General features: G+C 43.7%; 2 protein-coding genes across 2 annotated transcripts; both read left to right on the top strand.

The window, feature by feature from the left end:
* Positions 1-34,595: 34,595 nt before the first annotated feature.
* UNC45A (unc-45 myosin chaperone A) lies at positions 34,596-106,184 on the top strand. The gene is made up of 20 exons (XM_073618507.1): positions 34,596-34,753; positions 59,788-59,946; positions 70,409-70,445; positions 71,569-71,744; positions 73,528-73,620; positions 75,305-75,472; positions 76,038-76,206; positions 76,291-76,461; positions 78,602-78,773; positions 81,403-81,703; positions 81,812-81,906; positions 82,022-82,163; positions 84,178-84,318; positions 84,608-84,735; positions 87,389-87,455; positions 90,333-90,446; positions 94,776-94,891; positions 95,011-95,128; positions 96,577-96,732; positions 98,598-106,184. Exons 1-20 carry the CDS (start codon positions 34,730-34,732, stop codon positions 98,871-98,873), a joined length of 2,823 nt encoding a protein of 940 aa, XP_073474608.1. The 5' UTR covers positions 34,596-34,729; the 3' UTR covers positions 98,874-106,184.
* A 10,676-nt stretch (positions 106,185-116,860) lies between these two features.
* Positions 116,861-137,494, top strand: RCCD1 (RCC1 domain containing 1). Its single transcript, XM_073618506.1, has 8 exons — positions 116,861-117,123; positions 121,390-121,608; positions 126,732-126,885; positions 129,734-129,855; positions 132,191-132,268; positions 132,341-132,499; positions 133,929-133,958; positions 137,332-137,494. Exons 1-8 carry the CDS (start codon positions 116,961-116,963, stop codon positions 137,475-137,477), a joined length of 1,071 nt encoding a protein of 356 aa, XP_073474607.1. The 5' UTR covers positions 116,861-116,960; the 3' UTR covers positions 137,478-137,494.
* The last annotated feature ends 6,685 nt before the right edge of the window (positions 137,495-144,179 follow it).

Genomic DNA, 144,179 nt, shown 5'->3' with positions numbered 1-144,179 from the left:
CCATCTAGTTCAATCAAAAAAGAGAAAAAAAAAATCATACAATCCCATATACACAGACCTATACCCACAGTTGATCCAGAGGAAGGCAAAAAAACCCAACTAAGCATGATCCAATTTGCTCCAGCAGGTGAAAAATATCCTTCCTGATCCCCCGAGAGACAATTGGATATTCCCTGGATCAACTTTACCATTAAATATTAGTATCCAGTTATATTATGTACATTTAGGAAATAATCCAGACCTTACCAGAACCAGATCTGGAGGGAGTCTATTCCACATTTTCACAGCTCTTACAGTATTTCCGTATTTGGAGATTAAATCCCTTTTCCTCTAGATGCAAAGCGTGCCCCCTTCATCTGTGATGACCTTAATAAATCCACTTCAGTTCTGGATGGTTTACTGCCTTGAGGACCAGGCCGTTTTTTGCAATTACTGCGTTACTTTAACTGACGTTGTACCCAAATAAAATATATGTTATTTTTCCCACAAATAGAGCTTTCTTTTAGTAGTATTTGATCACCTCTGTGGGTTTTATTTTTTGTGCTATAAAGAAAAAAAAGATCGACAATTTTGAAAAAAAAAACAATATTTTTTTACTTTCTTCTCTAAAACATATCCAATAAAAAAATGTACAAAATCAAATTTCTTCATCAATTAGGCCAATATGAATTCTGCTACATATTTTTGGTAAAAAAAAATCTCGACAAGTGTATATTGACTGGTTTGCACAAAAGTTACAGCGTCTACAAACTATGGGATATTTTTATGAAATTTTTATTTTTAAAAAAATTTTTTATTAGTAATGGTGGCGATCAGCGACTTATAACGGGACTATGAGATTGTGGCAGACAAATTGGACACTAAGTGACACTTTTGACACTTTTTTGGGGACCAGTGACATTATTACAGTGATCAGTGCTAAAAAGTATGCACTGTCCCTGTACTAATGACACTGGCTGGGATGGGGTTAACATCAGGGGTAATCAAAGAGTAAAATGTGTGCCTAAAATGTGCTTACTCGCTGGTGGGGAGGTGCTTGTACTATGGGAAGACAGAGATCCATGTTCATGCTTTGCAGAAACACAGGATCACTACCTTCCCTACTGACAGAACGGCGATCTGCTTCTGTCCCGAACGGTCGGCGGGTCCCGGCGGACATCGAGTGTGCCGGACCAGCTGACTGGCTCCCGCTGTGTCCAATCACAACAGAAGTGGGTCACTGGCAGAGTGCGTACACGCCCCAGACCCCCAAGTGCAGGATTGTGTACAGGTACGTGATTCTGCGCACTACTATTAGAAAATTATATTAAAATGGACAGAGTGCCCAGAGGACTGAGACTAACCAAGACTTGTACTTGGTTAGAAGATGACCTAAAAAATACATGGGTAGCCAAAATGAGAAAATTCAACAGACTAGTGCTCAAATCTATCATTACTCTAAGAGAAAGGAATCTAATTAAGATTCGTAGCAACCTAAAGAAGGAGCAAGATGAGCTAGCTTCCTTTCTAGACCTTACAATTTTTGATGATTGGGACAAGAAAACTAATGACCAGATGGTCAGCTTCGAAACTAATCTCAAATCTCATTAGTAAAAAATCCGGCAAGTTAGAAAGAGACAGATTAGACTATCTACATGGGTGGGAGTTTGAATGGAAAAGGAAAATTGATAACACTCACACACATATACATAACTCCGAGATACATACACATAACAATGCACACCGTAGAACACCCACACATCATACTCAAAGAATCCGGGGGAACAACAATAGGCAGAGGCACAATGGAGGGTCTCAGAACAACCATCATCAGAGTAGTAGGAACCCTACCAATCATGTACAAGGGAGATAGGGAGGAAGGTCATTCCATGGAGATAGGCCAGTGGCAACTTCCTCCAAATTTCCTTCTCCAAATTTCTCCTAATAATAGGGTGAAAAAATCCAGTAGAGAAACGGGCCCCAGTTTGCCCTCAGGAGCCAAGGAACAACAACCAAAAGAGCACACTAAGAATTATGCCAATATAACCAAAGATGCCAATGACAATAAAAAAAGCATAAATCATGCCCCACAACCAGATAGTACACTACCATCACCCACAGTGCCATTGGCCAGCAGGCAGGTGATATACCAAAAAGGACAAACCCATCAGAAAATGTGTCTCCCTTCACTTTTTTAGAGGAAGGAGCAGTGGAAAATTGGAGTCCCAGGCTCAACAGGTGACCCATCTGGACCCACCACTGAAGATGAGAAGAAAAAGAAGATGAAGAAGAAGAGGCCGACGGGGAGGAAAGAACACCAAAAAGAGGGAGAAGGTATTTTCCACACACACTACGATCAAAATCTACAACCAATCTAGTTCAGTGTTTGACGATACAGAGTTGAATGTCCTACGCAAGGGGCTTAATTTTTCCACAAAAAATCCCCCGAACAAATATGTGAGGAATCTCACCCTTATGCGGTATGTTGCCCTTCCCAAATTACCACCCAAAACATCATCACTATCTGCAAAATGCAAAATGAAGTCATTGCTCTGCTAGACTTGGAGAGCCTGTATTTAGAGGGGGCCTGCGAGGACCTTATAATGGAAACAGAACTCATGGATCTCATGGAGAAACAGATCACACAAACGGACTTCAAGCCGAAGTCTTCCTTCCATCCCCACTGGCCTAAAGGAAATTTCATTCCAATCTTTTATGAAGTAGTGATGGATGAGATAAAAAAGATATGCCGGACATGCCACCCTAGTGGCAAATCTGAGCACACTCTGGGCAATGACTGTGAGGTACCAAAGGAAATTATCAAGAGGTTTAAGGACAGGGAAGACATAATTATTAGGCAGGCTGACAAAGGAGGAGGCCTGGTCATTCAGGACAGAGAGGACTATGTGACAGAGGCCTTGAGACTCTTGGGTGATAAGGACACATATGAGAAGCTTACAGCTGATCCATTACCAGGCTATACACTCCAGAACAACTTCTAAATTGAGCTAGAGAGAATGGAGTTATCACTAAAAGTGAACATCTATTTCTGAACAAACTACATCAACTAACACCTAATTTTTACCATAATCCTAAGATTCACAAAGATCTGATGAATCCACCCGGCAGACCCATTATCATGGGGATAGACAGCCTAGCAAGTAACATGGGGTGTTACATTGACTATTTCCTACAAGATCAGGTAACACAACTTCCATCCTAGGTCAAAGATTCAGGACATATGCTTGAGATTCTTTCAATTTTCTGCTGCCAAACTCAATACAAGTGCTTGTTGCTCGATGTGTCATCACTCTACACTTCCATCCAACATAAATATGGCATCAAGGCAGACAAACACTATCTATCCAAGAGTAATCTACACCCCCTACAAAATAGGTTCTTCATTGATTCTACTGAGTTATGTCTGACTAATAATTATTTCTCCTATGTGGGAGAGTTCTACAGACAAATCAGTGGGACAGCCATGGGAGCCAGATTTGCTCCAAGCTACGCAAATCTGTTCATGGTTTTTGGGAGGACCGTTCAATCTGGGCAAACAATCCCTTTAAGGCACAGCTTGCTCTCTATGAAAGACACATAGATGACATCTTGATCATTTGGAACGGATCAGAGACTGAGTTGAACAACTTCCTTGAATATTGCAACTCCAACCCCTTTGGTATATCATTTACCCATGTTGTTGACCAAGCATCACTTGTGTTTCTTGACCTTGAACTACAGGTAGACAAAGAGGGCAACATCTTTTCCAAAACCCACATCAAACCAAGCGCTGGGAATTCTTACCTTCACACCAAAAGTCACCATCACCCAAAATGGATTTATAACATCCCATATGGGCAATTCTGTAGGATAAGGAGAACATGCACCACAAAGAGCGATTATGAGAAGCAAGGATCTATCCTAAAAAGGAAATTCTTGGAAAAGGGATACAAGGATGACCATGTAGAGCAAGCCTACACCAAATATTGGATACAGTATGTTGAAGGCCATTCACATAGCACACAGAAAGATGCCATAACAACTCAAAAGAACAAACGGATCTGTAACAAGCAGGATAATACTAATTCCATTAGACTCAGCACCCAATTTAGCACTAACATCCAACGAGTAATTCAGCGCAATTGGAATATTTTGAAACAAGATCCCATCTTGAACCAAGTCCTACCCTCCAGGCCTGAAGTTGTGTTCCGTAAACCTAGAGATCTCAGAAGCCCGATAGCACCAAGCAGAATACACAAAGCCCCAAATGTAACGAAGATCCCCATCGGTCCTTGGACATCAATATTCGATCAAAAAGGAAACTACAAATATGGGTTTAAGAACTGTGGGGCCTGCGTGTACATTTCACACCGCAAAAAAGAGGTGGTGGGGACTGATAGCCACAGTCATAGAATTGGACAATTCATTAACTGTGGCACCTTGTACTTGGTCTATGTTATCATTTGCCCTTGTGGTCTCCTCTTTGTTGGACGCACAATACGTCCACTGAGAGTAATATTTAGTGATCATAATGGAACTGGTTCTCTTGTATTTATTGATGATGCAACTGCTGACAAAAGCAGCAGGATGAATTCTGAAGTGTTTCAAGCAATATTATCTGCTCAAATTCAGCAAAATGCTTCAGAACTCATTGGACGACGCTTCACAGTGCAGATGGACAATGGCCCGAAGCATACTGCGAAAGCAACCAAAGAGTTTTTTTATGTAAAGAAGTGGAATGTTGTGCAAAGTCAATCACCTGACCTGAATCCGATCGAGCATGCATTTCACTTGCTGAAGACAAAACTGAAGGGAAAATGCCCCAAGAACAAGCAGGAACTGAAGACAGTTGCAGTAGAGGCCTGGCAGAGCATCACCAGGGATGAAACCCAGCATCTGGTGATGTCTATGCGTTCCAGACTTCAGGCTGTAATTGACTGCAAAGGATTTGCAACCAAGTATTAAAAAGTGAAACTTTGATGGATGATTGTTAATCTGTCCCATTACTTTTGGTCGATTAAAAAGTGGGAGGCACATATACAAACTGTTGTAATTCCTACACCGTTCACCTGATTTGTAAATACCCTCAAATTAAAGCTGAAAGTCTGCAGTTAAAGCACATCTTGTTTGTTTCATTTCAAATCCATTGTGGTGGTGTATAGAGCCAAAAAGATTAGAATTGTCGATGTCCCAATATTTATGGACCTGACTGTATATATATATATATATATATATATATATATATATATGTGTATATTTGTGTATATGTACATGTTCTTTATGCATCTATATACACATTGTTGACTTTTCACCATTCGAATCTCTGAGTGTTTTTATTATGTTTTTATCATATTTTATTTTGTATAATAACTTTTTCATATATACACCTGATACTATCATGGTTCTAACATTCTGATTAGCGTCTGCAATTCTATCTATATCTATTTGGTATTTGTCTCCTATAGATTGCAGCAATATGGAAGGAAATACTACTAGAATAAAGGAGAATCCGCCTATAAAAATGTACCATCCATCATGTGATACACCTCCCATCCAGTAGTTTCTCTCTATATAGACCTACCACAGTATACAGACCAGTTTTCGTTTTTCAAGGCTCTGATGAAGTGGAAACCCCTTGAAACGCGTTAGCCATTTATTTGTTTTAACCCTTGTATGAGCATGAATTTTTATCAAATGAGAATATTGTAACTTATTTAATCATGAACACATAGTATCTTTCTTTGTATATACCAATTTGTTTTGAATAATTTTTTTTATGTTGATTCATGCGTTAGGTCCCGTGCCTTTTTTCTTCTATCATATACGTGAATCTGTGCACAGCGGCTGCCCTGCCACAACAAGTGTACGTGGGGCGGTCGGGAAATGGTTAAAGTGAATAACTAAACACCAAGTTCACTATATGGACCCCTTATGTATTTGTACATGTTTATCAAATCCCCCCTTAATCTCCTCTTCTGAGAAGAGAATAAATAATTATTTTTTTTAATTCTATATTTTATTTTTTCAAACACAGAAAAAGAAAAAAAATAAATTTTCATATATATATATATATATATATATATATATATATATATATACATATAAAACAAATATCGTTATTGCTGCTTCCAATTTGCAGAGTATAACTTAGCACATTGTGATTCAAATTTTAGTAGACACATAAGACCTATTATCAAACAAGACAGAAAAAGAAAAAGAAAGAGAAAAAAAAACAAAAAACAAAAACCCCAAATACAAAAATTTCCCTATGGCATTATTTGGGTTCTCTCGCCCCCCCCCCCACCCCACCCCATAATGACCCATCCTGTCCTGCTCTCCGAGCGCATATCCGTACTGGTGCAGACCAGAAGAGACCATGAATTCCATTTTTTTATTACATTTCTCCACCTTACCCTGTGTAATCGCAATGCCTTTTTCCATGGAGTATATATCTGCTACTTTTTTTAACCATAGTGAGATTGAGGGGGGTGATTCTTGCTTCCAAACGGCCGGGATACAGGCCTTTGCCTGCATTCAAAAGATGGGCCACCAGAGAATTCCGATATGTACACTTTGAGAGGTCCGAAAGATGAAAAAGATACCTTGCTGGGTCGGACCCCGGGTCATACTCTGTTAATTGTCTTACAGTATCTCGTACTTTAGACCAGAAGAGAATAAATTCAGTTTCTCTAATCTCTCCTCATAGCTGAGCTCCTCCATGCCTTTGATTAGTTTGGTTGCCCTTCTCTGCACTTTCTCCAGTTCCCCCTGATATCACCCTGAAGTAGCGATGTCTACGTCAGTGATTTTCACCTTCCAGGGGCATCAGCCAGGTATGGTATATGTATGTATATATATATATATATACTGTATATAGTTACATTGGTGTGAGACAGGGACCTTAGATTGTAAGCTCCTTGAAGGCAGGGACTGATCTAAATGTATGATAAATATGTACAGCACTGCGTAAATTGATGCTGCTTTATAAATACCTATAATAAATAAAAATACAGATAATAAAATACAGAAACCAAATTTACTGTTATGTATTAAGAGCTGTTCTGGAAAATGTACCTAGAAGAATGACTTGAAATTCATTCAGTCCACAGATGGGCTCAGCACTGCCACGTTAATACACCTGATCAGCGAAAAATATTCAATAAATAAATGATGCTCTGCTTATACAAAGAGACGCGTGGCTGTTCTGCATAATTGTTCTCCATACACTTGCTGTACACTTGCTGTTCTTCCATAACACAGTTCTGACAACTGACATCTGGAATAAGATGCTTCTACTCAAGTTTCTTTTTGTAATACCCTGAAGAAAGCGATCGCTGGGAAGTTGGGACCAAGACACCTGAGATGGAAGAATGGTTCACCTGTCATCCATTCAATGTTTGTTCAATGGAAGAAGCCTTATGTTCCTGTAAAATAATCCTCATGTACTATTTAATCCAGGAGCGCATGTGTTCTGGGTGTAAAAAAGCACCGAGCCATATACAGTAACTACACATTATTTACACTCCAATTCAATTGTCTGCCCGATGCCGCACGCAACTGTCTGTTTGAAAGAAAAATTAAAGGGACCATGTGGCCACACTATAGACATTCAAGTATGTACATATTCTTAAAGCAGAATGTTCTTTATCAAGGAACATGCATTCCATATTAATAATTATGCTTCCAAATTAGTGCCCTGCTTCCATTTCTTCTTGTTGGAGGCTGCCATTTTGCTGAAGCCCAGAGCCCCTGAACAGCAGTAAATCATAAAGCGGCGCTAAACCCATCGATTTGAACGGTTTCAAAAAACAGTTACGGTACATTACTGGAATGCCAGGACTGCCAACTTTCACATTTGCTTGTGTCCTCAACCAAACTGTCAAATCATCAAATGGCTGGTGTCATAACTGATCACATGTGCAGCACCATGGCAGTTGCAGATCAAACAGGAGCAGCTTCCTTAGCTGTAAAGGATAGGAGGGTTTAATTCTACTTTTTAGGCTGTCAGCAGATCGGCCTCTACAAACTCGGCCGTACCTAAAAATAGAGAGCAACTGAGCATGCGCAGAGCTGGGTGAGACAATGGGGTAGATTTACTAAAACTGGTGCACTCAGAATCTGGTGCAGCTGTGCATGGTAGCCAATCAGCTTCTAACCTCAGCTTGTTCAACTAAGCTTTGCCAATAAAACCTGGAAGCTTTAATAGATGGAAAGATGAAAAAATGACTGAAGTTCCGATTTAATATTCAGACAAATTTTCCTTATTTGGATATATCCGAATACCCAAATTACAGTATAAACGAAACTTACCGAATGCTCCAAATAACTAAACGAAATTCATCCGAAATTCAAATTGAATTTTACATCTAATTACATTGGAATTCGAGCTGTAAACATATTTCTGAAATCAAAGACTGTATGTGTTATTAGAGTACCATTTTGAAATAAAGCTGTTTTTGTTAAGCCAAAGGTGATTTAAAGAGTCATTGTAATCATTTGGTGAAGAATTTTCTTTTGTTTGTTCATTTTGCCATACCTGCTATGAGATAGACCCGTTTGAGGTCAGAGTCAATCCACCTATCCAAGGCGTCCCTGAAAGAGACCGTATCTTCCAGGGGAAGGGTTACATGTCTGACCAGCCTCATCACCGATGCATCCACCAGAAAAGCTGATTCCAAATTCCCTCTTTGAAGGGATAAAGCATCAGTACCTTTGAGAGCATGGAGTTCTTTCCTCCACCTTGCCCCGCTCGTCCATGATGACTTCACCCAGCTCAGTAAGAAACGGGAAGTTGACACTTTCCTTCTTCAATTGCTTGAAATACTACCTCTGTTTGGAAGGGGCCACCACTGGCTCTTCCCAGTTTAAAGCTTCTCTGATGGCTTTAACCAAGGGAGACAGCAGGGTGAAGTCAAACCCTGTGCAGGGATCTTCCCATTCTGAGTCACTATCCGAGGGAACAAAAGTTGGATGGCTTGGCAGAGAGGACTTCCATGTGTCCTGGGCTTGTGTCTCCCTCACTGGTGAGCGTAGAGCTTCGTGGGACTGGCTGGTCTCAATCTCTCTCAGAGACTCCTTAATGACCCTTTCGACCAGGGACTTTAGCTGCTGGTCCATACCACCTCTTTCTCCTGCTGCTTTGGCGTAACAGAGGTCACATAGGGATTTTCCCACAGGTACTTGGGACCCACACCCCCAGCAGACACATTCAGGTGAACGGCTGGAGTGAGCCGTGGAAGGGTGAGACAGGTCCATGCTACAGTGCCTCGATCCCGAGGGTGAACTATGGTGCCTAGATATGGAAGAGGAGTGCTGGCGATGAGACTTTGAAGAGTCACTTCACTTGCGTGAAGTGACTGCCGATCGGACCTAGAAGGGATGACAGAAAAAGAAACAGGAAAGCACATGTGTTAGGGGAGACAACGGTAATGATGTTCTCCACCTACCCCCCCCTCCCCCAGCTGGTGACACCCAGGGGAGACCCCCTACTATGTACCTGCTGCGAGAGGGCTGGCCACAGGCAGGCAGTGACGCATCCATAGTCCTGGAGGATTCCATCAGGGCTGGAAGAAAAGGCGTCCATGGACGTCCTCCCAAGCAAGCGCTGTCTGCGGGTCGCTCGCAGCGTGCTCTGTGACCACCAAATTTATGAGACTCGGCTGATCACAGATCCGAGTAAGGGGTCGATCCCGGCCCCTTACCACGTGATCAGCTGTCAGCCAATGACGGCTAATCACGCGATGTAAACAGAAGCTCGGTAATCTGTATTTTTATTTCCCTGACGCTGTTAGCGTGAGGGGAAAAAAAAGCCGAACACCGGCTTCTGTCAGAGGGACATCGGTCCCTCACACAGAAATCCGCGGCTGCATTTTCTGTGCCCAGCAGTGTCAGTTGCCAGTGCCCACTGTGCCACCTACCAGTGCCACCTATCAGTACCCGCCAGTGCTACCTACCAGTGCCCACAGTGCCACCTACCAGTGCCCACAGTGCCACCCATCAGTGCCCACCAGTGCTGCCAATCAATGCCCATCAGTGTCTCATAATCAGTGCCACAGATCAGTGCTGCCTCTCTATTCTTCAAATTATCAGTGCTGCCTATCAGTGTCGCCTACCAGTGCCCATCAGTGCCACCTATTAGTAACCTTCAGTGCCAACCATTAGTGCCCATCAATGCCACCTATCAGTGCAACCTATCAGTGCCCATTATTGCCGCCCTATCAGTGCCGCCTATCAGTGCCACCTATTAGTGCCCATCAGTGCAGCCTCATCAGCGCACATCAGTGAAGGAGGAAAATTACCTATTTTCAAAATTTTATAACCAACTATGAAACAGTTTTGTTTTTTTTTCAAAATTTTCGGTCCTTTTTTGTTTTATTTAGCAAAAAATATGAAAAAAAAATCATTTGGGTACACTGTAACATGACCGCGCAATTGTCATTCAAAGAGTGAGAGCGCTGAAATCTGAAAATTGGTCTGGGCAGGAAGGGGGTTTAAGTGCCCAGTAAGCAAGTGATTAAAGGATAAGTCCAGCCAAAGCTCGCTTGGCTGGACTTCTCCTATGGATCACAGGAGTGCAATTCGTCTTGCACTCCTGTGACCCGTTTTCAGCAGAGGGTGAGCTGAAGTCCGCTCTCTGCTGACATCACCAATATCAGTCCAGGCACCGCGTCATCCCGACAATGGAAGTCTGGATCCGCCAGGTGCCTGGACTGACAACCCGCTCAGCCTCTCAGCGAGTCGCTGGGAGCCTGAGATGGCCCCTCCGCCCCCTACACAGCTCAGCGCTCCAATGAGCAAGGAGGGAGATGAGCAGAGAGCTGTGACTGACAGTCTACAGCTCTCTGCTCACAGCGCTCTGAAAACCGAGTGATCGGCGGTGTATGATCGCTCGGTTTTCAGTGTAGAGTCAATGGGGGACAGATGCAGCTTCGAACCGATGCTGCATCCACCTAGGTGAGTATAAATCTAAAAAAAAACCTTACTTCTCTTTTAAGTACTCATGCACACGGGGCATTTGTTTTTCTTCTCAGAACGTTAGAACTCCTGGCAGAAGAAAAGACGCTTAAAAAGTGCGCCAGCCGCATATTGCACAGGTGTTTAGGCGTGTCAAGCGTTTGCACATGAATGGATTCCATTGACCAGAATATTCAGTTTTTTCTGGCCATTTGAATGCATTAACACTTAAGCACACCTAGCGTTTAGGCACGTTTAGATGCATTTACATTTGTTTAGGTGCATTGCATGTTTTTCTGCTCTTCAGCTCCTCTCCTAAACTCGCTTTTGATATATATATATTTTTAGCCTGTAAATGCTCCTTCTCTTTATTCATAAAAACAGAGAACACATCGTAGCCAACAATTCCCTACTAATGAGGGTTTTCAAACAAGGTAATAAAGAAAAATGCATCGGTATATAGAGCTACAAAAAAACATGGGACATAAAAGGGGAGGGAAGGGGGTAAAATTAGGGAAAAGGTAAAAGATACAACATCGTAACTAAGGTGGCCGCCTCTCATTTAACCCAAGAGGAGTCCTAAGGCGGGCATACTGACTATGAAACACGAGACCCATGCTGAAGGTCAGCTCTAGCACTCCATGGTGTCTCACCATGGTACGGCCCCAAGGGACCCCGCCGGCCCCACCATCAGAGAAAGGAAGCTGAGAAGCCTCCATCAAGCCTCCATCCAGGGGCAACACCATCAGGGCTGCACAGGGCGAGGACCTTGCTAGTGTAGTGGAACCATAGGTCGGGTGTGTAACCCAGCGCGGTAGGCTTAGCACATAAAGGTCACGAACATAAACAAAAACACATAACATATAACCTAGAACGTATAATTGCCCGCAATGATCCAGACCGCCGGAGAACAATGGAAAATAAAGGCATTGAACAGGAATACGAAGATTGGATTCAGGTAATAGCCGCACAAAAACGCTCCTCTTCTAATATGCCTGTAAACGCCTATGTGTCCATGGATAATATAATAGGCTAACATAGAGGTGCTTTTACAGGCTAAAAAAAAAATATCAAATGCTTGTAAAAGCGACATTTTTTAAGACCAGTGTGCATGAGACATTAGTAAGCCCAACTCCAGGAATTAGACAAAATCTACCTTTGCAGTGAGGCCCCTATAGGGTTAGATGCTCGCTCCCTCTCTCCCCGAAGCTCTGGCCTGTGGTGGTCCCTCTATGTCAGTGATGGTGAACCTTGGCACCCCAGATGTTTTGGAACTACATTTTCCATGCCGCTCAACTACACTGCAGAGTGCATGAGCATCATGGGAAATGTAGTTCCAAAACGTCTGGGGTGCCAAGGTTTGCCATCACTGCTCTATGTCATCACGTACAATTCAGAGCTATTACAGGGGGCAAGCGTGCAACCACAGCCTTGAGTGGCTTAGAGAGCAGTCATTGCGGAACTGGTCACACTGCTGGAGGGACCTCACTGAATAATGTATTTCTCCTTAACCACTTCAGCCCCGGAATGATTTGCCCCCTTCCTGACCGGGCCATTTTTTTGCGATACGGCACTGCATCACTTTAACTGACAATTGCGCGGTCATGCGACGTGGTACCCAAACAAAATTGACGTCCTTTTTTCCCCACAAATAGAGCTTTCTTTTGGTGGTATTTGATCACCTCTGCGGTTTTTATTTTTTGTTTTATAAACAAAAAAAGAGAGTCAATTTTGAAAAAAAAAAGCACAATATTTTTTAGTTTTTGCTATAATAAATACCCCCCCCAAATAATTTTTTAATAAACAAATTTCTTCATCAGTTTAGGCCAATATGTATTCTTCTACATATTTTTGGTTAATAAAAATCGCAATAAGCGTATATTCATCGGTTTGCGCAAAAGTTATAGCATCTACAAAATAGGGAATAGATTTATGACATTTTCATTATTTTCTTTTTTTTTTTTACTAGTAATGGCGGCGATCAGCGATTATCGAGACTGCGACATTTCGGCGGACAGACCGGACACTTTTGACACTTTTTTGGGACCATTGACATTTATACAGTGATCTGAGCTAAAAATAGCCACTGATTACTGTATAAATGTCACTGGCAGGGAAGGTGTTAACACTAGGGGGCGACCAAGGGGTTAAATGTGCTCCCTCAGTGTGTGTTCTAACTGTGTTGGGGGATGTGAGTGACTAGAGGAGGAGACATTTCGCTGTTCCTAATCTTTAGGAGCAGACAATCTGTCTCTCCTCTCCTGACAGAACCAGGATTTGTGTGTTAACACACACAGATCCCTGTTCTGTCTCTCACGACCGCCGGCCACGTGCATGGGGTCCCCCGCTGTGGCGCCTGCTAAGACTCTTAAAGGAGCGGACGTACCTGTACGTCATTTTTCGCAGGGCTGCCAACCTGCTGACCTATATGTACATGTGCCAGTCGGGAAGTTGTTAATCCGCCACCCCTAGACATAATACACATTTAACACTAGCAGTGCAGGGGGGGGGGACATTTCAGGGGTATTTTTTTGTTGTGCCCTGAGTAGGACTTTACTTTAATTACAAATACCAAATCTACTATTTGTGAGATATGACTTTTCCCCTTAAAGTATAGCTAAACCCACAACAGTAAAATCAGTCTGCGTATGCAGTAAAGCATTCTTGTTATACTCACTGTGGAACCTAAGGGGTTAATCCTCTACATTGTGTAAAAAGGTTTGATCCTGTCTTCTCTGATCCTCCCCTTCTTCCACAGTCCCCAATCCATGTGCTGATAGTACAAAGCCCTAGGAGGCACTCTGCACATGCTCAGTTTGGTATGTATTGCTGCTAGAGAGGTTTTTTTTTGGGGGGGGGGTGTGTGCATGTGATTAGCACAGGGCCAATCAGCACTGTCCAGACAGAGGGTCAGGGGTCATGCATCCTCATAGGACAGTCAGAGGAGAATTAAAACTCCTCCTACAAGCTTTAACCAGACAGTGATAGAAGTCACAAGACTGCTATATACTGCTGTTGTGAAAACATATTTAGCAGTTTATATTTACCAAAAAAAACTGTATTTCAGTGTTCTGTGTACTGTGGGAGACCAGATATAGTGAATGCAGGGTGCTGGGTTTAGTAACACTTTAATTTGCCAGTACATTGGGAGTAAAGGGGTCCATTTATGAAGCAGTGAATGCGACTTTCACCAAACAGCGCTTTGAAGATGAACCTATGATGAATGTGTGCTGAATATCAAATTTACTGTATTATAAATATTCCCCTTGGTGTAATGAACTTCATACAGTTTATATCTGGTTTCTGCAGGAGGCCTTACAGCGTGTTTATTCAGGTATGAAGGAAAGAGCTTCATGCTGTTAGCAGAACTACCTTAATGTAACATATAATGCATAAAAGAGATGTTTACCACAAGTATGGGGCCAAGAATAAATGTGGAATGGGTAAAATAACTTCAGTGTTTCATAAAATATATACTGACAGTATATTACCCCTAGCCCTGAATGCCCCTCATGTGGAGATACTGGCCCTCTTCAGGAACAAAATCTCTTTGTCCCTCTATTCTCCTCAGTTCATAAAAAATGTCCTATCTAACACACGTATTTTCCTTAACCACTTGCTGACCACCCTATAGCAGATTTATTGCTACAGGGCGGCCGTTCTATGCAGAATCACTTACTCTATATACGTGACTCTGGACTTCCCGGTAGGGAGTGTGCTGTTTCTGCTGTGATTAGTTACAGCAGTAGCCGATCAGCGGGTGCCGGAAAATGGATGTCCACCGGCAGTGGCGGCAGCTCATACGGGGCGCCGGCCCCCTAATCCATGCACCCCGCCCCTAATCTACATGCAGGGCGCCGGACGCATGGGTTTCACATGAATGGAGCCTGAGACTGTAATTGGCTTCAAAAAGGGTGGGCTCCGGGTGCAAAGCACTGTGCCCCAGCCCACCCAATTGTGAGACATTAGCAAATTAATATTCGCTAATGTCTTCCTGTTTCTCCTCCCGGCCAATCAAGAAGCAGGTCCTGAGACCCAATTGGTCGGGAGTCCTAAGACCCGGTTGACCCCGAGTCCTAAGTCCTGATTGGCCGTGAGGAGAAGTGACTGCTGGGACTTGGGAGGAAACACACGGGGGGAGGCCGCCGAAGCGGCGACCTGGATGAGGTAGGTGCGGTGCTGGCGGGGGGCCTGTCGGGCAGAGGGCGAGCGAAGCGGCGATCGAGCAACGTGGGGGGGGGGGGGGGGTTGGCTGGCTGGGGTGGGGTGCCTGGCCGGGTGAGGGCCGCCACCCCCAAGAAAATTGAGCACCAGCCACCACTGTCCACCAGCACCCACTGATCATCGAGGAGAGAGGCTGGACAGAGATCTGCCTATGTAGACAAGGCAGAGCTCCATTCTGACAGAGGGGATGTGATGGATTTACTTTCCCTGCAGGTAGAGAAAGAAAGTTCATCACATCTCTTAGTGAAAGCAGCACACATAGTACAGAAAAACACTGGCTAGGCACACATTTACCCCTTTGATCGCCCTAGATGTTTAACCCCTTTCCAGTCAGTGTCATTAGTACAGTGACAGTCCCAAAGTGTCAAAAGTATCAGTTAGTGTCAGACTGTATGCTGCAATATCGCAGTCCCACTAGAAGTCATTGATCACCGCCATTTCTAGTAAAAAAATAAATAAATAAAAATTCCAGTGTATATCCCATAGTTTGTAGACACGCTAACTATTGCCCAAACCAATCAATATACGCTTATTGGGATTTTTTTACCAAAAATATGTAGCAGAATACATATTGGCCTAAATTTATGAAGACTTTTTTTTTTTCTTTATTGGATATGTATTATAGCAGAAAGTAAAAAATATTGGGCTTTTTTTTTAAATTGTTGGGCTTTTTTTGTTCATTTCATTTGGGTACAACGCTGCACGACCGCGCAATTGTCAGTTAAAATAACGCAGTGTCGGATCACAAGAAATTACCTGGTCATGAAGTGGGGTAAATCTGATCTCCAGAGGTCAAGTGGATATTAAACCTTCCATCCTCATATAGAATACGGTATCCAGTTCTAGAGACCTCACTTACACAAAAGATATTGAGAAGATAGAACGAGTCCAGAGACGGGTAACAAAAATGGTGAAAAGTTTGGGGGGGGGAGTAAAACATATCTGGAGCGACTTTAGGAACTTAGTATGTACAGTCTGGAGGAAAGAAGGGGAAGAGGAGACATGATTGAAACCTTTAAATACATCAAGGGGGTGAATTAGTTTCAGGAGGGCAGTTTTTTCAATATGAAACCAAAATCAAGAACACGGGGACATGACCTCAAACTATCTGGAGGGAAGTTCAGAACTAATCTTAGAAAGTATTATTTTACTGAAAGGGTAGTTGATACTTGGAATAAACTGCCAGCAGAGGTAGTGGGGCAGTCAGCAGTAAATGGCTTCAAGCATGCTTGGGACAACATAGATCTATAGTCAGACAATAAAGTTAATGAAAAGAAAAAATGGGCAGACTCGATGGACTACTCACTCTTTTTCTATGTGTCATCCAGTCTTAAAGTTATTAAATTTGTTATTAAAGTGACACTAAACACACACTGTTTAATTGACATTGTCCATTCTATTTCTGTATATGGATGATGGCACTGTAATTATTTTAATAAAAAAAACCCATCTAAGTAATTGTAGCGGTGTAGTTGCCACTAGTGGCTAACATCCACCAAATCACCCTGCTCCCAGACTCCCATATATAACTTGCAGAGACAATGAACAATCTTTTGCTGGTTTTGTTTTTGTTTATTGGGGGGGTACAACTTGGTTGGGGAAAAGGGTATATGGGATGCCCATAGGATAATTCATTTGCCATAATACTTTAAAGATTTCACACACTAGCACATATTTAGAGCCAGAAGAGATGATGTGCATATATTAATTGCTCTGATTTTCCTCCTGCCTCACCATGCAGACTGTTGCTCCTCCTCTGCTTAACTCCCGCAGACTATTGCTTCCAGGCATTCCTCATCCATTACTGTGTAAGGAATGAGGACATCACTCTTGACCGGGTAAGGGTGATGTTCCCAGAACTCCTCTCCTCCTGCACAAAGCTTAGCCTTAAGTAAAGTAATGACGCATCTTCTTCTGTAAGCAAGAGGGACCCACTCTGAATAAATCCCCAAGCTGGCTCTGATCGCTCGCTGCTACTAGGTCACAGGTGTCAAACACAAGGCCCGCAGGCCAAATCCGGCCCTCCAGGCCATTTCATGTGGCCCTCGCACCTCTCCTGCAGCTGCAGGAGAGCTCCAGCCCTCCTCTGGTCCTCCTCCAGACCCTTACTTTCTGCTTTCAAGCAATGCATCCAGCTTCTTCCCAGCAGCAGCATAAGGAAAGGGGGGTGCACTGTGATATAAGGGAGAGTGGGGGACTCAACTTCTGATGGTGGGGTGGCTCTTGACATCTAATGTAAGGGGAGGGGATGCGCTGGACATCTAATCTTACAGATACAACCGGCCCTTTTTAGGGCAATCATAATGCTGATGCGGCCCACGATGAAATTGAGTTTGACACCCCTGAAACCATTCCATTGTATCTCTGGCTGTATGTTTAGGGTCTTTGTCCTGCTGGAAGGTGAACCTCCGACCCAGTCTCCGGTCTTTTGTAGCCTCTAAAGCTTCGTACACACGCTTTGATTTTCGGACGACAGATCGTCTGATTTTTATGGCATGCTAGTCTCAGTGAAGAATACAACATCAGAAGTGACGTAATGTGTTGAATAGTTTTGTATATATTCTTTCGTTTCTGAGCATGCGTAGTCTTGCTCTTACGATTTTTTTTGTACGAAAAACGTACTAATGAAAACGAAAATCAGAGGTATTCACATCCAGTCAAAAATTTTATAGTCTGCAGATCCAGCTTTTGTCTGCCAAAAAAGTGAAATCGGCTGTTGAAAGCACCGTTCTAACGATCCGAAAATCTGCAGACAGCTCGTGGTACGAATTTTTCCATCTGATTTTCGTATCATGTGTACGGGCCTTTACTTTTCTAAGATTGCCCTGTATTTGGCTCCATCCATCTTCCCATCAATTCTGACCAGCTTCCCTGTCCCTGCTGAAGAAAAGCATCCCCACAACATGATGCCTCCACCATGTTTCATGGTTGGGATGGTATGTTCAGGGTGATGTGCAGTGTTAGTTTTTTGCCACACATAATGTTTTGCTTTTAGGCCAAAAAGTTCAATTTTAGTCTCATCTGACCAGAACACCTTCTTCCACATGTATAATGTGTCCCCCACATGGCTTCTCGCAAACTGCAAACAGGACTTCTTATGGCTTTCTTTCAACGATGGCTTTCTTCTTGCCACTCTTCTATAAAGGCCAGATTTGTGGAGTGCACATTGAAGTAGAATAGTAAAGTATCGAACCAGGCAGAAATTCAGCAATGCAGGTTTATTAACAGCTGGTAACATACAGGTTTATGTTCAAAGTATTACAAGATACAGGTCTAATTTATACAGTTTCTTACAATGCAAGCATATTAGATATAAATATTCTTATCCTCTAACCAAATTGAAACAATTGTGAATTGTTCTCACCTTGAACCAGAATGGGTCTATACTGCCAATTCTTGGGAACCCATCACCTGATAGGGACCAGCCAATTGGCCGGTGGTCTGGTCCCCTCACAGAGTTCTGAGTTCCAGCTCGACCAAGTTCGTGAGGTAAATTCACCTGAGACCACATTCTGGAACAGGTTAAGAAGTCTTCTCTGACTCATATGAGGAGACAAGTTAGGACAGATACTTGCCCATTGGTTCTGACCTCTATGACCCGTGCAATAGGACAGCATACACAGAGTTCAGCCTTATGAGTTCCTATCTGACTTGTCTGTCTAACAATTGCAGAGCTTGCATTTATATTCCCTTTACAAGTCTTATCCTAACCATCTCTCTTACATATGGTTGGTCGCTAAGATCTACGTCAATGTAACTAACTATAAATCTGACACCTGTTCTACAACCAGATAAACTTAATTATTCCCCAAATTCCTATATGTTCATTAAAGTGATTTATAACTGGTTTTGTCCAATTAAAAACACCTGTATAGAGACAGTCTGGCACCCAGCTGTGTTATCAAACTCTCCTTATCTTGATAAGATTTAACTAGCTTCAAGGATTTGCAGATTTACGACTTTGAGACAATTAACTTTCAATAACCCCACCAGATGTTTTATATGTTTCACTATATGCATGTATTTTAACAGTTTTAATGAGGGCACAAGCAGACCTTTGTTTGACCCTGTCAAACTTAATTAATGTTCTGTACATAACTTTCCTGTATTCCACCTAATTATTTTAACCACCTGTTTTCTTATCTGTCTGAGACAATTCTATATTACTTGAATCTATTCTAATGAACTTTCACCCAGTAGACTATCTTAATACATTTTCGAGAACACCTGTGTACAAGTACTTGTCATAAAGCAGAGGTCATTTACAGTTCAACACTTAAAAATGAAGACTTTCTAAATCTGGAAAACACAGTATACATTATTAACCACTTCCCTACCCGCGTATGTACATATGACGTCCACAGATGGGATCTCCCATCCTGGGTGGACGTCATATGACGGCCTCGGCTACCCGGCCGCGATGTCCGCCGGGCACCCGCGGTTGCCCGTTAACCGGGCCGGACCGTGGATCTGTGTGTGTAAACACACAGATCCACGTCCTGTCAGGTGAGAGGAGACCGATCTGTGTTCCTAGTACAGCGGAACACCGATCGGTCTCCTCCCCTTGTACGTCCCCGCCCCCTACAGTTAGAAGCATTCCCTAGGAAACACATTTAACCCCTTGTGTCCCCCTAGTGGTTAACCCCTTCACTGCCTGTCACATTTACACAGTAATCAATGCAATTTTATAGCATTGATCACTGTATAAATGTGAATGGTCCCAAAAATGTGTCAAAAGCGTCCGATGTGTCCGCCATAATGTCGCAGTCACGAAAAAAAAATCGCGATTGCCGCTATTACTAGTAAAAAAATTAAATAAATAATTTTTTTTAATAAATGCCATAAATCTATCCCGTATTTTGTAGACGCTATAACTTTTGCGCAAACCAATTAATATACGCTTATTGCGATTTTTTTACCAAAAATATGTAGAAGAATACGTTTCGGCCGAAACTGAGGAAAAATTTTTTTTTTTTTTTTTTTAAATTGGGATATTTATTATAGCAAAAAGTAAAAGATATTGTGTTTTTTTCAAAATTGTCGCTCTTCTTTTGTTTATAGCGCAAAAAATAAAAACCTCAGAGGTGATCAAATACCACCAAAAGAAAGCTCTATTTGTGGGGAAAAAAAAGGATGTCAATTTTGTTTGGGTACAACGTCGCACGACTGCGCAATTGTCGTTTAAAATGCGACAACGCTGAAAACTAAAAATTGGTCTGGGAAAGAAGGGGGTGAAAATGCCCTGTATTGAACTGGTTAAAGATTAATAATTGTTGCTTTACTTATTCAATAATAATATTGATAAAACCACTACTATAATAATAATAATAATAATAATAATCAATAAAATACATGCAAATCAATATGCATAATATGAAATACATTGGCTAATATGAGATTCTACAACAACATCTAATGCCCTGTACACACGGTCGGACATCGATCGGACATTCCGACAACAAAATCCATGGATTTCTTCCGACGGATGTTGGCTCAAACTTGTTTTGCATACACACGGTCACACAAAGTTGTCGGAAAATCCAATTTGTTCTAAACACAGTGACGTAAAACACGTATGTCGGGACTATAAACGGGGCAGTAGCCAATAGCTTTCATTGCTTAATTTATTCTGAGCATGTGTGGCACTTTGTGCGTCGGATTTGTGTACACACGATCGGAATTTTTTATAGCAAGCTCTCAAACTTTGTGTGTCGGATTTGTGTACACACGATCGGAAAATTTTATAGCAAGCTCTCAAACTTTGTGTGTCGGAAATTCCTATGCAAAATGTTTGATGGAGCCCACACATGGTCGGAATTTCCGACAACAAGGTCCTATCACACATTTTCCATTGGAAAATCCATCCGTGTGTACGGGGCATAATAGTTGTCCTGTGGACAGATTCTCCCACCTGAGCTGTGGATCTCTGCAGCTCCTCCAGAGTTACTATGGGCCTCTTGGCTGCTTCTCTGATTAATGCTCTCCTTGTCTGGCCTGTCATTTTAGGTGTACGGCCATGTCTTGGTAGGTTTGCAGTTGTGCCATACTCTTTCCATTTTCTTATGATGGATTGAACAATACTCCATGAGATGTTCAAACCATGGCATATTCTTATAAAACCTAACCCTGCTTTAAACTTCTCCACAACTTTATCCCTGACCTGTCTGGTGTATTCCTTGGCCTTCATGATGCTGTTTGTTCACTAAGGTTCTCTAACAAACCTCCTGAGGGCTTCACAGAACAGCTGTTTTTATACTGAGATTAAATTACACACAGGTGGATTCTATTTACTAATTAGGTGACTTCTGAAGGCAATTGGTTCCACTAGATTTTAGTTAGGGGTATCAGAGTAAAGGGGGCTGAATACAAATGCACGCCACACTTTTCACATATGTATTTGTAAAAAAAAAATGAAAACCATTTATCATTTTCCTTCCACTTCACAATTATGTGCCACTTTGTGTTGGTCTATCACATAAAATCCCAATAAAATACATTTACGTTTTTGGTTGTAACATGACAAAATGTGGAAAATTTCAAAGGGGTATGAATACAATTTCAAGGGACTGTATGCTGTGCTGCATATTGTATAACCTGGATGACCACACTCTATATGCTGTATTGTGCATTGCAATCCCTGGACAGCCACACTCTATATGCTGCGCTGTGCGTGTCACTCCCTGGAAGCCACACTCTATATGTTGCGATGTGCATTGCAATCCATGGGAAACCACACTCTATATGCTGGGCTGTATGTTGCATACCCTGTACAGCCACATTCTATATGCTGTATTGTGCATTGCAATCCCTGGACAGCCACACTCTATATGCTGCGCTGTGCGTGTTAATCCCTGGAAGCCACACTCTATATGTTGCAATGTGCATTGCAATCCCTGGGAAACCACAATCTATATGCTGTGCTGTATGTTGCATACCCTGAAAGGCCATGCTGTACCTGATGTGTTGTATGTTCCATACCCTGGACAGCCACATTCTATATGCTGTGCTGTACCTTGCATACCCTGGGTGGCCCACTCTACTGTATATACTGTGCTATATATTGCATGAACAGCCACCTTTATATGTTGCCCTGGACAGCCACCTTTATATGCTGTGCTGTATGTTGCAATCTTTGGGTGGCCACAAATAGGCTTGGTGTTTCCCCCTCCCTAGGAGCCACAGATGCAGTGTAACAGCTTGCCATACAAGTGAATGGCTGTACACGGCCAAACTAATGTAAACACCAATGCTCCTTGGCATTGGCAACTATCCATGCATGCACATATGACGGAAAACGTTCGTATGCCGCAAATACGTTGTACGCGCATGCGCAGATGGACACTGAAGCATCACGTTTAAAGAGTACAGCCATGTACAGCCATTCACTTTTGTTGCAGGCTGTACGCTGCAGCTCCTCGAGCACTGGAAACTGTCTTTTCACATCTCCCTCTCCATGTGCATTTTATCAACTAGATTTTGGTGAACTTCCTGTTTGGGGGCTCATTCACATGTGTGTATGTTCTGCATGGAACATAGATTCTTGCTGGTAGAGCTAGCAGAAGATCCGGCGTAAAGCACTCGCCTTGAGACATGCACAATTCTTCTAAAGGCTCATACCTGTGCGAGGGCCGTGTTTATCTGCATGGGATACACAGGTGTTACGTTCATCCCTGTGCAGGCAGTCCTATTCATTTAAATTGAGAAGCAGCGCAAGCACAACCACAGTCACTTTTCCCATTTGACATCTATGCAGATGCTTGGTCCCGAGCGCAGACGGTGTGCATTTGGGACAGTGTACCCACACGGATGTCACATTGGGAGCAGTGGCTGTGTCTTTGCATCCACTATGTCCCAATTGACATGAATATGACTGCCTGCTGAGGGATGCACGGAACACCTGTGCATCCCATGTGGGTAAACACGGCCCTGACACAGGTATATGCTGTAGTACACCCACGTGAATGAGGCCTAAGGGCTGCTTCACACCACATGCAGTCCAGTGCGTGTTTTTTTTCTGCATCAAAAACGCATGGATAGTAGGTTATATGGTTTCCAGTGGTATAGTTCACACCAGTGATGTTAATTCCACAGACATCCCAAGTCTCCCGCATTGGGTAGCGGGTTCCCAGACACCCGCAAGTGCCCTGCGATCTCCCGGCTGCAGGGCTGATCCTGAGCGGCAGTGGTGTCATCCTCTGGCCTGCTGTGCTCCTTCTCCGGCCCCCCTTTGTTCTCCTCCAGCCCGCTGTCATCCTCTGCCCTCCCCTCCTCTCCCCCCCTGCAGCCGGCTTCCCTCCTCTCCTCCCCTGCGGGCTGCGGATGTGTCAGGATGGAGAGAGGAGGAAGGGGCTGGTAAATAGGTCATTTACCGGCCCCTTCATTTTCTGATTGGACACGGTGAGCTATCGCTCCTAAATCCTGTAATAACTGAGCAGAGTAAACTGTGATTATTCTGCTTCAGTTTATGAATGGACGGGAGACTGTGAGGGTTATTTACTAAAGGCAAATCCACTTTGCACTACAAGTGTACTTGAGAGTGCAGTCACTGTAAATCTGAGGAATAGATCTAAAATGAGGGGAAGCTCTGCTGATTTTATCATCCAATCATGTGCAAGCTAAAATGATGTTTTTATTTTCCTTGTGTAGCGCTGACAACTTTTGTTTTTAGTCATATGTGTGTTATAAAGGTATAAGTTGATCTAGTGCCATCTAGTGGACAATTGAAAAGGTACAACACTTTTATGTTTCATGATTAAGAGAAGTGACATGGAAGTGATTGATTGTTTACTTCTGAACATTAACTATGACCTACCCACAATGCTCCTGGACAAGAGGAGAACTGAACTGCATTGTGGGAGGATATAAAAGGGCCGGGAGCTGCCATCTTAGGTCTTTTGTTGCTGGGGCGCGTGGCCTGCCAGCAGGACTCTGTGGGTGTGTGTGTCCCACAGGGTTGTGGCCTACCTTGTGAGGGAGCAGAGCAGCAGCAAGGATCCTGCCATCGTATCACAGTGTGCTGAAGCAGCAGAAGTGATTGTTCCAGAGACCTGTGGGGAAGGTAACTGAGGACTCCTGGTTGTTAGTGAACGGAACAGTGTGACGGCGTGGTGGTGGCTCCATACGGACTGAGAACTGCTGAAACTGAGACATCCATCTGCCCGGATCCCGTGGGGGTTCGTCCGGGATCACTGTCACTCTGACACAGTGGTGTGAGGCGGAAGGCACCTGCTCAGAAGCGAGCATGGCCATGGAACTCTGGGGAGATATCTGGGAGAAAGAACACATTAACTGAGTGGTAAAAACACTATCCCCAGAACAAAGAGCCAAGGTGGTCGCAGTAAGACCCAATCATGAGACATTCCGCACTTATGCATTATTGGAGTGGAGGAAGGGAGTTCCAGAAAATTTCAAGGGTGCAAGTGTTGAACTTGCTGACAAGACCAAATTTTATCTGACCCACCCAAGGGAAGAAGGGAAGAATCTTGCCACCTTCCCCCAGATGAGTTCAGCAGAAATCAAGGTTCCATCACAGTCAGCACCGGCTGCAATTGAGCCAGAACTCTTCACAGCCCTGGGAAATTTGGTGTCCCAATGTCAAAAAGGGAACCCAATATATTCAGGGACTGGGTACCGAAAACTGGGCATTTTCTCGGGCCAATGGCCTGTACCCAAAGGAGAAGACTCCTTTGAAGAGTGGTTGGAACAGGCCACACAAGTGTTGGATGAGTGGGACATCCCTGAAACGCAAAAAAAACAGCGGATTACTAAGAGTCTGAAAGGGCCTGCTTCTGAGGCTATTCGAAATCTGAAGCTTAGTAAACAGAACTGTGTAGCCCAAGATTACTTAGATATCCTGAAAGATGTGTTCGGACGTACCGAAAAGGTCTCTGACCTAATTTATCAATTAGAACACACCTACCAAGAAACAGGAGAGAAGTTGTCAGAATATATGAGACGGTTAGACAAGGTCATTCACCAGATATTGTTAAAGAAGGGATTAGAGCCTAGTAAGGTGGATGAAATTCGAGCCAAAGCCTTTGGATCCCATCACTCTCCAATTAAGAACTCGTCAAGATGGAGGCATATTGAAGTACCCAGATCTAATTCGGATTGTACGGGAGGAAGAAGCTATCCTAGAAAGGAAGAAGGAAAAAATTCAAGAACTAAAACACACTGTTGGAGTCAGGACAGTTAGTGTGATGGAAGAGGATCCCCAGATTGAACTTCTTAAGACTCAGGTGGCCCAGTTAATGGAGATGATGGCTTTGCTGATCGCAAGATCCCCTAATCCGCCCAATAGAGGAACTAAAAAAATAAAAAAAAGTATCAGAGTTCACACTCAGAAGGGAATCTGGACTTTGTTTCAACTGTGGAGGGGCTGGACATTTTGGGAAAGTGTGCCCAAGCCCAAGGGCAGCAGTACAACGTCAAAAGCCGGCGGAAAACTTCAAAGGGCCCCAGTGAAGGAGTCAACTGGGTGCCCTGTAACAGTCGCCATCTCCAACGAAACCCAAGTTCACAAAGTTTTGAGAGTATGAGGAGGAAAGAATTTGAGTGATTGTCCATGGAAACGAGGATTTAAGATGCGCACTAACAAGCAAAATAAGCCAAACACTCATGGTGGATTTCCCCTCAACCTAGTGGGACCCTCTCCGATCATCCCAATCCAGGTAGAAGGAATCTACGCCAAGGCACTGCTGGATACTGGAGCCCAAGTGACCTTATTATATAAAGATTTCTACCTGAAGCATCTCAAGCATCTGCCCCTGCAAAAGTTGGAAGAATTGGAGATATGGGGTCTAGGTTCCCAGAATTTTCCTTATGAGGGTTATATCCCTATCAAACTCACCTTTGACCCGAGTGTGGCTGGAAAGGCGGAGACTTTCAACACCCTGGTAGTTGTATACCCTCGACCCCCTGGGGCTCATAGAAGTTCTCTTATCATCGGAACAAATACTGATCTGGTCAGAAGACTCCTGACACCACTTGTACAGAAGGAAAGTGTCCCGGCCATGAAGGTACATCCCATGCTAACCCAAGTGTACGAGGATATAGTACACGAACAGAAGGCCCCACCAGAAGGAGTGAGAAAGGTTTGGTGTTTAGACCGAGGTGAAGAACTGCTACAACCGGGTGAAGTGGTATGCATGAGGGCCTTTGTCAAGTTGAGTTGGAGACAACCTGGTCCTTTCATCGTCTTGGAGACGGACACTCAGGAAGAGGGGTCTGGAAATACTCCCAAAAGTGTTATCTACAAAGGCACTTAAGAGGAGCAGGGGGAGAGTCTCAGTTAGTGTTCGGAACATGACAGCCTTGCCTGTGAAGATACCAGCAAGAATGTTGCTTGGGCAGTCGAATCAAGCGACCCCGGTTTCGTCAAGTGATGTCAAAAGAGGACCCGAGGGGGAGATTCCCATAGAGAATTTCTACCCGAAGAACACCTCCCTTACGCCTGCTTGGACTGAGAGGGCCAAAGCCCAGCTCATGAGATGGAAAGGATTTTTCTCAAGGAGTGAGTTTGATGTGGGGTATGCCAAGAGTGCAGAGCACAAGTTCCCGGCTGGAGGAAGACAAACCTTTTTGAGAAAGGGTTAGGAGGATCCCACTGGGGGATCTTGAGGACCTTCAAGAACAGCTGGCTGAGCTGAAAAGGACTGGGATTATCAGGGAGTCCAGGAGTCCATACGCCTCCCCGATAGTAGTAGTGAGGAAAAAAAATGGGTCACTACGGCTGTGAATCGACTATAGGACCCTGAACTGAAGGACCATTCCCGATCAATACACTACCCCTCGTATAGAAGATGCCCTACAGAGCCTGTCAGGGGCGAAGTGGTTCAGTGTATTAGATTTGAAAAGTGGTTATTATCAGATCCCCATGACTCCTGAGGATAAGGAGAAGACAGCTTTCATTACACCTGTGGGATTCTATGATTTTAACCGGATGCCACAAGGTTTGTCTGGGGCCCCAGCAACTTTCCAGCGGCTCATGGAGAAGACGGTAGTCGACATGAACTTGATTGAGGTCTTAGTATACTTAGACGATATCATAGTATTTTGCCGAACTCTTGAAGAGCATGAAGAGCGACTGGAAAAGGTTCTGAAGAGATTACATGATGAGGGCTTGAAACTTTCAATGGAGAAATGTCAGTTTTATCAATCTTTGGTGAACTATTTGGGCACATTGTGTCTGAAGAAGGGATAGCAACTGACCCTGAGAAGTTGGAAGCTGTTACTTCTTGGCCCAAGCCCACGAATGTGACTGAGCTCAGGTCATTCCTAGGATTCTGCTCCTACTATCGGAGGTTTGTGGAGGGGTTTGCGAAGATAGCCCACCCACTCACAGAGCTACTGAAGAATCAGGAAGGGGCTGATGTGGATTCGGAGGAACCTGGGAGGCGAAAGGAAGGGCCTCGGAAGAAAAAGGAGTCTATTCTGCATCAGTGGACTCCGCAATGTGAGGAGACATTCAGACAATTGAAGTGGAGCCTTACCACTGCTCCAGTGTTAGCTTATGTGGATCCTACCAAGCCCTATGAACTGCACGTGGATGCTAGCCGAGATGGACTAGGTGGAGTACTCTACCAAGATCATGATGGACATTTAAGGCCCATTGCTTATGTGAGCCGGAACCTGTCTCCTGCTGAGAAGAACTACCCCACTCATAAACTTGAGTTTCTGGCCTTGAAGTGGGTCGTGGTAGACAAGTTGAGAGATTACCTGTATGGTGCAGAGTTTGTAGTTAAAACGGATAACAACCCCCTCACATATTTGCTTACCACCGCGAAGTTGGATGCCACAGGCCATAGGTGGTTGGCTGCTCTTTCAACATTCTCCTTCAGCTTGAAATACAGACCAGGAGTGGGCAACAGAGCTGCAGATGCACTGTCAAGAAGACCCCACAGTCCCCTGAACACCCAAGAGGATTGGACTCAGCTTGCCCTCGAAGGGGTAAGAGCCCTTTGTGAAGGAGTAGAAAAGCAGGAGAAAGGTGGGGCCAGAGCTGAAGAGATCGGAGTGACTACAGCAGGGGTGCCTAGGTATTACTGTAATGTCTCTCAGATTGCAGCAACCTAAGTTATCAAGAAAAGACCTTAGGAAAGACCAACAGGAAGATCCACTCTGCAGCTTGATATTGAAAGCTCTGGAGAGTCAGCGCCCTAATTTACTTTTGAAAAGTGCTCGGAAAGAAGCTATGTTGTTACATAAAGAGTGGAGTCCATTGCAGTTGCAACGAGGGGTGGTCTACCGAAGGGGCCCCTCTGAGGATCTGGAGGAGAAGTGACAACTGTTTCTGCCAGAGAAACACAGAGAGACAGTGTTAATCGCTCTGCATGATTGTCATGGACATCTGAGGGCAGAAAGAACTCTTCAATTGATAAGGGATAGATTCTATTGGCCTTACATGAGGAAAGAGGTGGAGCGTTACTGTCATTCCTGCCATAGGTGTATCCAGAGAAAGACTCTGCCGCAGCGGGCAGCCCCGATGGGTCATTTATCAAGCCAAGGTCCCATGGATCTAGTTTTCATAGATTTCCTGTGTCTAAAATCTGACTTGAGTGGGCAAGGAAGTATTCTGTTAGTCACAGACCATTTTACCAGATATGCTCAAGCTTTCTCCACGAAAGATCAGAAGGCAGTCACAGTGCAAAGACACTAGTGGAGAAGTTCTTCGTCCATTATGGTTTACCACAGAGGATTCACTCAGATCAGGGAAGAGACTTCGAGAGTACGCTCATCAGGAGATTATTGGATCTGTTGGGAATTCAGAAGTCTAGAACTACACCTTATCATCCGCAAGGAGACCCTCAGCCGGAGAGGTTTAATAGAACTCTTCTTAATATGTTGGGGACACTAACCTCTGAGCAAAAACCCAACTGAAGTAAGCACATTGCCGCTTTAGTACATGCATATAACAGCACCAAGAGTGACGTCACAGGATATTCACCTTATCGGCTGATGTTTGGGCGAGAGGCTAGATTACCAGTGGACCTGGCTTTCGGAACGTCTCTGGACCATACCTCAGAGGCTTCTCATCGAGGATATACAAATAGGCTAAAGAAGAGTCTGAAGATTGCTTATGAGAAGGCTCGGACTATGTCAAACAGCAGAGGGAGTAGAAATAAGAGGAACTTTGACCTCAAAGTAAGGATTCAAGATCTGCGACCTGGTGACCAAGTCCTATTAAGGAATTTGGGTATTCCTGGGAAACACAAGCTGGAGAATCGCTGGAGGTCATAGCCATACATTGTATGTAGACAGCTCCCAGGACTTCCAGTATTTGAAATTAGACCAGAAGGAAGTGCTGGACCAATTAAGACATGGCATAGGAATCACCTTTTGCCCCTTACTGATGCAGTCAGGATAATCCCAGAGGAGGAGTTATCATCTACATCAGAGGCTGCACAAAGGCCTGTAACTAGGTCTCAGTCTGGGACTTTGACAACTGGAAATAGTGAGGAGAAAGAGATGGACATTAGCTGGTTGTGGTCATCTAATATACCCGAAGCTGAAGAGAGTGTTTCATCCCAGACAACCGAGGAGGGTAGTGAGGCCCTTAGGCCAGAAGCTCCAGAGTTTGTACCATTGTCCGAAAGAGCTGAACAGTGTTTATCTCCCTCTGAAGTAGAAGAAAACAGTGTTCATTCAGAAATAGAGGACACACCAAAAGAACAAAGGGGAAAGAGGAACATTCGCCCACCCAAGAGACTAACATATGATACATTGGGCGAGTGTTCTGAGATAACAAAGGTTACCAGCAAAAGGAAGGTCGATGAGCCTAGTTCCTCCTCAGTCAATCTGGACAATGAGAGCCCTGTTTCACCCCTTGACACATCTGTATCTGATACTAAGGTGACAGTTGTGGGTACACAGAATAGCTTTCCAACACCTGAGAATTGGTGGGAGGCTCCTCTGTCGGTCCTGTGCACTCGTTTAGAGGCTAAGATGTGTAGCAGAAACAAGGTCTTACATATCTTTGGGGACCAAAGACTTAAAGCAGGGGGAGTATGATTAAGAGAAGTGACATGGAAGTGATTGATTGTTTACTTCTAACCATTAACTATGACCTACCCACAATGCTCCTGGACAAGAGGAGAACTGAACTGCATTGTGGGAGGATATAAAAGGGCTGGGAGCGGCCATCTTAGGTCTCTTGTTCCTGGGACGCGTGGCCTGCCAGCAGGACTCTGTGGGTGTGTGTGTCCCACAGGGTTGCGGCCTACCTTGTGAAGGAGCATAGCAGCAGCAAGGATCCTGCCATCGTAACACAGTGTGCTTAAGCAGCAGAAGTGATTGTTCCGGAGACCCGTGGGGGAGGTAACTGAGGACTCCTGGTCGTTAGTGAACGGAACAGTGTGACGGCGTGGTGGTGGCTCCATACGGACTGAGAACTGCTGAAACGGAGACATCCATCTGCCTGGATCCCGTGTGGTGAGAGGGTTAACACCTGGAAGTTTGTTGAATATTACACACACTTAGAACTTTCACAGATTGTTGCTGGGACAGATAGTCCCATGGAACAAGTTGAGTTGGAGAATATTACCTTTGCATAGACTATAATATTCAAGAGCTGACACTAGATGTCTGTCTTCTTCATATAAGAACACTTGCTCAGTTTGCTGGATTGTGATTGCCTTTGTGTATTACCTTACACTGCGCAACACAGAAGAACTCTCTGTGGATTACAATTACCATTTCATAGCTAGCGAAGATTGAAGACATCAAGACTATCTCTTTTATTGCAGGGCCCTGCATCTAGTTACAAAGGGTAGTGACTTTACAATTTAGAGCAGGGGGAGCTCCCTTATATAAATATATATTTAGGTATATTTGTGTATGTTACTAAGACTGTCATAACTATTTACTATACTGTTGCACTACGTTGGTATGATAGTGTAGTCACTGTAATAACTCTTTATATAAAATATATCATTTACCCAAAAAAGAAGTTATTTTGGTTATTACAGAAGTTTGTGTGCAGTGTTGTTATTTCTCCTGCAGGTGGAGCTACAAGCACCCAGGTAGAGGTAAATATAAAATAAGTATATATTGTGGGTTAAAGTTGGTACTAATATTATTACAACACTGCACTACAGTTTTGTCAAGCGGATTGAACAATTTAAGAGGGGTGAAGAGAATAGAGGACAGGCCCAATAATAAACCAGCAGCTCCACCGAGAGTTATTGCTACACTTCCATGTCCCCCTCAGATCTACAGTGGCTGCACTTCCAAGTGCACTTGTAGTACAAAGTGGATTTGCCTTTAGTAAATAACCCCCAGTGTTTCCTGTCCATTCATCTTCAGTGCTGAGAAAGGCACTAGGGAATCTGTGCCCTCAGTCCTTTTCTCTGTCTCAAAGGGGAGATGTGAGCAGTATGTTGAGACCCCTGATATCTTACCAAAGCCCTCCCACAGGGCTGATAATAAAAAAAAAAAAAAAAAAAAAAAAAAAAAACAATATAGATTAAAAAATGTAATTGTAAAAAAATGTATAAAAAATTAAATTGTGAAAAAAAAAAAAATTAAAAACACCACTCCCCCCAGCCCTACCAACACTGTCTACCGCCCCAACCCCCTCTTCCCAAAAAAGCATTCTGAAAAAAATGAAAAACAAATTTAAATTGTAAAAAAATCAATACGTAAAATAAAAAAAAAACTACTGGCATCATCCACTGCCCTACTGATACCGTTCACTGCCTTACCGACACTGTGTTCACTGCCTTGCTGACACCATCCACTGCCTTACTGACGCTGTCCACTGCCCTACTGACACCGCCAACTGCCCTACTGACACCATTCACTGCCTTACTGACACCGTCCACTGCCCTACTGACACCGTCCACTGCCCTACTGACACCATCCACTGCCCTAATGACACCGTCCACTGCCCTAATGACACCGTCCACTGCCTTACTGACACCGTCCACTGCTTTACTGACACAGTCCACTGCCCTACTGACACTGTCCACTGCCCTACTGACACCGTCCACTGGTCTACGGACACTGTCCACTTCCCTACTGACACCGTCCACTGCTCTACTGACACCGTCCACTGCCCTACTGACACCGTCCACTGCCCTACTGACACCGTCCACTGTCCTGCTGAAGCCATCCACTGCCCTACTGACGCCGTCCACTGCCCTACTGACAACATCCACTGCCCTACTGACACCATCCACTTCCCTACTGACACCGTCCACTGCTTTACTGACACCATCCACTGGCCTACTGACACCGTCCATTGGTCTACTGACACCGTCCACTGCTTTACTGACATCGTTCACTGTCTACTGCCCAAACTCCCTCCCCCCAAAAAGCATTGTGAAAAAAATTAAAAACAAATTAAATTGTAAAAAAATCAATATGTAAAAATAAAAAACAGTTACTGACACCATCCACTGCCTTACTGACATCGTCCACTGCTCTACTGACACCGTCTACTTCCCTACTGACACCGTCCACTGCTCTACTGACACCATCCACTGCCCTACTGACACCGTCCACTGCCCTACTGACGCCATCCACTGCCTTACTGACACCACTGCCCTACTGACACTGTCCACTTCCCTACTGACACCGTCCACTGCTCTAATGACACCATCCACTGCCCTACTGACACCGTCCACTGCCCTACTGACACCGTCCACTGCCCTACTGACACCGTCCACTGCTTTACTGATGCCATCCACTGCCCTACTGACACCGTCCACTGCCCTACTGACGCCATCCACTGCCCTGCTGACACCGTCCACTGCCCTGACACCGTCCACTGCCCTACTGACACCGTCCACTGCCCTACTGACGCCGTCCACTGCCCTACCGACACTGTCCACTGCTCTACTGACACCGTTCACTTCCCTACTGACACCGTCCACTGCCCTACCGACACCATCCACTGCCCTACCAACACCGTCCACTGCTCTACTGACACCGTTCACTGCCCTACTGATGCTGTCTACTGCCCTACTGACACCGTCAACTGCCCTACTGACACCGTCCACTGCCCTACTGACACCATCCACTGTCCTACTGACACCATCCACTGCCTTACTGACATTGTACATTGCCTTACTGACATCGTCCACTGCTCTACTGACACCATCCACTGCTCTACTGACACGGTCCACTGCTTTACTGACATTGTCCACTGTCTACTGCCCAAACCCCCTCCCCCCAAAAAGCATTGTGAAAAAAATTAAAAACAAATTAAATTGTAAGAAAATCAATATGCAAAAAATAAAAAACAGTTACTGACACTGTCCACTGCATTACTGATGCCATCCACTGCCCTACTGACACCGTCCACTCCCATACTGACACCATCCACTGCCTTACTGACACCATCCACTGCCCTACTGACACCGTCCACTGCTTTACTGACATTGTCCACTGCTCTACTGACAACGTCCACTTCCCTACTTACACTGTCCACTGCTCTACTGACACCATCCACTGCCCTACTGACGCTGTCCACTGCCTTACTGATACTGTCCACTTCCCTACCGACAATGTCCACTGCTCTACTAATGCCGTCCACTGCTCTGCTGACGCTGTCCACTGCTCTACTGACACCGTCCACTGCCCTACTGACACCGTCCACTGCCCTACTGACACCGTCCACTGCCCTACTGACACCGTCCACTGCTCTACTGACACCGTCCACTGCTCTACTGACACCGTCCACTGCCTTACTGACATTGTACATTGCCTTACTGACATCGTCCTCTGCCCTACTGACACCGTCCACTGCCTTACTGACACCGTCCACCGCCTTACTGACACCGTCCACTGCTCTACTGACACCGCCCACTGCTCTACTGACACCGTCCACTGCCCTACTGACACCATCCACTGCTCTACTGACACCGTCCACTGCTCTACTGACACCGTCCACTGCCTTACTGACACCGTCCACTGCCTTACTGACACCGTCCTCTGCCCTACTGACGCCATCCACTGCCCTACTGACGCCATCCACTGCCCTACTGACACCATCCACTGCCCTACTGACACCGTCCTCTGCCCTACTGACACCATCCACAGGACGGGGGTGCGGTGCGCCACCTCCCTGAAATTCGTTTTTGCAGGTTGGGATGTTAGTTCCGGTGTGTTCCATTCCAGAACAAAATGTAGAACATGCGGCATTTTTCTGCACTGCACTGTACTGGAGTGAGGAAAAGCGTGTCGATAACGTGCATGCAGGAATGCATCCGGAACACATGATGTGCGTTTGTACGGCGTGAAGCGCCCCTTAGTCGCCTGTGTGGATGATGCCTAATAGAAATATTGAATGGCTGCCTTGTGTGTGAATTGTGACTGGAATTGTCATTAGACTCACATCAATCCTATAATAATGTGCTGCAAAGGTGACATAACCCTGTCTGTATATACCGGAGCTGAGCCCTCTCTGTATTACACACACACTGCCATATTAGGTATAGGCTGAGCCCTCCCGCATCATCAGTGGGCGGAGCCAACCGAGGAATGCAGCGAGCACAGCCGGTTACATTGCACTGTAAGGCGGAGGCGGCAGCTGGGAAACACCGCGGCTTGGGTTGAGGCCTTCGTAGTGAAAATGGGAGAGCCCGGCGCCGAGAAGGTCAGCACTAAAACCTGTGTGGGTTATGAGGAGGGGTGTTGTGGGTGTGAGGAGGGCCGGAGTATTATACGTTTTATACGGTGCTGTCATGGAATTGCGATGCCTGTGTGTCTCAGTGGTGGTGCAGGAAATATTGAAGCCAGGAGGCCTGAATGAATGAAAAGGGGTCACGTGTCCCCATATCTGGGTTAGCACAGAGCTCCTGTCTGCGGGATGAAGTGTTACAACAGTCTGGACACAAAACTTCTCCTGGATGAGGACTGTTTAATTCCTGTCTATGACACCATTGGGGAAATTTCTCCTCACTTCCTGTCCCAGGTGGGGGGTCAGCAGGTCAGGAAGGGAAGGCAGATCTCCCCAATGGACTTGATATGGAAGTGAATGTAAACTCTGAGGCTCGGTTCACACTAGGACGACTTGGGATCCGACTTGTAAGCCCTCAAGTCGCCCCAGAAAGAGATTCACATTACAGTGAATGGGAGCGTCTTAATAGACACTACTGAAGTCACTCCGACTTCAGAGCGTACTCCCTGTACTACTTGGATCCGACTTGGTAGGCGACCTGTACCATAGAAATCAATGGAAGTCGCCTCCAAGTCGGATCTCTCTCTACTGTCCTGGAGGCGACTTGAAGTCGCGTTGTAATTTGCTTGAAGTCGCGTTGAAGTCGCCGTACAAAGTCGCGCTGAAATCGTGTTGCCCCTGTGTGAACCGAGCGGCTCTTTCACAAGTGTGACAGGCACTCCAAAGAAATTATCCACACTGGAATTGCATTGGCAGGCAGGATGGAGGTGATATGTTGCCTTCTCACCATCTGTTTTAACCCTATAATTGCTGAACGATCACACTATAATTGGGTGCAGTGCGGTTCTGGTGTGGCTCCTTGGAGCTGCAATTGAGGTGGCACCGCCCACCCAAAGTGACATTATAGTGGAGCTCCGCCCCTGCCCCATAATAGGACACTTGCCTGTCCAGGGATCCAGCGATGTCAGCACCCCAGCCGATCCTTCCATTGGCTCTCAGGTGCTGCCGCCGCTATTGTCTGTAAGGGAAACTGGCAGCGAAGTCTTGCTGCTTCACAGCCGGTGTCTTGCTGAGAAAGTTCCCCCGGCGGATAAGGACCCCCCTGTACTGCGCAGGCGCAGTACGAACGACTAGGAGCCACCGAAAATAGCCAAAGCTGAAAAACTTCAATCAGCTGTACATGGCGCCTGCGCCCTGGGTATAGGTACAAGCCCCACCATCCAAGTGGACCTAGAGGGAGAATAAAAAGTGCTGAGCGAAGCGAGGCCGTGCCCGAAACGTCGTGTACAGGCGCCGTGTACAGCTGATTTCTATTCTATTCGGCTTCGGCTATTTCCGCCGGCTCCTACTGCGCAAGCGCTGCGCCTGCGCAGTACAGGGGGGTCCTTATCTGCCGAGGGGAACTTTCTCGGCAGAACACCGGTTCCCTACTGCACATGCATGACGCGCGCTGCACTCTCTGAATGGCCCAGCGGCGGAGGAAGGGGGGGGGGACTTCTGAGAGATCTTGCTGCGGCAACGAGTACCTGTCAAAAACAGGTCCCCTCCCGAAAGGTGCTAAATATGGCAGTGGGGGGAGGAGACAAGCGGAGCTTCCACTTTTGGGTGTAAATTAAAACCGTGAAGCACATCATGGCGGTGCCTTTAGGTTTCTGGGATGTGAAGGTAAAAGTCTTCAGGCAGCTCCAAGACTACGGGGATTACGCAGGTAGAGTGCCGGGTGTGCAAGCACCCAGAAGACAGCCAGAAAACTGGGGTTCATTCACATGGGAGAGGTAAAAGCAGGCGGTTGAACCACAGTTTTGCTGTTTTGCCCCCTCCTACTTCCCCCGGCCGCCCCCCTGACATCTGTGCATGTGCAGAATAAGGATAAAAAACAGGCGTGTTCACAACTCCACGCGCCCGCCAGGAAGCTGACACTCCGCAGCGCTAATCACAGGCAGTGAGACATTTGCCGATCCGCTGCTGCACAGATCGGCAAACGTCTCACTACGCGGGATTAGCACTGTGGAGTGTCAGCTTCTTGGCGGGCGCGTGGAGTTGCGAACACGCCTGAGCTCATCCTTAAACAAATAGCATGTTGCAGACGGTATCGCCATCAACCACAACCCATTAAAGTAAATGGGGCTGAGCCATAACTGCTCTGCAGCCGCTTGCTTTGCGGTGGGTCAGTATTTTCAGGGTTAAAACAGAGAGTGAAGAGGCGACATATCTCTGGGAGGGGGGTGTGCCTGGATTTATGTTGCACATGCTCAGTTTTGGATAGGTCTGCAGATGGGGAAAATGGGTTTTTAGCCTGAAAGATGCAACATGGAAAAAAAAATTCGGAACCCCAATAAAAAGAAAAAGAAAAAACTGACTAGGACTCCATTTACACTTGTGCGACTTGTCATGCAAAGTTGCATGACAACTCTTTTCTCTATCAAAGCCATTCATATATGTGTGACTTAAAGTCGCAGCAACTTCATAATATTTCATGTACTGCTTTGGTCCGACTTTCATGCAACTTGAGTGAATTCAATGTTAACCCTCAAAATTTGCATGACAGTCGTACTTGAATGTTATGCATTGCAACAGGTGTCCATTATCACTGGTCAAAGCCAAAGTTATATCCAAGTTGCACCCATCCAAAGTTGGCTCAACTTTGGAGTCGCATGAGTGTGAATGGAGCCTTAGGTTGGCCATACATTATACAATCATCTTGTACAACTTTCCTTTAGATTGACCAAAACCATATAATATGAGGTCAAACCTAAACACTTTCAATCTGTATGCAATCAAGCAGGCTCTTGCACTACATAGCTGAAGGTAAATCTAAAGAAAATTGAATGAGAAAATTGTATTGTGTATGGCCAGCTTTAGCTTTTTAACATTTCCCCCACTGTATTAAAACCAGGGTGGATAAAAATCAATGCACTGATTTAAAAAACTGACAGCTAGTACGGGAATCTTCTGCCCGTACTGCTGTCACAGGGTGGGGCATTGGGCAGAGTCTAAAAACAGGAAGAAAATGTTCCCAAAGGTGAACTTATCCTTTAGGACCCTTTCACACTTGTGCAACCTAAAAGTCGCGCGACTTGAGGCAATGCCTGTGTAATCTTGAGCTCTGTGGACCTCAAGTCGCATCAAAGTTGGACCAAAGTAGTGCAGGTACTACTTTGAAGTTGCACAGATATGAACGGTACCCATTGGAAATCATTGGGTATGACTTGTCATGCAACGTTGCAGTCCCAAGTCGCAGGACAAGTCGCACAAGTGTGAAAGGGGCCTTAAAGTGGTTCTAAAGTCACCTAATTTTTTTTTTTTTATCTCATCACATTCCCTGCATACGGTAAAGAAAAAAAAAAGCCCCCCCCCAAACACTTACCCGAGTCCTCAATCAATCCAGCACTGTGCCCATCTGCATCTCTTCTCCCTTCACTCCCTGCTCTCACTGGAGTCAGGCCATCAGACAGTTGCAAATCAGTGGTCTTGCAATCAGACAAGTTTTTTTGGTTGGATCTTCAACAGAGAAAACTAGATATAACATAACATAATGATTACACGGCGTTGTCACACATACATCACCCTCTCTAACATTTACAATACTGTATGACTTTACTGTGCAAATTTAAAGATACAGAGCCCCAAATATCAACCTATTGGTTACTTACTGACATTTTTGCACTATTTCTAAATGGGTAAAAAAAAACACAAAAAAAACGCAATAGTCGTATACTGATTGGTTTGCGCAAAAGTTATCACGTCTACAAACTATGGGATCGATTAAGGGCCTTTTTTTTTATTATTGTTTTTACTGGTAATTGGTGATCTGCGATTTTTAGCGGGACTGCGACATTGCGGTGGACAAATCTGACCCCATATTACACTTTTTGGGGACCAGTGACATTATTACATTGATCAGTGCTATAAAAATGCACTGATCAATGTATAAATGACACTGGCAGGGAAGGGGTTAACACTAGGGGGCGATCAAAGAGTTAAGTGTGTTCCCTCAGCGTGTTCTAACTGTAGGGGGGATGGGCTTACTGAAACATGACAGAGATCACTGTTCCCAATCACTGGGAGCAGTATATCCCTGTCATGTCACTAGGCAGAACAGGGAAATGTCTGGTTTACATACGCAGTTCCCATTCTGCCTCTCCTTGCCGCGATTGCGGGATCCACAGGCATGCTCCCGCGGTGCACGGGCGCCTGCTATCCTGCTTTTATGGACTGATGTACAGGTATGTTGGTTTGCGCAGGAGAGACATTCTGCTGACATATATCGGCGTGAGCCGGTCGGCAAGTGGTTAAATTTCCACAGTAAAATCATACCGTATTGTAAGATATCATGGGGGGGGGGGGGGGGGTGTATGATTGATCTGCATTGTAAACGTATTGGTCCAATGGGAGATTTTGGTTTCTGACCCATTTAGAACTAGTGCAAAAATGTCAATATGTACCAATGGGTTGGTATTTGGGGCTCTGTATCTTTAAATTTCCACAGTAAAATCATACCATAGTGTAAGATATTATAGAGGGAGTGTGTATGACACATCTGCATTGATCTTGTTAACTTGCAGCTTGGTGGTCTGGGGTGAGGGGGGGGGTAAAACCACGGTTTTCCGCCTCCCAGGCCACCTATGTAAACAAAGCCTAAAAGTTGCAGATGTACAGCATATGAATAACTGTTATGACGGGTGTCATATGTTATAATGATGGTATTAATATGGTATTTAAAAGCAGGGTCCTCTATAAAATCCATTGGGGTCTTCTTGTTCTAAATGGATTTCATCTGCCATCTCATTGAAATTGATAAAATGACAGTCACATGTGCCGAGTGTCACCATTGTCCTCTTGGGACTATGACCTGCATCAACATTGGGCAGACTTCTTCAAAGACATATTTTCCTCCAAGGTGGATAGGGAAGTCCTGGGAGTGTTAAAGTAGGTTATGGCTTCCAATTATACTTAAAGGAGATCTACGGTGACAGCATAAACTTTCATTTTTTGTAATAGACACAATGGGTATTTTTGCAGTCCAAACATAACCTTACTAATAATAATCTCCTGTCGTGTTGTGAGTTCTGCCTGTTTGCTAGTCCCCTCTTTCCACAACTTCCTGGGCCCCCTGCATGCTTTGCAGCTTCTCCTCTGCTGTTTACTTTCAGTTTCTAAGGACTATATATCCCATGGTACCTTGCTACCTGCAACAGTGATTCCTGTACTGGCTCCACCTCCTGAAACTCCCCAAGGCAGGCTCTGTGAAATGTGTGACACAGCAGTGCCTACTCACAGGGCATAGTGACTATATGTCACAGAATTCAAGGAAGTAAATGTGTGGGGATCTTCACAAAGTGTATTTACAAACTTCAAGATTGTTCAGATTAATATTAGTAGACAAGAAATAGAAATATAGAAATATATGTTAGATAGATAGGGATTAAAGGGGTTGTAAACCCTCATGGTTTTTCACCTTAATGCATTCTATGCATTAAAGCTGAGTTCCACCCAAAAATGGAACTTCCGCTTTTCTGGTTCCTCCCCCCCTCTGGTGTCACATTTGGCACCTTTCAGGGGGGAGGGGGGAGCAAATACCTGTCTAATACAGGTATTTTGCTCCCACTTCCAGGCATAGATACCCGTGCCACCCTCTGGTATCTACGTCACTCCCCCCCCCCGCTGTATTCTGGGAGACACACGGGTCCCAGGAGACAGCAGGGACGAGTGGGATATTGCATCGCGAGTTGCGCATGCAAAGTAGGGAACCAGGAAGTGAAGCCGCAAGTGAAGCCAGCAGCAGCACCCGACAGCTGAGGGACAGATTGGCTTCGGGTGCCGACATTGTTGGCGCCCTGGACAGGTAAGTGTGCATATTTTAAAAGTCAGCAGCTGCAGTATTTGTAGCTACTGACTTTTAAAAATAAAATAAAAAATGGCGGAACTACGCTTTAAGGTGAAAAACCTCCTGTGGTGCCGCAGCCCCCCCCCCCCCCCCGAGCCCCCGTTTTAATTACCTGACCCCGATAATTCGCCGGCCTGGAACGAGCACACCAGCTCTAGCTGGTGTAGAATGACGCGGCACCGGGGGATGGGGCTGAGTCCTGCATTCTGTGAATGGAAAAAAAAGAAGAACAACACAGATAAAAATAAATGAATATTACCATAGTGATATTAAATATACCAATATACCAAACATGTGAGCACATGAAGTAATACTGCACAGTAAAGTGAAGTGAAATGCACAACTAAAATCCAAAACAAATGTCCATATATGAAAAATAATAAAAAAGTTTTTCTCCCAAAGTGACAGGTGAAAAAATTCCTCTGTTGAAGTGAATGACATGCATAGATGAGACCGCCACCTTCAGAAAAATACTGCCGCTTACCAGATGGTGTTGGTCTCTTATTACAGGGGACCACACTGGGCAGACGGCTGTAACCCCAGCCCGGGATCTCACAGGCAGGTACTAGATGACATTGCGATATTGAGATCTCAGCAGGATGGTATGTTTAGCCCTCATGCACACAGGCTGTTAAAAAAATGTTATGAAAACGCCAGTATCTTTGCAGTGATTTTTTAAAACTTTTTTCAGCGTTTTTGCATTAGCGGTTTTTAGCGGTTTTTAGCGTTTTTCCGCGTTAGCGTTTTTGAGCGTTTTTTTTTTCAATGGATCAAAAACGCTAAAAAACGTTGGTGAATGACGTTTTTGAGCGTTTTTGAGTGTTTTTCAGCGTTAGAGCGTTTTTACAGCTGAAAAACGTCTCTCAGAACCCACTGGTCCTGGGTTTTTTTTACAGCTTAAAAACGCCTATGCCACTTGCAGCTCAAAAACGCATAGGTGGGCATGAAGCCATAGACTAACATAGACAGTCCTTTTTAAGCTGCAAAAAAGCTCAAAAAAGCAGCTGTATAAACGTCCGTGTGCATGAGGACTTACCATAAAAGACACAAGAAACTCCACATAGCATAAAACCCTTTTACATTTATTGAGCTTAAAAAGGCCAAATGAACACTTACAAATAAGCAGATATAAGTCAGCAAAAAGAGAAGGCCGGCCGGCTCCAGAACAGCCTGTGTCTTCCGGGACTTAGACGTATAGCGGTGACGTCAGGACGTGGCTCCTCCTCCCTACGTCGTTTCGTCACTACAGGACGTGGTCACGGGATACGAGCGGCGTCCTGATGCACCGCTTAAATACAGAGAAAACCCCGCCTGATTCAGACGAGACATCTTGGGCACCATCCCACTTAAGGGAAAAACTAAGGACTTCTACCTCATGTCCATAATAGACACAGTAAAAATGCGATGGAAATAAGTGATCAAACATAAAACCAAAACTAAAAATTAGATGTCTCGAAAACATCAAATGTAAGAAATACTATTATAAAAAATTATAAAAAACATATATGTAAATTAATTTTAAAAATTACATATAATGTAATGCACACCGCTGAACAGAACAGTTATACTCAGCGGTCCCTATGGTTCTTAGCCCAAATAGATGGGCTCAACAAATCTGGACTATTAATTAAATGGCCAATATATACACCCTAACACCTAAATAACTGTCAGGACGCATCGCAATCATCCAGATCGGTCATTTTAGAATATTTAAAAACAAAATTGCCGTCTCCCCTGAAATGAAAGGGCGCCCTCTAAGTGAACAAAAAAGTAGTACCACCAACAAATACTAACTTTTAACATAATTTACAAAATCAACAGACAGTATAACTCATTCGGGACATCCTGAGGCCCACACAGATTCAGCAAGAGTCCTAAATCAAATACAGGGATATGCTCTATCAAAATCAAGCTTACAGTAAACTTAAATGGCTAGGAATTATCGATGAAAGAATTGACATCTACATCGATGTTGAGGCCAAAGGGGGTAAAAGTCTTCAGCTTATGAACCCAAGCCATCTCCAATCGTGAGATGCTTCTAACAAGAACGCTGCCCCTCCAATGAGGCCTGAATTTGTCAATTCCCAAAAAGATAGTACCTGTGGGGTCCCTACCATTAAGACCCCTTTCACACTGGGGTGGTTTGCAGGCGTTATTGCGCTAAAAATACCGCCTGCAAACCGCCCCTAAACAGCCTCCGCTGTTTGTTCAGTGTGAAAGCCCTCGGGCTTTCACACTGAAGCGGTGCGCAGGCAGGACGGTGAAAAAAGTCCTGCAAACCGCTTTTTTGGAGCGGTGAAGGAGCGGTGTATTCACCGCTCCTTCACCGCTCCTGCCCATTGAAATCAATGGGACAGCGCGGCTATACCGCGGCAATACCGCGGCTATAGCCGCGCTGTACGAGGGATTTTAACCCTTTTTCGGCCGCCAGCGGGGGTTAAAACCGCACCGCTAACGGCCGAGTACCGCTGCAAGAACGACGGTACAGCATCGCTAAAAATAGCGCTGTTGTACCGCCGACGCCCCCACCGCCCCAGTGTGAAAGGGGCCTAAAGGTGAGGTAATGTTTCGATACAGAGTGCTTGGTGAATCCTCTCCTGATATTATTAATATGCTCATTTAATCGCACCTGCAGGGGTCTTTTAGTCTTTTTTTCTTATTATCCTGGTTTGTGTTGTATAACATTTTAGTCGCAGCTTCTTACATTTATTTTATACTTAGATTCTTAGCGCAGTATTTTTACTTGACATTCTGTGAATGGACACTCAATGCAGGACTCCGGAGCGCGCCTGCACGGGTGTCCACCATAGTAGAGAGCTTCTCCAACATGGACACTCGATGCGGAGAGGAGCTCCGCTGAGGGACCCCAGAAGAGGGGCCACTCTGTGCAAAACCAAACTGCACAGTGGAGGTAAGTATGACATGTTTATTATTTAAAAAAAACAAAAAAAACGAAGCTTTACGATCCCTTTAATATTTCAGCTCTGGATGGCGGAAGGTCTTTAGATGTGTGGTCAGAGAAATCTGGGGTCTGCCATTGCTGACCTCTGTCAATGCTGGGTGTCTGGTGTTCTACTGACGCCTCGTCTTCAATAATTTGTTTCACTGACCTGGAACGAGTATGCAAATCCAGAAAGTCAGAAGCTCTTATTATCATGCTTGTGGCTGAAATTAATAATGCTGGGGGTTTAGCAAGACAGCCAGACAACTACAGTAGCATTTGTAATAGCAGAGGTCAGCAATGATTGCCTGTATGTTAAATACATGACAGTTGCTATGACAGTTTTCACTTGCAAAAAAAGCTACAGCGTTTTTAGTAGAGCATTTATCACACCCGAACACCTTTTCTTATGTATTTCAGCAGTAAGCTCCACGGTTAAGAGAGGAGCTGATCTACAGTCAGGTCCATAAATATTGGGACATGGGCACAATTCTAATCTTTTTGGCTCTATACACCACCACAATGGATTTGAAATGAAACTAACAAGATGTGCTTTAACTGCAGACTTTCAGCTTTAATTTGAGGGTATTTACATCCAAATCAGGTGAACAGTGTAGGAATTACAACAGTTTGTATATGTGCCTCCCACTTTTTAAGGGACCAAAAGTAATGGGACAGATTAATAATCATCCATCAAACTTTCATTTTTTAATACTTGGTTGCAAATCCTTTGCAGTCAATTACAGCCTGAAGTCTGGAACGCAAATACATGAACAGATGCTGGGTTTTATCCCTGTGGGGATGGGCATTTTCCCTTCAGTTTTGTCTTCAGCAAGTGAAATGCATGCTCAATCGGATTTAGCTCAGGTGATTGACTTGGCCATTGCATAACATTCCACTTCTTTTCCTTAAAAAACTCTTTGGTTGCTTTTGCAGTATGCTTCGGGTCATTGTCCATCTGCACTGTGAAGCGCCGTCCAATGAGCTCTGAAGCATTTTGCTGAATATGAGCAGATAATATTGCCCGAAACACTTCAGAATTCATCCTGCTGCTTTTGTCAGCAGTCACATCATCAATAAATACAAGAGAACCAGTTCCATTGGCAGCCATACATGCCCACGCCATGACACTACCACCACCATGCTTCACTGATGAGGTGGTATACTTTGGATCATGAGCAGTTCCTTTCCTTCTCCATACTCTTCTCTTCCGATCACTCTGGAACAAGTTAATCTTGGTCTCATCTGTCCATAGGATGTTGTTCCAGAACTGTGAAGGCTTTTTTAGATGTTATTTGGCAAACTCTAATCTGGCCTTCCTGTTTTTGAGGCTCACCAATGGTTTATATCTTGTGGTGAACCCTCTGTATTCACTCTGGTGAAGTCTCTCTTGATTGTTGACTTTGACACACATACACCTACCTCCTGGAGAGTGTTCTTGATCTGGCCAACTGTTGTGAAGGGTGTTTTCTTCACCAGGGAAAAAATTCTTCGGTCATCCACCACAGTTGTTTTCCGTGGTCTTTTGGTGTTGCTGAGCTCACCGGTGCGTTCTTTCTTTTTAAGGATGTTCCAAACAGTTGATTTGGCCACACCTAATGTTTTTGCTATCTCTCTGATGGGTTTGTTTTGTTTTTTCAGGCTGATGATGGCTTGCTTCACTGATAGTGACAGCTCTTTGGATCTCATATTGAGAGTTGACAGCAACAGATTCCAAATGCAAATAGCACACTTGAAATGAACTCTGGACCTTTTATCTGCTCCTTGTAAATGGGAAAATGAGGGAATAACGCACACCTGGCCATGGAACAGCTGAGCAGCCAATTGTCCCATTACTTTTGGTCCCTTAAAAAGTGGGAGGCACATATACAAACTGTTGTAATTCCTACACTGTTCACCTGATTTGGATGTAAATACCCTCAAATTAAAGCTGAAAGTCTGCAGTTAAAGCACATCTTGTTCGTTTCATTTCAAATCCATTGTGGTGGTGTATAGAGCCAATATTTATGGACCTGACTGTTTTTGGATGTGGCAGAACCACGGTTCTCAACTGCTCTTGAAAACTTGCCCCCCCCCCCTCATAAAAAGTGCTTCTTTCCTTTCTTTTTCCTATATTTTTTTGGTTTTTCACGATATTTTGAATATACATTGAATTTCACACAGAAAAATGGGAAGGCAGCCTCCTCAAGGGTGTATTGGGTGGGGTGAATGGAATTGAGATGAGAAAATGAAAGGAGATAGGATGAGAATGATATAATTTAGATGAGTGTTGAATGAGCGAGTTTGGGGGGGGGGGGGGGGAGAGGTGAGAAATGGGGAGCTGAGTTATTGGATATCACTCTTAAAGATCAAATAGGATACAAAATATAATGGAAGAGATTCTGAGATATATATGAGTAGAAATAAAATAATTACTCATTGTCTCCAATTTTAGATTAAAATAATTTTTTTGATTAGTACGTTTAAAATTTCTTATATTGGAGTATATGTATAATAATACTTTATTATTAATTGTCATAAATAGATAAGTTGATTTGATTGATGAGTTTAACCACTTGCCGACCGCCGCACACACATATACGTCGGCAGAATGGCTCATACAGGCAAATGGGCGTACCTATACGTCCCTTTGAATTTGCCGCCTTGCGGGTGCCCGCGGGTCCTTCAAACTCTATGTTCGCCGGCGGACTGCGATCGTGAGATGGATGTCTATGTAAACAAGGCATTTCCCTGTTCTGCCTAGTGACATGACAGGGATCTACTGCTCCCTGTCATCAGGAACAGTGATCAATGTCATGTCAGTGGTAGCCCATCCCCCCACAGTTATAATCACTCCCTAGGACACACTTAACCCATTGATCGCCCCCTAGTGTTTAATCCTTTCCCTGCCAGTGTCATTTATACAGTAATCAGTGGCTATTTATAGCACAGATCGCTGTATAAATGACAATGGTCCCAAAATAGTGTCAAAAGTGTCCGATGTGTCTGCCATAATGTCGCAGTACCGATAAAAATCGCAGATCGCCGCCATTACTAGTAAAAAAATAATAATAAAAATGCCATAAATCTATCCCCTATTTTGTAGACGCTATAACTTTTGCACAAACCAATCAATATACGCTTATTGCGATATATTATTTTACATATCGGCCTAAACTGAGGAAAAAATGTGTTTTTTAAATATATTTTTGGGGGATATTTATTATAGCAAAAAGTAAAAAATATTGCTTTTTTTTCAAAATTGTCGCTCTTTTTTGTTTATAGCACAAAAAATAAAAACCGCAGAGGTGATCAAATACCACCAAAAGAAAGCTCTATTTGTGGGGAAAAAAAGGACGTCAATTTTGTTTGGGCACCACGTCGCACGACCGCGCAATTGTCAGCTAAATCGACGCAGTGCCGAATCGCATTAAAATGCCCTGGTCAGGAAGGCGGTAAATCCTTCCGGGGCTGATATGGTTAAAGTAGATATTTATAAGCACTGCCGCTGCTGTCGTTTTCGTTTTTTTATTTATTTATTTATTTTTTTTCTTGGAGGGGCTGGAGGAGATAGCCGGGGACTCCCTCTTCTTGGTCATGTTTAATCACTTCCCCCAATTAGACCAGCACTCATACAGTATAGAGGTAATGGGTTGAGTGCATAAAGTAAAAATTGCTTTGATATCCCTTGTAGAGGCTGCAATATAACACCCACTCCAAGAGGATATAGTTAGCTGTTTGTAAAATTGTTGTATGTTTTGTATTGGGGCCCTTTTTTTTTTTTTCTCCCTTCCTTCTAAACCCCCCCACCTGGTGCCCGTGAAATAAGACTGGGATGGATACCCTATCTATATTGCTATATTGTCCCTTAAGGTTAGGAGACTGACTACCCCATGAGAAGCGACATATACTACTCCAGGACCCGAAAAGGTCACAGGTAGATAGAGCATTCCTACAGGAAACACATTTTAGCCTGCCCCTGCTTAGAAATAGGGACTTCATGTTGGCTTATCATGCCACCAATTTTGCTGCCAAGTCAAGGGGGGTATCTATCCTGATTTCCAGTAAGATCCCATGGGTCCACACAGATTCTCTTATGGATGCCGGGGGCCAATACAGTCATATGCAAAAGTTTAGGAACCCCTGACAATTTCCATGATTGTCATTTATAAATATTTGGGTGTTTGAATCAGCAATTTCATTTTGATCTATCAAATAACTGAGGTTTATTGGATTAACAGAAAATGAGCAATATGCATCAAAACGAAATTAGACAGGTGCATAAATTTGGGCACCCCAACAGAAAAATCACATCAATATTTAGTAGAGCCTCCTTTAGCAGAAATAACAGCCTCTAGGCGCTTCCTACAGCCTGTAATGAGTGTCTGGATTCTGGATGAATGTATTTTGGACCATTCCTCTCCAGTTCAGTTAGGTTTGATGGTTGCCGAGCATGGACAGCCCGCTTCAAATCACCCCACAGATGTTCAATGATATTCAGGTCTGTGGACTGGGATGGCCATTCCAGAACATTGTACTTGTTCCTCTGCATAAATGCCCGAGTAGACTTTGAGCAGTGTTTTGGTTCGTTGTCTTGTTGAAATATCCAGCCCCAGCGTAACCTCAACTTTGTGACTAATTCCTCAACATTATTCTCAAGAATCTGCTGATATTGAGTGGAATCCATGTGACCTTCAACTTTAACCAGATTCCCAGTACCGGCAATGGCCCCACAGCCCCACAGCATGATGGAACCTCCACCAAATTTTACTGTGGGTAGCAAGTGTTTTTCTTGGAATGCTGTGTTCTTTTGCCTCCATGCATAACGCCCCTTGTTATGACCAAATAATTCAATCTTTGTCTCATCAATCCACAGCACCTTATTCCAAAATGATGCTGGCTTGTCCAAATGTGTGTTTGCATACCTCAAGCAACTCAGTTTGTGGCGTGTGTGCAGAATAGGCTTCTTTCGCATCACTCTCCCATACAGTTCCCTTCTCCCTGTGCAAATTGCACTGAATTGTTGAAGGATGCACTGTGACTGTGTTGATGTTGTAGGTCCATGGAGGTGGTCCGTGGGCTGTTTTTGACCGTTCTCACCATCCTTCGCCTTTGCCTCTCCAATATTTTATGTGGCCTGCCACTTCTGGCCTTAACAAGAACTGTGCCTATGGTCTTCCATTTCCTCACAGTGAACACTGACAGCTTATATCCCTGCGATAACTTTTTGTAGCCTTCCCCTAAACCATAATGTTGAACAATCTTTGTTTTCAGGTCATTTGAGAGTTGTTTTGAGGCCCCCATATTGCCACTCTTCAGAGGAGAGTCAAATAAAACAACAACTTGCAATTGGCCACCTTAAATACCTTTTCTCATGATTGGATGCACCTGTCTATGAAGTTCAAGGCTTAGGCTGGGTTCACACTGGTGCGACACGACAGCCGTCCTACTTTGGATCCGACTTTGCCCTGCGACATGAAGCCGGCATGTGTCCGACTTTCAATGAACGGGGATCCGACTTGGATCCCCGCCAATGCCGGCACTGTGTTTGGTATGAATCTTTAGGGGGGAACTCCGCGCCAAATTTTAAATAAAAAACCGGCATGGGTTCCCCCTCCAAGAGCATACCAGGCCCTTGGGTCTGGTATGGATCTTGAGGGGAACCCCCTACGCCGATAAAAGCGGCGTGGGGGTCCCCCCCAATCCATACCAGACCCTTATCCGAGCAAGCAGCCCGGCCGGACAGGAATGGGGGTGGGGACGAGCGCGCGCCCCCCCCCTCCTGAACCGTACCAGGCCGCATGCCCTCAACATGGGGGGTTGTTGCCTTGGGGGAGGGGGGCGCGCTGCGGCCCCCCCACCCCAAAGCACCTTGTCCCCATGTTGATGAGGACAAGGGCCTCTTCCCGACAACCCTGGCCGTTGGTTGTCGGGGTCTGCGGGCGGGGGGCTTATCGGAATCCGGGAGCCCCCTTTAATAAGGGAGCCCCCAGATCCCGGCCCCCCACCCTATGTGAATGAGTATGGGGTACAGCGTACCCCTACCCATTCACCTAGGAAAAAAGTGTCAATTTAAAAAAAAACACTACACAGATTTTTAAAGCATTTTATTAGACAGCTTCGGGGGTCTTCTTCCGACTTCGGGGGTCTCTCCGGTTCTTCTCCACGCTCTCCGGATCTTCTGCCGGGCTCCTCCGCTCTCTTCTGCTCTTTTGCCGCTCTTTTGCTAAAGCGGAGGAGCCTGGTCTTCAATCTTCTGCCTTCTGCCTTCTGCCCTCTTCTCCTGATGTTGACACGACGCTCTCTGGGGCTAGAATGCTCTCTGTGCGCTCTGCTCTGACTTATATAGGCGGTGACCCCGCCCCCTTATGCCGTCACAGTCCCTGGGCATGCTGGGACTATGACGGCATAAGGGGGCGTGGTCATCGGGTGATGACCACGCCCCCTAAAACGTCACAGTCCCAGCATGCCCAGGGACTGTGATGGCATAAGGGGGCGGGGTCACCGCCTATATAAGTCAGAGCAGAGCGCACGGAGAGCATTCTAGCCCCAGAGAGCGTCGTGTCAACATCAGGAGAAGAGGGCAGAAGGCAGAAGGCAGAAGATTGAAGACCAGGCTCCTCCGCTTTAGCAAAAGAGCGGCAAAAGAGCAGAAGAGAGCGGAGGAGCCCGGCAGAAGATCCGGAGAGCGTGGAGAAGAACCGGAGAGACCCCCGAAGTCGGAAGAAGACCCCCGGAGCTGTCTAATAAAATGCTTTAAAAATCTGTGTAGTGTTTTTTTTTAAATTGACACTTTTTTTCCTAGGTGAATGGGTAGGGGTACGCTGTACCCCATACTCATTCACATAGGGTGGGGGGCCGGGATCTGGGGGCTCCCTTATTAAAGGGGGCTCCCGGATTCCGATAAGCCCCCCGCCCGCAGACCCCGACAACCAACGGCCAGGGTTGTCGGGAAGAGGCCCTTGTCCTCATCAACATGGGGACAAGGTGCTTTGGGGTGGGGGGGCCGCAGCGCGCCCCCCTCCCCCAAGGCAACAACCCCCCATGTTGAGGGCATGCGGCCTGGTACGGTTCAGGAGGGGGGGGGGCGCTCGCTCGTCCCCACCCCCATTCCTGTCCGGCCGGGCTGCTTGCTCGGATAAGGGTCTGGTATGGATTGGGGGGGACCCCCACGCCGCCTTTATCGGCGTAGGGGGTTCCCCTCAAGATCCATACCAGACCCAAGGGCCTGGTATGCTCTTGGAGGGGGAACCCATGCCGGTTTTTTATTTAAAATTTGGCGCGGAGTTCCCCCTCAAGAACATCTGAGCACAAGTCGCGTGCCAAAGTCGGATCATGCAAGACGGCAATCCGACTTTGATCCGACTTCAATGATAGTCAATAGGCTGAAGTAGGATCAAAGTCGGACCAAAGTAGTACAGGGAGCATTTCTAAAGTCGGAACGACTTGTGTCGGACCAGTTAGGACGGCTCCCATAGGGAAACATTAAATTTCACACGTCATGCGACATGAGCTCCCAATGTCGGAGCGTTTGTCGGACCAGTGTGAACCCAGCCTTAATGAGCTCTCCAAACCAATTGTGTGTTCCAATGAATCAGTGCTAAGAAGTTACAGGTATTCAAATCAACAAAATGACAAGGGTGCCCAAATTTATGCACCTGTCTAATTTCGTTTTGATGCATATTGCGCATTTTCTGTTAATCCAATAAACCTCATTTCACTACTGAAATATTACTGTGTCCTTCAGCTATTTGATAGATCAAAATGAAATTGCTGATCCAAACACCCAAATATTTATAAATGACAATCATGGAAATTGTCAGGGGTTCCTAAACTTTTGCATACGACTGTATCTATTTCTTAAAGGTAGGATTAGAGTGGTGGGGGTAAGTCTGGCATCCTTCTATGCCCCTAATGTACAACAGGATTTATTTTTTAGAAATATCCTAGATAAACTTGAGGAGTTCAAGGAAGGCCAGTTGATCTAGGGAGGGGATCTTAATATGCCCTTGATACCTAGGGAGGATACTTCCATAAGTACCTCGTCAGTTCTGCCAGTTTCACAGAAACGGATCACTCGGGCACTTCAAGGAGCAAGATTGGTAGATGTGTGGTGCCTTTTACACTCTGGGGAAAGAGATTATTCTTATTATTCGCCATCGCATAAGTCATAGTCTTGTATTGACTTTTTTTTTATTCCTCGTTGCCAATTGCACTTAGTGGCGAAAGCCACTATTGGAGCAATTACTTGGTCGGACCATACGCCAATTCTCCTGAAGTATAATATGTCAGGGAGCCGAGGCCCTGGCTCTGCGACATGGAGACTTAATGAAAGTCTGTTAAAAGACTCCGCTGTGACGGAAGATGTTCTTAGGGAGGTGACATGCTATTTTCAGGCCAACCATACTCCCGAATGTGCCCCTGGAGTGCTCTGGGAAGCCCATAAAGCAGTGATTCGGGGAGTATTGATAAAACATGGGACTAGGATTAAACAAGAGAGGGAGGCAAAACTAACATCTTTGCTAAGAGATATGCATTGACTAGAATCACTTCATAAACATGCTCCCTCCTCAGATGTGGAATGGGACCTCTTGACCGCTCATAGACAGGTTACTGATCATGTATAAAGCTAAAAGGGCAATACAGACTGGGCGTAAACAACAGTCTGGCAATAAATGTGGCAAAATACTTGCTAGAACCTTGAAGGAACAGCAATCGATGACTTGTGTAAAAGTGATTACAGGGTTGGAAGGGTAAACGCTCACATTACCTAGCCAAATTGCTCAAAGATTTGAAGATTACTATTCTTCCCTTTTATAATTTACAGTCAGACCCCCCCCCCCCCCCGGTACAGTGAGGGATAGACGACTATTTAGCGTCATCTGGAATGCCCGGTCTAACGTCTACAGCACAACATGAATTGGAAGTACCAATTACATTAGAGGAGGTGCAGGAGGCAGTGAATGGGTCGAAAGTGGGTAAAGCACCTGGCCCAGACGGTTTTACAGTCCAATATTACAAACACTTCCTGCCAAACTGGGACCTTATCTTGTGAAGATGTTTAATGGCCTGAGCAACCGGAGTTCCTTTCATATGGTATCACTCAAGGCCCTTATCACAGTAATTCCTAAAGAAGGTAAAGATCCCATGCAAAGTTGAAGCTATAGGCCAGGGATATGCAATTAGCGGACCTCCAACTGTTGCAGAACTACAAGTCCCATGAGGCATAGCAAGACACTGACAGCCACAAGCATGACACCCAGAGGCAGAGGCATGATGGGACTTGGGACTAATTGCATATACCTGCTATAGGCCAATATCCCTTTTAAATGCAGATCTGAAATTTTTCGCTAAAATTCTTGCAACTCGGCTTCAGCGACAACTGCCTTCTCTGATTCATCTGGACCAAGTAGGGTTTGTCCCGACGGGGGGAAGCATGGGACAATACTATTAAGGCACTGAATTGAATACATGTAGCTAATTTATCTAAGATTACATGTGTGTTTCTTCGGACAGATGCAGAGAAGGCTTTTGATCAGGTCAACTGGCAGTTTTTTTTTCAGTCTTGCAACATGTAGGGGTAGGAGACATATAATTCTTCAATGGATTTTAAGCATCTATGCCCTACCAAGTGCCCAGGTAGAGTTTAAGGAGTCTTTTTTCCCTCCTTTAGGATCACCAATGGGACCAGGCAGGGTTGCCCACTATCGCCCCTTCTTTTTGCTCTTTCTTTGCAACCCTTTTCTTTGTAATATTCGATCAAACCCAGACATCCAGGGACTGACAGTTGAAAGAATTCAGGATAAGATTTCGGCTTATGCTGATGATATGCTCTTCTCATTGATTAACCCAATGATATCCCTCCCTAATCTCTATTCTGAAGTTGAGAGATATGGCTCCTTATCGTACTTTAAGATCAACTTATCTAAGTCAGAGGCCATGGGAATCGCAATGCCTAATGTCATGCTGATACTAGTGAAATCCAGCTATAAATTTAAATAAATTGAACAGACGCTATTTGGATGCCAGGAGACAAACGCATACCACACAGCACGGCCCAAAATCTTGAGGTACTAGCCTCTTTGAGCCTTAAGCATGTTCTCCTACGATGCTTATACAGGCTTGGTAACTTTAATATACACACGTTTGTTCATGTCACCAGTACCTGTATTTTCTTAGCTGTTTGTTTGCTGCTATTTTTTCCTGGACATATCCATCTGATTTTGCTTACCAGCAAATTATTTCGTTACTATTTCTGCGATTGATGACACTTTGATCATTGTGCTCCTGAAGAGTATCCCTGCGTGCAACATGTAGAGCGAATAAGCAAATATTCTGTGCCTGGATTCACATTTTGACCCATATGATCTTATATCTTCATCCTTTTTCCATTACTACTATTGGAGCCTCAACCATTGCACCTTTGGATGTACTATTGTAACTCTGTGTCTTGCAAGTGGTGTCAGAATCTGTGTGTGGGTTATACAATATTAGTTTTATGAATTTTATATATATCTATATGTAATAAATTCCCCTTTTTTTTAACTTGGTTCTATAAAATAATAAAAATTATAATTACTTTTATATGGTCTACCCGTGTGCCTTTAACCACTTGACCACCGGGCACTTAAACCTCCTTAATAACCAGACCAATTTTCAGCTTTCAGTGCTCTCACATTTTGAATGGCAATTACTCAGTCATGTACCTATATGAAATTTTTGACCTTTTTTTCACACAAATAGAGCTTTTCTTTTGGTGGTATTTAATCACCGCTGGGTTCTTTATTTTTTGCGCTATAAAAGAAAAAAGACTGAAAATTCTGTAAAAAAAAAATGCATTTTTCTTCGTTTCTGTTATAAAATTTTACAAAATTAGTAATTTTTCTTCATATATTTTGGCCAAAATTTATACCGCTACATATCTTTGGTAAAAATAACCCAAATCGGTGTATATTTTTTGGTCTTTGTGAAAGTTAGAGCCCAAAAGCCATGGTGCCAATATCTGAAAATTAGACGGCCTAATTTCTTGAGACCCTAACATGCCAGAAAAGTACAAATACCCCCCAAATGACCCCTTTTTGGAAAGAAAACATTCCAAGGTGTTTAGTAAGAGGCACGGTGAGTTTTTTTGAAGTTTGTCATTTTTTTCGCACAATTCTTTGCAAAATCAAGTTTTTTGTTTTTTTTTCACAAAATTGTCATATTAGCAGGTTATTTCTCACACACAGCATATGCACACCACAAATTACACCCCAAAACACATTCTGCTATTACTCCCGAGTACGGCGATACCACATGTGTGAGACTTTTACACATCGTGGCCACATACACAAACCCAACATGCACGGAGCACCTTCAGGCGTTCTGGAGCACACAGGCCAATTCTGACATTTCTCTCCTACATGTAGAAATCATCATTTATTTGCTAGAAAATTACATAGAACCCCAAAACATTATATATGTTTTTTTAGCAAAGACCCTAGAGCAGTGATGGCGAACCTTGGCACCCCAGATGTTTTGGAAGTACATTTCCCATGATGCTCATGCACTCTGCAGTGTAGTTGAGCATCATGGGAAATGTAGTTCCAAAACATCTGGGGTGCCAAGGTTCGCCATCACTGCCCTAGAGAATACAATGGCGGCTGTTGCAACTTTTTATCTCTCACGGTATTTGCGCAGCAATTTTTCGAACGCGTTTTAAAAAGAAAAACAAAAAACAAAACAGTAAAGTTAGCCCAATGTTTTTGCGTAATGTGAAAGATGAAGTTATGCCGAGTAAATAGATACCTAACATGTCACCCTTCAAAATTGCACACACTCGTGGAATGGCGCCAAACTTCGCTACTTAAAAATCCCCATATTAGACGATTTAACATTTTTTACTGGTTACATGTTTTGAGTTACAGAGAAGGTCTAGGGCCAAAATTATTGCTCTCGCTCTACCGATCGCAGTGATACCTCACATGTGTGGTTTGAACACCATTTTCATATGTGGGCGGGGCTTACGTATGCGTTCGCTTCTGCATGCGAGCACACGGGGACAGGGGCGCTTTAAAATCTTTTTTTTTTTATTGTTTATTTTACTTTATTATTTTTAGTTTGACGCTTTTTTCCAAAAAAAAAATTTTTTGATCACTTCTATTCCTATTACAAGGAATGTAAACATCCCTTGTAATAGGAATATGGCATGACAGATCCTCTTTACAGTGAGATATGGGGTCAATAAGACCCCACATCTCACCTCTAGGCTGGGAAGCCTGAAATCAAAAAGAAAAAAAAACGACCCTGGCTTTGATCGTAACGGTGAGTCGGTAGAAGCACCTGAGGGCGGCGGGAGGGGGGGGGGGTCCCCTCTCACCTCCAGTAAGAACGATCAAGCAGTGGAACAGCCGCTATGATCATTTCTATGGTGTAGGGAATCGCCGGCTGAAAAAGCTGATATCTGAATGATGCCTGTAGCTGCAGGCATCATTCAGATATCCCCGCACAAATTCAAGGACGTCGTATGATGGCCGGCAGGCGGGAAGTGGTTAAAACGCATTTTTTTTTTTTTAACACAAAGTTGTCTATTTATACAATATTTCTAACACATAGCATGTACATACCAAAAATGACACCCCAAAATAGATTCTCCTAGTCCTCCTGAGTACGGTGATACCACATGTGTGAGACTTCCACAGCCTGGCCACATACAGAGGCCGAGCATGGCTGAGTATGGCTGGGTATCACTGAGTATCGCCGAGTATGGCTGGGTATCGCCGAGTATGGCTGGGTATCGCCGAGTATGGCTGGGTATCGCCGAGTATGGCAGGGTATTACAAAGTATGGCACGGTATTGTAGGGTATTTCAGAGGCAGAGTATGGCAGGGTATGGCAGGGTATGGCAGAGTATGGCAGGGTATTGCAGAATATGGCAGGGTATTGCATAGTATGGCAGGGTATTGCAGAGTATGGCAAGGTATTGCAGGGTATTGCAGAGCATGGCAGGGCATTGCAGAGCATGGCAGGGTATTGCAGGGCATTGCAGAGCATTGCAGAGTAGTGCAGGGTATTGCTGAGTATGGAGGGATGGCTGAGCATGGATGGCTGGATGTGACTGCATTTGTCACAGAGCAGCGCTGTGGGCACTACACATCCAGCCCACAGCACTGCTGCCATCCGATCCCTCCCCCTCTGTACCGATTGGTACACAGAGGGGAGGGAGGAACCGGTGTCATGACATGATGCCGGTTTGTTTACCTGTGATCGCTCCGTCATTTGACGGAGCGATCACATGGTAAACGGCCGCGACCAGCGGCCGTTTACCATGATCCGTGATGCGCCGGGTCCAGGTCACGGATGTTCTTGGGTGCGCGCCCCAGGGGGCGAGCGAGAGCGGGATTCTGAGAGAACGTCATAGTACGCCCTCCCGGGGTTAAGCAACCGCCCTGTAGACGTCATTTGGCTATGGGCTGGTTGTTAAGTGGTTAAAGTCCAATTTTCTAGTCTTTAGTTTCTATATATAAATTTTTAAATGGACTGATCGAGCTCTGAATTATTTAGGCACCCGTATCCCAGCAGACCTCTCGTACACATTCGAGCCTAATTTTCCACTACTTTTACAAAAGGTACAGATCCTCTTGGAGAGGTGGCATAAGGGGTTCCACTCCTGGTTTGGAAGAGGTAATATAGTCAAAATGAATATTTTACCAAAGTTTCTATATTTATTTCAGGCATGACCCATTGCTATTCCTAGGCAATATTTTAAACAGATTGACACACTCCTTACCGGATTTATCTGGGCACAGAAACATCCAAGGATTAGAAGATCCTTGCTGACCCTTCCTAAACAATGCGGTGGGCTGGCAATACCTGATTTGTATAAATATTATCAAGCAGTCCTGTTGAGTCGTATAATTTAGTGTCGAGATGGGAACCTAAAGATTTGGCCAAGTTTGGAGCAAGCACAGAGTAGTGTCCTATTACATAGAGCACCTTGGTGCTTCAAGGAGCTCCCATCTACAGTTAAGACACATCCATCGATAGGTCCTACGATAAGTATGTGTTACGGACTCATCTCCAAAGGGAAACATTCATCATTAGAGTCCCCATTCTTCCCCATTTTGGGGAACCCACAATTTGCGCCAGGATTGCGGAAGGAGACTTTTGGGGTATAACTGGAACAGAGGGTGTATCAGTCTTCCCATTTAGTAATAACAGGATCTTGGCAAATATTGACATCCAGCTCCAACTCTTAGCAATTCGATTTCTGGCGTGCGGCACAATTGAGACATTTTTTTTCATACCCTACCCCTGACTGGCAATTTTGTGTGAACGTTAACTATATTTGAAGAATATTGTAATGGGAGAGGTTTATTTCCCCACACTCTCAAACATGTATGAATTATTGATTAGGCCCTCAAAAATCTTCCAACTGCCATTCCTATCTAAGTGGGAATTAGATTTGGGCATTACTTTTTCGGATGAACAGTGTACCAATATAATACATAACATAGTCGAATCCTCAATTTGTACGAGGATGCAGGAAACAAATTATAGGATTGTCTCTCAATGGTACTGAACACCGGTTCTTCTTCCAAGATATTTTCCAGATACTTCTGATAGCTGCTAGCGATGTCGAGAGGAGCATGGGACGCTATTACATATCTTCTGGTCCTGCTCCTGAATTGAGGGTTTTTGGAGGGAGGTTCGGAGAATTACCCAGAAATTTTGGGAAGATGAGATCCCTGAATATCTGGCCTTCTTCCTATTACATGATTCCAAAATTTCATTCAAGAGGTATAAGGAATCTATAGTATGTCATCTTCTGAATGCGGCCAAAGTATGTATCCCCCTTACCTGGAAGCAAACACAACCTCCATCAGTGGGACTTTGGCTTAAGAAGGTGGAGGAATTGAACCGAATGGAAGACTTGATATGGACAGCCAGACAGAAAAGAGAGACCTATTTGAAAACATGGTCTGTATGGAACCTCTTCATTAATTCAGAAGAGGGAGGGATTCTCATAGATGAGGGTCCCACCAGTTGAGAATGGAGACATTGGATGCTGTAAATTTGATTGGCTTAGAGGAGTATTACATCCTTGTTGGCTGGTGCGGGGGGAGAGAGGGGGGAGATATATTGGGTGGGGGGGGGTTCCCTTTTTTCCTATTTGTTTGTTTGTTTGTCCTGTCATTGTCTTGTTTTATGTTGGTTGGGTTGGTTGAAATGGAAGGGAAGAGAGGGGTAGATATCTTGCCACTATACGGGGGTTCCCCAGGCAATGGGATATTTTGAGGTTTTTTTTGGGATAAGGTTGAGTTTTCAAGTTCATGACCAAGGGGAGATGAATATTTTGAGAAAGAGGTGGTTTATTATGCTTATGAACAAAATGAACTCAAAGTGGAGTTCCAATTAAAAAAATAAATAAATTAAAAGTCAGCAGCTACAAATACTGCAGCTGCTGACTTTTAATAATCGGACACTTACCTGTCCCAGGGTCCAGCAATGTGGGGGAACAAAGCCCTGCTCGTCTCCCCCTCCTCTCTGCGGCGCCGGCATTGCCACTGTGGGCGCCTGGCTGTGGCTTCACAGCCGGGCATGCACTGCGCATGCGCGAGCCGCGCTGCACGCTGTGACTGGCCGGGCAATCCGATTGCCGAGAGGGAGGGGTGATCTTCCTTCCGGCGCCACGGGTGAGCCAGGAGGAAGTGGGAGCTGGAACCCTCTAAAAAGGAGGGTTTCCTCTCCCCCCCCCCCCCCCCCCCAAAAAAAATGACATGCCAAATGTGACATGTCAGGGGTCACCTTCCCTTAAAGCGGAAGTTCCATTTCTGGGTGGAACTCCACTTTAAGTTTTGAAATGTATTTATTATCCTGTTGTTGGGGCTATGGTTACCATGTCATTTTGATGATTTTTGGAAGATGACTTGAGATTCTCTTTCTGAAATAGAATAAAAATTCAAAAAATAAAAAAATAAATAAACCTGTCACTAACCTTGGCGGCTCAAACTAATTGTTTTTAATGCAATTAACCCCGGTATGAAGATTAATTTAGGGCATCCCCTTCCACATTTCAGTATTCTGTCTGTACACTGCCTCGGTCTGAAATGGCACTTTTTATTGCCAGGAAAATGTATATTACTGCAAATCACAGCTTTCTTTTAATGCCATATGATTTATTAAAATACATATGTTTAATCATAATTTTTTTTTCTTTTGCAGATGAATTCAGAAAATCTAAGAGAGGATGGCAACAAGCACTTTAAATCTGGGGACTATGAAGCAGCAATTTTGTGTTATACAAAAGCAATCAAAATATCTACCGACACGCAGGATAAAGCAGTACTACACCGAAACCGAGCCGCCTGCTACCTGAAATTGGTGAGTTCAGAAAACTGGGGATTTTTGAATGCATCTTTTATTCATATACTTTTTCTCCAATACGTGTTTTTAAAAAATTTTTTTTTACTTGTTGCTAGCACATGCACGATATTGTCAAAAGTATTAGAACGCCAGCTTTTCCACGCGCATGAACATCAATGGCATCCCAGTCTTAGTCCGTAGGGTTCAATATTGAGTTGGCCCACCCTTTGCAGCTATACCAGCTTCAACTCTTCTGGAAAGGCTGTCCACAAGGTTTAGGAGTGTGTCTATAGGAAAGTTTGACCATTCTTCCAGAAGCACATTTGTGAGGTTGGACGAGAAGCCCTTGTTGCCAGCCTTGCCAGAAGAGTTGAAGCTGTTATAGCTGTAAAGGGTGAGCCAACTCAATATTGAACCCTACGGACTAAGACTGGGATGCCATTAATGTTCATGTGCCTGTAAAGGCAGGTGTCACAATACTTTTGACAACATAGTGTATATGCAGTGACACAGAAGCAGATCTTCTTCTGAGGCCCTGCATATATGCAATCAGAGTTTGTGCTGGAACCATACTCCAAAGTGTTTTATTAGTTTTACTTGGGCAGTGTATTCACCTCCATCAACTGTAAGAATGTCTGTCAATCAAAAGAGAAGAGGGCAGGGTTGGCGTGCCACAATAGGTGAGGCTCTCCACCACCATCCTCAATTGCAATGCCTGTCAATCAGCAAAGAGGAGATACAGGGCTGGTGTGGCACTGCTGCAGTAGGTGTAGCCCCTCACCTCCATTCACAAAGGCAACGCTAAGCAAGAGAAGGGCACTGTGGCCCAAAACTGACTACTTGAAAAACAAGTATGCCCTGTAAGGGTATGCAGTGATCCTAGGGACGCAAATTGACCATACTAGCATGTATCTGCTTCTATGCTTAATGTGGTCAGTTTGAATCAGGAGCCAAAGGGAACTGACAGGATCACAAGGTATTTAGCAGCAATGTAAAAAATATAAACGTTACAGGCTACATTTACTAAGATATGATTAACCAATTATATTCGTCAATTCCTAATTTGTGTGGTAACACTTTAAATTGAACCTGTGCTTTTGCCTGGCAGGTCAGTTGACTATTATTATTCACCTTCCCTTTGCTCCCCTTTGCATTACTTAGCCATCAAAGAGAAATAACCACCAGTTCCAGGGTGAAGAGAATGCTGCTGCTTGGTGATTGACTGCTCAGGCTGCCAGGAAGAGATCCCTGAACCCTGTGTAAGCTCAAAGTCATGACTTTGAGCTTACTCAGGGCTTCCTCTTTTGTCTGTGAACAGCAATTTATCTAGTCATCTTCCAGGACAGCACACCTGAGAAATGAGAGGCTCCTCACTACAGGAAACAAAATCAATTGACAGCTGTTTTAAGTCCCCACCCTTCCCCTTGATCCTCAGTTTTTTGATTGTGTTTCTCGCTACACAGCGAAACTTTGTTTTTTTTTTTCTTCTAACCAGATGACCGAGTGTCGGATGGTAACCCTGTGAGGCAGGTATAGGCAGGCCTGGGGCTGAAATATATCCTGCAGGCTCTGGCCTTCTCACAGGTGGCCCAGAAACTGTATCAGCGATTCGGTCACTGGGGTGTGAATCTGCCAATGTTATACACCGCTCAACACCTCTGCCTCTCAGGTACCTTCTGTCTTCCTCCCTAAGTGGAGGACGACGGTGCGACCACGGGAAGGGGAAGCGCTGGAGGAGACGTCAACCAGCGTGGCGGCTGAAGAGAGAGCCCAAAGAGGCACCAGTGTACTACGGTGGACAAGTGGTGCAGAGGAGCGAGTGTCTGCCTAAACCACTTCAGATGCGAAAGAGGAAGGTAAGGCATTGCTGCCCCCCCCCCCCGTGTATATATACTGACTGGTGCAGTGCAGAGCACAGCCTAACCTTGCAGCTCCCTATGAGGGACAGCAGTTGGGGGGGCACTTTGGCAGCTATCCTCCTTTTGTGTGGACCATAAGGATGGAAAAGTGAGCCCAGTGGCTGTGGCAAAGGGGGAAGACGACAACGGTGAGTACTTCCCTTTGTCTTGGGAATTTAGCTGCAAAATCCCTATCCCTAATACCCACCAGATGGTTTCCGGGCATTTGAGATGATCTCCCCTGGGGTCTGGATACAAATAGCCCAGAAGCTTCTGCTAAAACCACCAGCCACAGCTCCCTCTTACATCAGAGACGCTGTGGTTATCGCAACAGTAGGTTGCCAGCCTCATTAACCGGTAGTTAATAATTGCTTATTTAAGGCCTGCAGGTAGCCATTTACCTCCAAGCTAATTTGGTGACCATCTCTTCTACTCTTCTAGAGGCTGTCTTAATTGGTCTCCAGGGCTGGGCTCATAAAGTCTTTAGATGCTGGAAGGGTTTGTTTAGCACCACCTGTGTATGAGCTGGCTACGTTTGCTCAGATTCAGGGAGCGGAGGTAAGGTAGGACAACAGCTACTATAGTAGAGGGGTGTTCAACCACTTTAGACTTTGATTTTAGAATTTGTTCCTTCACTGGTGGTGAAGGGTTAGTATCTACAGCCCAGGCTATGCCTAAAAAATAATTTGCATTGTTGGGGTTAATTCTGCTTAGACCTGGACAATCAGTGAGAATCTCGCAGCCCCGGGAGACACTCAAATCAACACACACACAGTAGAGTTGTTTCAATGAATGCTCAAATTTAATGGCAGGTGAGCAGAGTTTTATACAGGATATGGGCAAAGAATATTGCACAAAGAAAAGGAGGGAGGGAGGGAGGGAGGGAGGGAGGGAGGACACAGTTCATCACATGAGGCATAATTCCTATATAAACATGTAGCATCTCAGACATAGTTTTAAACTAGTATTATAGCTGAAGTTTTGACTTTGTCTTAAGACATAATTTCAAAACCAGTTCTTACCAGACCTTATCTATCCTGTGGTCATTGTGACAAAGGGGACCCTAAAATAAAGATATTCCTCTGTCAGCTATTTTAAAGTTTTATTCATGTTAACTCTCACCCTTCATGCCCCTGTTTGGTTATTTCATAAAGGGATACACCATGACTCCTTCTTGGCTGTACACCAGTAGAGCTCAGTAGTGAAGATTTGTCTTTGCTGGGATGTTTTGTGGCACAGCAGAAATACACATTGAGATTTGTGACATCTCTGCTCATAATGGGTATATTGCTGTACATCAGAAATGTACTACACTGAGGATTGTTTGGTGTTCTTTATATACTAAATTTACTGCTTTATTTGGCTACAGTTCAGAGAAATACAACAGTGAAGGTGTTCTGTACTTTCTGGTTTTGTGCCGCATGACAGAAATGCACATCATTGAGTCTTGTGACATCTCTGCTCATAATTGTTATACTGCTGCACATCAGAGATACAGAAGATTGAGGTCTGTCTGTGTTTTTTTTGTGTCCTGTATTACTGCCTTACTGGTTGCATATCAGAAAGGCAGTGGTGAAGATTGATTGTCCTGGTTTGTTGGGCTACACAGCAGAAATACACATTGAACCTGGGCCAGGGGTAGTACATATACTGCCTTTGGTATTCGGTGCGGCACCGCAAAGATGCGTCATGCCGATTCAGACAGTGCTATTAACGGCAATGGCTGCCGATTTTAGGCATGCGATTTGACATGTTGAGTCAAATGCCAAATCACTTTGATATGGAACTAGGCTTAGGGTTGTGCTATCTCTGTTCAGAATTGTTATATTGCTGCACATCAGACATATACAAAATTGAAGATTGCCTGTGTCTTTTATGTCCTACATTTACTGCCTTATTGGCTGCATATCAGAAAGGACACAGCAGTGAAGGTTGCTAGTCCTTTTCTGATTTGTTTTTGCTGCTCAGCAGGGAGACATATTGAGGGTGGTGGCATCTCTGCTCAGTATTGTTATATTGCTACACATCAGACATACACAAAGATTGAAGAATGTTTGTGTCCTGTATGTCCTATATTTACTGCCATATTGTCTGCATATCAGAAAGACACAGCAGTGAGGGGTGTTTTTTTTTATTTTGTTTCTCATTGTTCTACCTTGCTGCTTCTTAGGGATGCACAGCAGGGGGTTGTTGGCTGCACTCCTCCAGGGAGACACAACATTGGGGACCCCTCGCTTGTTCGACCTGAAAATTGCATGTTTTTCCCTGCGACCTGTGTAATCTTGAGGCCTGTGGATCAAGAGAGCGGGGACTGCTTGCAGGCGCTGCAACCTGGAGTCGGACAGACACAAATGGTACCCATTGGAAGCCATGGTGTATGACTTCTCATGCGTCTTGCAGTCCCAGGTTTCAGATTGGGTCACACGTGTGTGGGGGCCTTAAGCTTATCTGTCCCTTCTGGGTGAGGTTTTGCTACACAGCAGGAATACATATCATGGAGTTATTGCCTTATTTTGCGGTACACCAGAAAGATTGCAGCTGTGAAGGCTGCCTGTTTTTTTTTCTGTTTTTATGTTGCTGCACAGCAGAAATACTCAATTTTGAAGCTTATTTGGTGTTTTTGGTTTCATATTGTCTTACCTTACTGCACTTCAGAAAAACACAATGCTGCAGGTTGCTTGTGTCCTTTCTCAGTGTTGGTTCTATCTGACTGCACTACAGAACTGCATAACAGAAAAGATTTTCTTGTGTTCCATATTATTTTACCCTGTGGCACAGCAGAAATGCACAACATGGAAGTTGGTGTTTTTTTCCATGTTCATATTGATCTTTTAACTGTATTTGGTGGTTTGTCAGAAATACGCAACATAGAAGGTTGGGTCTTTCTGTCTTGTATTTATTGCCTTATTTTTCTGTACATCAGTAAAACACCACAGTAAAGGGGTTCCTGTCCTTTCTGTATTTATATCAGTTATGACCTAGCTAGCTGCACTTCAGAAATACGCAGCATTTAGAGTTTGCTTGTGTCTTAATGTTTTTACATCTAGGCCGCACATCAGAAAACCAAACTGTGAAGACTGTTTGTCTACATTGAAGTTCAGATTTGGGTTTGGGTCTCTTCCCATATTTGATATGTCAGCTTAGTTTTAGTTTTTACGTATCGGAAGACTAGGAACATTAAGAATCTGGTAGCACTCAGTAAATACAAATGCCAACAAAGTTCCAAAGCAACATTTCCCTGTCTCATTCCCCTAATTGGGATGTACCAGTGCCGCAAAACATTATGCCTCACATGCAGTCATGTTCATCATGGTCAAAAGGAATTCACCAACAAAGGTCAGACATACCAGATCAGCAACTTTTACAACTGTTCCACAGAGTTCGATATTTATTGCTTGACTTGTCCATGTGGGTTATATTACGTAGGCCGAACTATAGGTACTTTGAGAAAGAGGTTTGGGGAGCACCGCCGCCTCGTAGAGGCAGGAGATGACCATCACAGTGTTCCCCTCCATTTTCTCCAAAAACACGATCATTCTTCATCTGGCCTTAAAGTTTGGATCATTGAGTCCATCCCCGGTATGTTCCCACTGGCAGAGAGTTTTAAACGTCTCTGCCAGAGGGAAACGTACTGGATATACATTTTGGACTCTCTGGCCCCTGGAGGTCTCAACGAGGAGATAGAGACGAGTAGCCTTATTTGACCGCTCTCCTAGTCCTCCATGTCTTATTGATTGTTGGATCCCCTCAACACACCCGTTTTGCCATTTTCTTGTTTTGTTTCAGGTATTCTTGAATCACCACAATGTATGTTCTTTCCTATTGTAAAGCTGCAGTGGTCGTTATCATTTTTCATTTGAGTACTACTTCAAAGCTCAGCCAGTATACATTTTCCTTTATTCTTATAAGAAAATACACATGTGTGTTTATACATCAAAGCGCATATATATTACGCATATATATGTCCCATTTTAATTCACATTCTAAAATTATGATCTGGAAATTATGTACCAGTCACGCTTTGATTTCATAACCAATGAAAACTTGCATTTTCATCAGTATTATTTCCAATATTATAACAATTTTTTTCACAATATTACCACTAGAATTATCTTTATCTATATTCATTGTTATTTTTATTTTTACACACCCATTTTCAGTTTTCATTTTCCATTTTTATAGTTACTTTCATTTTCATTTTTATGTTTATTTAATTTAATTTTATTTCCCATTTTATTTGTATATTTTTATTTTCATATCTATTTTTATTATTTTTTATTTTTATATATACATTTATATATTTTTCTATTATTCAATTTTATTTTTATTTTATTTTATTTTATTCAATCTACTTTAATATTTATATATCTATCTATTTCAATATAGTTATTTTCATTTTTCCAATCATTTATTACTTTTTTCACTATCATTATTATTTTTTCAATAATAATATATTATTTATATCATTCCATTATACATTGCTATTTTTATTTTCATTTTTCCTCTTTTGTTTTTCGTTTTTCTATTTTATTTCCTCATTCTTCCCATTCAAATTATATCAGTCATCCACATTCCCTATTCTTCATCATTTCCGTTTTCATCACCTATTTCTCTTTATTCTCATTCTTATGCCCCGTACACACGGTCGGACTTTGTTCGGACATTCCGACAACAAAATCCTAGGATTTTTTCCGACGGATGTTGGCTCAAACTTGTCTTGCATACACACGGTCACACAAAGTTGTCGGAAAATCTGATCATTCTGAACGCGGTGACGTAAAACACGTACGTCGGGACTATAAACGGGGCAGTGGCCAATAGCTTTCATCTCTTTATTTATTCTGAGCATGCGTGGCACTTTATCCGTCGGATTTGTGTACACACGATCGGAATTTCCGACAACGGATTTTGTTGTCGGAAAATTTTATATCCTGCTCTCAAACTTTGTGTGTCGGAAAATCCTTTGGAAAATGTGCGATGGAGCCTACACACGGTAGGAATTTCCGACAACAAGTTTCTATCACACATTTTCCGTCGGAAAATCCGACCGTGTGTACGGGGCATTATAGTTTTTCTAGTTTCATCTATATTAGTATTCTGATTATCATGTAACCTCAGTTGCACATTTCATTTACATTTTTATTTCTTCTTACAGACCATATTAACAGAAATACATATACTGCATTCTTCAATAAACCCTTCTTCTCACATACACATATAGCGCTGTTTCATTAGATTTGTCACAGCAGAGACACAAACAGCACTCCACCTACTTCTATATCAGACACGTCAGCATTCAACTTGCATTACATAGTTTTGTGCCTGAGTCTGACAGATGGTTTTCTCCTCCAATCAATACCCCTCATAGACTATATAAGTTTTGACCAATCACAGGTCACGCTAGGCCTGAGGAAGGAGCGTAGCTCCGCAAACGCGTCACCTATCTGCCTATCCCTGCACGGACCCGGAAGTGACCTCGTTCCCCTGATCACAAGCAGTGCGTTCCAGCGGCAGGATATACCGATCATCCAGCAGCGCAGCCTGTCGTGTGAAGCAGAACGCCACTACACGATGTGACTGGACACTACTCCCGGGACACCTGGCACCACCTATTTACTACCCACATGCCTGTTTACATGTACCCTTGTGAGTACCCATTTTAAAGATGTATTAAATTCGTTTTTAAATACTGCACTTAGAGTGGCGCCCTTGTTGTTCTTTTTCTTCAGCTTAGTTTTCAGACCTTCTTTTCTGTGGAGGGGCCAGGAGTTGGCTGCAGACGTCACATGTCAGAAAGCCTCAGCCCCTTACATTCAGGGATGCCAGAACCATTTCCTAGGGTTGAAGCCCAGTAGGATTACAGCACACTGGAGGAAGGCGATAAAAAATCACCCTGTTTAGTAAGAACTTGGGAAGTTCTGTTCAGAGGAGTATTATGGCCTAAAGATGAAGTATAAAAACGTATCACCTGACCTGTATACCCAACCGAATAGGTCACGGCTCGGTACATGGCCTTCATGTCACCCTCCTAGCAGAACTAGATGTAGCAATATGAGTGTTCTACTCCTGCTATGGACTTAATCTCCTGAAGTAGGCATTCAGGTATAAGGAAGGCCATAGATTGGGCATGCCTTAACCCAGAGATCAAGCTTCTGTTAATCTATTACCCTTATGTAGGCTTCCCTTTAGTCTTCGCTGACGTAAAGATAAAAATGAACAAAAAAGGTTTTCTGCCAGGGACCCCCTTTTTGCAGCTTTATTTCCCTAAACAGGGTAGTGTTAAGACTGGCCCTCTTATTGATCAATGTAGTGTCCTTGTCTTACAAGACAGGTCTTTGATTAATCTTTTTAGTAGTTCTAAGTAGCACCTACAGGCACAAAAGGCCATGGTTGTTAGATGTGTGAGACAGGCAACATTGCTAACCTACAAGTTTGACATGTTTTCTTATGCCCTGTACACACGACCGGTTTTGCAGTTGGAATAAACTCTGAAAGTTTTTCCGACGGAATTCCGCTCAAGCTGTCTTGCATACACACGTTCACACCAAATTCTGACCCTCAAGAACGCAGTGACATACAGCATGTATGACGGGACAACACGTACAACGTCTCGTACTTGCTTCAGAGCATGCGTCATTTTTGGTACGTTGGAACAGCATACAGACGAGCGGTTTCCCGATAGGAATTTGTTCCGACAGAAAAGTATAGAAAACATGTTCTCTATCTAAGTCCGTCTGAATTTTCGACGTAATAAGTCCGATGGGGCATACACAGGGTCGGAATACACAATGAAAAGCTGACTTTTCTGTTGGAAATTCCGCTCGTGTGTACGCAGCATGATTCCATCTTTAAGAGCCCATTCCACCTAGATCCTGCATCCGAAGCGAAGAAGGCAGGGACATCGGAGCAGACTTGCAGATCAGCCGCATGATCCAGCTAAGATACCTTCATCAAGCATATGGAGTGGGCCAAGAGGGTCTTGCAGGCAGTGGTCCCACCCTAAGGTAGGCCTGAGGTATTTGCTTACCCTCTCAGATGTGCCGTCCTGGAAGATGACTAGAGAAAAGTACCAGTTACACTTATCGGTAACTAGCTTTCTAGGAGATCTTCCAGGACGACAGACCTACTTCCCGCCCGTTGGAGGAGGGAAAATTGTAGAACACTAGAAGGCGAGTGCCTATGAGGAATGATTTACCTTGTGAACCAGGTTCAGGAGTTACGTCTCTACAAACTGAGGATCAAGGGGAAGGGCGGTGCCTTAAAACAGCTGTCAATTGATTGTGTTTCCTGTAGGTAGGAGCCTCTAATCTCTCAGGTGTGCCGTCCTGGAAGATATCCTAGAAAGCTAGTTACCGGTAAGTGTAACTGGTACTTTTTCAAGTCTTGCCACAGATTCTCAAATGGATTTAGGTCTGGACTTTGACTGGGCCAGTCTAAAACATAGATATGCTTTGATCAAAACCATTCCATTGTAGCTCTGGCTGTATGTTTGGGGTCGTTGTCCTGTTGGAAGGTGAACCTCCACCCCAGTCTCAAGTCTTTTGCAGACTCTAACAAGTTTTCTTCTAAGGTTGCCCTGTATTTGGCTCCATCCATCTTCCCATCAACTCTGACCAGCTTCCCTGCCCATGCTAAAGATAAGCATCCTCACAACATGATGCTGCCACCACCATGTTTCATGGTGATGTGCAGTGTTCGTTTTCCGCCACACATAGCGTTTTGCTAAATGTTGGTCTCATCTGACCAGAGCACCCTCTTCCACATGTTTGCTATGTCCCCCACATGGCTTCTTGCAAACTGCAAACAGGACTTCTTATGGCCTTCTTTCCACTCTTTCATAAAGGCCAGATTTGTGGCGTGCACAACTAATAGTTCTCCTGTGGACAGATTCTCCCACCTGAGCTGTGGATCTGTGCAGCTCCTCCAGAGTTGGGCCTCTTGGCTACTTTTCTGATTAATGCTCTCCTTGCCCGGCCTGTCAGTTTAGGTGGAGGGCCATGTCTTGGTAGGTTTGCAGTTGTGCCATACTCTTTCCATTTTCGGATGATGGCTTTAACAGTGCTCCGTGAGATGTTCAAAGCTTGGGATATTTTTTTTAACCTAATCCTGCTTTAAACATCTCCACAACTTTATCCCTGACCTGTCTGATGTGTTCTTTGGCCTTTATTATGCTGTTTGTTCACTAAGGTTCTCTAGTAAACCTCTGAGGGCTTCACAGAACAGCTGTATTTATACTGAGATTAAATTACAGACAGGTGGACTCTATTTACTAATTAGGTGACTTCTGAAGGCAATTGGTTCCACTAGATTTTAGTTAGGGGTATCAGAGTAAAGGGGGCTGAATACAAATGCCCACCACATTTTTCAGATATTTATTTGTAAAACAATTTGAAAACCATTTATCGTTTTCCATCCACTTCAGAATTATGTGCAACTTTGTGTTGGTCTATCACATAAAATGCCAATAAAATACTTTTACGTTTTTGGTTGTAACATGACAAAATGTGGAAAATTTTAAAGGGTAGGAATACTTTTTCAAGGCACTATAGGTCATCATTTAATTAAAATGTTATCTTTTGCAGGAAAACTACACAAAAGCAGAAGAAGATTCATCAAAAGGTAAATGGGTTTCTGCTCCCTTAATTGGAACTATTAGTACTTTAGAGTAAGGATGAGCTCCGGCGTGTTCGCACACTCCGCGTGCCGAGCCCGTCAGGAAGTCAGCTCGGCGCTGCACTGAGCTAATCTCTGCAGCCGCTCATCGGGAAAATGTCTCACTGCCTGTGATTAGCGCAGCGCCGTGCTGACTTCCTGGCGGGCTCGGCACGCGGAATGTGCGAACACGCCGGAGCTCATCCTTACTTTAGAGTAAGATGAACCTTTGTTCTCAAGGGCAATACTTACTATAGATGTGAAAGCTCGTGATCAATGTATCTGAGGTGTGAGTTGGAGCATACCTTTAAATAATTAGTATGGTATGGCCAGGGACAGATTACCACTACAGAATTCTGTAGGCAACCAAACTTTTTGGCCAGCTAAGAAGACCTCTTTTACACAGAACATTTTACACAAAAAACAGCGCCTCCTTGTCTCTATTGTCTATAACCCTGGTGCCCAACCTGTGGTCAAGGCCCTGCACTTTTTGTGCAGACCTCAGGGTCCCTGTAAACACTAATCTGTGTTTCCCTATCGCCCTGTTATTGTATTGTTTTGTAGCAGGCTTATGTAATGTGTCTCCAGTCCACTTTCTCCTGAAGCCTGTCACCAGTCTCCAAAATCCCTATAGCATGTTCACAGTCTCTGACAGTTTGTTGCAGCATGTCCACAGTCTCTGATCATCTCTTGTATTATGTCCGCAGTCTTTGACCATCTCCTGTACCATGCCTATAGACTTTGACTATATCCTGTCGTGTCTCTGATATTGAATATTATATGCGGCCCTTTACTGATGTCAAGGGGCCGCACTTGAGGCCCCTCATATCAAGAAAGTTGATCCCCCACTTGTCTATGGGCCCAAGCCTACAGTTCCTAGTCATAAATCTGGCACTCAACATGACTGCTAAATATACTGTAGACTCTATTTTTATTTTCCTATATTACTTCTATTGTGATAAATATAATTACCGGTAGGATAGCTATTCATGGTGTCCAGATTTTGTATTAGTTGTCAGGGGTGCTCTTGTGCTGTAGAAACAGATCACACAGAGTAATAACATTCTTTATGGCTGTTATTTTTCTATAGCTATAGAGGTGGATGGCGGTGATGTGAAAGCTCTATTCAGGCGCAGTCAGGCTTTGGAGAAACTGGGACGAATAGACCAAGCGATACTTGATCTTCGCAGGTGTTTGACGCTGGAACCTAAAAATAAAGTATTTCTGGAGGCTGTGAGAAATCTGGGAGTCCAGGCACAAGAAAAGGTATGTCTGGGAAACATTAATTCAGTGTGTATGAAATCTGTGTAAACAAGAACTTAAAGTACATGTACCCAGCAAAGCATTAACTAAGGTTAGATTATTACAGGATTAAAGCTAGCCATAGATGGCTAGAATCTTGGCCGGTTCAACAGGAATCGGCTGAGTTTTCGAAACCATGTATGGGCCGGCTAAACGTACCTAAGTTGATTGATCAACTTGGGTACAACCTGCCTGCCGGATTTTACATGAGATTATTGCAAGTGGCTGTTATAGCCACTAACACAATAACATTAATCACTGTCTTCAACATTCTCCCCCCACCCCAGCTGGGAGAACACAGTGGCTCAGCAGGAGGGATTCCCCTGTCAACACTGTGTTAATTTTTCCATGGTTGCAGGAAATAAATTCACTCCATCTATGGCCAGTTAATGCACATTTTGTTTGTAGATGACTCTGACATCAATAATAAAGCCAAATGTGTGTAGGGTTTATTGTATAATGTGGTTTTATATTTTCCTTGCATGCATAATACATCCTTATGAAATGAAATGAAATAAATTATATCCTAGCCGGATTATTTTCTAAAGAAAATGTGGGCAGATACTTCAAACACAGGCACTTGTTTCATTGTTCTGCCTCAACTGCAGGAAACAGCATAGTGACTCAAAATAACCAGCTTTCAACTGATCACAGCGGTTCAGACTACGAGACAACCGCTGACTGGTTGCTGTGGGTTACAGCATTACAAGGTATGCTCTTAAAGCAGACCTAAACTCAAAATAGTGATGATTTGCTGTTTTTTAATAGTGCATGTTCCCATCGCACACATTCCTGTGGGCTCTCAAATACCGGGTGCTGCAGCTACTACCAGCTGGATACTGGAACATGCACGACACATTATTTGTCAGCATACCACGAATCTTCTGGATAAGCTTGACATTTTTTTATTGAAGAGAGATCACATCACGAACAAAAAGGTGCAAAGTTCGAAAGTCGCACAGGACTCCTCCATCAGGCATGCACTTTTTTGTTTGTGATGTGACCCTTCTTCAATAAATAAATGTTAGAACTTATTCTGAAGATCAATGGTGTGCTGGCAAATATTTACACCGTGTCTTGCTGTCTTATAAGGAACATCTAGAAATGTAAATTGTGCCTAAGGCTGGCCATAGACTGTTTCGAAATCTTTGCCGGTTCAGCAGGAAGCGGCTGAGATCCGAACTGTGTATGTGCAAGCTGAATGTACCAAGTTGATCGATCAACTTGGGTACAACCAGCCTGCCATATTTACTTGCGATTATCGCTATCGGCTTCGGTAGCTGCTAGCAATAATCACAGTCTTCTCCCAGCAGTGAGAGACGGTGTAGAACAAGGCATGTAGTAGGGAGATCTGCAGGTATGCCTACAAGCAAAACTCTTGACTAGTCCTTGACCTCTGCTTGCCTTTTTTGGGCACACATTCTACAGTACAGGTCCACTTTTATGTTTTAATATTGTAGAAAATATACAATACAAAATGTTAAAAATTAAAAAGAATATAGAAAATATTATAAGTTGATTTTTTTTCTTCAAAAAGCCCATAGTAAAAGGGGGAAAACATATCTTCAATCTCCTTATCTCTGCATGAATTTGCTATTTACAGTTTATCAGTTTAGATTTAATTAACCTGGCAAATCACATTCGGTTATAATGAAGTTATTTAACTGTTCTTTGTAGGAAGAAGCAATACATGGCGCGGTGATTTTTATTCTTGCACTCCCTTATAACCGTATTTTTCTTCTGACAGGCGCAGCTCATGTCCTCCACAGATTCCCGAGTGGACCAAATGTTCCGCATTTTGCTTGACCCTGATGAGAAAGATGTTGAAAAGCAGCAGAAGGTACTTGCTAATTGGCACAGACATGCTGCTGGGTTAAAGTTGCTAAATATCAGATTCTTCACCAAGCTGCTGGTTTTTACATCATCCGTGTAAACAATTTTTGAGACAAAATCCTTGAATCGGACAGGATCGCTGGCAAGGATAGCTCTCATGTGACCTTAGCCTATAGTAACTTTGGAACTTTAGACTTCTTTGTGTCCTTAATAGAAGCCTACTGCTGTTGCTCAGGACACAAAGAACTGCCTTAGAATAATGACCTCTGCAGTCTGTTTTTTTGGGTCACTTTTCTTTCCCTCAGTTATGTTCGCCCTATTGCTCTTCACTGTTTTTATAGGACACATTCTACAGTGTATGTATCAGTCAGGATGTCTGTGATGACACAACCAATGTAACAGCAGGATAAATGGAAAAGGGATGCCTTTTGGAAGAACAGAGCAAGGGAAATACAGCAAGGCTTCAAAAGCAATGACGTATTATCTTTTCTCTATTTTTTTTCTAGCAATGCCAGTAGAGCAGGTTTTAAACCAACCTGTGCTGCAAAAAATAGGGTAAGGAAAGTGGAAAAAGATCGCTGGACCCAAAGGGTTATTTTACTGGTATTGTTATCTAAACCTTAACCTCTTGGCGCCAACAGTACGCAAATAAATATGTGGCCTCTCGGCGGGCGGGCCTTAACGCTGAGCGGCCGCATATTTGCGTACCAGAATGTAAATACAGCTGTGCCGAGAGCGCGCTCCCCCCAAGTTACCGTCAGCAAATGTAAAGTTCAGATCATGTGACCACTGTGACAGCCAATCACAGCGGCCACATGACCATAAACCCTGCCGGCATCTGAAACCTCTTAAAGAGCCAGGATGCGCTGGCGCCAAGGGGTTAAGGTAATTATGTTTTTTGTAAATGACCTCTGCAGAAATGTGACATATTTTGCACACTCTAGCTTTAGTAAATAAACCCCTTAGTGTCCGATTTGTCCACCGCAATAAGTCGCTGATGTCCCACTATAAGTCGCTGATTGCTGCCATTACTAGTAAAAAAACTGAATAAATAAAAATTCTATAAATATATCCCATAGTTTGTAGACGCTATAACTTTTGCGCAAACCAATCAATATATGCTTATTGGGATTTTTTATCAAAAATTATATGTAGCAGAATACATATTTGCCTAAATTGATGAAGTAATTAGCTTTTTACATTTTTTTTTTTTTTTTATTGGATGTGTTTTGTAGCAGAAAGTAAAAAATGTTGTTTTCTTTTTTCACAATTGTCGGTCCTTCTTTTTTTTTTTTTTTTTTTTGTTTCTATTATTTATAGCACAAAAAATAAAAAATGCAGAGGTGATCAAATACCACCAAAAGAAAGCTCCATTTGTGGGAAAAAAAGGCATCAATTTTATTTGGATACAGCGTCGCACAACCGCGCAATTGTCAGTTAAAATAACGCAGTGCCGTATCGCACAAAATGGCCTGAAAGGGGGTAAATCCTGAGTAATCTTCTGGAGCTGAAGTGGTTAAATTAATTTCAGTTTGCACTTCATGGGATAACAATAGCAACAAAAATGATCTGACAGATTAGACGGACTGGAATATTATAGGAACCATAAAGGTTACCAAAGAATTATGATTGGGAGAAAGAGGTGGGAACACCAAGTTAAGTTTGAATACATCATCTATGTTTATTTGCAGGCGGCACAGAATTTGGTGGTCTTGGCTCGAGAAGATGCTGGAGCAGAGAAGATATTCCAGAGTGATGGGGTCCGTCTCTTGGTACGACTATTGGACACTAAGAAAGTAGACATGATGTTGGCTGCTCTGAGGACTTTAGTTGGTCTCTGCACTGGTCATCAGCCACGAGTAAGTTTACACTCCCATTAGGGTTATTTTTTTTGAGTCTTTAATACTAGTGTACGGTAAACAGCATTGTAAGTTTCAAAATTGCCATAGAGTGATGAAGATGAAGCTTTCTAGAGTAGCCTTTCTCAACCTTTTCAACACAGAGGAACCCTTGAATTAACTTTCCAATCTCAGGGAACCACTGCTAATAATTACTATATATATATATATATATATATATATATATATATATATATATATATATATGTATATATATATATATATATATGTATATATATATATATATATATATATATATATATATATATATATATACAACTCATGATACATTAGTGTGATGGTCAATGGGAAGAATGCTCCTTTCACTTGTGGACATTTGGGAAGAATCGCCCCTTTACAGATAGCTAAAGATCAATGGTGTCAGTGGAAACTGAGACAGAAATTGATCATCGCTCAAGGAATATCTAGCAAGCTCTGAATGAACCCTAGTTGAAAAACCCTGCTCTAGAGATATATAAAACTGAAAATTTCCATCTGTTATAGACCTGTTTGTGTATTTCTGTAGACACTGGCTATCCTTAATGCAGTGGGCATGGAAAAGTTTTGTGCAGTGATGGCAATGGATGACGAATCAATCTCTCTTGCCGCTTGCACTGTCCTGAATACCATGTTTGATACCCTGAAAGAAGATATGAAGAAAGATATCCGAGCAAAGGAAGGAGCAATCGTTCTAGGTAAACTACTTAGCGTAATGCAGCAATACAAATAAAGAGGTCATCTTAGGAAACTTTTACATCTGTGGTTTCTGTCTTTTGAAGATCCTTCTAAGGAGCTGAAGTCAATGATTCATCACCTGCTTGAGATGCTAATTCAGCCAAGTGTGTCCTCACATGGCAGAGAGAATTCTCTCAATCTTCTCATCAAAGTTGTACCACGGAAATCATTGCGTGATGCCAACAATGGGATGACCTTGTGGGTTATTGATCAAGGTAAGCAAATGACTGGCCTATATCCACCTTTTGGGTGGAGCTTCGACTTTAAGGTGCTACTAAAGGCAAAGTTTTTTTCTTCCGATTTTGGATAGAGTAAGGTTAGGGTTCTAACACATGTCAAAATTTTTATTTTATTTTTTGCCACCAGGGAGATTTCCCTTCACTTCCTTTCCCATAGCCAAAGCTGGAGGTGAGAGGAAATCCCTCCAAAGTGAGGGAATCCTGGTGTGTCTCCAGATCTAATGTCCCCAGTGGAAGATTTGCCTTATGTTGGTGTTCTAATGTCAACCCAAATTTTGGGATTTCCTCTTACTTTCACTTTTGATGATAATCATAAACAGGACAAATAGAGAGGGGGAATCTCCCTAACGGGGGCACAGACAGAAATAAAACCTGACAGATGTCCTATTCCCTATCCACTCTATTCAAAATGAAAAGAAAAAAAGAGCTTTTCTCCTTTTTTGATTATATTTTATTTATTTATTTTTTTTACTCTTTTGTTTACATGTAAATATCAGTATTTTTTCTAGAAATCTAGTTAGAACCCCCAAAGCATTATATATATTTTTTTAAGGCAGCAGAGGTCATAGAGAATTAATTGGTGGGTGATTTTTTTATGTCACGTGGTATTTGCGCAGTGGTTATTTAAACGCAATTTTTTTGTTTTACTAAAATGTATTGAAGTTTTGACAAAAAAAGATACAGGCAGTAAACAATCAATGTATAGGCATACGATTCCAATAAACATTGTACATATTTTCCTACCTGATTGTAGGGCATGAAAGACAACGGCTATATAATATAGTATAACAGAAATAACGCAAACTTTACAAAGTACCTAGTTGCAAGAGCAGACAAAATCTCTGTAGGATAGAGATCGTACATTCACATTTAGCACAAAAGGGAACAACTGCAAGGCAATCGAGTCAATATCATACTTTGCCTACTCTCCTAAGCGCGGACCTTTAATATAATATCATACTTTTCATTCTACTGTCGCCCTAATAGTTCTGGAGCCCAAATAAGTGAAAATAACAGTCCTGGCAAAAAAAAAAAGACGCGCACCTTCGCCTTTGAGCGCTGGGATGGGGGCACTTTACATTTTATTTTTATTATTATTTATTTTTTTGCATGCTACTCTCATATCAAAAACCTTATGAAAATTTTTGTTAGACAGAATACAGCTTTGGAAGTGATGTAATGTATTCTTTTGTTTCCGAGCATACATGGACTTGGCCGCTCGATATTATTATTATTATTATTATTATTATTATTATAATTAAAAATAATAATAATTTTTTTTTCCATTTAAATACTATACTAATTAAATGAAAATCGTTCATTCTGGTATCTCATGAGAAAAAGTTTTGTGCTTGTCCCTTGGGGATAATTTCGCATGAACTGTCATAATTGTCTCTCGAAAGCTTTATACTATCCAGTAGATTATCAGATGATCACTCCGAATGCGTTTTTTTTTGTTCAATGCTCTCATCGTGTTTACTAGGCATGACTTACAATCTCAATGCAGTCATATGTCCATAGCCCTGTGTAAGATGATGTCAGTGACCTGATTCACTTCAGGTGTACGTTATTGTCAACTTCAGTGGTCATTAGGAACCCAATCCTGTTTTAAATAGATGTGTGTTTGAGCGTGATTTGGTATGGTAGAGAAGACCAAAAACGAAAACCCGGGGGGGGGGGGGGGGGTTGGGGATGTATAAGAGGGATGGTGCTGGCATTCAAGAAGCATCATTAGCAGGTGTAGCTATAGCTATGCGATTTTCATTAAGCCCACAGAGCCTGCTGAATTATGAACAGCTTGATTACAGGCAATGCACAGACATCATAAAGGTCAGTGTGATGCTACACAACATACTAATGATTTGGAAAATTTTCCTAAAGGGTATTTAAAAGAGAAAAACGTGATCTGTAAGTGAAGTAACACTGCATCATACATATGGCTGGCACAAGTGACAAGAATTAGAATATCTATGTTGCACGTGATTGCCATGGATTGGCTGGAACCTGGGGGACCAGTGCCACTATTCCTAATTAAGATTTGGAAGATTTACTGAGTTATTATCCCTCTGTTGCAGTGCTGCTGGAAATATTCTATTTATGTTGCTATTTTTGTTAGGTTTGAAGAAAATCCTTGAAATAGGAGGCTCCCTAGTGGAGATCCCAGGCAGCCTGTCAGTTACAGAGACCACCAGGATGAGCGCCTCTGTGCTTCTAAATAAGCTCTTTGATGATCTCAAGTGTGACGCAGAGCGAGAAAATTTCCACAAGCTTTGTGAAGATTATGTTCGGTAAGGAGACTTTTTAAAGGGAATCTTTCAACAATGAAGGTCTGTTTAGAGGCAGATCTAAAACTCGGTATAATGTGTTTTTTTTTCTCTATTATTTATCTGTTGCAATATCCCTAAAGCAAACAGTAACCCAGTTTTGTGACGTACTAGATAGTTGTGAGTATAAAACATGCATCTTCAGTTCACTGTTTGCGTGTATTTTACTAACTCAGTGGATGCTTCCCTTTCCTGTGCATTATAGCAGTATTATATTTAATATGTTGCAGGATACCAATTCTTAAAGTGATTATAAAGTCTTGTTTAAAAAAAAAAAAAAAAAAAAAAGAACAAACATATTATACTTACTTGCTCTGTGCAATGGTTTTACACAGGGCAGCCTGGATCCTCCTCTTCTCAGGTCCCTCTTCGCTGCTCCTGGCCCCTCCCTCCTGTCGAGTGCCCCCATAGCAAGCAGCTTGCTGTGGGGGCACCTGAGTCGAGTCACAGCTCCGTGTGTCCATTCAGACATGGAGCTGCCGTTTGTCCCCACCCCCTCTCTCTCCTGATTGGCAAACTGACTTTGACAGCCGCGGGAGCCAATGACGGCGCTGCTGTGTCTTGGCCAATCATGGGGGAGAGTCCCGCACGGCCGAGGGACTCGTGGATATCGCTTGAGAGAGATGGGGCTCAGGTAAGTATAAGGCGCTAATGTGTGAATGGCAAATCGCGAGACTCGCATTTGAGATGCCATTCATTTGAATGACACCTCAAATCGTGGAGCAGGTCTGCTACGATTGTTGCAGGATAAATCGCGCTGCAATCGCGGCAACACGCATTGCGGGAAGCACGTCGCCCAAAAGTAGCTCCTGAACTTTTTTTGGGCGACATGCTTCCCACAATGTGAGATACCGCAATTGCAGCGCAATTTATCGCGGCAGACCCACGTCGCGATTTGAGGCAGGTTGATTTCCACAGGCGGTGGTCTCAGCGGGGGGCATTGATAGTTTCAAGAAACTATTAGATAAGCACCTGAACGACCACAACATACAGGGATATACAATGTAATACTGACACATAATCACACACATAGGTTGGACTTGATGGACTTGTGTCTTTTTTCAACCTCACCTACGATGTAACTATGAACAAACAGTGTGACCAGGCAGAGGGAAAGCAATTACAATTCTAGGATGCATCACTAGAGGGATCACCAGCAGGAGGAAAGAGGTCCTAATTCCCCAATATAGATCTTTAGTGAGACCTGATTTAGAATACTGTGTCCAGTTCTGGAGACCTCACTTACAATAAGATATTGAGAAGATAGTCCAGAGATGGTTAACAAAAATTGTGAAAGGTCTGAGGGAGAAAACGTATGAGGGCTGACTTCAGGAACTTAACCACTTGCCGACCGCTGCACGCCAATATACGTTGGCACAGTGGCAGCGGTGGGCAAATGGGCATACCTGTACATTTCCCATTTAATTGGCGGGGTTAGCAGGCATGACCGTGGGACCTGCGGACTCGATGTCCGCCGGTCTCCCGACGATCGTGTCACGGAGCCGCAGAACGGGGAAGTGCCTATGCAAACAAGGCATTTCCCCGTTCTGCCTTGTGACATGACAGAGATCACTCCTCCCTGTCATCGCTGTCATGTGAGTTGTAGCCCATCACTCCCTAGGACACACTTAACCCCTTGATCGCCCCCTAGTGTTTAACCCCTTCCTTGCCAGTGTCATTTACACAGTAATCAGTGCATTTTTATTTTTAGCACTGATCGCTGTATAAATGATGATGGTCCCAAAATAGTGTCAAGTGTCCGCCATAATGTCGCAGTCACAATAAAAATCGCAGATCGCCGCCATTACTAATAAAAAAAAATAATAATAAAAATGCCATAAAACTATCCCCTATTTTGTAGACGCTATAACTTTTGCACAAACCAATCAATATACACTTATTGCGATTTTTTTTTTTTTTTTACCAAAAATATGTAGAAGAATACATATTGGCCTAAACTGAGGGGAAAAATGTTTTTTTATATATTTTTGGGGGATATTTATTATAGCAAAAAGTAAAAAATATTGCTTTTTTTTCAAAATTGTCACAATTTTTTTGTTTATAGCGCAAAAAATAAAAATCGCAGAGGTGATCAAATACCACCAAAAGAAAGCTCTATTTGTGGGAAAAATAGGACGTCAATTTTGTTTGGGTGCAACGTTGCATGACCGCGCAATTGTCAGTTAAAGCGATGCAGTGCCGAATTGCAAAAAGTGCTCTGGTCAGGAAGGGGGTAAAATCTTCTGGGGCTGAAGTGGTTAATATGTACGGTCTGGAGGAAAGAAGGGAAAGTGGAGACTAGATTGAAATGTTTACATACATTAAGGGGGTGAATAAGGTTCGGGATGGCAGTATTATCAATATTAAGCTAAGATCAAAAACTCAGGGACATGACCTCAAACTAACAGTAAAAAGCTCAAAACTAATCTTAGAAAGTATTATCTTACTAAAAGAGTAGTTAATGCTTGGAATAGAGAGCGGTAATCCAGCTAACAGTAAGTGGATTTAAACATGCTTGGGACAAACCCAGATATATAGTATTTTTTTTTTCTTGTTGGCAGCCTTGTTTAGTCTCTTAACTTCTTATTTGCAGGAGTTGGTTTGAAGGCCATGGTATGGATGGGAAGCTGCGTGCTATACAAACTGTCTCCTGCTTATTGCAGGGCCCATCTGAGGCTGGGAATCGGACTCTTGAACTTACAGGCATAATGGAGAGTATTCTAGCTCTGTGCGCTTCAGAGCGGGAGATTGATCAGCAGGTGGCAGTGGAGGCGTTGATCCATGCAGCTGGCAAAGCTAAGCGAGCCACCTTCATCACTGCCAATGGGGTGACCTTACTCAAAGACATTTACAAGAAAAATGAAAATGATGCTATCCGCATAAGAGCCTTGGTGGTATGCCGCTGTCCTATGTGTGATTGTGTTACAAATACATTTTAATAATCTTTTCTTTTTATACCTTAGATGTCTAGTCATCAAATCTCTATTTATAATATTGTATAGGGTTTGTGTAAGCTGGGATCCGCAGGTGGCACAGATTTCAGCATGAAACAGTTTGCAGAAGGATCTACTCTCAAGCTAGCTAAACAGTGTCGCAAGTAAGTTATTCAACGTGATTATAGTGGAATATTGGTACCCTGACCTTGAGGTATGTGTCATAAAGTTAAATGTTATGTCATGTTACTTGAAACCATTTTGCTTTTTGCTTTGTAGGTGGTTGTGCAATGAGAGTATTCAGGCAAGCACCCGCCGCTGGGCTGTGGAAGGCTTGGCCTATCTAACATTTGACGCTGATGTTAAGGAGGAATTTGTAGAAGATAAAGCAGCGTTACAGGCAATGTTCAAATTAGCAAAGGTACAATTTTTCCATAACATCTAGTAATTACTTTGTAATTCTGCCATTTGTAGTTCTACAGCAAATACAAGAGCATAATGTGCACATAGGGGAACTGAAGGCCAATGTATATAAAATCAATGGGAGTGCCAACACTTGTGACATGTACAAATAACAAAGTTTCAAGTAGGGCCATGTTACTTTAGTGATCCTGCGGCCGCTGGCAACTAACCAGTGGCACGATCTCTAAAGAGAGAACACGTACCTGCTCCTATGGCATTGCTCTCTCATTAGCTCAACCAGCAGGGTGTTGCATGTCAGCGAGGGAAAATCAATAGAGCAACACTCAGCAGTATTTTGGCTAGTGAGAAAGTGATGTTTCTGGGGCAGATGATCATGTTGCTGGTGAGTGGCAGCCAGTGTGTATGATTGTCTATGTACTGTGCAGTTCTGGCCTTATCTCTAGAGAACAATAGAATTGTCTAGGAAAACAAAACCCAAATGATCAGTTTATTACGCAGTATGGGGCTGGGTACACACGACCCGGAAATGGACAGTTTGGCAGGAACCGCCGACTTTCAGCTCCTCTGTACAGCTCCCTGTGTGACAGTCTTACGACTGACTTCTGCCGAACAGGTATGCTGGAAAACCAGCATCCAATCAGCGCTCGCAGCCAATTATTGCAAGCACTGATCTGTGTTTTCCGGCCAGGAGGGGGGAGGAGGGGGCAGTCCCCCTGTCAGTACACAATACCACAGTGGGGGAGAGCGACGCACTGCTGGGTTGAAGGAAAAAATACGTATAGTGTGTACCCACCTTAAGGCTGGCCATGGATAATTATTGTATGGCTATTGTATTCTGCTGTCAGAAAGTTTTCCAACAGTCCCGTTCGACATTTTTGGATAAAAATGAAGTGGAAGTAGAAAATTTCTTGGCGTCCAGTGGGAGTTAACAATACCTTATCTTTGGCGTCAGTGGGAGGACTAGTGCCTCATCGTTGCTGTCAGTGGGAGGAATAGTGCCCCATTGTTGGTGTCAGTCGGAAGAATAGTGCCCCATTGTTGGTGTCAGTGGTAGGAATTGTGCCTTTTTGATGGTGTTTCAGTGAGAGGAATAGTGCCTCATTATTGGTGTCAGCGACAGGAAGCGTTCCCTAAGGGCCGGATAAAGACAAGCATAGGGCTGCAGTTTGGAGACCGCTGCTTTAGATGATTGTACCTGTTTATGCAGTCAGCAGACACACCTTGTGCCAGGGGAAACAATAGTATTCATTAGGGATGCACCGATACCGATCTTTTTTTTTTTTTTATCGATGAGTACCGATGCTTGTGCTCAAGTATTAGCTGATACTGAGTACCAATATCTTTGTGGTGTGATTTGAGCCCATGCAAAAGAATCACATGCAATTTGAACAGGAATGTGGTGCGATTCCTGTCTGAAACCGCTGCTTTGTGATCCCAGAAGTCACTATGACAAGCCTGGATTAACACAGGAGCAGTGGGGGGAAATGGCATGCGATTCAGACAGGAATTACATCACATTCCTGTTCAAATCGCATATGATTCTCTGCAGTGGGAATTGAGCCAATTCATTTTGTACGGGCTCAAATCGCACCGGAAAGGCATTGGAGCATTTGCATGAGTACAAGTAATTGTGTAAATGCTCAGTATCGGCACCGATACCGGTATCGGTGTAACCCTAGTATTCATTTGTGAAAACCCATTGCAGGCAATTCATTCCCTCCTCCCAGCCAAGCCAAGCATTAACATCTAGATTGCTGCACACCTATTAAAATGAAAGGTGGAACACATTAATAGGAAGCTAGACAACAATACAGACAGAACCCAAAGAAGAAGGTTTGGTGGACTGTTTCCTGCTACTGTTTATTGCATTTATAATTCTGTTTTTTAAATGAAAATATCCAGTCGTATATACTTTTTTATATCACCTACAACGTTTAAGAATGCTAGTTGCTGTTTGAATAGTAATGATTGTGACTTGTTATTAATCAAGTCGTTGCTTTTATTTGTTCTAGTCACAAGACAAGACTGTCCTTTTTGCAGTTGCATCCACCTTGGTAAATTGTACAAACAGCTATGACCGGGAAGAAATAGACCCACAGATGTTAGAACTGGCAAAATATGCCAAGCAGCACGTTCCTGAGGAGCACCCAAAGGTGAGAGGTCATCTGGTCTCCATTGAAGATGCTGGAATTGCATATTGTGACTATGGGGTAGATTTACTAAAACTAGAGTGCAAAATCTGGTGCAGCTCTGCATAGAAACCAATCAGCTTGCAGGTTTTATTGTAAAAGCTTAACTGAACAAGCTGAAGTTAGAAGCCGATTGGCTACCATGCAAAGTTGTACCAGATTTTGAACTCTACAGTTTTAATAAATCAACCCCTTTGTGTTTTTCACTGAACACTCAGACATATTTATGGTTCTATGGTGTCATTAACTGTAGGATAAGAAAGAATTTGTTGAGGCGCGAGTGCAGAAGCTACTGACGGCAGGAGTGGTGTCTGCTTTGGCATGCATGATGAAAAATGAGAGTCCAGCACTAACTGATTCCTCAAGAGAACTGACATCCAGGTAATTCTGTCCTTTTCTTTTACAAAGATTTTATTAAAGGTTTTTTAGCAGGTACAATACAAAAAAAACTGTTGACCTTGTCTGTAATTCAGAGCTGACCTGTGCAAACTTCCTGTGCTATCCTATAGAGGCTATTTCGCCTTGCCAGTTCTTATCTTGGCATGGAGGATGATTGGTATTTTATGTTGTGGAGAGCTGAGAGTGTGCATAGTTGCATATTTCAGAAAAAACACTGGGCAGGGCTGACAACACACAGTCCACAAAAAAATCTGTGTTGTCAGCCTACAATAGGTATGAGCTCTACCATCACCAATCGTTTACCTATAAACACAGCCCACTGCACATATTGGATTTGCAAAAAGTTTATTGTACCAAAAGCATAGAATAACCAACATTAAAATTCCAAATCATTCAATCTTTTTTTTCAATAACATTTTATTTTATTCTGTTACCAAAGTTTACATTGTATATAATATAACATTAAAGGGTAGTAGAGAAGTACGGTACATAGTATTAAGCAAACAGGTACACGTATATGGAATATTTTCAAATCATTCAATCTTGACATTCGTGCAGATAAAACTCCGTGTCCACCATATATGCCCACATCCAATGACCAATCATATATAACAATGGGAACTCTAGTGTAAAAAACACAGTGGTAAAGCTGACACCCTCAATGATGCCAGTACAGAGGGATGGTTGATGTATATACATATACAAAGGTCAGTGCTTGGCTGAATTCCTGCAAGGGATGTATAGAATATGTCCTGGACTGGTGAAAACCTAAAATCCTGGAAAAAGCACACAATTGAATCAATTCAGCACTAGTCCTTAGTGTTTATCCAAAGAAGTGTTAAGAAGGTAGCTGAAAAAGCACGAAATGATAAACTAGCCCAGAGGAGGTATGTTGGTCAGGATTGCGTTCACAATCTGTATACCCTAGATCGCCATGTAAATGTAAAAGCTGTAATGGAACCATGTCCTGAAATCGCCTCTCTCGCACTGTGCGGAAGATCACAATGGGAAACCAAAGCTTGCATGCAAGCTACCAATCCCGGTCCCTGGTGGACCATTTGTATTCCAAGGGGTAAAGTCCCAAACAAATATGCAGTTCTAAGGATATGTTTGGTAAGTATTACTTATTGTATCCTTTTGAAGCATCAATGTCAAAGGCAGAAGTTGAATACCAGTTCCTTGCAGGAACTGCCAAGCCAAAAACAATGAAGTGTGGACAGTGAGATAGCTTAACCGGTTTCCCTGGCTGCTTCAGAGGCTCAGGAGAGTGCGAACCTGCCTCCACGTGTGGCCCCCAAGCTTTACATGGCGATCGTTGCGTATCACCTCATGCCGCAACTGCGCCCTGGCACGTCACAGGTGCGCCCGTCGTCTTGCTGCGTGAGCCGCGGAACATTCACGTAACTCACGCAGCGCCATGCTGTATGTTAGGTTATTACGCAACTGTAGATAAACATTTACTTCAATTATTAAAATGAGAAGTGTTGGCTGCTTGGAATTAACTCCCTTTCAATGGAAAACTAAATTGAGAGGAATATATAGGCTGGCATTACTCTCATGACATGGCTGTTATGTAATCCGTTTGTTTCAGTACTTTCTAAGTCACTGGCTGGGTGCAAACATTCAGATCATGTATGTCATCGTGTGCACCGGATCACATATATATGCGTGGTCCGACACTTACGAGTAGGGGGCATGCATGCCTGCTACTTGCCACTTGCCTCTGCTGTGTGTAATCACAGTAGAAGCCAATCGGCTGGTGCTGGATACTCAATGTCCGCCGGCGATCGCCAGGCAGAGAGACAGAATTGTGATCTGCCTATGTAAGCAAGGCAGATCACCATTCTGACAGGAGGGAAGGGATGGAGTTTGTGTCCCTGCAAAGCAGGTAAAAAAAAATTAATCTCTTCCCCTAGTAAAAGCACCTCCCACAGTATAGTAAAACACTGGCTAGGCACACAGTTAACCCTTTGATTGCCCCTGATGTTAACCCCTTCCCAGTCAGTGTCATTAGTACAGTGACCCTGCATATTTTTAGCACTTTGTGTCAAAGGTCCCCTAAGTGTCAGAATGTCCGCCGCAATATTGCAGTCCCGCTATAAGTCGCTGATCGCTGCTATTGCTAGTAAAAAAATAAATAAAATATCCCATAGTTTGTAGATGCTATAGTGTTTGCGCAAACCAATCAATATACACTTATTGGGAATTGTTTACCAAAAATATGTAGCAGAATACATATTGGCCTAAATTTATGAAGAAATTAGAATTTTTTTTATTTTAATTTTATTGGATATGTTTTATAGCAAAAAGTGAAAAATGTTTGTTTTTTGGTCGAAATTGTCAGCCTTTTTTGTTTATAGCGCAAAAAATAAAATCCACAGAGGTGATCAAATAGCATCCAAAGGAAGCGCTATTTGTGGGAAAATAAGGACATCAATTTTATTTGGGTACAGCATTGCATGACCACGCAATTGTCAGTTAAAGTAACGCAGGGCAGTATGGCCTCGTTATAAAGGGGTAAACCTTCCAGACGTCAGGTAGTTTAAGTGTTTTTTTGTTTTGTTTTTTTGCACCTTTTTTCACTGATCTTTCTAACTGACCTCTCAACACTTTCCAATTTTGTTCTTTTCTCTAGAGTCTTTTTGGCCTTGGTTGAGAAACCAGAAGAACGAGGAAACGTTGTAGCTCAAGGAGGAGGAAAGGTAATGCGTTTTTCTGCTTTTTAGATTGTAATAAACCGTCAGTTAATTATGTGTGATAACTAATGGTAACTTTTCTGAAGTAGAAGCTAGAATATTTACATCTTCTCTATCAGTCTAAGGCCTTAAAATGGTAGTATACTCTGTACTACCACTTGTACCTACAGGCAAGCCTATAATAAGGATTACCTGTAGGTACCGTAAATATCTCCTAAACTTGCAATTTAGGAGATATTCAGAGTGCATGCAGCCGATGACATCACCGACTTACCGTGCTTGATCTTCAGAGCCCATGCTGGAAATAGCGGCTCCAGCGTGCATGTGCGTGCAAGCCGGAAGGAAGACCGGGGGGAAGATGTCAGCTGTCTCAGCGGTGACATTGCCTTGCAGGGAATTTTTTTTTTTTTTAATCACCTGTGGTTTACAACCGCTTTAAGGACCATGATACAATTTAGTATTAAACTGATGGTGGCAGATGGCAGCATAGACTACCAGAATGTAAGATGAGGGTAGAGGGGGGACTTGGCTATATACACTTGGGAAAGGTGCAGATCACTGCTATGCATTGACTGATAAATGGCATTGTGTCCCTCGTACATGGCCTGTTCAAGGTAGGCTGGGAAGAGTGCTGTGAGGACATCACCTGGGTGTAATACAACTTCTGCATTTGATACAAGAGCTTTATAAAGTTGCACTGCAGCACACAGCCTGGTTTAATGTCTTTTTAAAGTGGTAGTAAACTCTTGTTGTTTACTTTTACCTACAGGTAATCCTATAATAAAGCTTACCTGTAGGTAAAATGAATATCTCCTAAACATGCACTATTTAGGAGATATTCTAGGGAGCAGCAGCTGGTGACGTCACCGACGCATGCGTTCTGAAGGAATGGCATAACCGTGCTGTTCCTTCAGAGCTGTGTGCCGCGGCCAAGACTCCCGTGCCCATGTGTAGGAGTGATGTCATCACGGCTCAGACAGTCAGACAGCCAGGGTCTGCAAACCTGGAAGAAAGACCGGGTGAAGATGGAAGCCTCTGCAGTGCTGATGGCACACCTCTGGAGGGCTTCATTTTAGGGTAAGTCTTTCATAATGTGCTAGTATGCAGTGTATACTAGCACATTATGATATTGCCTTGCAGGAGGAAACTTTGTTTTCCCTAGAGTTTACTACCACTTTAATAGTGAAATGATGGAATTTTGGTAGGGTGGAGTGTTTGTTATGCCACATACGCACCAATGTTTTGACATTCTTTATTACTGAACTTCATAACTTCTAAATGTTTATCCAGATCTGGGCTGTATATTGAGCAGTATTTTAGAAGACTAATGAGAAGTTCTAGCAATCACTATTTTCAGCAAGAAGGACCAAATAGAGCTAAAAGATAAGGCAGTGAAAAGAGCGTACTCCTGAAATAGCGGTCATTAGGTAAAGAGCAGCTGATAATCTATTTTAGATTTCAGGACTACGTTCCAGTAGGATGTATTGTATATAGTATATGGTGTATTTTACATTTTATCACTGGCTTCATCCCGGTGTACAGGCACCATGCCAGAAATGTAAATCGAGCTCTCACATGCTCATCTCAGTGAACAATCCTGCAGAGGATTGGGAACAGGCAAGTAAGTTTAGCACCTACTTGTTCATACATTTTGTTTTATTACCGTATATACTCGAGTATAAGTCGAGTTTTTCAGCACATTTTTTTGTGCTGAAAGTGCCCCCCTCGACTTATACTCGAGTCAAGCACTTTTCTGCAGCAAAAAATTTCATTTTCCGAACCGAATTTGGGGCCCCGTATCTCAGGGCCACTTGGTGCTAGAAACCCCAAATTTGGTGTGCAAACCCAGTGGACCTGGTACCACAACATATCCAAAGCTGGAGTTCCTAGCACCAAGTGGCCCTGAGATACGGGCCCCAAAATCGGCTTGGAAAATGTCATTCTCTGCTGCAGAAAAGTGCTTGACATTTTCTGAACCGACTTTGGGGCCCCGTATCTCAGGGCCACTTGGTGCTAGGAACCCCAAATTTGGTTTGCAAACCCAGTGGACCTGGTACCATAACATATCAAAAGCTGGGGTTCCTAGAACAAAGTGGCCCCGAGATACGGGGCCCCAAAATAGGTTAGGAAAATGTCATTCTCTGCTGCAGAAAAGTGCTTGACATTTTCTGAACCGAATTTGGGGCCCCGTATCTCAGGGTTACTTGGTGCTAGGAACCCCAAATTTGGTTTGCAAACCCAGCGGACCTGGTACCATAACATATCCAAAGCTGGGGTTCCTAGCACCAAGTGGCCCCGAGATACGGGGCCCCAAAATAGGTTCAGAAAATGTTATTCTCTGCTGCAGAAAAGTGCTTGACATTTTCTGGACCGATTTTTGGGGCCCTGTATCTCGGGGCCACTCAGTGCTAGAAATCCCAGCTTTGGATATTTTATGGTGCTAGTTCCACTGGGTTTGCAAACCAAATTTGGGGTTCCTAGCACCAAGTGGCCCTGAGATACGGGGCCCCAAATTCGGTCAACTGTGTCTATCTGCAGCAATGTCATTTCGGGACACTTTGGGTTCAGAGACCCCAAATTTTGGATGCAGCTAGGGGGCATCTAGGAACCCTTAACTACCGAGTTTGAAGTTCGGGGGACCTATGGCGGCAAATGGGCACAGTGAGGCTGCAAATGGGCATTGTTGGCCCTCTTTTCCACTTACAGTGCATTTCTCACCCTCGTCTTATACTTGGGTCAATAAGTTTTTCACATTTTTTTGTGGTAAATTAGGGCCTCGACTTATACTTGGAACGACTTATACTCGAGTATATACGGTATTTTTCTGACACTTTAATACCTAGATGACATTAGAAGTTGATGTACATGTATGTTTTGCTGTAGGCTTTAATACCACTGGCATTAGAAGGAACTGAGTTGGGGAAAACCAAAGCAGCACAAGCACTGGCCAAGATAACCATCACATCAAACCCTGAAATTGCATTTCCGGGTGAAAGGGTAAGATTGTAAAATCTGGAACACTGACTACTGTATGAATTCATTATAACAAAAGGAGTGTGGCATTTTTGCATAGCTTTTTAGCACTATTTATTTGGTTCTATGTATACACAGAGCAACTTTTCACCACACAGATTTGTGAACATTACATTTTTGGGCATGATGGTATTGTTGCTTTGACTGTTTTTTTTTTTTTGCTGTGATGAATATAGTATTTATCTATGTAGTTTTATTAAAATTAAAGGTGTTTACATTTTTATTTACAAAGCAGCTACAGCCGGAGTAGAAGGCCTCTGTGTAGGAGCAGTGGTCTCTAAACAGTGGTTACAGCTGTCCAGTCATCGGGGTGTATGCACTTTGCTGATTGGAGAGCTCTAGCTGTGACTTGGCAGGGAAGGCATGTCGGATCTCTGTAGAGAATCCACTGCTTCCCAGTGGCGGCCACTCCATTAGAGGCGCAGCCCCCCTAATCCATGCGCCCGACCCCTAATCTACATGCAGGGTGCCGGAAGCATGGATTTTAATGGGGTTTTTTACTATTTTGAAGAACATGATTAGAGCCTGAGGCTCTAATTGAATTCAAAAACAGATGGGCTCGGGGTGCAGAGGACTGTGCCCTGAGCCCACCCATTTGTGTGACATTAGCAAATTAATATTCACTTATGTCTTCCTGCTTCTCCTCCCAGCCAATCGGGAAGCACCCCGATTGCTAGTGCAAGTGAGGGGGCTAGGGGCAGCTTCCAGGAGCCCGCACCACCTCCGATCACGGCCCAATGTTTGATTTCCACCTTCCCGTCCATCTCCCATGCACGGGGGGGGGGGGGGCACACAGTGCTTGTGCGAGTAAGGGGAACAGGTTTGTTTGAGACGACCCCCCTCCAAATATTGAGCACAAGCCGCCAATGCTGCTTCTATACACAAAACAAGGATCCTTCTCTACAGGCTTTTCTGCTCTGGTTGTTTTCGGCTGTGGTTGTTTTCTAAAGAATACAAACTGTTAGGCTTTGCGCATCTTTTGTTTAGTTGCACTTAAAATGTATTTAGTGGATTTAAACAGAATGTTCCTTTTTAAAAGTGTATGTCTGGACAAGAAGAAAAAAAAAACCATGCAGTACATTTCTGCAATATATGCACTTTACCACATATATTCTCCCTTTTAAAAAATGCTGCAAGTACAGAAAATTACCTTTTGATTCTGCCAGAATCTAGTGAACGGACTACTTTGCTTCTGCTGCGTGAAAGTCCTCAGTAGTGCGGTCAGCCCTGCTTGACTACAGAACAATGCTGTGTTCTTAAAAGATCTCCCAGTTTCAAATTGACCCATTTTTATCCATGGACAAAACATAACTAACCTCCAGTGCTGGGGTAGGTGACACAATAATGTCATTTCTGTAGAGCATTCCCTTTCATCATAACAATAGGAATATAGAAATATTTAGGAGAAAGTAAATCTTTTATAGGTATGTCCACTGAAAAATTGTATTTTGGTTTTGGTTGCTGCTGTTCACTTAAAGTAGAACTTTAGGCAAAACCCTTTTTTTTTTTTTTTTTTAATTTTGGATAGAGTAAGGAAGGATTATAACCCCTGTCAGATTTTTTATTTTTCTGCCATCTGTATCCCATTGGGGAGATTTCCCTTCACTTCCTGTCCCATAGTCAAACAGCAAGTAAGAGGAAATCCCTGCAAATTAAGAACATTTTTTGGGGACCCCTAGGTCACCAGAACGACTTACTTCTCTGGGGACAACCCAAAATTTGGGATTTTCTTTCACTTTCGCTTTCAATGATAATAGTAAACAAGACAAATACAGAAGGTTAATCTCTTTTTAATGGGGGCACAGACAGCAATAAAAAACAGACAAGCCTTCCAATCCCTCTCCACTCAATCCAAAACTGGAAAAAAAAAGTTTTGCCTGTAGTTATACTTTAAACCAGCTACATTTTGTGTATTATTTTGCAGCCTACAGTGGTAAAATCTCTGCATTCAGAGGAAACCTGTACTGAGAAATATGGAAGATGCCATTTCTGGCTTCCTTCTGAAAATGCTGTTTGGCTTCATGCATGGCTGTGTCTTGAATTTCTACATCCTGAGATGTTGAATCAGAACAAGCATGTACATCTGCAAAGACTTTAAACAAGGACTTGGCATTGGCAACCTCAGTACTTCCTCAGTACAAGTTTTTTATTTACAGCCTTAAGCATGTGCACCTATCACAACTATTGGGATTTCATACTTTACATGTGTGGTGCAATCGCTGTTTAAATATGTGTGACAGACCTACGTGCGCATTTGTATATATAAGTGGGGGAACAGGGGTGCTTTAAAATAAAAGTATTATTTTTATTCTTTTTTATTTCTATTTTTTGTTACTTTTTTTTTTCATTTAACTTTATTGCTATCACAAGGAGGCTCTTCACAGCACTGTGTAAGTGTTACAGCCGCCTTAATCACTTTTTACAAAACAGCTGATCGCCGTCTAAAGAAAACAATACCAAGATCATAGCTGCAGCTATGATCTTATAATAACCACTTGCTGACACAATGAGGGTTATTTACTAAAGGCAAATCCACTTTGCACTACAAGTGCTCTACAAGTGCATTTGAAAGTGCATTTGAAAGTGCACTTGGAAGTGCAGTTGCTGTAGATCTGAGGAGGACATGCAAGGAAAATAGAAAACAGCATTTTTGCTTACACATGATTGGATGATAAAGTCAGCAGAGCTTCCCCTCATTTCAGATCTTTCCCTCAGATCTACAGCGACTGCACTTCCAAGTGTACTTGTAGTGCAAAGTGGATTTGCCTTTCGTAAATCAACCCCAATGTTTTATATACGTACGTTGGTCAGCAAGTGCTTAATCGATGTTCTGGTAAATGCACCAGGAGGGGTGAGACCGACTCCAATGAAAGCTGGCATATGACCCAAACCCCCAGACTCCATCTGTGATTTAAAATATCGCTTTCAGCTTACACACTTGTTAAAGGATGTCCATTTAGTGCACTATTTTATTAGTTCCTCACCTTGTACCTGCAATCATTCTTTTAATTAACTTACCGCTGCAGTGTCAGTTTATTTTCTTTTTGCTGTGTGTAGCAGGCAGGAGCAGTGCAGAGATATTGTCAGTTAATCAGGGGGGTTAGGTGGCAGCTTTAGGGCTCATTCACATGGGAGCTCAGCCCTGTACAGCCTGAAGAGCCATTTATTTACTACTACTTTTTTTTACTACTGCTGTGCTGTGTGCAGGCAGCCCATAGACAGCGAATGGATTGGCTGTACAGACTCCTCTGCACAGCTGAGTTCCTCAGAGCCACTGTGTCTGGGTCTGTGTACCTGTCCATGCATACCTCTCAAACTTGGCTGTGCGGGCGAGTCTGTACTGCCAATGCATATCCATTCACTGTCTATGGGCTCATAGCAGTAGTAAAAAAAAAAAAAAGCAAACAAATGGCTTTGCAGTTGCATGAGGCTGAGTGCCTGCGTGAATGAGACGTTCATAAGGGAGTTCTGTTTAGTTAATACAATGGGGTTGATTTACTAAAACTGGAGAGTACAAAATCTGTTGCAGCTCTGCATAGAAACCAATCAGCTTCCAGGTTTGTTTGTTTTTTGTTTTTTTTCATCAAAACCTAATTGAATATGCTAAAGTTAGAAGCTGATTGGTTTCTATGCAGAGCTGCACCAGATTTTGCACTCTCCAGTTTAGTAAATCATCCCCAAGCTCGTCACTGTATAGAAGCAAAGTTACAATTTTCCATGAGCCATAACAAACAAAATGAATCTAAAAAAGCAACAGACATGAGGTCTAAAATGTTGCCTACTATTAAAGTGTAAGTCCACGCAAAAACAAACTAACTTTAAACCTGCTGTCTGCCACATTCTGAACCTAATCTATCTAAACCTGTAAAGCAAAAATCGCTGTACTTACCTATTCAGCAGCTGATCCGGACTGGTTTCCAGCTGTATGCAGGAGAGGACCAACAACGGCTGGGAAATGCCTGGAAAGTGATGTCATCCATAGATTACTATGGGGCTTCCGTTGTCTGCTGCCTCTCCTATACCCACCTTCACACTGAAGCCGTCACTGACAGCTGATGCTGGGACCGGACTGGATCGGCTGCAGAACAGGTAAGTATAGAGATTTTTGCTTAACAGGGATAGATAGATTAGGTTAAGAATGTGGCAGAGAGCAGGTTTAGCTTTAGGTTTTGCCTGAACTTCTACATTAAACTAAAAGTTTTTGGTTCATATTGAATAGAAAGGGTTCTCCAGTGACACAATAAGCATATAACCACTGATGAATTGAAAACTTCTGTTTCGCTGCTTTCACAGATATATGAGGTTGTTCGGCCGTTGGTCAGCCTTCTTCATCTTAACAGGACTGGCCTGCAGAACTTTGAAGCACTAATGGCATTAACAAACCTAGCAGGAATCAGTGAGCAGTTGAGGTGAGTCACTTTATCAAACCTCAATTTGGCTTTAACATTAGATTCTCAAATGTCAGCTGAAGCAACACATTTATAGATGCCACAGAATTTCTTTAAGGATCCTATATTGTGCCCTGCAGGAGTAAAATCATCAAGGAGAAGGCAGTGCCCATGATTGAGGGCTATATGTTTGAAGAGCATGAACTGATACGAGCAGCTGCCACTGAATGTATGTGCAACATGGCCATGAGTGAAGAGGTGAGGCTGAGGTGTAAACAACAAAATTGTACTCCGTACTATTATCCTGGAAATGAACATATTCATTTTTTGTGTCTTACTGCCCACTGTGAATTTTTAACCGAATTGTTATTGAAGGCATACTTTACAGTTACACACTTTGCATTTATTCACTAGTTTCCTAGCCCAGTATCAATTCAGTATGAACAATGGGGCTGGTTTATTTCCAAACTTGAAAAAAAGTCTGTGCTCAAATTCAGCCAGTATGTATGCATTATATCTATCTTAGGGATCCCCTGCTAAAAATGACTATATTTGCAACTCCTGATACATTAGTGTTATGGTCAGTGGGAAGAATTCTCCTTAGACTTGTCATTCGGATGAATTACCCCCTTACAGATAGTGTAAAAGATTATTGGTGTCAATGGGAAAGGAGGCAGAATTTGTTCATTGCTTTAGGAACGCTAGCAACCTCTGGGGGAACCCTGGCACAAGGAACCCTGGCATAAGGAAGCGCAGTTATGGCACAGAAAACAGAGTACATAGAGGTGTGAACGTTAGAGGGATGTACCAGAGCACAGTAAGGTAAAACATATACAGGAGCTTGGTAACACAAACCATAAAACGAGAGCTCTATGGTTTGAGTGAAAGGTGGAGGTAAAATGGTTCCAGTAAGGGGTGTTCCTTGTTACCAGTTGTGGGTGCCTCTACAAAGACTGGGAAAAGGGAGGGTACCAAATAATTCATAGGAGTAGGAATAAGGACAGAAAAAAAGAAAAAGGGGGAGGGGTGGGGGGGGGGACTGATTGCAAAGGGGGGGGGAATGTTTCCCTGGGATGGGCAAAGAGAGGGAGAAGAGGAAGGGAAAAGGGGGAATGGTTAAGGGATAGTCTCCCGTGGGCCAGTGGCCGGGAGGCGGAGCGGCATCGGTGAGTGGCATCAACCAATAGTCAATTATATTCAGTCAATATTCAGGTGGGTGTTACAGGACAAATTCTGTTTTTATACAAAGTCTGCTAAAGTTGTGTATGGGGGTATAGCAGAGGATTACCTGAGAATATTAGCAAAAAAAAAAAAAGCTCTGGCATTGCACATGATGTGAACTGGATACCATGTTTTGTCTAATACTAGAAAGGGTCTGACTTGATTGCTAAGGATTGTTTGTGAACTTCAATTTTTCAATTACACCCATAGGGCCTCTCTGTAGGGGGCAGCTAGCTGTCAAATTTTGAATTGGAGAAGGCGGACATACTGGGGTTGATTTACTAAAACTGGAGAGTGCAAAATCTGATGCAGTTTGCATGGTCGCCAATCCGCTTCAATTAAGCTTTGACAAAAAATCTGGATTGGTTTGTATGGAGAGCTGCACCAGATTTTGCACTCGCCAGTTTTAGTAAACCAACCCCGCCATGTGCTGATGAGGTTGTGGCCAGACCAGGGCTGGAGTAAGATTTCTTCTCTTTCTGCAGGTGCAAAAACTGTTCTTAGCAGAGGGAACAGATCGCCTAAAGCTAGTTGTTTTATACAGTGGAGAGGATGACCCCCGTCTACGTCGCGCAGCTGCTGGGACTGTTGCTATGCTGACCTCCCTGCATCCCAAGATATGTCAAAAGATTCCTCAAGCGGTAAGAGATCCTGTTTTTCCACTTCTATTTTGAAAAAACAGCTTTGTTTTTATTGTAACAAATTGTTACAGGTTCTAAGGACCCTTTAACAAGGGCATTCTGATCAGCTCTGCCTATCTGTTTTTCAGGCAGATCACATCAGAAAGCTCCATGTGGGTCTATGGGTAAGCTGATGTAAACGGACTTGTGTACATTGACACCCGCTTACCTCAGAATCCATCCAGGTCTGTGGAAAAGAAAAACAAAAGGACTGTATCCTTTTCCTTTTTCTGGACCTAAATGTGATGGATCAGAGATGGCATGATGTAAATGTACACAAGTCTGTTTACATCACCGAATGGGCCCACTCCTGTCTGCTGTCAAAATGTGGACACAAACTGAACAGATCTCAAACATCTGTGCCATTCAACTCCAATTCAGTAGGGAATTCGCTCACAGACCCCCAGCTGAATGGAGCAGAGTGGCTCCGTGTGAAAGAGCCCTGATACCAATGCAATTTTTCCAACACACACATTCCTGTAAAGATGGCTGTATTTATAAATGGGTGCTGAAGCGACCACCGGCTGGAACCATGTATAGTCAAAGAAAGTAATGTCACCAGCACACCAGGATCTCCAAAAATAGGTCCAAAGCTTTAATCAGCGATCACATCATTACGGCAGAGAACGACGTTTTGGAGCCACACAGGACCCCTTCATCAGGCATGTGACGGTGAAGGGGTACTGCGTGGCTCAGAAACGTCATTCTCTGCTGTAATGATGTGATCGCTAATTAAAGCTTTGGACCCATTTTTGGAGATCCTGGTGTGCTGGTGACATTATTTTCTTAGAGCCCTGATACTAAAGCAATGGGCAGTTTAGAGATATTGCATCAAAATCATTTTCAAGCAGAGAATAACATCTAAAATTTAAATCCAATGGTGTCCTGTTATTAATCTTGTTTAAAGTGACAGTATCACAGATATCACCAGCAGTTGGTGCTTCCACACTTCGGTGGAGTCACATCAGTCACATCAGCCTGGTACACACTATTCGTTTTTTTCCGTTCAACTCAGCGGGTTGAACGAAAAAAAAACTGTCGGCTCTGGTTGGAGCCACTGTACTAACGTTTCAACGTTAGTACAGCGATCTCCCCCTGCTGTTGTGCAGGAACACTCCAAGCAACGCTCTCCGCAATTGGCAGAGAGTGCTGACTGAGAGTCGGTCGACTGCTTGTTTTTCAGCATGCTTGTCGGACAGAAGCCGGCCAAACAGACCGGCTGGCTTACACATGGGCTCAATGCCAGCTGGTTTTTATCGAACCAGTCGATGTTGGCCGGCATTCGGCCCGTGTGTGTGGGGCTTTATTGTCATTGTAGAAGCAATTGTTATACAGTGGCTGGACAAGTCATACAGTTAGTAGGAAGATATAATCCTGGGTAGCCAAGCCAGAGTGTTAGTGTACTTGATTTATTATTCTGCTTTTGCAGGTCCATAATATTTTGTTCTACAATTGTGCTTTTCTCATAAGCTTGAACCAAAGTTATTGATACAGTAATACAGGATATATGCATAATTGAGATATTTGCTACGCTTTTGTACATGCATTGCAGTTTGCTTAGCCTATTACTGTACAAGGTATGTAGAGTCAACAGTGAGGCACTGAATAGAGCAGAGAAATTTAGCTTAGACAACCTTATTTTCTCTGTAAGACCAACCATAGCGTATATGTATAAGCTCCAAAAAAAAATCATGAAAATGATCAGTTATTACATTTTTATTGTAACGTTTGCTGCTGTTCTCTTTGAATCGTGATATAATATTTTAATGCTACACTCCAGTATGTCCTATATTTATTTTATTATATATTTTATTAAATCTTTGCAGACTACTCACTGGCTGGAAATTTTGCAGTCTCTGCTTCTCAGTGAGAACTTAGAACTGCAGCACCGAGGTGCTGTCATTGTCCTGAACATGATGACTGCAGACAAGGAGCTGGCACAAAAGCTGATGGAAAGTGAAACATTTGAGATCCTGACTGTCATTGCAAAGAATGAAGAAGATGAAAAGAAAAGAGCAGTAGCACAAATTGCACAAAAGAGTCTGACCAAAGCTGTAGAGTATGAATTAATTAAGCCCAATGTGTCTGCACAGTCTGAATAAGGATTGCAGATTGCTTGTTACATTCTGTGTATGATACTCCAATTGGCAGATTTACAAGACTATAACAAAACTGCCTATAAAGAGATTTTTGGACCAAAACACCCCCCAGCTTTTGGCCTGAATCTAGATTAAATGCTCTTTGATACATGATAAAGATTGACAAAATATTAAATTATCAATTGTTTACACTGTAGCAGCCCCAGCTGTGTAAGCTGAGTATCTAGCAACCAGGGGTAGCCTACCCATCAGCCTGTGGTTGTCTAGTTAGACTGAAGGGCCATAAACACCGGCGAATATAGGGTGGCATCAATCGCATCAATAGAAACCTGCTGACATTTAGCCTGTGTGTGCGGTAGTCAGTCCGACAGAAGCCGGCCTTTCAGGCCACCTTCTGTCAAAGTGGCATAACCGAGAAAGGTCTGCCGATCGACACCTGATCAGCACTCTCAGCCAATAGCCAGAGCGCTGACCGGTGTGTTCTGGCGGGGGACCATCCCCTTATCAGAACACAATAGCTCGGTGGGGAGATCGCTTTACTAACATCAGATTGTTAGTACAGCAGCTCCTCCTGAGCTCCTCATTTTTTTTTTCATTCAGCCCACTGGGTTGAACAAATTAAAATAAAAAAGCGACTAGTGTCTACCAGGCTTTAAAGTAGAACTTTTTTCTCATTTTGTCAGATTTTTTTTTTGCACCATCTGTGTCCCATAGCGGAGATTTCACTTCCTGTCCCACAGCCAAAATCCGTGCAGTTAAAAGGGAATCGCTTGGGGACACCCAGATCACCAGAACTAGTGTCCCCAATGGAAGGTTTCCCCTCTATTACTTTTTAGGGGACAACCCAAAATTTGTGATTTTTCTTTCAGTTTCAATGATACTGGTAAACAGGACAAATAGAGAGGGTGAATCTCCTTAACAGGGGCATAGACAGCAATAAACACTGTCAGGGGTTCTAATCATCTCCACTCTATCCAAAACTAAAAAAGTTTTGTCTTTAATTATACTTTCTATCTTTGTATCTTCTAAGCCAGTTGTTCTGATTTACAGTGTGAGGTTTTCAGTAAGAACAGAAAATCATTCCAAAGTCCTATTCACTGCTTATATGTAAGATTGATAATGTACAAACATTAATTGCTGATGTTTGTTGTAAGAAGATAGTTTTATCACTATTTAATTACCCTTTAAAAGCATTTTAACAATATACTGATGGATGGATGGCTGAAATACTGTAACCTGACCTTCTAAAGTCTTATTTTAATATTTGTATTGACATTGCCCTGGATTCCTCCTTTGAACTGGTGCCGAGATGTACATCCATATAATTTAAAAGCAGCAATTTCTGGCACATAAGGGCTGTTAATGCTGCTGAAGGCACAGAGTGATTCATCAAAATTCATCAAAGTGTCTGTAATAACAGGCTTTGTTATGAATCGAATATATAAATAATTTGTATGTACTTGAGAAAAAATGACTGTGGTTTGTAAGAAAGGGCCCAGATTGTGCAAATGTAATTTTAGATATTAAGCCCTTGCAGGGAATAGGAGGGGGGAGATTCAGTTTAACTACACATCGTAGTTTAGAACAATTATTCTTTAAGCAGCTATGTGTTCCATGTGGGCTTCACACCATGGACCTACCAGGATTGGGGACTGGTGAGTATAAGACTTTGGTGGGGGGGAGTGAGATCCTTTAAAGAAGAATTGATTTTTCTTTTGCATTTATTGAGGGAGACAAGAAGTCTTAATCTTTGGGTTGCACTGCTGTCTACAGGAGGATTGGCAGCATGCCTCCATATTTTTTTTTTTTCTTTTGCTACTGTACTAGAAGAATTGATGACACCATGAGTAGGCCCATCGAGCCAACCTCTGGAATCTACCTCATTTACATAGGTGGCTGGGGGCCTTTCATTTTGCTGCTGCTTTTCACTTCAGAAAAGGTTAATGCTGTGGGACTGGGTGCTGATGTCATTCATTGGGTGGGAGTGTCACACACACCAAATGGCGGGGAAGAAACATCTCCTACTGCTGCTTGCAAAGAGTCACGTGGCACTCCAATTTTTGGCCCACTCCTGCTGCCTGCCTACAGTGGCTTTGATCACCTAAGGCCATTCGACCCATATCTGGTACCAGATGTATAATTGAATCCTTGCCTTGTACCCGGACCTTAAGTTGCCTTACTGCCATGCAGTTGAAACATGTCTGGGTCAGATACAAGGGGTACAGTACTGCTGCAATGGGTGCCACCCTCTCACACTCTATTAAACGGTTCTAAGGCCTGCTTGCAGCATGTCTACTGAGGGTATCGATGTCCGCAGCATGGAATAATGTTGTTCTCAGCTCCCACTAATCTTTACCTTCTTTGACTGAGGTTTACACTATATATAAGACTACAGAAATTGGAAACACCCAGACAAGTTGTTTCTTCCCCCAAATGCTTATTAGCCTTACCCATCTGGGGAGGACTTTGTACAAAAGTAGATTTTCCTCACTGTGGATTCAGCAGTGCCATGCCTTAACAAAGGGACCACCATGCTAATGTTATGCAGTTGGAAATCATTTCTGGAACATTGTTCTCGCTGGGGGGACCTGCTCTTTACCCCACCTAGGCTATGACTTTGCTTTGCCAGACCATGACGGACGACTGATTAAAAATCCTTCAAAAGGGACCTTATCACTGCTGGAATTGATCCCTCATCTATAGAACACATGGAGCAAATGGCTGTAGTTTTAATCCTCGCTTGTGACAGCTTGCCGGAGGCTTCCCTGACTTATCTCATATCAGAGCACACGCATAAGAAAATTTGGCCTTGCAGGGACAACATATCTTTTTGATCTACTATTGATACAATTATTGAGGATGCTACCGCTGGCAAGAGCACCCATGCAAAGTCTTCTCCCTTATCTGTTAAGAAATTTTCATTTAGTTTCTCTAGCCACATACCCTCTTTATCAAGATCCCAAAACTTTTCTCCTAATCCACCCACAAGGTGTTGGGCTCAAAGTCCTCCAAATACTCAAACAAGATTCCTTCTGCATGAAAGTGTCGCCCGCTTTCCAGTGTAGAGGAGACATTTTAAATCTTTGCATATTTTTGGACAGCTTGCATTTCAGATGTTTGAGTGCAGGAGGTGGTATTTCCGGGCTGCAAACTAGAGTTTTGTTCCCTACCCCCTTCTTAGTTTATCACCTCTGACCTTCCTGTGTCTCTGCACAGATTAATAGATCCCAATTCAGTCCTTTTTAGGCTTTTCTTGAGCAAGGTCTCATTGCCTCAGTTCCTGTGGCAGAACAGTTTCAAGAATTCTACTCCAATTTTTTAAAAATTTTTTTACCATTCCTAAACCCAAAGGGAAAATCCAGCCCTGCTCTGATTTATCTTTATTCACATATGCAAATTCTGCCAAGAATCTACCGGTTCCGTCGTGGCCTCACTTTATCATGCAGACTTTCTGGCGCCTGTGGGCATGAAGGATGTATACTTGCATGTCCCAATTTTCCTAGAGCATCAACATTTCCTGAATATTGCTGGGGGCCTCCTACGCTACCAATTTGTGGGCCTACCCCTTGGCCTACCATCTGCACCTTGGGTGTTTACCAAGGTGTTGGCCCCAGTACTAGCTTTGCTGTATTCTCATAAAATCTCCACTGTGGGATACTTAGACAACCTTCTGTTGAGGAAACAGTTGATGCAGGCTTTATCGGACAAAGTGGCTTGGACTGTCTAGACGTTACGGTTTTGATGGATCCTGAAACTTCAAAACTTCAGAAATCATCACTGGAACTCATAGTTTGTAGGGTCTGGATCTACTGGGAAACTTCAGACAATCTGATCTCAGAGTCAAGCTCTCCAGGCCGGTTCCTCTGGTTTTCCTTTTTTTTTTACATGAGGGTTTTGGACCAGATAGTAGCCAACTTCCAGGCAGTCACATTTGCCCAGTTTTAATACAGGCCTCTATAAAATGCAACGTTCTGTCATCATGGGATAAGTCAATCAAATCCATGGACAGACCCATTTGTTTGGCACCAAGGACCAGCTTGTCCCTTGTTTTGGTGGTGCGCAAATCTGTCTTGAATCAGAAATGTCCTTCAGAGGTGTCTCACCTCCCAGTTAAGGTCAGCCATACACGGTTCGAACTGTTAATGGGCAGGCTGAATGTACCAAGTTGATTGATCGACCAACTTGGGTACAACAACCAGCCTGCCTGATTCTCTTATGATTATCGTTAGCTGCTATAGCCACAGTCTTCTCCCAGCGGGGACAGCTTCCCCCACCGGGAGCAGACAATAGCTCGGCAGGAGGGATTCCCCTGTCAGCACTATCTGTGTTGATCGGGGAACAGTGCTAATTTTTTTTTCCTGCAACCTGGTTGCAGGAAAGAAAATTGCACCATGTGTGGCTGGCCTAAGTTGTTGGGGGTTTTGGGTGATTTGGCTGTCTCTGCTGCATTGGACCATCATGCTAGGGGGTTATCCAATCTGGCAGCAGCAGGAGAGGTAGATTGGATCCTGTCTTGTGCTGAACTTCACATTACAGCCTTGCCCAGCATGTACATTCCAAGTGTAGACTGTAGGTAGGCAAACTTCATCAGCCAACAGCAGCTGGACAGGGGAGACTGGTCCCTCTACCTGGACATGTTCCAGGTTGGGGATACTGGATGTGGACCTTCTGACCCTGAGGTTCAGCAACCAACTAGACCGTTTTATCTTCAACTACAAGGATCCTTTAGCAGAAGCGGTATGTTCTCTGGCAGCTTTGTGGCATCATTACACTTTAATCCATGCCTTTCCTTCCTTGAGGCTAGGTTCACACTAGCTGCGGTTCACAGAAGGGGGTCCGGTGCATGTCTGTTCACCTTTTCAGGTGTGAATTAGGTTTGAATTTGTGGCTGAATTCACACCTGAAATGGACCAGAAGATGCACAGGATCCTTCTGCAATTCAGACTGCGGCCACTCTAGAGGTGTGTAAACTGGCTCCATTGGGAGCCGGTCACACTCTTCTGTCATGCGACTTGGATGCGGGAAACCCGCATCCAATTCGCATCAGTGTGAACCCAGCCTGAAGCGTCTTTCCATGTGGTGCGTCAGCCTGTTGAGACTCCTGGTGGACACTCCGTGTCCTGTGCCAGTCAGAATCTTGTATGTCAAGGACAGATATGCCATCTTCTTTCATGGTCCCTGGCTTTATCAGCATGGCTGTTGAAGCCCAGGTTTTGTGGGCATCTGTGATTCCTACAATGCTAAAAGCTAGGTATCTTCCCACAACATCTGTCATCAAACATGGAAGGCATACTTTGCTTGGTGTTATGCCCCGTACACACGGTCGGACTTTGTTCGGACATTCCGACAACAAAATCCTAGGATTTTTTCCGACGGATGTTGGCTCAAACTTGTCTTGCATACACACGGTCACACAAAGTTGTCGGAAAATCCGATCGTTCTATACGCGGTGACGTAAAACACGTACGTCGGGACTATAAACGGGGCAGTGGCCAATAGCTTTCATCTCTTTATTTATTCTGAGCATGCGTGGCACTTTGTCCGTCGGATTTGTGTACACACGATCGGAATTTCCGACAACGGATTTTGTTGTCTGAAAATTTTATATCCTGCTCTCAAACTTTGTGTGTCGGAAAATCCGATGGAAAATGTCCGATGGAGCCCACACACGGTCGGAATTTCCGACAACACGCTCCGATCGGACATTTTCCATCGGAAAATCCGACCGTGTGTACGGGGCATTAGTCTACAAGGGCCAGAATTCATGGTCCACCACTCCACTCTTGCAGGATCTTTATTTACTAAGAGTCTAAGTTCTGTTTATGGCATCATCTGCAAATGGCTGTATACGCCAAAAGAGGAAGTAATATTAGTGCCCGTTGAAGGGTAGGGAATTAAAATGTTGCAACAAAATGTTATAAAAAGCTAATAACATCTGTAGCAGTATAAACATTGTACACATTTGCAATACACAATTATTTTCATCCAGGTCATGAGATTTCCAGAGAATGTATGAATCAATTTATGCTTAATTGTATTATGAGATCATCAATATAGTGTAAAAATGTAATTTATTTCATTTTATATACTCCTAAGAGTAAAACGATGATACATTTATTTTTTATTTTTATTTTTTTTTTAACATATCCAATATCATTTTTCACATCTGATGTGCCTTAAAGTAAATGTCAAGCAGTGGAAGTGTACTGACAATCTGCTGATCAGTAATTTTAGCTGGGAATGAAGACAATGCTGCTAGTGAAGGTATTTTGCTATTCCAGCATATCTGTCACTGATGTTTTTGTAAGATATGCGCAGACACTGGATGATGGGTCAGTTGTTGGGTAATGACCGAGGAGCTCATAAATCAGTTGTTTTTATGTTTTTAGTCCTTATAAAGATATACTGTACATGTTTTGTGTCTTACTATAATAAAACGGGAGAAGCAGTCATATTATGGTGAGGTGGGACAATGTATAACGTAAGGCTATCAGCTGTTAGGCTGATGACACATGGGTGACTTTGCTACCAGCGATCCTGCCGCTGGTGATTTGTCCCAATGGGCAGTGTCAGGATTGCTAAGAGCCTGCCCGTTTGTCCCTATGGAATCACACTGAGGAAGCAATTTGTCGCTACCATTGCTAAAGTTCAGGTTTAGCAGCGTTAAGGCCGCTAATGGAGGGACAAACTGCTGCGATTCAATAAAGACACATGGGCATCTGCTTAAGCCTTGTACACACTACTATTTTTTTTTTCTGACAGCTCTGGTCGGAGCCGCTGTATAACAATCTGATGTTAGTACGATCTTCCCTGCTGAGCTATTGTGTTCTGCCAGAACAGTCCGGTCAGCCATTGGCTGATAGGGAGGCGGTTGCCAGACCTTTTTTCGGTCATGACCTTCCTGTTGGAGCGGCTGCTGTACATTTGGGCCGAATGTCGGCCAGTTTCTATTGAACCTTTTGATGCAGCCAGAAAATTCAGCTTGTGTGTACTAGACTTACATGTCACCCAGCCGCAGCCTTTTATTTCCTGCTGACCATCCAGATGTTGTCTGAACCTTCGGAGAAGACAAGTGTCAGATAAGACGTGTTGTATCTGGGTATGTTTACTCTTCTTTTGCATTGTTTCTTTATAAATGGTACATTCCTTTTTTTTTTTTTTTTTTTTTTTTCACAATTCACATTTCAATGTACTGCTCAATGTCATTCCATTGTTTTCACATCTTTCTTTTTATGACAAGTTTAACAAAGACTAGCACCGTGCAATGAAAATCATTTACCTGCCTTTTAAAAATAAAAGAATAAAGGAACACTAGAGGTGTGTGTTTTTTTTTGTTTTTTCTTTCTTCCTTCCTTTCTTTTTTTACAAATGGTGTTGAGCAAAATGATTTGATTAGCATAGGTGTGAATAGGGCTTTAATCTTTTCACGCAGTGTTCTATAAACACATTACAGAGCCTTGCTTTTCATTTTCAATGGCATCTCAACAAGGTTATACATAATAAAGAAACGCACCTGCTTCTCAGTGCACCGTAACATGTGCAATAAAGAACATATGCATTGCCTTGTGGTGTGCTGGAAAAAAATGAAGCAGTTGCATTTTTTTTGGGCTCGTTTAGGGTATATCGGAAACGAATGAGCAACACACTCATCAATATGCCTTAAACCACGTGTCAACAGATAACATTTAAAGGGGGCCTTAAAACTTCAAAATGATGTGGTATCTGAACCCAGAATGCTTGATAAAGAATTACAGAAAAAAAAAACGATATGTCTATAATCCGCTATGAGATTTGAAATCAGTTTTGGGAATTACAGTATAATGTATGGAAAGACCTGGGTCTCTGTTATATTTGCCTGAAAACCGTTCTATACATTTTGGCTAGGAAGTAGTGCTGCATAACGCATGGCTTGTTTTAGATAGTGTTGAAAAACATTAAAAACTGTCAGGTTTCATCTAGAGTTGAATGCCCCCATTTGAGATATTTCCTCCCCAATTTGGGAAGTATAGAGGTCTTGCCTTGGGGTGGTGGTAGGTGGTGTCATGCAAAGTATAGGGATTTTGCCTGCACCACCTCCTGCTCTGCAGGTATGAAAGGTGATTTGCAGCAGTTTGGGGAGGCACAAATCTGATCTATGTGAAGTGTGGCTGTCATTGTACACAGAGTGCAGTAGGCTACAGCACAGGGACATTTTTTTTCTAATAGAGTCTTTTGTACAGAACAGCATTGGATACAGCCTATTTAGTCCTGTGTTGACGAACTTTTGTTCACTTCAAATGCAAGACTATGTATACCCATAGACTTTTATTTCTATAGAATGCAATCTGTTGGTAGTAGGTGCAATGCTTTACAGGTTCCTAACAAAAAAAAAAAAATAAATGCATTTTTTTACCTGCAAAAAATTGCATTTCTTTATTTATTGGTAAAGGTGAACTTATCCTTTTAGTTTGTTTGAACCAAGGTGGTGCAAATTAACTATTTTTCCTTCACTAACACATGCAGTGGCTGACAGTTTTGTATGTAACCTACAGTCACCTCCTGTATCTAGCCTTTAGGCTGAGGTGGAGATCATTTTGTTGTCTGCTTGCCTCTCCACATCAACCAATCAGAGGAAGCTTTGTATTCGTTCATAAAATACAAAGCTTCCTGTGAATGGCTGAGCAGCGTTCTGCCCGACTCCATTTTATTTTGGGAGTAGAAGTCCATGTCCGGCTGTGCTGTATACTGTATGTAGCTACATACAGTTCGGACAGGGTTGACAGCTGCTGCATGTTAATGGAGGAAATAGATTGTTTAAACAATTTAAAGTTCACTTAAACATGGAGTTGACTATTAAACATATGTCATCTACACAAGCTCAAAGCCCATCAACACAAGCCTTTAGGCCTCATTCTCACAGCATTTACGTGCCAGCTGTGGCATGAATCCAGCATATTCCTGAGGATGGATTCACAGGTGGATGTGGATAGTTGCGGCTGCTCACCTTGTACAAAGCAATGACAGGCTTGCAACGGCAGCAGCTGTCTGCAGGTGTTTGGATGTAATTGCACATGGAGCAATTACTTTTGGTTAGGTACAGATGATCTCCCCTGGAGACAAGCAGGTAATTGCTCCATGTGCTGTTACATCCGAATAGCTGCAGCTGATGTTGGCTTGTAGTTACTTTGTACAGGCTAAGCGACTGCAACTATCCACATTTACCTGCGAATCCAGCTGCAGCAATACCCTGGATTCATGTTGCAGTTGGCACATAAATGTTGGCGGAATGAGGCCTTACCCTAGTGCAGTGATGGCGAACCTATGGCACGCGTGCCACATCTGGGATGCAGAGCCCTCTTGGTGGGCACGCCAGCTATACTGGGAAGCCGCCGCCAGTGTCTGCGCTCTCTAATCCTCCATCCACTCCCCCTGCACGGCGAAGCTGCGGGAGTCACAAGTGCTGTGGCGCTGTAACAAGGGGAGAAGCGGGCGTGGACAGTCGGTGTAGTTCCCCCACTTGCCCCCCTTCTTCTGTCAAGCAGTGCTGGACAGGGACAGAGCAGCACTTGCAGAGATCGCCGCCTGCGCTGATTCCTCCTCCCTCCCCATTGGCTGCCGCCAGGGACCAATGAGGAGGCAGGACAAGTGAATCATGGGACATGTCGTCCCGGAAGACTATGGGTCCATTTTAATGCTCAGCATCACCACCCAGAGAGAGAGAGGAGTCATTGCTGCAAGGGAGAGAGACTGGAGCAGCACGCTGTAAGCCAGGGGACAGAGCGGCTGCAAGGATATCGCCTAGAGTTGCCACCTCATCCCTTTAAAACCGAACACATATTGATTACACGGGTTCTGTGCCTGATTAAGGTGGTAATTAAACTCACTTGGTGCCTTATCTGCATTAAATTAGTCTCAGAACCTGTGTAATTCATATGTGTTCAGGTTTAAAGGGATGAGGTGGCAACCCTACTATCGCCCCTGCAGTGCTAGTTGTGGGTGTCGCCACGGGCAACCGAGAGTGAGAGGACATCTGTCCGGAGGAAACGTTGTTGCTGGGATTGGTGAGAGGCCCTTGCAGCCACTATCTGTGGCTGTTACTAATTGCAGTGTTGGCACTTTGAAAAAAAACGAAGTTGGTTTTGTGTCGTAGTTTGGGCACTCGGGTTTAAAAAGTTTTGCCATCACTGCCCTAGTGTCTCTTGTGCTAGCAAGACAAGGTTGTGGGTTCAGCATTTCATTTAAATCAGGACATAGCATTGCCTTCTTTTTGTTTGGCTCCAAAACTCCTAAGGAGATTGGGCTCCATTGCTTGGATGTGGTTCCGGCTGTGCAAATCTACCTCCCAACCACAGCCTCAATTCAGTTTGCTTCTATTTTTTTGACTTCATAATCAGAATGAAGTTTTCTGCTGATTAATTTATGTCTTAATGGATCAAACCGTGCAACAAAACAATGCAAACTGTGCAACCAAATCAATCTATCAAAAGGTGTCACACACTCAAAAGGGACCTTTGATATCACAGGCTCTACAACTGCACCTCCAGTATTGTGTATCTTGTCCAATGCAATAAATGTAGCAAAGGATCTTATGTTGGTGAAGCAGGACAGACGTTACAAAACAAGGATGAACTTGCACAGACACACCATCAAGGGAACTTGAGGAAGATGATTCCTGCACACCTGTGGGACATCATTTTTTCCTTTTTGCTATAATAAATATCCCCAAAAATGTTTTTAAAAAACAAATTTCTTCATCAGTTTAGGCCAATATATATTCTTCTACATATTTTTGATTAAAAAAAATCGCAATAAGCGTATATTGATTGGTTTGGGAAAAAGTTATAGTGTCTACAAACTATGGGAAAGATTTATGGCATTTTTATTATCATTTTTTTTTTTTTACTAGTAATGGTGGTGATCTGCGATTTTTAGCAGTATTGCGACATTATGGCGGACAGATCGGACACTTTTGACACATTTTTGGGACCAGTGACATTTATACAGCGATCAGTGCTATAAAAATGCATTGATTACTGTGTAAATGACACTGGTAGGGAAGGGGGTTAACACTAGGGGGCGATCAAGGGGTTAAATGTGTTCCCTCGTGAGTGTTTCTAACTGTATGGGGATAGGACTGAGTAGGAGAGGTGACATTTCGCTGTTCCTACATAGTAGGAACAAACGACAAGTCTCTCCTCTGACAGCACAGGGATTTGTGTGTTTACACACGCAAATCCCCGTGCTGGCGCTCGTGCATGCGATGCTGGCCACGCGCATCGATTCCCCCTGCCGTGCAGCGGGCGCGTGCCCTCTGGCAGCTCTGAAAGGAACCCCGTACCTGTACGGGGTTTCGTGCATGGGGAGCCATTCTGCCCCCGTATATGTACGCGAGCCAGTCGAGAACTGGTTAATGTCATGGCTGTGCTATAGCCGAATGATGTCCTCCCCTGTGGCGTGCATCGGCAGTGATCTGTGATCGCTGCATCTTTTGGACATAGCTGCCCCAACAATGTCCACCAGTAGATCATTTAAAAAACAAAACGTTTTTCGTATTGTTATAAAATTTTGCAAGCGATTAATTTTTCTTCGCTGATAGGGGGCACTGATGGATGGCACAGAGAGATGGCATGTATGGGCACTGATCAGGAGGCACTAATGATGAGGCACTGATTAGCAGTACTGATGGGCACTGATAGATGGCACTGGTGGGAACTGATTATCAGCACTGGTGGCACTAAGACCCCTTTCACACTGGGGCGCTTTGCAGGTGCTACAGCGCTAAAAATAGCGCCTGCAGAGTGCCCTGAAAGAGCCGCTCCTGGCTTTTTAGTGTGAAAGCCCCGAGGGCTTTCACACTAGAGCGGTGCGCTGGCAGGACGGTAAAAAAAAGTCCTGCCAGCAGCATCTTTGGAGTGGTGTGTATACCGCTCCTCCACCGCTCCTGCCCATTGAAATGAATGGGCAGCACGGCTATACCGCCGGCAAAGCGCTGCTACAGCAGCACCTTGTGGGTGGTTTTAACCCTTTTTCGGCCGCTAGCGGGGGTTAAAAGCGCCCCGCTAGCGGCCTGAATACCTCCGCAAATATGATGGTAAAGCGCCACTAAAAATAGCAGCGCTTTACCGCCGACGCTGCCCCCGCCCCCGTGTGAAAGGGGCTTTAGGGGACCGATGTCCATTTAACAAATGCCGGTTACTGGCTTTATTCTTTTCTTCATGGTGACAGCGTGAAGAAAAGCGAAAAACCGGTAACCAGCTTCTATTTACTTCCGTGATCAGCTGTTATTGGCTGACCGTTGATCACGTGGTAAAGAGCCCGATGCGAATGGCCCTTTGCCCTGCTCTGTGATCAGCCGAGTCCTAAGAACTCAGCGATCACAGAGCGGGGCGCGAGGGCGGCACGAGAATGGGAGGATGTACATGGATGCCCTCCCTACACTTGAGGTCCGCGCTGTAGCCATCTTTCGGCTATAGCGCGGACGTCAGGTGGTTAATACCATTGCTGTGTACATTTGTTTGTGTTTTTTTTGTTTTTTTTTTCCCTTGGAGATTCTTACTTTAACATTCTGCTAAAACTTTGTGTATTAGTCCTGCTTGGACCTTGAAGAAGGGGGCATATCTTGAAAAATTGTATGTTAGTGCAAAAAAAGCAAAGTATCATGGACAGTACTCAATTGTTACTGACTTGCTTGTAAATCCCTTTGTTGGAGTACATCATAGGACACGGGTCCCTTCCCTCTGGTTCACTCAATAATTTCCTGCTGACAAAATTGCAGCATTGTCGGGAGGGGGAGGGGTCATGCAGGTGATTCAGGGCTGAGTCAAGCTCTTCTATCTTCCAGCTTCCAATCACCTGGCAGTGGAGCAATAACCCAATATTCTACAAATGACCTTTGTGTGTCCTGTGATCTACTCCAAGATGGGGATTTTACAAGTCAAGTCAGAAATCATCCTATTGAAAATTACTTTTTACATGAACATGTTAAAAGCTTATATGAGATATCAGTGATTGGGTTTACATATTGATTGCAGCTATTTATATAGCACCGACAGTTTGTTGGAGTACAACATTGCACCAACAGTGCTTTACACACTATACAAACATCCAAGGAGCTTACAATCTAAGGTCCATATCTTGCATGCATACATACACATACTCAGGACAATTTAGACCTTTTAGAACTTTTTCACAATATTCTAAGTTTCTGAGATACTGAATTTTGGGTTTGCACTAGCTGTAAGCCATATTCATCAAAATTAAAAGAAAGAAATGCTTGCAATATATTACTCTGTGTGTAATGAATCTATATAATATATGAGTTTCACTTTTTCAATTGAATTACCAAAATAAATAAACTTTTTGATAGTCTAGATTTTTTAGATGCACCTGTATAAGAATGGATAGATAAAAGGAAGTATGGCGCCCCCCCCCAAATCGCCCAACTGTATAAAAAAGTGGCAGCCACCCCAATCTATAACTAGCCTTTGCAGCAAGATGCACATGGAAGGGCAACACACATCACAGACAAAGGATTTCCCAGCACACTTACCAGCCAGCCTGCAAAACAACCAAATTGACCCCTAACAGTTTTAATGCAAAGCTCAGCTGGATGTGTATCCGCTAGTGGTGTTGATAAAGTCAGGAGGAACTCGGCTTTGGATTTTCTATGCTTATATACCGGTCAGTCACCAGCCCTGCACTCAACCCATCTCGGTTGCAGACAGCGCATCCTCCTCTGCATTACGTGGGTTCCGCCATGCGTCTCCTCCCTCCTCCTCGGCGGCCAATAGGATCGCTTCTCTTCTTGGCCAATCGGGAGACAGGTCTCAGGACCCACTTCCTGATTGGCCAGGAGGAGAATTGGGAAGACAATAGCAAATGTTAATTTGCTTATTGTCACACAACTTGGTGACAGTGCTCTGCGTCCCGAACCCACACTTTTTTTAAGCCAATTAGAGCCTCAGGCTCCAATCATGTGCTTCTAAAAAAAAAAAAAAAAAAAAAAAAAACCATTGGAATTCATGCGTCCGGCGCCCTGCATGTAGATTAGGGGCTGGGTGCATAGATTAGGGGGGCGGCGCCCCCCACTGGTCAGGATAGACACCTTAAAATGTGAGTGCACTATATTTTTAAATAAACTTTTAACTGTTTAAAAAATCTTACACTATGTGAGGTTCTTTTCTCTTATCTCCATATGTTGAGCTTCTGAGGATCTGAGACATCCGTAGCATTGGAGAGTGATTGTCCATGTAGGGTCCCTGCAGAGTTGATTTTACAAAGAAAATGCACTGCTGACATTACCATCTGGTGAGTTCATTTAGACATAACTTTTTTGCACAGAAGGTGTTTTAGAAGCAATAAAACAAGAAGTTTCATTTGAGTGAAGAAGCTTGTGTGGGTCACATGGATTATATCGATCCAGTGGCGGCCCATCTATTAGGGGCACCCGGACGCCGCCCCCTCTCTCCAGGCCACCCCCTATATGCATAATGGATAGATTCATACATAGCATGAATCTATCCATGGCCGTCGCTGCCAGCCCCTATTCATGCGTCTGGCCCCTTTCGGGGCACTGGGCGTATGAATTACAGTGGCAGGGGATTTTTTGAAGCCCCTGATTAGAGCCATAGGCTCTAATAGGCTTCAAAATAGGGTGGGCTCTGGTCACAGAGCATGCGACCGGAGCCCACCCAGGTGTGTTACAACAGCGAATGAATGTGTGAGACCCGCTTTCTGATTGGCTGAAAAGAGAAGACTCTCAATTGGCTGCCGAGGAGGAGGGAGGAAACGGAAGTTGCCACCGTGAACAGCAGGAGAACTAGAAGCCGCCGAGCAGGGGGAAGCCACCGGTGATAATGTTACGCCGAGTGAATTGATACCCAACATGTCACGCTTCAAAATTGCACCCGCTCGTGGAATGGCGTCAAACTTTTACCCTCAAAAATCTCCATTGGCGATGTTTAAAAAATTCTACAGGTTGCATGTTTTGCGTTACAGAGGAGATCTAGGGCTAGAATTATTGCGATACCTCACATATGACATATGACCACCGTTTTCATATGCGGGCGCTAATCACGTATGCGTTCGCTTCTGCGCGCGTGCTCGTCGGGACAGGGGGGGTTTTAAAAAAAATTTTTTTTTAGTTTTATTATTTATTTTACATGATTTTATTTATTTTTACACTGTTTAAAGAAAAAAAAATTGTGTCACTTTTATTCCTATTACAAGGAATGAAAACATCCCTTGTAATAGAAAAAAGCATGACGGGAACTCCTAAATATGAGATCTGGGGTCCAAAAGACACCAGATCTCATATTTACACTAAAATGCAATTAAAAAAAAAAAGTCATTTAAAAAAATGACATTGAAAAAAATGTGCCTTTTAAGACGTATGAGCGGAAGTGACGTTTTGACGTCGCTTCCGCCCTGCAGTGTAATGGAGATGAGTGGGCGCCATCTTAGCCTTACTCGTCTCCAGGCACAGCAAGGAGACAGACGCGATCGCCTCTGCCGCTACCGATGGCTCCGGTAAGCGACTGAGGGCACCGGATCGTAGCGGGAGGGGGGGCCCTCTCCTGCCACCGATAAACGTAATCTCACGGCGAATCCACCGCAGTGACCACTTTTATCTGAAAGCCGACCGCCGCACGAAAACAAGGATACTGGGGTTATGGCAGCTAGCTGCTGCCATAACAACGATATCCGCTGCCAAACTTTGGACGTACATTGGCGTGCGGCAGTCGGCAAGTGGTTAAGCACTCCTCGCCCCCTTACATACCACATTTGGCATGTCATTTTTTTTGGGGGGGGGGACTAGTTTTGAGTGGGACTTCCTGTCCCACTTCTGACTACGGACCGCCTAGGCGACTCCTCCTCTCCCCCTAGGCGGCCCCTCCCTCTCGGCAATCTTCTGGGACACATCACAGGTCCCAGAAGATTGCCTGTCCACTTGGAGAGCACAGCACAACTCGCGCATGCGCAGTGCATGCCCAGCCGTGAAGCCGCAAGCTGTCACGGCCAGGTGCCCACAGTCTCAATGGAGGCGCCGAGGAGAGGAGGGGGAGAGGAGCGAGGTGCATCGCTGGACTGTGGGACAGGTAAGTGGCTGTTTATTAAGAGTCAGCAGCTAAACTTTTTTTTGTAGCTGCTGACTTTTAATAACGGAAAAAAGCCTGGAACTCCACTTTCAGCACTATTGTTGATGATAACATTGTTGCTATATGTATCCTTCTTATATATATTCACAATAGTTTCACACACGCAATTGATACATTGTTTATGTGCAGATATCCATTGAATTGCAACAATATTGCTCACAGTGCTGTCACATATAAATACACATTTTTGAGTTGAGTTGGGCCCCTTTCACACATACGGACTGTTCAGGTCCTCCTGTCAGTTTTTTAGGCGGACCTGGACGGACGCTCCATACAGTTCTATGGAGCGTCGGATGTCAGCGGTGACATGTCCGCTGACATCCGATACACTAAATTCAGAAGGATGGAAACTCTATTTTCCATCCATCTGGCAGATCGGATGAAAACAGACAGGCCCGATCCCCCATAGCGGAGAGCGGAGATCTGACAGGTCTGTCTCTCCACAGTGAGCATAGACGGACCTGTCATCCGCCGGCTCAGCGGAGATCAACGGAGCGATCCCTGCTGAGCAAACGGAGTCTGTGAAAACAGACAATCAGGTGTGAAAGGGCCTTAATCTCAGCAGTGCAGCAGCAGTGTAGTAGATAATTTTTAATAGGTTCCAGGCATGGTTCTAACCTCCCACTATCTACCGTAGTTATCTCTTTTGCCTTATGACAAGGTGCTCCATCATGCTGGAAAAGGTATTGTTCATCACCAAACTGATCTTGGATGGTTGGGAGAAGTTGAAGGATGTTTTTGTACCATTCTTTATTCATGGCTGTGTTTTAAGGCAAAATTGTGAGTGAGCCCACTACCTTGGCTGAGAAGCAACCCCACACATGAATGGTCTCAGGATGCTTTACTGTTGGCATGACACAGTGCTGATGGTAGCGCTCACCTTTTCTTCTCTGGACAAGGGTTTTTCCAGATGCCCCAAAAAAACGGAAAGGGGATTCATCAGAGAAAATGACTTTACCCCAGTCCTCCGCAACCCAATCCCTGTACTTGTTGCAGAATTTTAGTCTGTCCTGATGTTATTTCTGTATAGAAGTGGCTTCTTTGCTGCTCTTCTTGATACCAGGCCATCCTCCAAAAGTCTTCTCATCACTGTACTTGTAGATGGACAGACATCTGCCTGCTGCCATTCCTGAGCAAACTCTGCACTGGTGGTACCCCGATCCCGCAGCTGAATGAACTGTAGGAGACGGTCCTGGCGCTTGCTGGACTTTCTTGGGCGCCCTGAAGCCTTCTTCACAAATGCAGTGGAAATGTTTTTTTTTTTTTATGGGATTAGGTTAATCTTCATGGCAAAGAGGGACTTTGCAATTCATTGCAATTCATCTGATCACTCTTCATGACATTCTGGAGTATATGCAAATTGTCATCATAAAAACGGAGGCAGCCGACTTTGTGAAAATTATTATTTGTTGTCATTCTCAGAACTCTTGGCCACGTCTGTATGTAGGAACACAGCCACCCTCTCTTACTCGCTCCCTGGATGGACTATGTATTGTGTACATGGATGTGTAGTGTGCATAGAGCAATGCACATAACCAAAATGAACTGTTGTTCCCAAATAGAAGTGAGAGGGAAAAGGAGGGGTGCGGGAGCTCACTGAGAATGTTACAAGGAGACCGCAAAATACAGTAAAAAAAATAAATAAATAAAATATAGATCACAGGGCCATTTAGTGGATGTGTATGGAGTGTTTTTGGAGAATAAGAATATTATGTAGTGTCACTTCAAAGTGTTGGTTCACTTTTACAGAAAACAATATAAAGGTGAACTAGCCCTTTAAGGTCCCCTGACCCCAGTAAGGTCACCAGTGTCCAGTGGGTGCAATCTTCTCTATACTCGGTAGGGGGAGCGCCTGCACTGCAGGTGTTTTTGCACGCATGCGCATAAACAGCTTAGTGAAGCTGCTGTGAGAAGTAGTGCTATTCTTGTTCCTGGGTTGTGTTCGCTGCTTTCCATGTTATGGTTCGGCTTCGGGTTCAGAGGATTCGGGCAACTGGGAGAAGGGGAGGGGCAGACGTTACCCGGGCCCGAACCGGTACAGATTAGAGGGTCAGATCCGGAGCAGAGGAAGATCCTCAGAGCGGCTCCCGCCTGGAGTTACTCGGCTTATGTGACAGGTGCGACACCTAGTGGTCACATGTGATATCGGCCTGGTGACGGACACGTGTGGCTGGATGATTGAATGGGGAAGAGTTGTGGTTTTGTGCAGCAAACATAAGCCATGGCGCAGTACATAGCAAACCATGGAAGTCATCCGGTCCACTCTGTACAGCTGTATGCAGAGCCCTACATGGCACCGGGATTGTTCTAGATCAGTGACCAGAATTGGGGCAGACACAGACCAGGCGATGAGCATCCATATATTTATATTAAATACTGTTGGCGCTATATAAATCATATAAATCGTGTATAATAATAATATTTATCCCTATTATATTTTAATTTACATTTTTTTTTTTTTTACATTTTAATAATTGTATATATTTTTTATTATATTTCATTTATACAATGTATGTATGTATATTTGTGATATATTATTGTGTATGTGTGTGTATATATATATATATATATATATATATATATATATATATATATATATATATATATAATATATTATAATATAATTTATTTTTTTTCCCTCTCTCTTTGTCTCAGTATGGGTTTAATTGAACATTCCACTTCTTCTTCATGCGGTTGGATTTATGGATCTGATTGGTTGATTTACTAAAATCAGGAAAGTGCAAAATCTGGTGCAGCTCTCCATAGAAACCAATCGGCTTCCAGGATTTTTTTTTTTTTCTTTTACAAAGATTAATTGAACAAGTTGAAATTAGAAGCTGATTGGCTACCATGCACAGCTGCACCAGATTTTGCACTCTCCAGTTTTAGTAAATCAACCCCTATGCGTTTTTAACTGTACACTCATCCATATTTATGGTTCTATGGTGTTATTAAGGCCCCTTTCACACTGGGGCGGTTTGCAGGCGTTATTGCGCTAAAAATAGCGCCTGCAAACTGATCTGCCATTGAAATCAATGGGGCAGCGCAGCTATACTAGCGGTTTTAACCCTTTCTCGGCCGCCAGCGGGGGTTAAAACCGAATACCGCCGCTAAAACAACAGTAAAGCGGCGCTAAAAATAGCGCCGTTTTACCGCCGGGGCCCCCACTGCCCCAGTGTGAAAGGGGCCTAACTGTAGGATAAGAGAGAATTTGAACAAGCTAAAGCTGATTGGCTACCATGCACAGTTGCACCGGCTTTTGCACTCTCCAGTTTTAGTAAATCCACCTCATTGTGTACTACCTGTATGGTGGCCACCTCATCCCTTTAAACCCGAACACATATGAATTACACAGGTTCTGTGTCTGTCTGATTAAGGTGGTAATTAAACTCACTTGGTGCCTTATCTGCATTTAATTAGCCTCAGAACCTGTGTAATTCAAAGGTGTTCAGGTTTAAAGGGATGAGGTGGCAACTCTAACTACCTGCTCCATACAACTTTTCATGAAATTGTTTCTTACTGTGTTTTTTCTGCCTTCTTCTAAAGTCCTCCATAAACTCCCCCCCCCCCCACTTCCATTTGTTTGGAATAGAGATGGGCTCAGGCGTGTTCGGGGTTTCCTAGTCCCAACCCACCTGGGCCATCTCACCAGGAAGCCGACACTACACACCGCCAATCATAGGCAGCGAGTGTATGTGCAGCTGCAGGCCGGGAATAATCTCACTGCCTATCAGTGATGGGCTTGGGCGTGTTCGAAACCCCCCATGTACCCCGATCCCGCCAGGGAGCCGACACTGCACAGCGCTAATCACAGGCACTGAGACTTTTCCCGATCTCTGCAGCTGCGGCCTGGGAAATGTCTCACTGCCTGTGATCAGCGTTGTGCAGTGTCGGCTTTCTGGCAGGATCGGGTATGTGGGGTTTCGAACACGCCCGAGCCCATCTCTACTGCCTATGATTGGCAGTGACTAGGAATGGGCTCGGGGGTGTTCAGGATCCTAGTCCCAATCCACCTGCCCAATCCCACCAGGAAGCCAACACGGCTAATCACAGGCAGTGAGACATTTTCCATTCCGCAGCTGCACAGATCTGGAAATGTCTCGCTGCCTGTGATTAGCGGTGTGCATTGTCCGCTTCCTGGCGGGATCAGGCAGGTCGGTTGGGACTAAGATCTGAACTCATCTGAGCCTATCTCTTGTTTGGAGAGAGCAGTGCATATTAGTTGTGGTCATGTGTACTGCTGTATGCATTCTACAAATCCCATAGTCCCAAAGGAGGTAACTAGGTAGTTGGCAGGAAATGGCTGTGAGCGCTGATCAGTTCTAGCGGGGGTAAGACTGTTCCCCTTTCAGAACACAAAGGAACAACGGGGGGAGATTGCCACACTAACATTGCTTGTGTTAGTACGGCGATCTCTCAGTTTCTTTTTTTCGTTCAGCCCGCTGGGTTGAACAAAAAAAACTTCTAGTTAATGATTTGTATATTGCTATCATACCTCCTCTTAAGTGTCTCTGCTCCATGGAGAATAAATGTAATGCTTGTAGTCGTTCCTCATAACTGAGCTCCTCCAGCCCCCTTCCTTGCCCTTCTCTGGACTCCCTCTAGTTTCAGTACATCCTTCCTGAGGATTGGTGACCAGCTGAGGCGTAGCTTGAAACTTCTACTACCCGCCCCTTCCACTGTGCGCCAAGATACTCCAATTAGGCGCCAAGATACTCCAAGTGGCTAAAGAGTTATTTCAGAGATTTATGTATATATTGAGAGGATAATTCAAAATATTTTGTAGAAAACATCCTAGTAATCACATGACCCTGCCCCCCTTCCCCCATCCTAGTAATGACATGATCTTGTCCCCCCCCCCCAATGGCATGGCCTCTCCTCCCCCCCATCTTAGTAATGACATGACTTCGCCCCCACCCCCCCCATCCTTGTAATTACATGACCTCCCCCCCCCATCCTAGTAATGACATGTCCACAGTCAATGAGAGCAGAGGAAGGGCGTGGACTGGGGAGAGGGCAAACAACTGGAAGCCTATTACTGGATTATAGAACTTGGCTGGGGTACTGGGGGACACGAGGCAGATTGGAGCTGGACTCCAGCTCTGGGATTTTGTGGAGGAAATCAAATGTAATACGACAGCAGGGAACAGAGCTGTGGGCCCCCTGGAGCTAGGGGCGGGGTCACAGTTGCAACCCCTGAGACCCCTGATGCTACGCCCATGGTGACCAGAACTGGAGGGCATACTCAACCAGAGTTTGGCATTGCATGCTCTTGCTGAGCCTGTGATCTATACTATCCAGAGATCTGTCCAATAATCCATCTTGGGTATTTGGAGGAGGCTGAGGGCAATGGAAGAAACTTTTGTAAGTATTTTTTTTTTTTTTTTTTTGTTAAACCAGCGTCTAGTGTCACTTTAGGTGGCTTTTCTGCAGGACCTGGTCCCGATCATTCCTACACCCCCACCCCAAAACCCCCTGGGATACTGACATCACATGTTCATTGGCACTATGTGTGTTCAGGAATGGAAGCAGCCTGGGTGCATAGGGCCCTAAACATTAGTATCATTTGGTGCACCATCCAGCTGCAACAGCTTTTAGCCTATCGTACAGTTTATAAGGCTGAGGGCAGGTGAGGGGGGGGGGGGCTGACTGGTGCGCCTATCTACACCTAAACACCGGCATCTCATGCACCGGAGGCAAATGTCCACTGTGCATGGGGCCTTAGCCACTCACAGATTGGAAATCCCTAAAAAAAATGTAAAAAAAATTTAAAAACCCTTTGTGATGGCGGACACGAGGTGATGAAACCTTTTTTCCAATAAAGTGGAAGTTCTTTCAAAATGAAGTAACTGCTCCACATGTGGATAGCTGAACCTCTGATGAATGAGCACACATCAGATGGGGTGCACCCCCTGTCACTGCTGCAGACGAATGGATATACAAAAATTAGGATGGCAGCACTCCCATATTAGATGCAAAAATAGAAAAGTTTATTGAGGAGATAAAATCGGGAGACAAAAAGCAATGGCAGGGGCAAAAGGTGACGCATTTCACACTGCTGGTGTGCGAAACGCGTCACCTTTTGCCGCTGCCATTGCCTGTGTCATTGCTTTTTGTCTCATGATTTTATCTCCTCAAACTTTTCTATTTTTGCATCTAATATGGGAGTGCTGCCATCCTAATTTTTGAACTTCTTCCAGTTCTCTCTCCGGGTTTCTTGCGGTTTCCATACAGACATGAATGACTTAATCAGTGGAAGTTTTCAGAATATATTTTTTTGGCTTGCTGTACATTCATAATGACATGAATAGAAGTAATGAATGTGACTGGAATAGTCTTGCTATGATTTGTGGCTCCTGTAAAGTCTCTTTTTCTTTTTGCAGATGATGGCTCTTTGTTTCTGTCCGGATTCGTTGGTGGATCTCCCCAGCAGTATCTCAGTCTCTGTGGCCTGGATTGTCAGGATGTCCTGTCATCAGAGAAGTACATCATCGTTCTAATGAAGGACAGGGTGGAGTGCTGGAACACCAACTCCCTACATCCCGATGGAACGCTGCCAGAGCCCATGTGGAAAATGGAGGTGTCCCCTGGAGATAAAGCCGGTAAAGGCAATTGGCTTACCTGACATTTAAAGGACAGGAGGCAATGTTTTTACCAAGTCCTTTTGTTTTCTGTTCATTGTCTGTGCAGATATCGGTGTGATGGTATGATTCACATTGATGATAATAGAATAACAGGGTACCTGTAAGCTGCAAGGGGGTGAAGGGAGTTTAGTAAGACCTCCTTTTACAGTTGCTTTGCCCTCTGAAGAGCGATCTGTGTTCTGATTGCTCTTCAGAGAGTAATTGACAGGCAGTGAGGAGGCCTCCTCCCCTCCTACTTTAACTCCCTAAGGCCCGGTTCACACTGATGCAACAATCACTCCAACTTTGGAGCACGTGTCGCATCAGAAGTCGGGTCCCATTCCGTGCAATGGAACCGGTCTAATCAGTGTGACTTGAGCCACTTCGACTTAGGAAAAGGTCCCTGCACTACTTTTGGTCCGACCTGCATTGACTTCTGTTAAAGAAAATTGAGCCGAAGTCACGCTGGGGTCCGACGTCAGTCACGTGGCTTTGAAGTCGCAGGCAGGGTGAATCCGGGGCTAAATGGTGGACTACCAGGTGACAACTGCGTGCATTGCACACAGTTGGGGGGTTCACATGAATGGGCTGTGTGCAGGAGGAAGTAGTATCCACCAAGCAAGACAGGGGGGATAATTCCTGCTGAACTTTGCTGCTGAACACCCTGGTTATTGCCTTTCTACATAAAAGGGAGCTGCTGAGGGGTGGTAAAAACTTAGCCCAACCACAGGGTTTACCCCCCCCCCCCCCAACCATCCATCCATGTAAACAAGCCCTAAAGCATTTACAACACTTTTTATGGCAGCATGGCCCTTTTAAAATGGCCTGCGCATAATTCAGGGAAGCCTTGTTTCATAAAGCTTCTCGACGCGCACCAAAATCGGGGGGTTCTCGTTGCCACCACTTTTAGAATGTGTCTATGGCTGGGACAGATTGGAAAAGAATTACCACCAATTCACAGAGAAATAAACTGGTGGTAATTGGGGCCAATGCTGAGTTGGAGTACAGACATGCCCATGCTCAGAGTGGGGCATTTTGTTAGGGCTGCAACTAATGATTATTTTCATAATCGATTAGTTGGCCGATTATTGTTTCGATTAATCGGATAATAACCTTTAAAAAAAAGTGTGGTGTATAATTTTATATGTAAATTTTAAAAAAATGTATTCTTAAAAATCTCTATGCAGTGGTAAACATAAATAACCAACTAAATGTTTGGGGAGAAAATTCTCTAATCTACTCTGAGAATAACAGACAGAAGAGATATACTGTATATACTATTGGAGGTTGAATCTGGTAAATATCAGACTAGGAGATCACATTTTTTATTTGGACCCCTTTCACACTGGGGCGCATGTAATGTTCCCTGCCTCCTTGTAATGTTCCCTGCCTCCTTGTAATGTGCCCTGTTCCAATGTGCCCTGCCTGCATGTAATGTGCCCTGCCTGCATGTAATATGCTCTGCTCCCACGTAATGTGCCCTGCCTCCATGTAAAAGTTTACTTTAAATGTAATAGTAATGCCTTCTATTACCTCCAGTCTATCAGCCTCCACCTTCTCTGGGTTCAGATGCTGATCTTCCCTGCACAGTCTTTAAAGTATTTTTTTTTTTAAACAACAAACATGGTATACTTACCTGCTCTGTGTAATGGTTTTGCACAGAGCAGCCCAGATTCTTCTCTTCTGGGGTTCCTCATCGACACTTCTGGCTCCTCCCTGCCTTTAGAGTGCCCCAATAGCAAGCTACAAATTATAATATAGTGTGCCCCTATAACAAGGTAAAAAACTTCTGCCTTTACACCCACTCACTTCCTGCCCAGGACTACATGTTCCATTAGGCATTGCTCCTCACACATTCACAAGTTTTCAGGCACTTCCTGACATGTATGGACGGTATGTGTGCTGCACTGTATTTCCTGATGTGTAAACAAATATTGCATTCTGTATGCAGGCCAAGTGCTCTGATGCTAAAGTCAATACCTTTTTTTTTTTTTTTTGCTTGCAATTCCATTGCAACGTGCATTGACTTCTGTTAAATGAAGTTGCAAGCCGCAATGAAATCGGAGGCCCAAATTGCACTGATCTGTGGCTTTGATATCGCACTAAAGTAGCGAGATTTCAAAGTCGCAGAAAAACTTTTCTTCATAATTATAATGAAACGGTAAGAATTTTTTATTGGTCTGAAAAAAAAAAAGTCACATGACATTAAAAATGGGTATCGGTAGTTGGTATCGGCAAGTACTTGAGAAAAGTAGCGGTACTGGGTCTTAAAAAAACTGGTATCAGTGCATCCCTAATGAGTATAATAGCTTCTTACACAGGGCTTCCCTGGTTGCTATGAAGCCTGCAGCTGCCAGCTGGATAGCAACCAAGGACTGGTCCCATTCAGCTTCTGACTATAAGATTTCCTGGCTGACAGCTGATGGTAAACAAGGGCGGGGGATGGTGACTGATCATTACTGGTCATTTCCCAAATGTGGCAATGGCCATATATAGGTAATGACTAAAATTTCCCAGACAGGGGCTGAATGGGGCCCAGGAAGTGTCATTGATTGCTATGACCCTGTTGTCTGCAGAGATGAGTGTCCTTTGTATAAACACCCTGGTCTCAGGGCCGTCCCTCTCCTTGGGAGACATTCACCCACATGTTCCCAACAGGTACGTGAATCTGTCACCCACACCGACATTTGTCATTCAGAGAGTGACGGAATTCTAAAGAGTATCTGTGATGCTATTTATAAATTCCAGGGAGGATATTTTGCAGCTTTGATTGTTCTTTGCAATCAGTCACCATCACAGAGCTTGGTTCTTCTAGTTCAGTGATGGTGAACCTTGGCACCCCAGATGTTTTGGAACTACATTTCCCATGAGGCTCAACTACACTGCAGAGTGCATGAGCATCATGGGAAATGTAGTTCCAAAACATCTGGGTTGCCAAGGTTCACCATCACTGTATCTAGTTCATGAATCTCTTATTGATTGAAGATGTTTTTTTAGAATGACAACTTAATAAGTGGAAGTGGTAAGACAGTGAGGGTAAAGCTGGGTACACACTAGTGGTATTTGTTTGATGTTTTTCTCTGTAAGAACGTTCCTTGAATTTTTAAAAATATTTATTGGTGAGGTCAAATCAGCGTTTGTTTTCGACCACCGCGGCAAGAAAATTGAAAAGAGCAGGAGGAAACTTTTTTTTTTTTTTGCATGAATTAATTTCTTATGGTATATGTGGTTTTTGTTAAGTAAAGTCCATTCATTCCAAAATCAAATGTTATGAGAATTTTCCTAAAAATGTTTGTAGAAATTTTCATCTGAAATTCTACTACTGTATACTCCGCTTATAGTGATTCTTAAGGCTCTTCTGTGTGTAGCAGCCCCCCCCCCCCCAATACTTACCTGAGCCCCCTCGCGATCCAGCTATTGAACAAGAGAGCCTTGGCTGTCTGGGATTCTCCCTCCTCATTGGCTCAGACAGCAGCATGGGCCATTGGCTCCCACTGCTGTCAATCACAGCCAGTGAGCCAATGACGAGAGAGAGGGAGTGGGGCGAGCCGCGGCTCAGTGTGTGAAAGGAAACGCAGAGCAGTGGCCCGGGAGCAAGCCTGCTTGGGTGCCCCCATAGCAAGCTGCCTGCTCTGGGAGCACTTGGCAGGAGGGAGGGGCCAGGAGCACCCGCGGAGGACCTGAGAAGAGAAGGATTGGGGCTGCTCTGTGCAAAACCACTGCACAAAGCAGGTAAGTATAATACGTTTGTTTTGTTTTTGTACATTGCCTTTAATATCATTTTAAAGTGATTGATTGTAAATGTATTTATTTATTTTTTTAAATAACAAACATATTATACTTACCTGCTCTGTGCAAGGGTTTTGCACAGAGCAGCCTCAATCCTTCTCTTCTGGGGTGCCCGGCGCGCTCCTGGCTCCTCCCCTTTGTCGGGTGCCCCCACGGAGAGCCGCTTTCCCTGGGGGCACCCGTGCGAGCGCGCTCACGAGTCTCACTGTTGTGTCCCCCCGCATCACTGGATTTAATTGACAAGCTATCAAGCTATTCAATGAGGACCAAGACAGCGGCTGGAATGGCTGCACATCACTGGATCGGGCTCAGGTAAGAAAAAGGGGGGTTTGGGGGCAGCTGCAGCACAGAAGGTGTTTCACTTTAATGCATATTAAATGGGTGAAAAACCTGGAGACTTTACAACCACCTTTAAGGGCTTGTTCACATCTGCTTTTGTGTCTGAAGAGCTATCGACATTTAGTGGCTCTTCAGAGCGCATTTGAAAGGTGGTGAGGAAGCGTTGAATCGCCCCCTGCATTAACCCATTGAACCCCACACTAGCATGCTGCAACTTCATGCATTGCAACTGGTTGTGGGGTAATTGCAGAGCCAGGGCCAGTGCTACCACTAGGCAAACTAGGCGGCCGCCTAGGGCACCCGGCTGCTGGTTTCCCTACTCGCCGTCTCTGTGCTATGTAAGCTTTCGGTGCTGTATTATACTGTAAATACCTCTGTAATAAATGTTATAACCTCTAGTGGGCGCTGCAGGGATAAAGCGTGCATATCTAGGGGGACGTAGGGGATTCCTCTGCTGCATGTTACTCAGGCAGCCGCTCTGTGGTGTCATTATAGAGATGCAGCACTGGAGGGCATGTCCTGATGGAACGTAAGCAAACGTCCCCTAACTCTATGATCAGTGCTCTCTACTGCAGGCCTGTGCTAGTCACACTGATGCTCGGGCAAAGGGGGTGGATTCATGGGCGGATCCAGGGGGCGGCAAAATGAGGTTACGCCTGGGGTGTCAAAAATCCTTGCACCAGCCCTGTGCAGAGCGGGCCTATTCATCTCAATGGGTTGTGCTTGGTGAGTGCTATGCCCACCAGAAGTGACCGGGGTATACTTCCTGCCGCGAAGCAAAGCATTTCATGTTCAGAACGTACCACTGAAAGGAGGAACCAAATACATGTCAGAGGATCTTCATCCTACACCTAGGGAAGAGATTCATTTTGGATACATAGTTTTATTTTTAATATCAGGATTGCTTAAATATAATATTTAAATATGTGCACTGTGGAAATAATAACATTACAATTTTTTTGTAATATTTTCAGTCTTCCCCTTGGTGGGCAATGGATACGTATTACTCCAACCTCCATTCTTCAGGGAGCTCCCAGTCCCAGTCCAGGCTCAGAGGATTGCACTGGGGAACGAGCACATTGTACTGCTGACCTCTGATGGGAAAATAATGACCTGGGGGGCCGGCAGGTAGGATATTGTCCAGCTTCATGATTGTTTAAGCATTCAATATTGTTCGCCATCAACGGACAGGAGATACATGGAGAGGAGAATAGAACGATTGTTGTCTTTGCATTCCTGTGAATAGGAAATGAAGGTGATGGACCCACAAACCCCAGTGCTGTATGCAGTTGGTCCCTGATGCTTCTCTCCAGTTTGTTTTATTCAAGCCCCATGTGTACTAGAGCAGTGTTTCTCAACTCCAGTCCTCAAGGCGCACCAACAGGTCATGTTTTCAGGCTCTCCATTATTTTGCACAGGTGATTTGATCAGTTTCATTGCCTTAGCAATTACCACAGCCATTTCATCCGAGGGAAATCCTGAAAACATGACCTGTTGGGGTGCCTTGAGGACTGGAGTTGAGAAACACTGTACTAGAGACACATCTCCACACATGGAACCTTTCCCTACATCGTCCTACACTGACTTCCATCTGTTTTTATTAGTAAAATTTACGTAGATGAGAAAAAACACACGGGGGCTGATTTTCCCAAAAAAAAAAACAACCTTTTGTTATACTTTTATATCACTTCAAATTCCCTATCAAATGTGTAGGAAGCCCATACTCGTCTTCTGGTCTTCTCTAGAGCCTCGCCCATCCTCTGGAACTCCCTATCTCCTACTCTGTCTACCTTTTAGGTGATTCCTGAAAGTGTATCTCTTAAGGGAAGCCTATTCTACCTCCATCTAATAACTGGACTTCTACCTTCTTCATCAGCTCATTCCTTAATAGGGCTGGGCTCACATATGTGTGAGTTGGATGCGATTTCACCACATCCAATGCGCATGACGTGAATGTTGCCGGCTTTCAATGAAGCTGGTTCACACATGTCTGGGACGGCCACGGTGCGCTCTCCAAAAGGGTCCTGTGCATTTTTTTTTTTGGGTCCGGTTCAGGTGCGAATGTAGGCAAAAAAATCGGAACTGAATCGCACCTGAACCGGTGAACAGAAATGCACCGGACCCCAGGCTGGAAACTGCGGTCGCACATATGTGAACTTGGCCTTTATTAGCTTTTGTATTACTTGACCCTCCCTTTTTTAGATTGTAAGCTCTCACAGACAGGGCTTTCCAATCCCTCTTGTCTTGAATTGCAGTGTTAGGCTGGCCATACACTATACAATTTTCCTGTTCAACTTTCCTTTAGATTTACCAAAACCATATAATATGAGGTGAAACCTAAACCCTTTCAATGTGTATGCAATCAGGCAGACCCTTGCACTACATAGTTGAAGGTAAATCTAAAGAAAATTGAATAAGAAAATTGTATGATGTATGGCCAGCTTAATTGTTCTGTTTCCCTTTATTTTGTGAAGAGCTGTGCAAACTGTTGGCGCTATATAAATCCTGTATAGTAGTAATAATAGGAAACAAGTTGGTTTTTATTTCTCCTGAATCCAGTAGAATTATAATGTCAGCAAAGGGTGAAACTAAGACTGGCCATAGACAGATACTTTTTTTTTCGATCAGCCAGCGGGCTGGAAGAAAAAAACAAACGGATTCCCCCATCCACACAATCAACATGGATGGAGGAATCCTCTCTGCTGTGCTGTTGTATTCTGACAGCAGGACTCTCCTATGGCAGAATACACTGATCAGGGGCTGCAGCTGGCTGATCAAGAAAAGTCTTCCAACAGTCCACCTCAACAGGAGTCAGGCCTGGTTTACACCTAATGCAGTTTACTTTTGATCCATTTCTGCAGTGCTTTCTGCATACGTATTTTTGAAGCGTTTTTCATGTGTGTGTTTTTTTTTTTTTTTTTATTTGTTTGGTGTTTATTTTTTATTCTTTTATTATTATTATTATTATTATTATTATTTATTTATTTTTTTTTTTTAAGGGGAGATTAAAAACCGTGAAACGCATCAAAAAAGCACTTCATGCATTTCTGCAGCATGTCACTTGAAGTCTATAAAACCAAAAAGCACCATGTTACATTTAAAGAATGTGTCCCATAGGAAACCATGTGAAATGGACTGTAGCGCGTTTCTGCAAGATGCAAAATACACTAAAAAAACACTGAGAACCAGGCCTTAGTCGTTATTGGTCATACGTGGATTGAAATTCGGTCAGTCCCTGTTGAACCAGCTGAGTTTCGATCCGTCTATGGCCAGCTTAAAGAGGTTGTAAACCTCCGGGGGGGGGGGGGACAAACCCTGCAGAGGCATAATGAGCTAGTATGCATCGCATCGCATCGCATACTGCTTACCTCCAGAACGATGATGCCCTGAATCGGCGTCGGCCCTCCAAGTACACGGCGGACATCTTCAACCGGAGTTACTAACGGTTTTGCGGTTCCAGCGCTATGATTGGCCGGAGCCGCAATGACGTCACTCCCGTGCATGCGTGCTAGAGCCGCTGGTCAGGGCATGAGTCCTGAAGAAACGGCACCAGTGGCCTGTTTTTTTTTTTCAGTGTGCCAATGACGTCGACAGCAGCGCATATACTGAATATCTCCTAAACTGCAAGTTTAGGAGATATTCAAGGTACCTACAGGTAAGCCTTATTATAGGTTTACCTGTAGGTAAAAGTGGTGTAACAGAGTTTACAACCACTGATGGCTTTGACAAAGCAAGTAATAAATGTGTGAAACGCGTCAACCTTTTTTTCTTTTTTTTCCCTTCTGCCAATATACCTTGTACTTGTATTTATTGATGATTTTTTTTGAATAAAGAAGCTTTTATCTGTATTATATCGGTGTACAGCCGTCCAATCTTCTTTCTTCACTGAGTTTACAACCACTTTAAGTCCTTTGGAAGACCAGCCCGAATGAGAAGGGATGAACACGTTTTTGATTTGTTCCTTTTTCTTTCTTAGACATGGGCAGCTGGGACACGGAGATGTAGAAGATGTCTGGGAACCTCGCATAGTGGAAGCATTACATGGGATAGCAATGAAAGAAGTGGCAGCTGGAGGATGGCATTCGGCCAGCGTCAGTGGTAGGCGCTATGAGATATTAATTCCATTGTAGATTGTCACAGATGCATGAAACTCTGACACTGAAAAACAAATTGTGATTGGGTAAAGCCATCCAATGTGATATGTCAGTGTTGTGTAGATATTCGTGTAAAAGAAAAAAAATTCACATTATGGAGAATGCAGTAAGATGTCCTGCCTTGTTTTGCCGTAGCCGTCAGGTAGCCAAACCCAGAACTTTTCATGGGGACATCCCATCTCTGGGGTCCCGGCTTGCTCTTTCTTGAGACATTTTCTCTTGTTCACATCATTACATTTTCCTGAGGGGGGTGGGAGGGGGATTGTGTGTGAAAAGCTCAATTAAACCCCTGCCCTGTGCTTGGGAATGGCGCTCACTGTATGCGGCATATCTATGGTCAGAATGTAAAATCATATTCATTTCTACATTGTATTTCTAGCCTACTCCTATTATAATGATCTTGAAGTTTGTAAATTTACTTTCTGAAGATCCCCACACATTTAATTCCTTGAATTCTGTAAAACGTAGTCACTATGCCCTGTGCGTAGGCACTGCTGTGTCACACATTTCAGAGCCTGCCTTCTGAACTACAGAGGTGCTGAGAGGTGGAGTTTCAGGAGGCGGAGTCAGTGCAGGGATCACTACTTGCAGGCAGCACGGTACCATGGGATACGTAGTCCTTAGAAATGGAAGGTAAACAGCAGAGGAGAAGCTGCAAAGTATGCAGGGAATGCAGGAAGTTGTTGAAAGAGATGGTCAGCACTCAAAATGAAAGGAGATTTTATACTTGAAGAAGTATAGCCAACGTTTATTTGGCTGTAGTTCTCCTGTGGATCACAAGAGTGCAGTTCATTCTGCACTCCTGTGATCTGCTTTCAGCAGACATCGGGCTGAAGTCAGCTGGCATCACACAGCCGGTCCAGGCTTGGGCAAGATCGTGACCATATGATCGGGATCCATCCAGGAGCCTGGACTGGCACCTGGCTCAGCCTCTCAGGGAGCCACCAAGCCCCATTCACAGCCTGGCACTCCAGTGAGCATGGGGGGTGGGGGGGGGGGGGAGCAGAGAGCTGGGGACTGACAATCCCCAGCTCTCTGCTCACTGAGAACTGAGCGATCAGCAGTGTTTGATCGCTCGGTTCTCAGTCTTAGAGCCGGTGGGGGACATATTCTACATCCTAAAAGCGCATTATCACACCTCTAGTGTTAATGAACATTTAGGATGTGTTGTACAGACCTTCATGTTGCGTCAGGCAACACTTCTCAAACGCCCTGTGTGGGGGAAATAATCACTTTTGATGCTTTGCAGCCACACCGTAAATGCCATAGGTGCCTTTACAGTGCGTTTGTGGTGCATTTCAATAGAAGTGAAGAAGTTGCAAAGCGTCAGTGCGTGCCATTCTCTGCAGGCAGCGTATTTTGCTTAGCAGCAACACTAATGCTGCAGTGTGAACATCTTCATCTGCTCCCTATTGTAACAATTTTGAGTGTCATTGATAGTTATTCGGGAAGCGTTAAAACCGCGACCCAACTGCCTATTTTCAACGCCTGTGTGAAAGAGCCCTGTGCTTTTTTTATAGGCTAAAGCAGGGGTCTCAAACTGGCGGCCCTCCAGCTGTTGCGACACTACAAGTCCCATGAGGCATTGCAAGGCTGACAGTTACAAGCATGACTCCCACAGGCAAAGGCATGATGGGACTTGTAGTTTCGTAACAGCTGGAGGGCCGCCAGTTTGAGCCCCCTGGGCTAAAGTGATGTGTCCTCAAGCAGCCCCCTTAAGAAGCAAAAGTGTGGTTGTAACCCCCAGTTTTCAGCACAAAGACCTAAACAAGCTTGAAGAAATGCAGTGACCTGGTGGCTAGTTTGACTGCTGACTTGGTTAAATTGATGATAGGCAACTCCTATCCTCATATTGATTAGTGGTTCCAAATTAATAACTACTGCAGTAGGGAACAGACACAAAAGATACGCTCCCCATCTTTCCAAATAACTGTTCTGCTTTATTATGACGCAATTGAAGGTTTTTATACACATGATTACGTAGGTATCACATTAATATTACAATTGTACGTTTATGGTAACAAGGGGCGTTACATAGGCAGGCTAATTCTAATCAGGACTCGAAAGAATGTAAACATTTACTGAAAACATTATTAGTGCTGTGTGCACAGTGAGGGCAGAGTGCAATTACATACAAAATACAATACAATTATATACAGAACTTACAAATTTCCATTACACTCCCTAGCATGAATCCATAAATGAAAGCTCAATGTTTGGTGGGCTTAGCCTACTCCTGGTGTTTTGAGTAACCACAATGAAATGTTTCTTCCATCTAGAAGGTGGAGACATTTATTGTTGGGGATGGAATGAATCTGGCCAGCTTGGACTTCCATCAAAGACACAAGCACAAGAGAGTAAGTTCATTTGCGTTTCCTCAGCAGCTTGTTATCTGACATTCTAGACTGCAGTGTTTTATTTCTGTTCAGGAATGATCCTTCGGGATGTGAGTGCAGAGGATGAGGATGAGGATGAGGAGGACAGTGGGTATATTGCAGTCCAGTCCTTCCCAGCCTTGATTGACCTCCCTCAGGAATCAGAAGCTTCAAAGATAAGCTGTGGGTCCCGTCACACGGCTGCAGTAACATGTAAGTCCTTACAGTATTTTCCGGGATACTGCTCACATAGGCATAGTTCATGTATATGAATTTGTTACATTATCAGACTACAGCCTTTAAAAAGGAGGATGTTTCCCCTAAATATAATAGATATTAGGTTTATTGGTATCAACAGACACAAAGTCACCCAAATCTACTTTACCCATTTTCACCTGCATAACGCACATATGTGGTGGCAAAAGGGTGGCACACACATGTGTCACGGGGCAGATGATGGTTCTGTGCTGAGAGCGCACACTGCGCACTTCTAACACAGAGACCAAGCTGAACAGGCTCCTGATCATGTGACCACTGTGACAGCCACAGTGGTTGCATAATCACCAATCTTTCCTGCCCCCCCCCCCCCCCCCAGATAGAGACCCTATTAAAGGGCTGCTGGGGCTGAGAAGGAAGTATTATTAACCACTTCATCCCTGGAAGGTTTTACCCCCTTAATGACCAGCCTATTTTTTGCAATACAGCACTGCGTTACTTTAACTGACAATTGCATGTTCGTGCGACACTGTACCCAAACAAAATTGATGTCCTTTTTTTTCCCACAAATAGAGCCTTCTTTTGGTGGAATTTGATCACCACCTGTGTGGTGGGTTTTTTTTTTTTTTTGCTTTAAACAAAAAATGAGTGACAATTTTGAAAAAAAAAAAAAATAAAATAAAATTTTCCCAATAAATAAAAAAATCCCAATAAGCGTATATTGATTTGATTTGCGCAAAAGTTATAGTGTCTACAAACTATGGGATATTTTTATGGATTTTTTTTTTTTTAAGCTGGACTGTAATATTGCGGCGGACAAATTGGACACCTGACATTTTTGACAACCAGTTTTTGACCAATACAGTGATCGGTGCTAAAAATATGCACTGTTACCGTACTAATGACACTGGCAGGGAAGAGGTTAACACCAGGGGCGATGAAAGGGTTAAGTGTGTCCCTAGGGGGTGCTTGCTAACTGTGTGGGGGATGGACTCACTGGATGAACACAGAGATCCGTGTGCCTGTATAGCAGGAACACAAGATTATTGTGTTCTTCCCTGTCAGAGCTGATGGAGAGGAGCAGAGGAGGGTCAAACAAGGATGATATGCAGGCAACTGACATCCTCCTTAACCGATGATGCCATTGGTTGTTAAGGTTGACAGCTAGAAGGTTGTAATGGTGCACAATGAAAACCTGTGGCTTTGTGTAACTAATAGGCGGGCTCATCCACACACCGGGTTGTATACAATTTTTGGGCATTTGTTAGGCATTTTGCCAAGGCACCCCTAAATAAACCTTAAGGCACCCTGGTTGCAAAAGGCTGGCCTATAGCAACCAAAGCGGTTGCAACTTACAACTAAAAGGCTACTGTTGGGTTACTATGGCAGCTGCAGTTCATATAATTTTCTTCACTATTATTTGCAGGTTCTGGTGAGTTGTACACCTGGGGGTGGGGTAAGTACCGTTTATTCCCTTATTCTCGAATAGAAAAAAAAACCTGTTCATCAGGCAACAATGAGAATGTAGAATATAAAGAAAAACATATGGTTTTATTATCTAGTGATCCTGCCAGTGGATCCTTTATTCTTCACTTCCTGTAACAGACCAAGCCATGTAGCAAAAGTAGAAGTTACAGGGTTGGGACAAACCATTTACCACTGACACGGGGCGCTGCCTGCAGTCAGCATTTTATTTATGTGTTTTTAGGTTCAATAAATGTTAATTAGTTTACAAAGTAGAAAGCGTTTCCATAGAAAATGATAAGTCTACACTTTGTTCACAATTAGTTTACAGAGTGTATTCGTATGAAGTACACATTAACTAAACAGGTGCGGTAGGTATGGCGTTACAGATGTTATTCTGTGTGCTTACTTATACTATGAGCTATAGACATGAAATAAAATGGGGACAGGAAATAATGAAACGTTCAAATAGCAAACATTGGTTCCTGGTCTTCTTTTTTTTTTTTTTTTTAACCCCCAGTGGCCTACTTGAGGGTCAAATTGAATGGAGAACTCATTGAGAACTACAAGCGGCTGTTGGTATTTGTAGTTTCCCTTTCATAGAACTCTGTGAATGAATGACACGGCTGGGTGGGCAGAGCCAATATTTGTGCTGTAAATTGCCTCCAGCATTGCTCCTGTTATTTTTTGCTGGAGACTCATTTTAACATGTGTGAGAAAAAATGGCAGTGAAAGGGTTGAACCTTTTGTCCACAGAATAAAAAAAAAAAAAAACCCTCTTTCTTAAAATGTGTGAGCTGGAGTTGGGCTTTAATTTGTCTGTCTATAGAACCCCCCTGCCCATGGGGTGACAACACTGCCATGTGATTTCACTGCAGAATGTCGCCCATAAACTAGGAAGGGAAGGATGTTCTGGCAGGATCAACAGGTAGTACAGATATGTTACAGGGGAGAACTTGAAAGAAAAAAAAAAAAAACGCTGTGTTAATGCTGGTGACGGACTGCATCCTATATGTCAATTTTTCATTTTCTCCTAATTCCACTTTAAGCACCGATATAAAAAGGAGAACAAAGACATACAGACTAATATTATGGACATTTTCTTGTGGTTTATATCATGGATGGAGTTCTCCAAACTGTAGTGCAATAATGTTTTCCCCTCCTGTGGCCTAAGCTTGTTAGAGATAACATGAGAGTAGTGTATGGTATGTGTCAGTACTGTCAGCGTGAATCCAAGGCACTGTGATCAGAACTAAATCGTGTGCCAGAACATGCAATTTCCATGAAGAGAAAGTGAAATTCCTGTATTTCTTTCTGTGTTTTCTCTGCTGTTCATCCAGTTATAATACAGATTGCAGTGCCACTGCAAACCCAGCCATTTCCTAAGCCCAATGCCATTATTGTCGAATTCTAAATGACATTGTCTCCAGCACGATACAAGAGATTTAACCCCCACATACGGAAAGGCTTCTTCACAGTAAGGCCCCATTCACACTAGCGCGTTTTTTGATGCATTTTGCATTTTGCAGAAATGCACGGGAATTTTTTAACATGGGTTCCTATGGAACATGTTCACATCAATGCTTTTTTGTATCTCTGCGTTTTTGGAAAGGGTCGGGGACTTTTTTTCATGCAAAAAGCAGCGTTTTGCATGTAATGGTTTTCAATGGACAAGCATCAAAAACGCAAGTGCACCGTTTTTGCAGTGTTTTTGGTGCGTTTTTGGTGCGTTTTTGCCGTTTTTTTTTTTTTTTTTTTTGTAATTTTTTTTTAAGACTAAAAAAAAAATGAAAAAAACAAAAAAAAAAAAACAAAAACGCAAATCGCGGCAAAAACGCCGCTAAAACGCGGCTCAAAAACGTGGCAAGCATGAAAAAAAAACCTCCAAAAACGCTCAAAAGCAACATGCATAGGTGTGAATCGAGCCTTAGAGCTGTGAAAATGTGGAATAAACTCTTTCAAGAACTAGTTCTGGGCAGCTCAGTAGATTTTTTTTTTTTTTTTTTTTTTTTTTTAACACTTATTTCCTAAGTGTACATAATATAACTGAATACTTATATTTACTGGTGTTTGCACCAGGGGGTAGTTGATCCAGGGAATATCCTGGGGGATCAGGAAGGAATTTTTCCCCTGCTGTGCTGGAGCAAATTAGATCATGCTTTGGGAGCAGTATCCAAAGGGTACATAGAGGGAAGGTTTAGTTATTATTTTTTTTTTTTTTTATCAGCACACCTATATATATTATGGTGCTGTATACGAAAAAAAAAAAAATTAAAATCGGCAGCTACAAAAAGGTGTAGCTGATGACTTTTTTTAATAAACAGACACTCACCTGTCCCACGGTCCAGTGATGCGGGCTCACAAGGCCTCGCTCCTCTCCGACATTCTAACTGTGGGTGCCCGGCTGTGGTTCCACACCTGGGCAAGCCACGCTTCTGGGCAATGTCCCAGAAGATTGCAGGGAGGGAGAGGTCAACTTCCTTCCAGCGCTGTGGAGCCCGGGGAGGAAGTGGGAACTGGGTGCCCATAAAAAAACTGGGTATTTGCGTGCCCCCCCCCCAAAAAAAAAATGACATGTCAAATGTGGCATGTAAGGGGCTCACCATCACTTAAAGCGGAAGTTCCATTTTTGGGTGGAACTCCGCTTTAATGCCAAGATCATAATGTCCAAAATTCAGCTTTTCTTTCTGTATCAGACAGTTAAAAAGATCATGTGTCTGTTTCTAAATACTTAGTACATATTTTACTGTCCTGGCAACCATGTAATTTAGAGTACACAATAAGCCTTGTAATAATTTTATTGCCAGAGAAAGGCAAAAGAAACCTTATGAAGCATTGACCAATATGCTCCATCAGAGAGGGGGGGGGGGGGGGAGTGCATTTATTATTTTTTCCCCCAGGAGCCTGCAAAGCATTGTGATTGGTGGATCAGGGGTACAATGTCAGGCTCCTGCAGACATTTCCTGCCTGTATCTCTGTACAGGCTTTCTGTTAGAAAGCTGGAGGAAGTATCAATTGACTAAAAGGATCACTGATCAGCACTCTCGTAGTCCATCTGCTGCAGTGGCCGATGGAACTTGTAGCTTCTTCAGTCACAGATCACTGTGTCTGAATGACACGACTGTATTGGCGAAGCTCCATGCAGCCACACCGACTTTAAATTGAACAGTGGCCGCGGGGGAGAAGGGTCCTGGAACATGTTACACCCTAAATACAAGTGTTCCAAAGGTGAACTCTTAGCATAGAACTATATCTTTGCTAGATTTATTTCAACACAATTAAAATCAGACTTGTGTGTCAATTCATAACAGTGCTTGCTTTAAAATGCTGCATATGTAACTATTTATTTATTTTTTAATTTGCAGGAAGATATGGCCAACTGGGCCATGGAGATATAAAGAGCTTGGATCATCCAACACGTGTGAATTTTTTTTCCCAAAAAAAGTTGTGTGTTATAGATGTGATATGTAGACATTGGAATACTTATGTGTTGTGTCAGGATGCTAAATAAAAAAAAGTTTAAGCTTATCACAGTGAAGGATTATTTGGGTGCTGTTGGAGATTATAAGACTGGCTTTACAATGCACACTGTGGTGCAGTGTCATTCAGTTTAAATGGCACTCAAAACGACACTATACATGCGTGTTGTGAGTAAGGATGAGCTCCGGCGTGTTCGCATGCTGCATGTGCCGAGCCCGTCAGGAACTCGGCACTGCACAGCGCTAATTGCAAGCAATGAGACATTTCCCAATTGTGCGGCTGCAGAGATGGGGAAACGTCTCACTGCCTGTGAATAGCGCATTGCAGACTTCCTGGTAGGCTCTGCACATGCAGCATGCGAACACGCCGGTGTTCTGCCGAGAAAGTTCCGCTCGGCAGCTAAGTTCCCCCCTCTACTGCGCAGCCGAAGCGGAATAGCTGAAAATCAGCTGTACACGGCAGCTGTAAGAGGGCCCTTCACTCGCCACGCTTCGGGCACGGCCTCGCTTCGCTCAGCTCTTTTAGATTCCCCCTCTAGGTCCACTTGGATGGTGGGGAAGGAACCTGGACCTAGGGCGCAGGCGCTGTGTACAGCTGATTGAAGCGTTTGAGCTTCGGCTATCTCCGGCGGCTGACAGTAGTCCGTACTGCGCAGGCGCTGCCCTGCGCATTACAGGGGGGGAACTTATCTGCCGAGGGAACATTCTCGGCAAGACATTGGAGCTCATCCTTAGTTGTGTCTGCTGCGTTGGCACTCCATTCAAATCAGAGTGGTCTGAATAAAGCCTTATTGTTTTTTTTTTTTTTTTTTTTTTGTTTTAAATTTTAATCTACTGTAAGTTGTAAAGCGTTTGTTAACCCCCCAAAAAATAAATGATCCTGTTCCCTTAAAGCATGTTATACAGCACTGCTTGTGCTGTGTCATTTGACCCCCTGTAATGCCTGGCTATACACCCCGTACGCTAACTCTGATATATCACGGGTGCCGATCGCTGACACCGGAGTCATCAGTGCGTGCGCTCTCCCCCTCCCCACCTGATAGATCTGCGTCCGCACCCCCTGGGTCAATGAGCGCAGATCAGCGCTCTGTGTAAACAAGGTATATACAGCATTATTTTCATAAGGCACAGTCAGAGGGGGCTATTACAGTAAAAAAATTTAAAAAAGAGAGGATTATGAAAAATTACATTGGATTAACAACCACTGTAATAATTTATACAATAACATGCTCAAACTAAACAGCTGAACCCTATGGTGTATGGCCAGGTTAATTGTGGTGGCCCCAGGTAATTAGGCTTATCTGCAACATGATGCTACTCATTTATTGGTGACCCAGACTGCATTAATACAGTATGTAGTAGTTAGTTAGTTTTATTACTACAAACAGCTTTAATTAGGACAAAAAGCTGTGGGAAGCTAGCCTAGGGCTACATTGGTGATTTTGGCACCATCTGCATGGCCATTTAGCCACACTGTGAATCCCAGCCGCATGGAAACTACTGTTTCCTGCAGCTGGGATTAACAGCTGCGCAGCTATTCATCCCTGTTTGCACAGCCAGTGATCACCTATGGTGATCATAGCGGAACGCATATAAAGATCACCACCAGTAAGCCCTGGCTGTGCGAACAGAAATGAATACCGGTCGTTGCAATGTACAGACTCGGCAGCTGTCAGCGCCAGCCGCAGAAATTGGTCGATTCCTACTGCTGGGAATCAGTATGGCTAAACATCCATGCAAATTGTACCTTTTTAAAGCAGAGTTCCAGTCATTTGTTTATTAAAAGTCAGCAGCTACAAAAAGTTTTGCTGCTGACTTTTAATAAACAGCCACTCACCTGTCTCAGGGTCCAGTGGTTTACTCACCACAGCCGCGTTCTCCCGGTGTCCCCCCTCGACGGCCCCGGCATCTCTACAGTGGGCACCTGGCAGTGACAGCTTGCGACTTCACAGCCGGGTGCCTACTGCGCTGCGATCTGTGACTGGCCCCGAAGTCTTTTAGGACCTGTCATATGTCCCAGAAGCCTAGGCGACCGGAACAGAAGTGGGAGCAGGTACCTGTACATTCTCAGTCAGTTATTTTAGGTTATACAGGGGACCAAATTATACAGCACAAGCACTGTGCTCTTTTTAATGCTTTAAGGGAACAGGATCTGCTTGTTACCCTAAAAAAAAAACACTTTAAGACTAACTCCACCTTTCGCAACATGTTACATTCATATTTAGGATATAATGGGTTGCTAAGTAGCAACATGCTAGCTGGTTCCACAACAGCTGTCAAATCTGACATCAGTACAGCTGAAAGTCCAGACAGAGGCATGAGCAGGGAGCTGGAAGAAGAGCCTGCAGGAGCTCCGCATTGCACCCTTGAGTCACTAATCTTAGGCATAAAATAAATGCACATTTGTTTTTTTAGTAGCAAAGATATGTAATTGTCCATGTACCCAAGTGGAGCTGCGGATGGTGAAGTACATATTTAAAATCAGACCTTAGGTGCAGCATGGTCCCCTTTTAGGGCCTCTTGCACACTGCTGCTTAAAAAAGCTCAATAAACGTTTTTTTTATTTTTTTTTTAACTGAGCTAAAATACAGCAATGTAATGTGCCTATGCAAACAGGCGTGTAAACAAGTGCCATGCATTCTTCAGTAAAAATAGAAAAATCTGCTTTTTTTTGGTCGGTAGTGTACGCCTCCTGTGTGCAATTTACATATTGTATAGAATGAGAAAATACGTTTTTGCGCATTTGCATGAAAAGGAGTGTAAATATGCACAAATACATACAACAAAAAAACCACCTGAAAAAGTAGATGCTGAAACAAATGTGCAAGAGGCTTTACACTCCTCACACTTGTGTAGCACCAGGCAGTGTTTACGCTCAATTTTCCCTCCCTTTGTGCAAGTGTGAGGTCAACTCTACACAGGCTCTGTATATTGTGTGACTGTGCAAGTCAAAAAATAAAAGCCAGTAATGCCTCCCCCCTTCATATGAATGGGAAGAGGCGCTGTATGACAGGGTTTTGCATAAAGCACCCATATTCGCACTGACATATACTCCTAAACACAGATTGTGTAAATGTGGATGATTTTTTGGCAAATCCTGGCGCACAGCCGCCTCTAATCTATTCATCTCAATGAGCGGGGGCGTGGCCTGAAGCTGCATGTGGTAGGACATGCTTGAGCTGAGCTCTGCCGGCAGTATACTTTCTATTAGATCCTGTCCTTGATTTCTCAAACCATCCGCCTGGTAAGGTGTCTGAAGTGTCCCAGTATATTGTGAAGGCATGTCACCACCCCGCAAAACTAGACAAATTCCGCCGCCAGGACGAGGACTCGCAGGCCAAAGATGGCGGCTCTCCATCTTCATCCTCTGCATCTCGTGCTGCTAAGAGCAAGATCCTGGAGGCGATCGCTGGCGGCCAAACTTCTCTTACCACCAGAATAGAGGAGGTGAAGGTAGATATCTCTCTGCTCTGCCAGGATATGCAGCAACTGAAGGACAGAGTCGGGGGAATCGCAGCACTGCCTGGGGCCGCATGGAGGACGCTCTCCTGCAAGAGTCGATGGACCAGGCGAGCCACCTCATTGCCCAGCTCCAGCAGAAGCAGGACGACCTCGAGAACAGAATGAGGTGCAATAATCTACGCTTCATAGGACTCCCAGAAGGCACGGAAAGGGCAGCAGCCCAGCTACTAGCTTTCTTGTGGACCTTCTCATCACAACATACGGGAAGGAGGCCTTCTCACAATCGTTTGTTGTAGAGTGCTCATCGGATGCCTGCAAAAAAAAAAAAAAAAAAAAAAAGCCACCTCAGGCCTTCATTGCAAAATTCCTTAAATATAAAGATCGTGACACTATTCTCTGCTTAGCCAGAGAGAAGGGCAACATACCACTACACAGCCATCAGATCCTAGCGTTACCAGAATTTTTTTTTTTTTTTTTTTCCACGGAGGTCTAGAGGCAGCGGAACCAGTTTACAGAAGTAAAGAGGCACCTGCCATCTAAAATATGCAAGGATGTTTTCTGCTCGCCTCCGTGTGGTTGGAGAAGATCGCGTCCACTTCTTTGAGGAGCCAGAGGCCACCTCTGCTTGGTTAGATCAGCTAAACCCTTCTTAAGTACTATATGGGCCCTTACATCTCTCCGCACTGCACAAGAGATGCTGCATCTGACCACAACCTGACTTTTATTTCTGCTCTATGTTTTACAGAGGGCACTATACTCATGTCATAAACACCACTTGTAACCAAGTTCTGTTTCCCTGCTTTTTTTTTTTTATAGTGCACCTTTATGTCAGGATGCTTCTATTATCTACCAAACTGCATCGTGCTCTATTGCCGCTCATGGATTTGGAGATGCTCTGTGGTCAGTTTTCCATCTCCCCTATTGACCACACTCATTGTAGCACCAGGGGCCTCTGGGTTTTTTTCAGAGGATTTTCATCACCCCCAGTGGATTGTTCAAAAGATCACTGTTCTCTTTCAAGTTTGTTACTCCAGATGATAGCCCATCTATTTTGGGCATCGTGCTGGTGTTCTCATACTTTTTGTTTTGGTTTAGGGTGTTACTTTTTCTACTGGTGACTAATTTTTATGATTGTACGATGTCAGACTATATACCATGTTGCTGTTCATCCATGTTTTGATCCTATGGTATGCCCTACTATGTGCTCAATTAATACTGTTTGGTGCTGGGGCTTCCACGTTCACTAAGCTTTTATCTTACCTTATGTTTTTGCTATGGCCCAGTTGAAATTTCTAACATTGAATGTCCATGGCTTAAGAGATAAATAGACAGAGCTGTGATGCGTTTTAGTGTATCTCAATGAGCAGTTGAATGCAGTAACAGGTCCTGGGTGGATCACGGAAAAAAGGTAGAGAGCCAGTAAGAGTCACTCTGCACCACATGATCGGTGTGAGCAATCACAGAAAGAAACCACGAGCTGCAGTTCGCATCCATATATCACAAAACCCCGTTTACATTGACGCAAATTGACATGTCAAATCGCAGCCTATCGCAGTCAAAGACACTGTCCCAATCGGTGCGACTCTGACTTTGCGGTGCCGGACCCATTTCCAAAAGTAGTTCCCGCACTACTTTTGGCAACTTTGGGGGAGATTTCAATAGACATCTGTGCATGAACCCCCACAGATGTCTTCCAACTTGCACTGAAATGCGGGTGTGAAATAGCGCGAGTTTAGCTGTGCCCACGATTCCAAAACCACGTTCACTGTGAACATACCCATATAATCAGTGATCAGGAAGCCCCGCATTCACACACACTGATCGGGTATACTGATGCCATCACAGCACTACCAGGCCTGACCTTAATGCAGTGACAGATTTATCCACAGATATAAGTTCCTTGGATTGCCAGTGACCTTTGGAACTTCCTTATCCAATGGGGTGGAAGATTTGTCAGTCTAGGACCTGAAGCCTGGTTTGGAGGAACATAAAAGCTTTGATGCAGGAAGGCATCAACGTGCAATATTAAGGCTTAGCTTTGCGTTACTGGAGTAAGTACTCTGTTGAAAAGAGCCAAAAAGATGGTTCCCACAAAAGATTGGTGTAAACAATGCCTTCTTAGACTTGCTTTACTGACTGCCACTTAAAGGACAAGTTCACCTTTTGTAACGTTATACCCATATTCAGGGTGTAACATGTTACGAATGCACCTGCCCCCCATCATTCATTCACACTATTCTGTGAATGGGAAAACTTCAAATCCCAACATCCTGTGCAGCAGTCAGTTTGTAGTTCATTGAAAACTATCAAAAAGTTGATCACTTTTGGTAGTTCACTGAGCTGTCAGTGTAACTGCCTGTGCATATGGCAGACAGTCTACAGGACTGTGGCATTACACCCAGGATATGCTGATTGTAGGTGCAATGCTTTACAGGTCCATTAAAAAAAAAAAAAAAAAAAAAAGGCTTTATTTGTAAAAGAGAACGTACCCTTTAAAAGAGGAGTGCAAACGCTCAGGTCCGCTCTGAGCGCAGAATGATGACAGTCAGTCCTCACCCTGTCCCTCCAACCCTCACTGGAGCACTAGACTGTGAAGGGGCAGGAGCAGCTGGCTGATCTAGGTGGATCCTGGACCACATATGTGACAACAGCCGACTGCAGGCTATAGTTCGCTGTCAGCTGAATCTGGGTCACATGATTGCAGAACTAACTTCAGGCCTGTGTCCCACAGAAGTATGACAAAACAAGCTTTGAAAATATTTCTCCTTTAAGCCAGAGTGCCCAGTGGATCTGAACAGGAGAAAGGATTACTACAGACGGAATTCGGCTAGCATCCAGTACCACATCACACAAAGTTGAATGTGACAATCTTCTGGTTAATGTAATCAATAAATTTGAGTGTCAACACCAGCAGTTACCAAGTTCTTATTTAGAAATGTTGATCAGTCAGCCACACTGTGGGAGGTAAGTGCAGAGGTCAGCATGGCTTAAAGGGCACAGCCCACCAAAAATTTCATTGCAATTTGTGCACTGCTGCTACATTGATGGCCACTGCCCTTCTTGGTCCCATGCTTGCTTGGCACGGGTGCCATTCAGAGCACACTTTGCATTTTCTCAATATATGCAAAGCATTCTTTAGTTGGACGAGGTGGAGATCACGTCACCACTCTACCTCGTCCAATCAGAGAACACTTTGCCTTTGTTGAAAAAATGCAAAGTGTTCTCTGAATGGGACCTTGGCTGAGCACATGACCTCCTATGTTCACTAAATC

The sequence above is a fragment of the Aquarana catesbeiana genome, linkage group LG03, assembly GCF_042186555.1.
Source record: "Aquarana catesbeiana isolate 2022-GZ linkage group LG03, ASM4218655v1, whole genome shotgun sequence".
Classification (NCBI taxonomy): domain Eukaryota; kingdom Metazoa; phylum Chordata; class Amphibia; order Anura; family Ranidae; genus Aquarana; species Aquarana catesbeiana.
Note: the sequence above shows the minus strand (reverse complement) of the source record. Positions and strands in the feature narration are given on the sequence as shown.

What these genes read in the sequence shown, in the direction of transcription:
- UNC45A (XM_073618507.1), top strand. Translation starts at nt 34,730, where the DNA reads ATGGGAGAGCCCGGCGCCGAGAAG. An exon ending in ATGTTGAAAAGCAGCAGAAG is followed by an intron (nt 73,621 to 75,304) that starts GTACTTGCTAAT and finishes GTTTATTTGCAG; the next exon opens with GCGGCACAGAATTTGGTGGT. An exon ending in GTCAAAAGATTCCTCAAGCG is followed by an intron (nt 96,733 to 98,597) that starts GTAAGAGATCCT and finishes AAATCTTTGCAG; the next exon opens with ACTACTCACTGGCTGGAAAT.
- RCCD1 (XM_073618506.1), top strand. Translation starts at nt 116,961, where the DNA reads ATGTTATGGTTCGGCTTCGGGTTCAGAGGATTCGGGCAACTGGGAGAA. An exon ending in ATGACCTGGGGGGCCGGCAG is followed by an intron (nt 126,886 to 129,733) that starts GTAGGATATTGT and finishes TTTCTTTCTTAG; the next exon opens with ACATGGGCAGCTGGGACACG. An exon ending in AAAGACACAAGCACAAGAGA is followed by an intron (nt 132,269 to 132,340) that starts GTAAGTTCATTT and finishes ATTTCTGTTCAG; the next exon opens with GAATGATCCTTCGGGATGTG.